This window comes from Spermophilus citellus, assembly GCF_964194105.1.
Source record: "Spermophilus citellus genome assembly, chromosome: 17".
In the NCBI taxonomy this organism is placed as follows: domain Eukaryota; kingdom Metazoa; phylum Chordata; class Mammalia; order Rodentia; family Sciuridae; genus Spermophilus; species Spermophilus citellus.
This window is the reverse complement of record NC_138199.1, coordinates 38,582,781-38,706,234: the sequence shown is the minus strand read 5'-3', so window position 1 is coordinate 38,706,234 and position 123,454 is coordinate 38,582,781. Positions and strand designations below refer to the sequence as shown.

Here is a 123,454-nt window from a genome sequence, read left to right as displayed (position 1 = left end):
ATAGAAATGAAATCCCTGGCTAAAAAAAATGAGTGGTCCCAGCCTGTGATTAGGCATGAGAGCCAGAGCATTCTCTCTCCTCTTCTCTCTGTACATGCAAAACTGGGCTTGGAAATGTCAGATACTTGTAAATATAGTTAGAGGTGTTCCTTTTTAGTTTCAATTCATTTCCCATAGTAATCCTACTTTCTAATTTGGGGGTTTGAAAGATAATGTAAAATGAATGCACAGTATAGCTAGAAATGAAATACTTTAATCCCTTTCACAGAACTGATATGAAATTGTTATTTTATAGTATCTGTTATGTTTGAAGTTCCCCAGAAGGAAAACTATTTTGTCTGGCACAAGATACATAGTAAGTTTCTCTGAAAGATGAAGAAAAATAACTAATAGAAAAATCAAATTTCAACTGGGAATTGCCAGTGGATTCTGAAAAGTAGTTCAATTCCCTCCAAACCTTCATTAGAAATGGAAAGAATTTGAATATTTTATCTACTATGAAATACTTGTGCTTGGGTCTATGTATGTGTTTTAATATCAGAGGCTATTAGAGTTCCAGAATTTCTTTTCCATATCACCTAGATTTCAGTCTGGCTTATTTATTTGCTTATTTTTTTAAAATCAAAGTTTTTATATTAAATAGTGTGTAATTTCCAGCACTGTTTTCGTATTTTGTTAAGACACAGCCAACTTTATCTTTCCTGCAGAGAAAGGCTTTAAAATGAGCAATATTTCACTGCATCCCTATGATGGCTTATCAAATGCGAGAGGGGGCACTATCAGGGAGGAATCTAGCAGTGTTCTTTCAGAAATAAAAAATTATGAAATACAAGGGAGACTTTGAAACTCCTATCCTCGGCATACACCACATTTTCTTCATTTGCTTTATATGCAATCACTGAATCGGCTTGTTTTTTGCCCTTTTCGCATTTATATACATTAAATCATAGCTAACTTATTCATTACAGCCACCACCTCTATCCCCTCCCCCTTAAAGACATTCATTTAACTGAACGTATGCTCATCGGGAGGCTGCATTTTCCTATCAAGGCTGCTGAATTATTTAGCAGCTTTATTGTGGTATCGGGGTATTTGATAAGAAGCGTTTCAGAGTTGGGTACGCGGTGTGGATTCAATTCTAACTCCGTGGCAGTCGCACCGTCTTTCCTTTCAGCTCGGTACTGTGAATCCTGGCGAGTACCAGAACAGGTGGCAATGCTCAGCAGTCTAATTTGATGCCAAAAGCCCTGGAAGAAAAGTTCTAGAAATGGCAGGGTCTGATCCCCTTCTCTTCAACGCCGGCGCCGCCACACTTCTTGCCCTGAAGTGAGGGAAGCGCTACACCGTCCTCCGCGGAGCTCCCGGGAGAGGCGCGCCAGCGGAAGAGAAGCAGCACTGCGGTCCCCTCTTGCCCGGGAGGTCAGCCTCCTCTCAGACCCAGTTTGGCAGCCTGGTTTCTCCCTGCGGCCATCTTAAGGTCACCACTTCTATGCCTCCTGCCACCTGCCCTCAGGATTCCAGCGTCGGGAAGCTGCCTTGGGCTCCTGGCGAAGGAGCTTCAAAAGCTCACCCATCCAACTTCTCCCGGCTGGCCAGCCAACACTAGGCAATTTTGCTTTGGTACGGGACAAGTTGGGGAAAGAGCATGAGGAGAACCTGGACAAGCATCGCCACTGGTCTGGGACCTGGGGTTTGATGGAGTCTGATAAGAGACAGGTTGGGATCTGGTTTTCCCCTAAACTCTTGAAACTTCTGGTCAAGCAAACAGTTGGTGGGAATGTCTAACCTCACCTCTGTCCATTCTCTGATGCTCCTTACATCTGCCTGCTACTTTGCAGCTAACTTAGTAGGCAGGGGGATTGTGAACCAGGAGAAACAGGAGAACCTCCTGCCTTCTCTCCAGAGGACAGACTGTTCTTTTGGAAGACTGCTCCTTTTATTCTCATCTCTCTGCTCACCTCATCTGCTCTCATTTATAGAGCACTCAGAGGTGGAAATTTCTTCCAGGGAGGTATAGTCTGAAACATTTCCTCCCTTAGTCTACTTTCTATTTCCACCCCCACCCCACCCATCTTGATATGGCAGCCCTTCCTCCACATCTCAAGAAACTAAAATGCAATTAGGGAGGGACCCTCAGATGGAGCATTTGAGAGGTTTCTCTTCTAAGCCTATGGCTTAACTTCTCTCAGTTGTATCTGAAATCCTAGAATCCTTTCTTCTAATTTCTTACTCTCAGTATGGGGTAAGAAAGCAGGGGAAAACATTTTGGGAATGTGTACCACAGGAGTGCTCTTGATTCTTTCCTAAAAAAGAATTCCCAAGTCAATAAAGAGTAGGACAGAGAAGGGAAAGTAGTTAAGCAGGTCTTTGGCACTTTCTGCTGAGTGTTTGCCCAGCCCAGCCCCATATGAGCTACCAGTGTCCTGTTTGATTGATATTTAGAGGAGGTCTCTACCCTGCCTCACCTCCCTCTCCCTTTTTTCCTTTTTCTCTATCTGGAAGACTAGATTTCTAAGCACTATTAGTGCCCCAAATAGAAAGGGAATGGGATTGGGGGAGTTCATTTTCCAAATGTAGAATGGAGGAAACATTTTTGAAGCCAGAGTAATAGCACCTTGTGGAAAACTGAAGAGCATATTTTTGCTCTAGAGGCCCAGATGCAGGTACAAGACTGAAATTATACAGGATACATTTAAAAACCAAAACTTGCACTCATAGCCTGAGTCTTCTCACAGATGGCAAAGAGGTTTTCTTCATCTGCGTTCCCTTGCGTAGCCTGGCCTTCTTTCCCTTCCCTATCTGAAGGGGTTACCCTAAGACAGGGTTTCCTTCCTCTCTGCAACTATGGTTGACTTCATTGAAGAGCCACATAGAACAGGGATGTGGGGAGGGACTAAAGTCCCTCCTTTCATTGCTTGATCTGGGGGTATATTAAGACTAAAAGTCAGGAACCCTTTCTTCCTTTGGGTTCTGACATAGGAGACATTGGGGACCTAATGCAGCTGCTCAGGTTGTTCAGCTGTGGGGTCTAACTGGCCCAGACAGTACTCAAGAAGAGGCACTGCCCTTCCTTAGTGCATCCTTAAGTCTTTTTCTGGACCTTTTGAGGCAGTTTTTCTATTTAGCTGGTTCTAGGTCTTTACAAGTGACCTCCAACAGATACTGGAAGGATAGACCACTTTGTAGTCTAGTCAGTCTTATCATTCTTTATTGCAGTTTATGTTTACATGTTTGTCTGTCCCCCTAGGCTGATCACTGTGGTAGAGAAGCTAACTTACTCATCTTGTATCTCATCTAGCAGTGCCTGCCACATAGTGGGCAGTCAGGGAAAGCTCAATGAAGAGAAGACATTGTAAAGGGGCTGCTTTTTTTCATATGTCTGGTGCAATTATATCTGTTCTATTGTCTTTATATTTTGAGACTACCCCTCTAAAAGTGAACCTGAGTTTTTTAGATTTTTTAAAAAAATTTTCACTTTTATGCCTCAGTTCCAGGTGTCTAAGTACTCCTTCATCTCTAAGTAGTAAAGATATCAAATACCGAGGGTGCACTAGAATAATCCCCACTTCACCCCTTTTCCTTGCTCAGGCAAGACTGCTTGGAGAAGCTACAGAAACCATTTCTATTTGTGCACATAGTGATTCCTAATTATTCCTATTTATAAAGAGCCCAGTAGTTTGCTTCCACTTACACATATACATCCCTGACATAGGATTTCCATATCCCAGCCACCCAGGAGTGGGTAGCGTATTCCCGGACTCAGATTCCTCTAAATTATGAAAGCCAAATCTGTTTTGGGTCCCAGTATATGCCTCTGTGAATACGCACCCAAGGTTTCCTTCTTCCCAAAGCAGCCACCGTGGGCCACGGTTACACTACGCTTTATTCTTAAATGAACCTCACACAAAGCTTGAGGCATATTTTGTGCAAGGGCACAAGGGCTGCGCGCAACGCAATCAACGCTCCGAGCCAGAGGCAGTCACGTGCCACCGCGCGCTCCCGCGCCTCTCCACACGCTACCTCGACGCACGCGCACGCGCACACGCTTTCGAAGGGCCACAATCCCTTAAACCTTCCGCGCGCTTCCGCCTTCAACCTAGCAACGCCGTAGTGACACGGCAGGCCCCGCCCCCTCCCGCGCGCGCCTCCCGGAAGTTGCCGGTCTGGAGCTCAGCGCCTGGCTCCGCGCGGTCTCTGGCTGTGTTGTGGAGGAGTGTCTGAGCTAGAGCTTCTGGCCTGGGATAGAGCGTTCGAGCAGGGGCTTGGGTCGCACATTCACGTGCACAGCGCGAACCCGGACCTGGTGACGATGGCGGGAACGCAGCCCCTGGCCCTGCAACTGGAACAGTTGTTGAATCCGCGACCGCGAGAGGCAGATCCTGAGGCCGACCCGGAGGAGGGTGAGGCCTGACAGGCGGGCCACGTGTCGAGCTGTGGGCTCAGCCTGGCGGGGATCGGGGTGGCGTGTGAGGGGTTTGCAGCCGTGCCTCGCCGCCTCTCCTACTCTTGTAGAGGAAAATTGCCTCCTGCGAGGGTTGCCCCCGGACTCGGGAGGAGAACTTCGGCTTCTTTCGACCTGCCCTCTAGATTTGGTGTCCCAGTGGGTGGGCGGTTCCGGACTCATCCCCAGCACTCCAGCCAAGAGCTGGTTAAAGTTGATCGAGGGCTGTTGGAGGAAACCAGAGTGTGGCAGCAGGCCCGATAGCAGGTTGGAAATTATCTTTCAGGAAGTCCTGACTGGCACTGACCTTTGGTGGAAGAAGTGCTCATCAGTTTTTGTTTTTTGTTGTCTGAAGTCAGGCCGCCTCTAAAAACTTGCTTGGAGAACGAAGGAAAAAGTAGTATTCCCTGATTCTGTTTAAGCCTCTTTAGGTCTCAAGATGCTTGCTCGGGGGCTGACAACATACCACTGTTCTGTAAGCTGGATGTTCAAGGTCTAGCTGGGAATAATCCTGCTTTAGTCTTAGGTCAGAGAAGTGTGAGGAAGGGAGAATAATGAGGGATAAATGTGAGTCTGAACCGTGCCTTAGGAATATCAGTTGAAGGAACCTGGGGCTGTTGAGCCAGGATAGGGAGAAGAAAACTCTCCGAAAGTGGGGGTGGAGTGAAGATAGAACTTGATGGCTGATTTAAGATATTAGAGTCGGTGTCTACATGCAAGGGGAATTAGACTAATTTTACAGGATCCAAGATAGTAAATATAAATATAGATATGTATTTCACTATTAGATAGAAGGAGTCAGCTTTCTGTTTAGAAACATCAATAAGATAAGTGATCTACCTGGAGAAGTAATGCGTTCCCTATTTCTGGAACTTGATGGGGATTTTTGTAGAGGGCATTGGAGTATGAATTGAAAGAGTTTAAAGAGGTCTTATTAACGTTCTTCCTAACCTGAGACTCTGATTACTTTTCCCTCTCCCGCTCAGCCACTGCTGCCAGAGTGATTGACAGGTTTGATGAAGGGGAAGATGGAGAAGGTGATTTCCAGGCAGTGGGTAGTATTAGAAAACTGGCATCAACCTCCCTATTGGACACAGACAAAAGATATTCTGGCAAGACTACTTCTAGAAAAGCTTGGAAGGAAGACCATTGGGAGCTGACTTTGCCAGGTTCATCTGGTGAGTGAATTTATTTGCATGGAGCTCTTTCTTCCCTATTTCTTCAGGATAAATCTTTTTTTCTTTTAATTTTTGATGCTCTACAAATCTATTATCTTAGAAGAGAGCAATGATTTGGTATTTGGAAAGGATCTAGAGGTTTCTTCATTTCACTTCACCAGGAATCTAAAACCCAGAGTGATCAAGTTGCTATATTTAGGTTCATATTAATGGTTCACCCTAAAATGGTGTGAAAGAAAAGGTAATGCATACTGGAAAGGATTATTTGTCAAAGAAGTATGGTATCTAATGAGCTTGTTTGGCTCAGTTGTGGCACTTTCCCTTTTGTTTTTCAGGTCTTATATTGACAACTGTATAGTATTAATTATTTGTGAAACTCATATTTTGTCCTTGTAAGAATAACATAATACTTCCCTCTTCCCTGCAAAAAAGTTGGGAGGATATGAGCTTACAGTTTTAAATAATTGTAAGTTGCTCTTGGTGGGAAAAGGGGCTGGATATGGTGATTATTTAGGATGCCGTTTGTTTTCCTTTAGGGAGGTCAGGAATGCCATATTGAGAATCCACAGATAACATAAAAAGAACTGTCATTTGGGTTATGATAGCTATGATTTAGTCCTTGATGTAATTCTGGGAGCTTCTGATAAGCTCATTTCATATTCTTTGTCTAGAGACTGATGAAGGGACCAGTCATGAGACAAATATGATAATTTTGTAGAACTCTCATCACATGTCATCCACTGTAGTTCTGAGAGCCTAGAATATAATATATCCTCAAAAAATATTGTCACCATTATTACTACCTGTATTTTTTTATTTAATACTCTCAGTAGCTCCATTGTTATTATTTATCCCCATTTTACAGATGAAGAAAGTGAGGGGCCAATTAGTTAAATAACTTGTTCAGAATCATACAGTTTTTAAGTGGAAGAACCATGATTCAGAAGAGACAGTCTGATTCTAAGTTCTGTAGTATTTTTATTTTTTATTTTTTATTTTTTTTTTTAGAGAGAGTGAGAGACAGAGAGAGAGAGAGAGAGAGAGAATTTTTTTAATCTTTATTTTTTAGTTTTCGGCGGGCACAACGTCTTTGTTTGTATGTGGTGCTGAGGATCGAGCCCGGGCCGCACGCATGCCAGGCGAGCGCGCTACCACTTGAGCCACATCCCCAGCCCCTTCTGTAGTATTTTTAAATTTTTTGTGGTACAAGAGATTAAACCCAAGGGTGCTCTATCACTGAGCTACATCCCCAGCCCTTTTTTAGAGGCAAGTTCTTGCTTAGTTGCCCAGGATGGCTTTGAACTTGTGATCTTCTTACCTCACCACCTGAGTAGCTGAGATTATAGGCATGTACCCAGCTCAAGTTCTACACACTTAACCACTGTGTTGTTTGAGTGTTTCTTAGTCTCAGAAATGGTGTACATTTAAAGAATTTAAAAGATTATTTGATGGTTTTGCACTTAGTTTTTGTATTTATAAAAGTATGTATATTCCTTGCAGTGCTGGGGATTGAACTCAGGACCTTGTATATGCATCTATATATTTTTGGGTATCAGAGATTGAACCTTAGGGGTACTTAACTCTTTCTTAAATTTTGAGACAGGATCTTGCTAAGTTTCTGAGGCTTCTGTCTAACTTGGCGATCTTTCTCCCTCAGCCTCCTGAGTTGCTGGGATTGTGAATGTATGCCCCCATGCCCGTTCTGTATTTATGTTTGACAGTATTGTCTGTGTCTTTAAGTATATGTATATCTGTTTTATTTTATTTTTTGATACTGGGGATTGAAACCAGGGCTACTTAACCACTGAGCCACATTTCCAGCTCTTTTTAATATTTTATTTAGAGAAAGGGTTTCCGCTGAGTTGCTTAGGGCCTTGCTAAATTGCTGAGCCTGACCTTGAACTCATGATTCTCCTGCCTCAGCCTACTGAGTAGCTGGGATTACAGGCATATGTAATCACATCCAGCTTCCTTATAGTCTTCCTAAATTCACTTGTACCAGAGTTAATATTTGTCTCTCCTTATGGTTATTGAAATTTTGTCAAAGCACTTGTAATTCTTCCTTGTAGAATATTGTCTTAGAGTTAGACCCATGTTCTATTTATAGCATTTTAGTAGTAATAAATATTTGTTGAATTGTGTACCATAATAAAATTTTCCCCCTATGAGGTGCCAAGTTCTTCAGTTGAAATGAAAAAGATATGGCTTGGTGTTTTTCTTCAGGTAACGCCCATTTTTTTCTTTTTTCCCTCCCATCTGGTTCAGATGATGAAATACCTGAGGAAGGGTCTGGAGATGGAGATTCAGAGGGACTGGGCCTTGAGGAATCAGATGAGGATGACTCCAGTACTGCTGAGGAACAAGATTCTGCGGACGATGGGGAGAGCAGCCTGGCAGGGAGGAAGAAGAGTAGAAGCCTCTCTGCAGAAACACCAGGCTTCAGTTTCCAGAGCATTAGTGACTTTGAGAAATTTGCCAAGGGAATGGATGACCTTGGGAGCAGTGAGGGGGAAGAAGATGAAGAGGAAGAGAGTGGCATGGAAGAAGGTGACGGCGAGGAAGATGGGGAGGGTGAGAGTGAGGAAGACAGGGCTGGAGACAAGAGCAGTGAAGATGATGGTGTGGTGATGACCTTCTCCAGCGTCAAGGTTTCTGAGGAAGTGGAGAAAGGAAGAGCAGTGAAAAATCAGATAGGTCTGTATGTGGTTTTATTGGTTACTTGTTTTTCAGAAATATATGCATTTTTTTAAAAAATGTTGATGGATCTTTATTTATTCATTTATTTATATGAGGTGTTGAGAATCGAACCCAGTGCCTTGCACATGCTAGGCAAGCACTCTACCACTGAGCCACAACCCTAGCCCCAAAGTATATGTATTTTGGCAACTTTTTTTTTTGTTTGATTTTGGCTGGTCTGTCTCTTTGGTGTTCTTCCAATTAGTTTGTGACATGCCTCACTTACCCAAAGGCCTAAAGCCCTGTTCCTCCATGCTTAGCCAGCCGTTTCTGCACTGAGCTGCTTAGCTGGTTCTGCTCTAGTACTTGTGGCAACTGTGGAAGATTGAAGAGGAGAGTGTTTTCTTCTTTCCCTGGGCTTTAGATTTCCCTTTCTTATAGCAAATATTTGCTTCCAAGATATGGAATTTATTTCCTAAAATAAAGAGTATTTCCATGGCATGAAACTGATAAAGCTGTGTTGCTTAGAGACTGGTATGATTTCCTGTCCCCTATCCCTATTCCAGAATATTTTATAACTCAGAGGTGGGGTCCTCTTTTCTTCTTTCTTAGCACTGTGGGACCAGCTCTTGGAAGGAAGGATCAAACTACAAAAAGCTCTGTTGACAACCAATCAGCTGCCTCAACCAGATGTTTTTCCTGTTTTCAAGGACAAAGGTGGCCCAGAGTTTGCCAGCGCCTTAAAAAATAGTAAGCTTACTTATCCCATATTGGGATACTTAGAAGCAACTACTGAGGCACATTGGGATATATTGGGATTAATGTAAAGGAAAAAGAGAATATTTTATTTTAATGATATTATGATATAGAACAGTGGTTTCTACTCTTCTAAAAATAACATTATGATCCATTTATCAAATGACACTTTTGATTAAAATGGATTGGTTGCTTGAGCCTTATCTAATCCACTTTCTTCTTGCCTGCTCTTGTCCCCATTCTCCCCTTGCTTTCTCAGTTGCTTCCTTTTTTGGAGTGGGGGTTCTGGAGATTGAATTCAAGGGCACTCTACCTCTTAGCTACATCCCTAGCCCTTTTTATTATTTTTTATTTTGAGATAGGGTCTCACTAGGCTGGCAATGAATTGTGATCCTCCTGCCTCAGTCTCCATGCTGGCTTTTAAGTTACTTCTTTAATGCTTAGGGAATATTATTTGAAAACCCACTGGTGTAGAACAAAAGGCAGAGTATGAGTGATTAAACTCAATTCATTCAAGTTGTTTGTATCATGTATTTAAAAGATGCCTTCCTTTGGGAGGTTTTTTAGAATAACATGCTAAAGTGATCTTAGATCTTCCTTTGGGTGGCAAAAAAGTGAGGATAAATGATGTCTGCAGAGGGAGGAATAAGTTTTGGGAAAAAATACTGAGCTATAAAGTCAGAAGAATTCTAGGGAGAAAAAGAATTTAGAGATTATTTGATTCCAAATTCCCTCATTTTACAGATGAGAGAACTGAGGCCTAGAGAAAATGACTTGCCCAAAGTTACAGAGCTTGTTCATTCATGAATGTCAGAGACAAAACTCCAGCTTTTCTGCCTCATGATATAGGAGACTTCCTTCTACACCACACTGCCTCCTGTGTGCTCAGTGGCACTGAAGGACTGGGCATAGGGAGATTTGGGGTGAGTGTTCTGTGGTTGGAATCACTCTTTTGTATTTGCATGCTTGGACTTAGTATTTTCATTTGCTCTTTAAAACTGAGATCCAGGGCTGGGGATCTCAGTTGGTAGAGTGCTTGCCTTGCTTGCACAAGGCCCTGGGGATCTCAGTTAGTAGAGTGCTTGCCTTGTATGCACGAGGTCCTGGGTTCAATCCCCAGCACCACAACAAAACAACAAAAACTGAGATCCAAGTCTGCTGACACACACCTGTAGTTCCAGCTGCCTGGGAGAATGAGGAAGAGGTTACCTTAAGCCCAGGGGTTTGAGGCCAGGGTAGGTCACATGGCAAGACCTCATCTCAAAAATTTTTAAAAAAACTTACGGAGTTAAGAATTACAAGGGACCTTGGGAGGATATCTAATTTGACATCTGTCTCTATGTGGGACCACTTGAAATTGTTTAAAGTATGTGTATAGGATTTCTAGGAAAGGGAATTTTGTGAATGTTTAGTGTATAGGAGAATATCAGGTTTAATTTGGAATGACTTCCTAGGGTCCAGTTGTTAGTTTTTGTGTCCTGTCATGCTTGAAATCTGTTTTCTATGTGAAAAGTCTGGGCAATCCTTCCAAAACCCTCCTGTATCTATTGTGAGGGTGGGTCTTTTATACCCCTGCCCCAGCTTTTCCTTCTTCCTCAAAAGAGATGATACATTGATGGTTTCACATTTTCGGAGATTTTTGGAGCACTTCTCTGCTATTTTTAATGCCCTAGTACCCTAATTTCTGGAATGCCTTTGAATGAGGTCTAAACTGCTCTGGATTACATATCTTAAATGTTTTATGGTAAAGGTCTTTTCCATTTTGTTGATCATTATTAGTCTTACTTGAGTTTTTTCTTTTTTTAAAAAAAATTATCTTAAAATATAGGTAGCCTAAGGGTTAGCATAGCATTAATGGACACATTCTTACTCTTGGATACCACTTAGTTCCTTTAGCCATTGATCAATTAACTTTTATTTTATAATATTTCCAATCATTTTAATCTGTCTTTTTTAGTATGTAACTAGTTGCCTCTTTGCCTCATTGGTGAACTCAGTTAATCTGACATTGCCTATTAATTTGACAGGGTGGCTTGTGGTGGAAGAAGAAGAAAGAAAAGCTTGGTGTCACGTTTTGAGAGGATAGGGAGCTAATACCTAGAATTTAGGGGTACTCAACTACTGAGCCACATCTTCAGCTTTATTTACTTATTTATTTTTTAATCTTGTTTTTAATTCTCAGCTTTATTTTGTATATTTTGCATTTTATTTAGAGACAGGGTCTCACTGAGTTGCTTATTAGCCCTCGATTTTACTGAAACTGGCTTTCAAATCATGATCCTCCTGTCTCAGCCTCCTGAGCTGAGGGATTACAGGTGTGCGCCACCATGCCTGGCTTGGCTACATTATTCTGGATTGCCAGTTTATACCATGTTAGATAACTAGCTGATATGGAATATAACTAATTTTTTTTTTTTTTTTAAAGAGAGAGTGAGAGAGGAGAGAGAGAGAGAGAGAGAGAGAGAGAATTTTTAATATTTATTTTTTAGTTCTCGGCGGACACGACATCTTTGTTGGTATGTGGTGCTGAGGATCGAACCCGGGCCGCACGCATGCCAGGCGAGTGCGCTACCGCTTGAGCCACATGCCCAGCCCGAATATAACTAAATTTATACCAACTTCAGAAGAAACACTGGAACTTACTGTTTTTAATTAAATCTCTTCATTTGTTTGGTCTTACAGGATAGACTACCTGGGTTTTGATTCCTTCTCAGCAATGGATTAGCTCTGTGACCTTGGACAAGTTACTTCATAATAAAATGGGGATAATATGGTTATGAGGATTAAATGACAATCAATATAAAGCATTAACACAATGTCTGACACACATGATGCCATTAATATTAGGTATTAGTATTATCTTTTTCTCCTAAATGGCATTTGGCAATGTTCATATAAATAGTCATCAGTGTAACTAACCATCATCCCCATTGTCTTCAGTGGTTTTTAAATTTTTTATTAGTATTCAGCTTCTCTGTATAATTTAAATTAGCTATTTGTTCTGGAAGGTAGGTAGTGTTATAGTCTGTATTTATAATTTGGTTTTGACCTCTCATAATACTATGGAAAGGTGGCTTTTTCTTATTGTCAAGCTGCATTCTTGCCTTCCTGAAGCTTTTACTTTACCTTGAAATATTTCCCTTTGGCTTTGATGATACTACAGATGCCATTTGGGTTCTCCTATCTTTCTGATCTCTTCTCATGTTTTTCTTTTATCCTCTCACTGTAACTTCATTGCATTTAGAATCCTGTCCTTGGGTTGTATTTTCTTAATATATATTCTCCTTGTACTACTATTTACTCTCATGTCCCTAACTATAGCTTCTAAAACAGTAGACTTCTAGCTATATTCTAGCACAGTAAACTCCTGAATGCCAAGTCATTGTACCTTTAGCTCCTTGAACTTCACTTTTTAGAAATCAAACCAATTTTTTTTTCTCTTTCTGCTTCTCCAATACACGCACTAAGTGCCTAGTTACCTTGGAGTTATATGTTGATAATTAGAGCTCTTGGACCATGAAGTGATTTCAAAGATGTTTTTAAAAAGATGCCTATGATCTCAGCTTCTTGGGAGGCTGAGGCAGGAAAATCCCAAGTTCGAGGCCAGCCTTGGCAACTTACTGAGATCCTGTCTCAAAAATAAAAAAGGGGGCCCAGTGAGGTGGCTCACGCCTGTAATCTAGCAGCTCAGGAGGCTGAGGCAGGAAGATTGCAAGTTCAAAGCCAGCCTCAGCAGTTTAGCAAGGCCCTAAGCAACTCAGTTAAGACCCTGTCTCTAAATAAAATACAAAATAGGGCTGGAGATCAGTGGTTAAGTGCCCCTGAGTTCAATTCTTGGTACCCAAAAAATAAAAAAAGTAAAAAAGGGGGCTGTGGGTATAGCTCAATGGTAAAACACCCCTGGGTTCAATTTCCAGTAGTGTACCCACACACAAAAAATACATTGATTTTTTTTTTTTTTGGGGGGGAGTAGGGTACCAGGGACTGAACTCAGGGGCACTTGACCACTGGGCCATATTCCCTGTCCTATTTTGTATTTTTATTTAGAGATAGGGTCTCACTGAGTTGCTTAGCACCTTGCTGTTGCTGAGGCTGGCTTTGAACTTGCGATCCTCCTATCTCAGCCTCCCAAGCTGCTGGGATAACATGTGCCACTGCATCCAACCATTCTTTGATATTTTAATGGCTATAAAAGTAGTAAGTCATGTAAATCTTAACAAAATTAAGGGATATTCCATGCCAAAGTACTTTTCCAATGACGTTAGCTTTTCTGCTCTTTTTAACAAATTCTTTATTATTAGGAGGTGGGCCTTTTATGTTGACGGCAATAATATGTAATGAAGAAGGCAAATTACTATGGAAATCTCTGTATGAATTATTTAAAAATTTTCACTATGGACTGTATCAAATCTATTTAAAAACAGAAACAATAGTAGAGTGAACCCCTGTATATCATCACCACTTAAACAGTTAACTCATAGCCAATTTTATTTTATCAGTACTTATACTAGCTTCTCCTGTTTCTGGATTGTTTGGAGAAAATGACAGATAACCTCTGGTTTTACCAGTAAATCTTTCAGCCTATATGTCTAAAACTTAAGAATTAAAAAAAAAAAAATCTTGATACCATCATCCCACATAGGAACATTAATTATAGTCTGGGGATATAGTTCAGTGGTACAGCACACTTGCTTAGCATGCATGAGGCCCTGAGTTCACAACCCCAGTATTGAAAACAAAACAAAACAAAAAATAGCAGTAAGTTTTGTTTTGTTTTTGTAATGGGGATTGAACCCAGGGCCTCATGCACACTCTTCACCACTGAGCCATATCCCTAGCCCTTTTTTAATATTTTATTTAGACACAGGGTCTCACTGAGTTGCTTAAGGCCTTGCTAAGTTGCTGAGGCTGGCTTTGAACTTGCTATCATCCTGCCTCAGCCTCCTGAGCTGCTGGGATTACAGGCATGTGCCACCACGCCTGGCTCAGTAATTTTGTAATAAGCATGACTGATTTGGGTGAGTGGGAGAATTGAGAGCATTTCTGTAACAGGCACTCTTCTAGTGTCTTTTTCAGAGTTTTCTCTATAACTTTAAATAAAGTGATTAAAGAAAAGCTAAACTTTCACCATAATAAGTTGACCTTTTAGTGAATTGCATGTTATTAATGTATTTAATGAGATGCATTACAAACTGCAGTGAGCACCATGTTTCATTACAGGTCTAAAATGCAATATCATTAAAGACCTTTAGTGGAAACAATGGTTGACATTTTGATATTTCCCGTAAGCAAAACATCCAGGAACACAGTATAATGTAACATAAATGCAGAGGAAGTATTAAAATTTTTTACTTGCCTAAGAGTTTAAAACAGATCCTACCATTAATAAAGTATATTTTCTTTGCTCCCCCTCATCTTTCTACTTCTAATTCATATTCACCCCCTCATCTCTCTGGCCCGTCCCTGAGAACCTAAATTACTTTGACTTGAATAGACTAACATTTTTAATGCTAATTTGACCTCAGCATGGAATAGACACTTTAAAGAATGATGTTTTAAATTTTGAGTAAGTCAGGGGCAATTGTTGAGTTTTTTTCTTTATTTAAATTTATTTTATTTTGAGAAAGGGTCTCGCTAAGTTGCTGAGGCTGGCCTTGAACTTGCCTGCCTCAGCCTCCTCTGTTGCTGAAATTACAGGTATATGCTACCATGCCCAGCAGTCATGGAGCTTTAATAGATAATGTTTCTACTTTAGATTTTAAATGTTATTCAGTTTATTAATTTATTTGGTACTGAGGATTCAACTCAAACGTGCTTTACCACTGAGCTACATCTCCAGCTGTTTTTGTTTTTTGAGACAGGGTCTTGCTAAGTTACGGAAGCTCTCGCTAAGTTGTGATGGCTGACTTCAAACTTGTAGTTCTGCCTTAGCCTCCTGATTTGCTGGGATTATAGGCATGTACCACTACATCTGGCTCAATTTTATTTATTTTAAAATGGCAGTATGTTCATGGGTTCAAAATTCAAAAGATACTAAATATTATATGGCAAAAATCTCTCCCTTGTATACCACCCTCTCAGTTCCCTATCCTGTAGGCAACCAATATTGTCAATGAAATATGTTCCCCCCTTTTTAATTATAGTTTCCTTAGGTGGCAAATCTTTGAAGCCCTATTTCAGAATTCTCTCAATTAAACTTTATGGCTTCATAGCACAGTTCTCATGATCTATGGAATCCTGCAATTCTGTTACTTGGGATGGGTATAAGTATTGCTTGGGGTAAAGATAGGTGCTTTGCAACCTTTTCCAAGTGTAGCATTGTGTAGGCATAAGGACCCTTATTTACTGCAGGCTTCATCTGTGGGGTAAGACTGAGCTTTTTGTTTCAGCTGATAGTTATCATTTATTTAAAATTTGTGTTCATTTTTTTGAGATGCTGGTGATCCAACACAGGGCCTTTTATGTGCTGAGTACACTCTGTACCACTGAGTTACACCCCAATGCCTTATTTTTAAAAATAGCTTTACTGGCCAGGTGTGGTGGTGCATGCCTGTAATCCCAGTGGTTTGGGAGTCTGAGACAGGAGGATTGTAAGTTCAAAGCCAGCCTCAGCAACTTATTGAGGCCCTAAGCAACTCAGTGAGACCCTGTCTCTAAATAAAATGTAAAAAAGGGCTGGAGATGTGGTTCAGTGGTTAAGTGCTCCTGGGTTCAATCCCCAGTACCTCCCTCGCCCAAAAAATTTTTTTTGCTTAGGGCCTCCTTAAGTTGCTGAGGCTAGCTTTGAACTTGTGATCCTTTTGCCTCATATTCCTGAGTCATTGGTATTATAGGTATGCGCTGCCACACCCAGCTTGGTCTTGAAGTTTGGATCTTCCTGCCTTAGCCTTTGGAGTTGCTGGGATTATAGTCATGCACCACCTGCACTTAAAAAAAAAAAATGGAACCATAAATATGAACTATTTTGTGAGTTTATTTTTTCTACTTACTATATAATTTCATGTCAGTATACTTATATACATGAGTATTTTCAGTGACTACATAGTGTTCCATTTTATAGATTTACTGCAGTATATTTAAGGAGTCTGTATTGATGAATGTTTAGGTTTCTAGTTTCTTTCTTTTTTTTTTTTTTGGTGCTAGGGATTGAACCCAGAGTCTTGTGCATGCAAGGCAAGCACTCTACCAACTGAGCTATATTCCCAGCTCCTGTTTTTTCTTTCTTCCTTTTTTTAATTTGAAAAAGTACGTTTTGAAAAATATCCTTGTACATACATATTTATATAATTTGTTTGAAAGTAGCAGTTCCTATATAAATATAATGCAGAATATATGTGTAAGTTAAAATTTTATGGTGAAGTTAAGAAATGTAGAAAGCAGGTTTATTGAAATTATTAATTTTAGTAATGTTTTTTAACCCAATATATGACAATTATAATTTTAATAAGCAATCAGTATACAAGTGTTAATGAGATAATTCAGCATTCTCTTTTTTATCTTAAGTCTTTGAAATAAAGAGTGTATACTCTCTCTCTCTCTCTATATATATATATACACACACACACACACACACACACGTATACATATATATGTATACGTGTGTGTGTGCATGCATTGATGGACCTTTATTTTATTCATTTATTTATATGTGATGCTGAGAATCAATCACAAGGTCTCACAAATGCCAGGCAAGTGCTCTACCACTGAGCCACAACCCCAGGCCTGAGTATATACTCTTTTTACACTGTATCTCAGTTTGGACTAACTGATTTTTTTTTTTTTTTTTGTACTGGGGATTGAACTCAGGGACACTCAACCACTGAACCATATTCCAGCCCTATTTTGTATTTTATTTAGAGACAGGATCTCACTGAGTTGCTTTGCTGAGGCTGGCTTTGAACTCACAATCCTTCTGCCTGAGCCTCCCAAACTGCTGGGATTACAGGCGTGCACCATTGTGCCTGGCTGTAGTAGCTAAATTTTGAGTGCAGAATAATCTCATGTAGGTGCTGGTAGTGTAGTTCAGAGATAGGGTATGTGCTTAGCAGGCTCTAGGAGGCCCTAGGTTCAAAGAAAAACAAACAAACAAAAAGCCCTGTGTAGCTAGTGGATACTGCATTGGTCTGCCCAGATCTGTATTCCCTGCAAATGTAATTGCTGGAATAAGAATTGTATTCCCCCCCACTCCTTCTTTTTTTTTTTTTTTTTTTTTTTAAAGAGAGAGTGAGAGAGCAGAGAGAGAGAGAGAGAGAGAGAGAATTTTTAATATTTATTTTTTAGTTCTCGGCGGACACAACATCTTTGTTTGTATGTGGTGCTGAGGATCGAACCCAGGTCGCATGCATGCCAGGCGAGTGCGCTACCGCTTGAGCCACATCCCCAGCCCCCCCCCCCCCCACTCCTTCTTTTGGAATAAATTGGCCCTTAGAAGAATTGTAACAATTTAAATTCTCATCTGTAACATTTGTTTTCTTACACTGCTGCCACCACAGGGTGTTATTGATCTCTTATTTTTCCTAAACTATATGTGGGAAATGAAGACAATCATTTCTTGATAACTTTCTGTGTGATATTTACATAATACCTGTTGACTTAGCATTGAAATATAAACACTGTTTGGTCTGTTTATAGAGAAAGAGTTCTGTGTAGGAAGACTTTTGTTTCCTTTTGAGCTACTACTTTGTCCATTCTGGTTCACTGAGCATTTATATTATGTGGAGAGTAAGTTGATCACAGAACAAATATTTTTCCAAAGTAACAAATTGATGGAACCAGGAGAAGAATGTTTGATTTTTTTTTTTTTTTCCTTTTGTCATGATCCTAGGGATCAATCCAGGGCTTCCAGCATGGTAACCATGAAGTCTACCACTGAACTATACCCCTAGACCAAAGAATGTTAGAGTCCTGTTTAGTGATTCCACCTACCTTGAAAAGATGAGCCTTAGTTTGATCACAGAGCCATGAACGCTAAGGGCAGCTGAAAACTCCTGAAACGAGTCTGGTTGGAAAATTCATTTTACTGTTTAGGAACTGGGTTTCTTTCTTTTTTCTTTTTCTTTCTTCTTCTTCTTTTTTTTTTTTTTTTTTTTTTTTTTTTTTTGTGTGTGTGGTACTGGGAATTGAACTTGGGGCCTTGTGCATGGGAGGCAAGTACTCTACCAACCAAGCTATGTCTCTAGGAGTTGGGTTTCTTAGGAATGAGAATTCTCTTTGGCACCAGAAACATTTTTTAGCAAAAATACATTACTGATCTGGGGGCATAGCTCCATGGTAAAGCACTAGCCTGGGATGCACAAGGCCATGGATTCAATTTCTAACACCATAAAAACAAAAGACAGTGATGTGGTGGATAATAAAGCAGTCATAACTTATGGTATTGCCATAGTAGGATCACTCTTTACACTGTATTCTAAGTGAAATTGTATATGTCATTCATTGTATATGATAGCTCTTGATGTGTACATTTAATTATCTCAGATTTGTCTATATGTGCCTGGCCAAATGGAAAAGAGAAGGAGAAGCAGTTTTTATGGTGCTAAGTAATTTTGCCTGCCATTTTATTCAGTGAGTGAATGCCTGGAGTAAGCATGACATGGTAAGCAGAATCTTTTGTTGCCTCAGTTATTTTTTGTTCCTGGGTACCTTTCCAGTGAACATTTCATTAAACAGAGTGTGAATGAATCTAGTGTTTAAAGTTACAGTATGCAGTCTTTGTATGACATGCTCCTTAAATATAATCATGTGCTTAATTGATGAAATAGCTTTATGTTTTATGTTTAAGGGGGAAAATAGGCAGTTTTGAACTTACTGAGAAATAGCACATCCACAAACTTAATGGATAATCAAGGAATTTTCCAAGTCATTTTGTCAGAATTTGATTTTTGTTTATGCTCAGACTTTAAAACCAAACTACTGCAGCTAGGCACACACCTGTAATCCCAGCAGGTTGGGAGGCTGAGGCAGGAGGATCGCAAGTTTAAAGTCAGCCTCAGAAAAAGCAAGCCGTTAAGCAACTCAGTGAGACCCTGTCACTAAATAAAATACAAAATAAGGCTGGTGATGTGGCTCAGTGGTCAAGTGCCCCTGAGTTCAATCCCCAGTGCCAAAAAATTAAAAAAAAAAACAAACCCTAATTACTGCATAATATGCTCTTTATTTTTTGTGTGTCTGTGTGTATGACTTATTGCCTATTTATAACTAGTTTTATTAAAACTGCACATGAATATTATAAATAATATAAAAGCATTCAGGAAGATAATACTCCTTATATTTAGTCTCATTCTGTTTCTCTTTTGCTTCTGTACTTTTAGATAATTTGTTCATGTCTCTATTTCCTTTCCTTTTTTGTTTTTCTTCCTTCCTTCCTTCCTTCCTTCCTTCCTTCCTTCCTTCCTTCCTTCCTTCCTTCCTTTTTTTAAAGAGAGAGTGAGAGAGGAGAGAGAGAGAGAATTTTTAATATTTATTTTTTAGTTCTCGGCGGACACAACATCTTTGTTGGTATGTGGTGCTGAGGATCGAACCCAGGCCGCACGCATGCCAGGCGAGCGCGCTACCGCTTGAGCCACATCCCCAGCCCCCTTCCTTTTTTTGATGTTGAGGATCAAGTTCATTCATGGCCTTGCACATGTTAGACAAGCATTCTGCTGAACTACATCCCCAGCCCTTTTTTATGATTTACTTTTTCTCTGATGTGAAAGATGGTATGTTGCTGACAGGTTAACTAAGAGGGGGATTAAGAATTGACCGTTTAACAACGTGGTGGTCATCTTGTGACCTTGAGAGCAGTTTCAATGGCATGGTGGGGATATAGGTTTGACTGGAATGGATTCAAGAGAAAATGGGAAAAAAATCTAAGACAGCATAGACAACTATTTCAAGAGATGTTGCTTTAAAGAGGACTAGAGAAATAAGACATCAGATGGTGGAGGATGTGGAGTTAAAAAAAAAAAAAGAGGGGCTGGGGATGTGGCTCAAGCGGTAGCGCGCTTGCCTGGAATGCGTGCAGCCTGGGTTCGATCTTCAGCACCACATACAAACAAAGATGTTGTGTCCGCCGAGAACTAAAAAATAAATAAAATATTAAAAAAAGAAAAAGATTACAGATCAGGGCTGAGAGTATAAAAAGAGGTGTTTTGTTTATTTTTTGGATGGGAGAGATAACAGTATGTTTGTATATTGATATGAATGACCCAGCAGAGGGGAACTTGGTGATGCAGAAGAGGACATCTGCTATAGCAGTGTCCAAGAGCAGGTAAGCAATGATAGGTCAAGTGCACCAAAAGGGTACAGTGTGGATAGTTTAACTGTAGTGACAGGTGGGAAGATCATAAATAAATAAACACAGATGGGAAGAAGTCTGTGAAAATTCTCCTTTGGTTGTTTCATTTTCTTTTTTGAAGAAACCAAGGTCATTATGAATGTGGAATGGGGAGGAAGTAGGGAAAACTTTGAAAGATATGAAATAGTTATTCTACTACATTTTTGCTCACTGCCCTGCAACTATAACTAGGACTTCAGTGCTTTATACAAATGTTGACCGACTGAGTTAGAAACCAATAAACTACATTACGCTACTACTACTATGTAAATAAGGTATAATAACAGGACAGGGAAGAATTGGAAAACTATAAATTTTTTTCTTGTGTGTTCAGAGTCATGGCTTATAGAGCACTCAAAAAACATTCCTAGTTTAGTTTACATTCCTGGTTCCTAGTTCAGGTAGATCTTTTATTACTCTCTATATGTTGTTTAAAAGCATGCTGTATTTTAGTTTTCTAGTTTTGAACTATTTATGTATTATCACTTTTTCTTAAGTTTTCTAATTTTCTTTTTTTTTTCTTCTTCTTGTAGCTCAATTTGTCATCTCAGTCTTTCTTTCCCAATGTGAAATTATGCATCTCTTCTGTCAGATTTTTCCAGTTTGAGCTGGTTGTTCTCTTGGAAGTGATACATGGTTATACTCTTGGGATTTCCTTTCATGCTTTTCTAGGATGGTGCTACTGCTTTTAGGTCTCTTATCTTCCTTTATCGAAGGTAGCCAAACATATATGGAGAGTAAATTATCTGAGTTCTATGGGGGTTTTTGTTTGTTTTGTTTTGATTCTGGGGTTTGAACCCAGGGGCATTCTACCACTGAACTATATCCCCATCCCTTTTTATATATCTATTTTTTATTTTGAGAGAGGGTTTTGCTAGGTTGCTAAGGCTGGCCTCAAACTTACGATCTTCCTTCCTTAGCCTCCTAAGTTTCTGGCTTTACAGGTGTGTGCCACTGTGCCTGGCTTTTCCTGAGTTCTTGCAGGTTAAAAGTTGATTGGCCCTATTCTTCATCAATATATTTGGTTGATTTTGTATGCATTTCTAGGTTGATCATTACTTTCTTTTTTTTTAAATTTTTATTGTTGGTTGTTCAAAACATTACATAGTTCTTGATATATCATATTTCACACTTTGATTCAAGTGGGTTATGAGCTCCCATTTTTACCCCGTATACAGATTGCAGAATCACATCGGTTGCACATCCACTGATTTACATATTGCCATACTAGTGTCTGCTGTATTCTGCTGCCTTTCCTATCCTCTGCTATCCTCCCTCCCCTCCCCTACCCTCTTCTCTGTCTACCCCATCTACTGTAATTCATTTCTCCCCCTTTTTTTTTTTCCCCTTACCCCTCACTTCCTCTTGTATGTAATTTTGTATAACCCTGAGGGTCTCCTTCCATTTCCATGCAATTTCCCTTCTCTCTCCCTTTCCCTCCTACCTCTCATCCCTGTTTAATATTAATCTTCTTCTCATGCTCTTCCTCCCTACTCTATTCTTAGTTACTCTCCTTATATCAAAGAAGTCATTTGGCATTTGTTTTTTAGGGATTGGCTAGCTTCACTTAGCATAATCTGCTCTAATGCCATCCATTTCCCTGCAAATTCTATGATTTTGTCATTTTTTAATGCAGAGTAATACTCCATTGTGTATAAATGCCACATTTTTTTTTTTTTATCCATTCATCTATTGAAGGGCATCTAGGTTGGTTCCACAGTCTTGCTATTGTGAATTGTGCTGCTATGAACATCAATGTAGCAGTGTCCCTGTAGTATGCTCTTTTTAGGTCTTTAGGGAATAGACCGAGAAGGGGAATAGCTGGGTCAAATGGTGGTTCCATTCCCAGCTTTCCAAGAAATCTCCATACTGCTTTCCAAATTGGCTGCACCAATTTGCAGTCCCACCAGCAATGTGCAAGTGTACCCTTTTCCCCACATCCTCGCCAGCACTTGTTGTTGTTTGACTTCATAATGGCTGCCAATCTTACTGGAGTGAGATGGTATCTTAGGGTGGTTTTGATTTGCATTTCTCTGACTGCTAGAGATGGTGAGCATTTTTTCATGTACTTGTTGATTGATTGTATGTCCTCCTCTGAGAAGTGTCTGTTCAGGTCCTTGGCCCATTTGTTGATTGGGTTATTTGTTTTCTTATTGTTTAATTTTTTGAGTTCTTTATATACTCTGGATATTAGGGCTTTATCTGAAGTGTGAGGAGTAAAGATTTGTTTCCAGGATGTAGGCTCCCTATTTACCTCTCATTGTTTCTTTTGCTGAGAAAAAACTTTTTAGTTTGAGTAAGTCCCATTTGTTGATTCTAGTTATTAACTCTTGTGCTATGGGTGTCCTGTTGAGGAATTTGGAGCCCGACCCCACAGTATGTAGATCATAGCCAACTTTTTCTTCTATCAGACGCCGTGTCTCTGATTTGATATCAAGCTCCTTGATCCATTTTGAGTTAACTTTTGTGCATGGCGAGAGAAAGGGATTCAGTTTCATTTTGTTGCATATGGCTTTCCAGTTTTCCCAGCACCATTTGTTGAAGATGCTATCCTTCCTCCATTGCATGCTTTTAGCCCCTTTATCAAATATAAGATAGTTGTAATTTTGTGGATTGGTTTCTGTGTCCTCTATTCTGTACCATTGGTCCACCCGCCTGTTTTGGTACCAGTACCATGCTGTTTTTGTTACTATTGCTCTGTAGTATAGTTTGAAGTTTGGTATCACTATACCGCCTGATTCACACTTCCTGCTTAGAGTTGTTTTTGCTATTCTGGTTCTTTTATTTTTCCATATGAATTTCATGATTGCTTTATCTATTTCTACAAGAAATGCCGTTGGGATTTTGATTGGCATTGCATTAAACTTATAGAGAACTTTTGGTAATATCGCCATTTTGATGATGTTAGTTCTGCCTATCCATGAGCAGGGTATATTTTTCCATCTTCTAAGATCTTCTTCTATTTCTCTCTTTAGGGTTCTGTAGTTTTCATTGTATAAGTCTTTCATCTCTTTTGTTAGGTTGATTCCCAAGTATTTTATTTATTTTTTTTGAGGATATTGTGAATGGAGTGGTTGTCCTCATTTCCATTTCAGAAGATTTGTCACTGATATACAGGAATGCCTTTGATTTATGCATGTTGATTTTATATCCTGCCACTTTGTTGAATTCATTTATTAGCTCTAATAGTTTCTTTGTAGACCCTTTTGGGTCTGCTAGGTATAGAATCATGTCATCTGCAAATAGTGATAATTTAAGTTCTTCTTTTCCTATCTTAATGCCTTTAATTTCTTTTGTCTCTCTAATTGCTCTGGCCAGTGTTTTGAGAACTATGTTGAACAGAAGTGGTGAGAGAGGGCATCCCTGTCTTGTTCCAGATTTTAGAGGGAATGCCTTCAATTTTTCTCCGTTCAGAATGATGCTGGCCTGAGGCTTAGCATAGATAGCTTTTACAATATTGAGGTATGTTCCTGTTATCCCTAGTTTTTCTAGAGTTTTGAACATAAAGGGATGCTGTACTTTGTCGAATGCTTTTTCTGCATCTATCGAGATGATCATATGGTTCTTATCTTTAAGTCTATTGATGTGGTGAATAACATTTATTGATTTCCGTATATTGAACCAGCCTTGCATCCCAGGGATGAATCCTACTTGATCATGGTGCACGATCTTTTTGATATGTTTTTGTATCCGATTCGCTAGAATTTTATTGAGGATTTTTGCATCTAGATTCATTAGAGATATTGGTCTGTAGTTTTCTTTCTTTGAATTGTCTTTGTCTGGTTTAGGAATCAGGGTGTTGTTGGCCTCGTAGAATGAATTTGGAAGTTCTCCCTCTTTTTCTATTTCCTGGAATAGCTTGAAAAGTATTGGTATTACTTCTTCTTTAAAAGGTTTTGTAAAACTTTGCTGTATACCCATCCGGTCCTGGGCTTTTCTTAGTTGGTAGTCTTTTGATGGCTTCTTCTATTTCCTCAATTGATATTGGTCTGTTTAGGTTGTCTATATCCTCCTGACTCAATCTGGGTAGATCATATGACTCAAGAAATTTATCGATGCCTTTACTATCTTCTATTTTATTGGAGTATAAGGATTCAAAATAATTTCTAATTATCTTCTGTATTTCTGAAGTGTCTGTTGTGATATTGCCTTTTTCATCCCATATGCTAGTAATTTGAGTTCTCTCTCCTCTTCGTTAGCATGGCTAAGGGTCTGTCGATCTTATTTATTTTTTCAAAGAACCAACTTTTAATTTTGTCAATTTTTTCAATTGTTTCTTTTGTTTCGATTTCATTAATTTCAGCTCTGATTTTAATTATTTCTTGCCTTCTACTTCTTTTGCTGTTGTTTTGCTCTTCTTTTTCTAGGATTTTGAGATGAAGTGTGAGATCATTTATTTGTTGGTTTTTCCTTTTTTTAAGGAATGAACTCCAGGCAATGAATTTTCCTCTTAGAACTGCTTTCATTGTGTCCCATAGATTCCGATATGTTGTGTCTGTGTTTTCATTTATCTCTAAGAATTTTTTAATTTCCTCCTTGATGTCTTCTATAACCCACTGATCATTCAGTAACCTATTGTTCATTCTCCAAGTGATGCATGATTTTTCCTTCCTTCTTTTATCGTTGATTTCCAGTTTCATTCCATTATAATCAGATAACATGCATGGTATTATCTCTACTCCTTTATAATGTCTAAGAGTTGCCCTGTGACATAATATATGATCTATTTTTTAGAAGGATCCATGTGCTGCTGAAAAAAAGTGTAACTGCTTGATGTTGGGTGGTATATTCTATATATGTCAATTAAGTCTAGGTTATTAATTGTATTATTGAGTTCTATAGTTTCTTTATTCAACTTTTGTTTGGAAGATCTGTCCAGTGGTGAGAGAGGTGTGTTGATCATTACTTTCTTAGAGTTTGAAATTATTGCCCTGTGTTACTTTCTTATTGTTGCTGTAACAACAAAAGCTTGGTGACTAACATCACAAATTTATTTTCTTACAGTTGTGGAGGGCTGTGTTCTTGGAGGCTCTAAAGGAAAGTCTATTTCCTTGCCTTTTATAACTTTCAGAGGTGACCTGCGTTCTTTGGCTTATGGTCCTTTCCTCTTGTAAAAACTAGCAATTCCGGGGCTGGGGATGTGGCTCAAGCAGTAAGGTGATCGCCTGGCATGGGTTTATGGGGTGCTGGGTTCGATCCTCAGCACCACATAAAAATAAAATAAAGAAGTTGTGTCCACCAAAAACTGAAAAATAAATATTAAAAAATTCTCTCTTCTCTCTCTCTCTTTAAAAAAAACAAAACAAACAAACAAACAAAAAAACTAGCAATTCCATCCCTCCAGTCTTTCCTTTTCTGACTTGTACATTTGCACTACATCATTAATTACATTGGGCCTACCTAGCTAATCCAGGATAATCTTTCCATCTCAAGATCCTTAACATATTTACAAAGTTCTTTTTACCCTATTTGCAGGTTCTGGGGATTAGCATATAAGTAGTCTTGCAGGACCTTTATTCACCCTAGCACATGCCCTGGTATTATCTACCATCCAGGTGTTTGCATTGAAGAGGTAGTTGTGGGCCGGAATCTCATTCCTTTGTGGTAGACTTGTTTTTGCTCTCCTACAAATGTTTGGAATCTTCTCTTTATTCTTGGTTTTCTAAATGTAAGTAATTTTTAATTAATTATGTTGAATACTTCCTGAATCCTTTTAGTGTAAAGACTGGAGTGCTTCAATTTTGGGGGAAATCTCTAATATTTCTTTGATAACTTTCTCTTCTTTTTAATTTACTTTTGCTCTCAGATTTTAAATCTAGATTGGTCTTGTATCTCCTATATGTTCTTTAACATTTTTCATCTTTTTGTGATTTTCTATGTCTGTGTTCACAGGATTTTGAGTTGGATTTCCATGTGGGGGTGGGGGTTGTTGTTTGTTTGTTTAAGTTCTGGGAGTTAAGCCCAGGGCCTGTCATACACTATGCAAATGTTCTACCTGTAAGCTTACGGCAGCCTTTCCAGTTTTTCTTTATTTTTTTCAATCGTAGTTTGAAACTCAGAGAGGTTTTTAATTTTCTGAATTTTTCTTTTCTGTATAATTAATTATACTTAGAGTAAATTATGATTTTGTGTGTGGATTTTTTTGTTTGTTTGTTTTATGGTGCTGGGGACACTCTACCACTGAGCTACATCCTCAGCTTTATTTTATTTTATTTTATTATTTTTTTAATTTTTAATTTTGAGATGCAGACTCACTAAATTGCTGAGGCTGTCCTCAAACTGGTATCCTCCTGCCTTACTGTCCAGAGTAGCTGGGATTACAAGTGTGTGCCACTGCACTTAGTTAATTATTTAAAGCCTTTTTATTTTATAGTCATTTTAGTTCCTAGAGTTGTTCCTGTTACCATGAGCTTTTTGTTTATCTTGAACTTTTTCCTTTTCTTTAAATTTCTATTCAGGTTATACATACATATAAAGAGTCAAATGATTCTCCAAAACTGTTAGAAAAAGAAGTTTGCTGCTTGTGTGTGCCATCCCTTGCCTTAGACTACTTTCTGAAGCCACAACTATGTTTTCAATAATTTTATTGTATTTTTTGAGTGCATGAATTTCTCTTTATATTTCTAGTTAAAATTGTTTGTTTCCGCCTGGTTTTTTAGTTTTAGGCATTATCTGTTGACTCCCCAATATGAAAATGAAAATTTAGCTCTTGTCTGTTATCTGTCTTATATACTTTCTGAATATGTTGCTAATTTGCTCCTTCATGGTTATATGTTCCAGTTTGGTTAAATCAGGATTCAATGTCTACATTATCATGTCTACATAAGTACTGTTCACAATTGAGCCATATATTCTATGTATTGTGATTATTTTTCCTTTCCCATGCACTTTTTTTGTTTTTGTTTTTATTTATTTATTTTTTTTAAAAAATATTCATTTTAAAAAATATTTATTTTTTTAGTTGTAGTTGGACACAATACCTTTGTTCCATTCATTTATTTTTATGTGGTGCTGAGGATCAAACACAGGGCCCTGTGCATGCTAGGCGAGTGCTCTACTACTGAGCCACAATCCCAGCCCCTGTTTTTATCTTTTAATGGGTCTGAGAATTGAAGCTAGGGCTTGGCACCTGCTAGGCAAGTATTCTACCACTCAGCTACCTCCCCAGCCCATTTTATTTTGTATTTTGAAACAGGGTCTTTTCTCTGTTGTCCAGGCTGGCCTTGAATTTGCAATCCTTCTGTCTCAACTTCTAGTACTGGGATTACAGGTGTGCACTACTGTGCCTGGCTCATCATTTTGTTTTCTAAAGTTAGTAATTATTACATTTTTATTTAGTTTTACTGTAATAATTCAAGCCCAAACTTTCTCCAGTTATCTAAATCTCCCCTCAAGATTTCAGGTGTGATGGCCTCTAGTCCTAGCTACTCAGGAAGCTGAGACAGAAGATGCACTTGAGGCCAACCTGGGCACATAGTAAGATCTTGTCTCAAAAAAACCCAAAACAAAACAAAAATCAATTGCATCAAATATTTTGCCAGAGTATCTTCCTGAAGTGTTTCCCAGATCCTTAACCCGCCCTGATATGGTCTCCTCACCTTCTGAGGAACCAATTGTCATGCTGGAATCTCCCTTACTGTCATCTTGAGACTTGCTTTAGCTTTTTGCTTCTGTGGTTTTTTTGTTCCAGGATCTTTCTTGGCCACTCTCATATTTTAGTGATACACATCCTCTTACTGCTTACTGAGAAAGGGTGGAAGGGAGGTGATTTTTTTTAAAGGTTTTAATTACCTGAAAATAATATGTCATCATGATGGATTGGTTGCATATAGGATTCTGTAGGATGTTCCATTGCCTTTCAGATTGTAAAATTGCTATTGACAAATCAGAAGCCATTCTGATTCCTGATGTACTGTTTTTTTTTTTTTTTTTTTTTTTTAATTATTTTATTTATTTATGTGGTGCTGAGGATCAAACCCAGGGCCTTGCACTTGCTAGGCAAGTGCTCTACTGCTGAGTCACAACCCCAGCCCGATTTCTGGGGTTTTGTTTGTTTGTTTGTTTTTTCCCTTTTTGGAAAGTTCCTTTTTATAAAACAGAATTCTGAAATTTCATGATGATACACCTTGATATAGATCTGTTTTCATATCTGTCATACAGGATACTTGGAAGATCATTTAATCTAGAAACTCATCTTTGGTCCTGGAATTTTTTTTTTTTTAATTGTTTTGTTTTCTTTCTTCCTACTGTTTTCTGTTTTTACTTTTTTGGAAAGCCTTTTTTTTGGTAGTAGGCTGGTGGTAGGCTGTTAGAGTAGGCCTTTCTCTTTTTCTTTCTTCAGTTTTTCACCACCTCTCCCCGTACTTTCCAAGAAATTTCCTCACCTTTCAAACCCTACCCTGGAGTTTTTTTAATTTCTTCTATCATATTTTGATCTTATTTCTTTAAGGATATACACAATATATATTTTCTGCGGTATCTTACTGCATACTTTGTTTCCCTTCAAGCTGCTTTTTTCTTTTTCTTTAATCCCTATGTAACAACTTAGATTATTTTTCTTAGAAATGTGATGATCCTTTGGTCTGTTGATTATTTTTTCTTTTTCTTTTTCTTTTTTTTTTTTTTAGAGAGAGAGAGAGAGAGAATTTTTTTTAATATTTATTTTTTATTTTTTGGCGGACACAACATCTTTGTATGTGGTGCTGAGGATCGAACCGGGGCCTTCCCGCACGCATGCCAGGTGAGCGTGCTACCGCTTGAGCCACATCCCCAGCCCCATATTTTTTCTTTTTTTTTTTAAACAAACATTTTTTTAGTGGTTGATGGATCTTTATTTATTTATTTATATGTGGTGCTGAGGATCGAACCCAGTGCCTCACACATGCTAGGCAAGCACTCTACCACTGAACCACAGCCCCAGCCCCCATATTTTTTCTTTTTAATTCCTTTTGAAGTCCTTAGGATTAAACCCAAAGGCCCTCTACCACTGAGCTATATCCCCAGCCCTTTTATTATTTTAATTTTTTTTTTTATTGGTTGTTCAAAACATTACAATGTTCTTGACATATCATATTTCATACATTCCCAGCCCTTTTTAGTTATTTATTTTTTTGGGGGGGGGGTTACAGGGGGTTGCACTCAGGGGCACTTAACCACTGAGCCATATCCCCAGCTCTATTTTGTATTTTATTTAGAGACAGGGTCTCACTGAGTTGCGTAGTGCCTCATCATTATTGAGGCTGGCTTTGAATTTGTGATCCTCCCAAGCCACTGGGATTATAGGTGTGCATCAGCTCTCCCCTGTTTTTAATATAATGTGTTTGCCCCCAACAGTATTTGGTATCCCCTTTTCCAGAGGTCTTCTGTTTAAATCTGTTATGGCTTTGGTAAAAAGTGTCCCCCAAAGACTCGTGTTAGGCTTGGTCTCAACAGCAATGTTCATAGGTGGGAGTTGTGGGAAGTGATTTGTTCATGAAGGCTCTGATCTCATTAGAGGATTAATTCATTGATTAATAATTTGATGACAGAGGAACATGGTGGAATTCATAGGATGGGGGGGCCTAGTTGGAGGAAGTAGATCACTGGGTGTGTGCTCTAAAAGGGTATTTCTTGTCCTTGGTCTTTGTCCCCTCTTCCTCCTAGGAGCCAAAATAAGTCTTTCTTCCTTTTAAGTGTTATGTCAGTTTGGTCACAGCAACAAAAAACTAATACAGATTCTCTTCAAAGGACAAACTTCTAAACTTCTGTTTAAGTCAGGGAGGGCATCTGGTATGCTAGCTATTATTTTCAGCCCTGCCTTCATTTCTTCTAAAGGTGGCTGGCACTGCCAATTCCTGAGTTGGCTGGGGTTGTGTTTCCAGGATGTAAGTGGGATTGCTTTTCATTTTTCTTCACTACCAACACCAGAGTCATCTTGCTTAGGTTTGCTAAGTTAGTTATTATGTGTCCATTGCCTTTAAAAACAAAACCAAAAAACCCCCTACCTTATTGAGGGTAAGTGACACATTGTAAATTGCACATATGTTCAGTATATAATAGACATCTGTGTATACCAGTGGAACCATGACCACACTTTAGATAATGAACATATTCCTCATCCCCAGATGTTTCCTCAGCATCTTTGGAAACCTCCCCTCCTGCTCCTCAGCAACTGTAGGCAACCACTAATCTGCTTTCTATCACTATAGGTTATTTTTTTTCCCCTCCTTTTTTTTTTTTTTTTTTTTTTTTTTTTTTTTTTTGCAGTATGGGATTGAACCCAGAACGAGGTAAGCAATCTACCCCTGAGCTACGTCCCCAGCCCTTTTTTTTTTGAGACAGGGTCTTACAAATTTGCTGGCCTCAAGCTTGCAATCCTACTGCCTCAGACTCTGAGTTGCTGCGATTATAGGCGTGTGCCACTGCACTGGGCCAGGGATCAAATCCCCAGGGTTTTCCACATACTAGGCAGTTGCTCTACCATGGAGCCACACCCTCGACTTCATAATTTTATATAAATGAAATCATACAGTTTGCATTCTCTTTTATCTTTCACAGAGCACTATTACTTTGAGTTTCTTTTCTTTTTTTTTTTTGTACTGGGGATTGAACCCAGAGGTGCTTAACCACTGAGCCACATCCGCAGCGCCCCCCCCCTCCTTTTTTTTAATTGTCAGTAGATCTTTATTAATTTATTTACATGTGGTGCTGAGAATCGATCCCAGTGCCTCACACATGCTAGGTAAAGGCTCTACCACAGAGCTACAATCCAAGTCCCTCCCAGCCCTTTTTTATATTTTATTTTGAGACAGGCCTTGCTAAGTTGCTGAGGCTGGCCTTGAACTCGCAATTCTCCTGCCTCAGCCTCTGGACCCCTCAGGATTACAGGCATGCACCACTATCCCTGGCTACTTTGGGTTTACTGTATGCTTTCTTGTGTGATGAATTCATTGCCATTTATTTATTTATTTATTATAGATGGACACAATATCTTTATTTTATTTTTATGTGGTGCTGAGGATCTAACCCAGTGTCTCATGCATGGTAGGCAAGTGCTCCACCTCTGAGCTACAACCCCAGCCCCTAGAATTCATTGCCTTTTGTTGCTAAATAGTATTCCATTGTATGGCTATACATAGATTGTTTTCTTTCCAGTTTTTTATAAATAAAGCTACCACAAAATTTGTATGCATATTTTTCTATGGCTGTAAACTTTTTATTTCTCTTGGTTAACTAAGAATGGAATGGTTCGATCCCATGTTAAGTATGTTTAACTTTTTTTTTTTTTTTTTTTTTTTTTTTGGTACTAGGGATTGAACTCAGGATCACTCGACCACTGAACCACATCCCCAGCCCTATTTTGTATTTTATTTAGAGGCAGGGTCTCACTGAGTTGGTTAGTGCCTGGCTTTTGCTGAGGCTGGCTCTGAACTTGCGATTATCCTGTCTCAGCCTCCCCAGCTGCTGGGATTACAGGCTGCGCCACCCCAGCCCAGCTGTTTAACTTTTAAATTAACTAAGATGACTATTTCCAAAGTGGTTCTACCATTTTACAGTCCCACTAGCAGTGTGTAAGAGTTCTGGTTGTTCTACATCCTCATAAACACTTGGTCTGGTCAATGGCTTTTCTTTTTAGGGGTCGGGGGTTGGTACTGGGGATTGAACCAGGTGTGCTCTACCACTGAGCTACATCCCCAACTCTTTTTATATTTATTTTATTTTATTTTATTGGTACCAGGGATTGAATCCATGGGCGTGTGCCACTATTCTGGTCTTTATATTTTATTTTTAAGACATTGTGTTGCTATGTTGCCCAGCTTGTCCTCAAATATGTGATTCTCCTGCCTCAGCATCCCAAGTTGCAAGCACAAAGTCACTGCACCCAGCTCTGGTCAATCTCTCTCTCTCTCTCTCTCTTTTTTTTTTCTTAGAGAGAAGAGAGAATTTTTTTTAATATTTATTTTTCAGTTTTCGGTGGATACACATCTTTATTTTTTTAATTTTTATATGGTGCTGAGGATCGAACCCAGCGCCTTGCGCATGCCAGGTGAGCGGTGAGCGCATTACCGCTTGAGCCACATCCCCAGCCCTTCTGGTCAATCTCTTTAATATTAGACATTTGAATTGGCTTTGTACATTATATACCTGCGTTGCAATCATCTTTCATTTTTTGTCCTTTCTTTGTGGGTTTATTCCTTTAAAAAATATTAATCAGGGGCTGGGGATGTGGCTCAAGCGGTAGCGCGCTCGCCTGGCATGTGTGCGGCCCGGGTTCGATCCTCAGCACCACATACCAACAAAGATGTTGTGTCCGCCGAGAACTAAAAAATAAATATTAAATAAATAAATAAATTAAAAAAAAATATTAATCAGTAGAATATAATATAAAGTTCAGAAATAGAGCCCCACAAATATAGGCAATATAAAAGTATAAAGTGTTTTGAAAAAAATGTATGAGAGCATATATGTGACTTTGGGTTGGGTAGAGTTCTTAGATACCATATCAAAAGCACAATGTGTAAAAGAAGAAAGTAGTGTTTGTGCTAAGTCAATTATAATCTTTTGTTCTATAAAGATGTGTTAACAGGGGCTGGGGTTGTGGCTTAGCAGTAGAGCGCTTGCCTAGCTAGCACGTGTGAGGCCCTGGGCTCGATCCTCAGCATCACATAAAAATAAATAAATAAAGATATTGTGTTTAACTACAACTAAAAAATAAATATTTAAAAAAAAAGATATGTGTTAACAGAATTAACAGACACACAACAGATTGGGAGGAAATTTTTCAAGTCACATATCTGACAAGGTCTTGTGTCCAGAATATATAAAGAATTCTCGAAAATGGGCAAAAAACTTGAATAGACACCTTATCAAAAAAAGAGGATACAGGATGGCAAATGGGCACACAAAAAGATGTTTAGCATAATCATAATCATTAATCATCAGTGTTGAGGGAGAAATAGATTAACACATCTACTTTACTGTTAACATATGGCAAAAAAACCACACCTGACAACGCCAAGTGCTAAAAGAATGCAGAGCACCTGGAATAGTCATATCTGATGGAAATGTAAAATAGTACAGCCATTTTGAAAAAAAAAAAAAGTTTAGAAGTCTTCTTCTGAAGTTTACTCCATATATTTACTAGATGATCCTGATTCAACAGTCCTACTCTTAGATCTTCCTCAAGAAGTGAAAATGTGTTCACACAAAGATTTGTACATGCATGTTCACAGCAGGATTATGCATAATCAGCAAAACTGGAAATTGTCCAGATGTCCTTCAAACAAATTGGGTAAATGGATAAACAAATTGTAGTATATTACTCTGCAATAAAGAGGAATAAATCTCAACGGTATTATGCTAAGTGAAAGATGTCAGTCTCAAATGGTTATACACTTTAAAATTTCACTTATGTAACATTCTGGAAAAGGTGGGTGGAGCATAATCAGTTGCTAATACAGGTTGGAGTGGGGGAAGGGTTTGACTACTAACATGCAGTCCAGCTTTCTTTGTCTCCTGTGAATTTCCATTTTCTTCTCCATAAGTCTTGTTTCCTTGGAGTGTTTGCCACCTGTTTTCCACTGGTTCACTGTTGAACTTGGCTTGATTGTGAACATTTTGCTTGGGGGGGGGGAGGGGTAATAAGCAGTTGTTTGCTTATTCTCAGGTAACTCTGGGGATATTTATTATGGTAATGGATACATGATACAGTGCTTCTAGGGATAGAGGAATGGGCTACATCAACCTATATTGTCATTTTTGCTTGAAATATATATTTCTTTGGTACCTTACCTAGAAGAGAATAATAGATTACACAGAGCTTCTGGATTTTGATGTGAGTTAGAACTGAAAAATGAGATGTCTTTAAACTCTTTTTCCTTCTCTCTTTGATAAGTGATATAATGTGGTTTGGACACTCAGAGATTCCTGAGATTCTAGGTTCTGGTTGATGATTTACTGCAAAATTGCTTATAAATTGAAGTAGAAAATGTTTTGCAGACCTGGCAGCTTTCTGGCTTCACACCCATTTGTCACCCAGCATTTCCCTTTGTGTATAGAACAAGAATTAATTAGGCTGCACTGCAGGAAAAGTTTATGGCTATAATTTATATAGGATGAATTTTTTTTTAAAGAGACAGCATTGTTTTGTTACACCTATATACATATAAGTGTGTGTGTGTGTGTGTGTGTGTGTGTGTGTATGTGTGTGTGTGTAAAGTGGGCTTTTTTCCCCCCCTCAAAGCAGTATCTGTAAGCTTCTGGAGTAAACATTTTTCTGCTTAATGCAAGGTGGTGGTGGAATAGTTGCTTTTATGGTGATTGCTTTCTGTTTAAACTGTTGGATTTTTTGTTCAGTGTTTTTTAATTCATTGTGTACTAGGGAGAGCACTCAGGTGTAGGCTTGCATTTTAGACATTGGTCAGACTTGTCTGATTTCCAGAGCTTTGTATTCTTTTGGTCTCTTGCAAGACTTGGGATTCTGTCTTTCTTAGGGTCTTGCTCATTCAATTAATGTTTTCATAATCAATGCAAGTCAGAACTTGCAATTTGTTCCTGATTTGCACATTAAAGAGCTCCATTAATTAAGAATCCTGGTGTTTGGCATGTTCCCGCAGGATCTGTGCATTATTTACATGGTGAAAGTGCAAGATGCAAGTTCTCAGTTGTAGTGGCAATTGCAGTTAATCCTGCTTTTTCTTTCTTTCTTTTTGCTTGTGAATAACAATTATTTCACAACTCATTGAAACTCCTTAGGGACACATTGTACTAAAATAGGAACAAATGATCCAAATGAGAGGATGATGGTAAAAGAGTAGAAAGTAAATTCTTTGTTTAAAGGGGAAAAACAAAGTCCCAGAAAAATGTAGAATTTATGTTTTTTTTTTTTTTTTTTTTTTGTTGTTGTTGTTATTGATTCTTTCTCTTGGCTGAATATAAAAAGGGTGATAGTGTTCAGTTTTAGTTGTTTACTCTGAATTTGCAGGTCTCCTCCCACCCCCCCCATAATATTGTACTTCATTTTGAAGTTGCCTTTTATAACCCAAATGATCCCAGGAATGGACACAAACATAGCCATATGCTTCTGTCAAGTGAGCTTTTTCATTAAATCACTTTTCAGGGGTGTTTGGGTTCTGTTACCATTTCTTTTGGAAGCCTTGGTCTAAACCAGTGGTGGTGTCCATCTTGATGTGTGAGAGGGTATAAAATGCAAGAAATGTGAAATCAAATCACTAGTTCAGCAGGTTCTTCCTTTCTAGGTTTTATCATGTCTAATGTTTATCTTCTCATAGTTTCCTAGTACTGGTTGGTCTGTCTTCAAAAATACCATGAGAAACTGCAAGGCATTTTCTGAAAGAATGGAGACATTTTCCCCCCTGATATTTATGAAACTTGTGAGGAATTTTATGGGTCTTGGCTTAATCTGACTTTGTGCTCTTCCATTATGTTAAAAAAACATAAATATTTGGTAATATATCTTTTCTTAAAAATTGTAAACTGGGGCTGGGGCTGTAGCTCAGTGGCATAGCACTTGCCTAGCATGTGTGAGGCACTGGGTTCGATCCTTAGCACCACATAAAAATCAACAAACAAAATAAAGGGGGGCTGGGGATGTGGCTCAAGCGGTAGCACGCTCGTCTGGCATGCGTGCGGCCCAGGTTCGATCCTCAGCACCACATACCAACAAAGATGTTGTGTCTGCCGAGAACTAAAAAAAATAAATAAATATTAAAAATTCTCTCTCTCTCTCTCCCCTCTCTCACTCTCTCTTTAAAAAAATAAAATAAAATAAAATAAAAAAAAATAAAGGCATGCTGTTAATCTACAATTCCAAAAACATTTTTTAAAATGTAAACAATGTAAGTGTACATAAAGGGAAAAATAAATTTTCCTATTTCTTCAAGTTTCCACCTCTACTTCTCAGAAAACAACTAATAATTTGGGATGTGTTATTCTAGGTATGTTAGTATGTATATTATTTTCTTTCATTAAGTCTTTTTTTGTGTGTTTTGTTATTTGGAGCTAGGGATCAAACTCGGGGGATGTGCTCTACCACTGAATTACACTTCAGCATTCCATTAATTTTTTTTATATTTTTTAGTTATACATGGACACAATATCTATATTTTGTTTATTTATTTTTATGTGGTGCTGAGGATCGAACCCAGTGCCTCATGTGCGAGGCACAAACTCTGCCACTGAGCCACAACCCCAGCCCATAAGTTTGGTTTTTTAATACTGGGATTGAATGTAAGGGCACTTCACCACTAAGCTACATCCCCAATGCTTTTTATTTTTTTATTTCTTTTATTGGGTACTGGGTATTGAACTCAGGGACACTTGACTACTGAGACACATCCCCAGCCCTGTTTTGTATTTTAGAGACAGTCTCACTGAGTTGCTAAGCACCTCACCATTGCTGAGGCTGGCTTTGAACTCACAATCCTCCTGCCTTCTCCTGAGCCACTGGGATTATAGGCATGCGTCATCATGCCTGCCTCCCAGTGCTTTTTATTGTGAGACAGGGTCTCTCTAAATTGCCCATGCTGGTTTTGAACTGCAGTCCCTCTGCTTCAGCCTCCCATATAGCTGGAATTATAGGTGTACACCACTGTGACTGTCTTCCTTTAACTTTTTTTTGCACCGGGGATTGAGCTCAGAGACATTTAGCCACTGAGCCACATCCCTGGCCCTATTTTGTATTTTGTTTAGAGGCAAGGTCTCACTGAGTTGCTTAGTGCCTTGCCATTGCTGAGACTGGCTTTGAACTCATGATTCTCCTGCCTTAGCCTTCGGAGCTGCTGGGAATTACAGAGTGCCCTACCTTCCTTTAACTTTTAATGGCAGTTTGACAAGGAAGGGGGATTTGTTGGGGAAGAGAAAAAAAACAAAACATAAGCTATAGTGTTACTTACAGATTTTTTGTATGTCAGGATACCTTTAAGACATAATTATCTGTTGATTATTATTATATTAAAATTATATTCAAAACCTGCCCTCATTTAAATAAGTTGGCACATTTGAAAGTCAGCTATATGTGAATATACTGGATTTTAGCTTGAGTTCTTTGTTAAATTTTTAATGCCTTTTTTATAATATTGATTGTTTTGCTTGGTGTTTAGTCTCAAATCTACCATTTCCAATTTTTCTTGAAATAGTTGAGTAAATCTGCCTCTGGAAAAATCCAGAATGCTACCATTTTGAGAAGAGTTCTTAATTGGCTAGTCAGACCGTTTCATACAAGCAAAAGTTTGTTTTGTTTTGTTTTTTTTAATTTTAATATTTATTTTTTTAGTTTTTTGGCAGACACAACATCTCTGTGGTGCTGAGGATCGAACCCGGGCCGCACGCATGCCAGGCGAGCGCGCTTCTGCTTGAGCCACATCCCCAGCCCCAAGCAAAAGTTTTATAGGTAGAGAAGCTCTTCAGACAGTCTTAAAGATTCTTACATCTTAGAGATGGTGTATAACATATGCTATACGTTTTGACTTTGGTGAAGGTTCAGTGGGTAGTCATATAAACATTCTAAAGTAATTGGAAAGCATTTCTGGTGTTCTCAGTAAGGTTTATGAGATATAAATACACGATTGAGAAGATATCAAATAGGATTTTGAGAATAGGGATTATCAGTTTTTGTCTTGGTATTTTTATTGTGCAAGTACAATGTTGGGTGCCCATGTACTTTAAAAGTCATAAAAATAGCCCTCATTTGTTTATGGTACACTGGGTTAGGTCTTACTGCAGTCTGTAAAATAGGTGTTTATAACTGTGTGGTAGATGAGGGAATCGAATCTTAGGTAATTTAAGGTTACCCAGATGATTCGAGGCAAAGCTTACATAGAAACTGAGGTCTGCTGTGCTTCACAGCTTTGCTCTTGGCCACACTGCCCAGTTCACCATGCATAGTTAACTTTCTTTTTTTTTTTTTTTTTTTTTTTTTTTTTAAGACAGAGAGAGAGAGGGAGAGAGAGAGAGAGAGAATTTTTTTAATATCTATTTTTTAGTTTTTGGCGGACACAACATCTTTGTTTGTATGTGGTGCTGAGGATCGAACCCGGGCCGCACGCATGCCAGGCGAGCGCGCTACCACTTGAGCCACATCCCCAGCCCCATAGTTAACTTTCTTATCTGAAGTTTTCTCACTACTTTCCAAGAAAGTATGAGAGAATACAGGTGTGAAATAAATGCCAAACCTTAAACAAATGAAGACAGGAGAAATATGGAGTGGAATTTGTTGTAGGACAGAAAGCTTCAAGCTCTAATAATAGATACATCCTTCAATTTTTCTAAAGATGATGTTTTTCTCTATACTCTTTTCTCATAGAAGAGCTAGATAACCTCTCAGCTGATGTCTCTCCCCTATAGGCAGGTAAAACTTCTTAGATGATAAAGAAATAGGTAGATAGGGGATTTTTTTCTTGTAAATATAATATATATTCATTGTTATAACATGGAGGGTGAGGCAAAATTAGGAAATAGTTTCCCTTGATTCTTAGCAGTTAAGAGTTAAGTGGTTTTAATATGTTGGTATGTGGTATATATCTTTTCTAGTTTCTTTTTCTCTTGGGTGGTGTAGTTAGAACAAAAATGGAACCATATTCCATGTTGTTTTGTAGTCTGATTTTTTTCTACTTAACAGATATCGTGAATATTTTTCCATGTCATTAATTATTGTTCTATAGCATTATTTTTAATGATGGCATAGACTTTCCATCAGATGGGTACTTTAACCAATTCTTTATTATTGGACATTTGGATTGTTTCCAGGTTTTCATTTGTATAAATAATGCAATAAACATTGTTGTTACTAAGTCTTTATTTGTATCTATGATTGCTGTTATATAAAATAAATTTCTAGGTGTAGAATTAGTACATCTTCCAAGGATATGCACAATTCTAAGACTTTTGATCTTTATCACCAAGTTGCCCTCCAGAAAAGTTGTACCAGTTTACATTCTCACCTTCTTTGTATGAATATCAGTTTCCCTTATTCTTGTCAACACTGGGTATTATAATTTTGTTTCATCTTTGTCACTTTGATAAATGGAAGATAGTGTCTATTTATTTTAATTTACATTTCTTTTAATTGACATTTCCCAGTGTTTAATGAGGGTAAGCATTTCTCCGTTACTTTTATTGGTTCTTGTTATTTCCTCTGTGAATCAAAAGGCAAAATTTTAAGCTAGTTCTAGGGATGGATGATCTTGTCACTCTACCTTTGACCACCTCTGATTCTCCTAGTTGTATTTTAATCGATTTCTTCTTGTTTGATTATCTGTTGACAGGGAGAATTACATCTACTTTAGAAAATCTCTTTATATTCTTGAAGATCTTTATTTAATCTTAATGGCTTTTTAAAAAAATAATAAAAGTAAAACTTGTTTGTTATAAAAGTATTTTTTTTTTTTTTTGCAAACACAGCCAAGTATGTTCTTCCCTACTACAAACAATACTGAAATATGTAACGCAGTGGAATGCGAAAGTCCTCTTTTTTATATTTTCAGTATTTTTAACAATTTTGTTGAATATCCTTCCAGATACTTTATGTGAGCATAAACTTTCAAAAAGGATAGGTGAAGTTCATGCTTTACATCTTCCCATATCATTCTACCTTTTCTTTCTTAAAAATATTTTGCTGTATTTGTTTTCTTTTTCTGAATATTTTTTTCTAAATAATTTATGTAAATAACAATCACCATATCATTTTCCCTGTAAATATTTTGTATGGCTTTATCAAAATGAAGATATTTCTTATGTAATACTATCATCTCATTTAACCTAGTTCAGATTATCTCAAATATCCCCAAAACATTCTTTTTTTAAAAATTTTTTTAATATTTATTTTTTAGTTTTTGTTGGGCACAACATCTTTATTTTATTTTTATGAGGATCGAACCCAGCGCCCCGCGTATGCCAGGCGAGCGCACTACCGCTTGAGCCACATCCCCAGCCCCCAAAACATTCTTGTGGTTTGTTTTAATTCAAACCATGTTCCACTTATACTTACCTATTCTCTAGCTGCACAAAATGTTTCCTTACTAAACTAAATTTTAAGTACTCCCTTATAAATGAGCACTTAAGATATTTACAGTTTTAACCTATTATTATAAATAATCCTGAAAATATTATTTTTGTACCTAACTCTTTATTTTGATTTTTGTGATATTGGGAATTGAATCCAGGAATGAGGGACACTTTACCACTGAGATAAATCCCTAGCTTGTTTGTTTTTGGAGACAGGTTCTTGCTATGTTGCTTAAGGTCATGCTAAGTTGCTGAGGCTGGCCTTGAACTTGAGATCCTTCTGTTTCAGCCTCCTGAGTCTCTGAGATTACAGGTATGTGCCATGCAGTAGGAGATAGATGTGTAAAACTTGGATATGTTTTGCCTGACTGCTTTTTGGATATGTTGTGCTAATTAAACTCTTACTAGTTGTAAATGCCCCCTAGAATTAAACACTGTCAGAAAAATATCACATTGTTTTATTAAATTTAATTAATGAATGAAAAAAAATTTGTGGTATTGAGGAGCAAACCCAAGACCTTGCACTGCTCGGCAAATGTCCTACCACTGAGCTGTGTCCCAAGCCCAGCAAATTGTTTAGAGGGAGGTTAATATGAGATGTCATTTGTCACATTGTTTTAAATTTTTATGTCTTTTTAAAATTTTTTAGCAGTGAAGCTAAGCATCTTTTCTGATGTATTTGGCCTTTGTATTTTAGAGACTATTAATTCAGTTCTTAATATTCTCTTTTTCAGGTTAAAGAAGTGTTCCTTTGTCTTGTCCTATGGTACCTGGTCTCCTTCTATGTGATTTGGGCTTCCTTTAGTTTCCCCATTTTGTCTTTTCAAGTGTGTGAACCAAATTTAGACAGACATGACATTTTAACAGAGCCTCACTAGTATTTTTTTCTTGTGTGACAGTATTGATGAGGGAAGTTTTGTCATTTCCTAGTAATTGACAATTTTATTACACTTTGTTCCCCAGATAGTTTTGATACATAACCCACAAGGGTACATTGATCTAGAAAATGAAAACTGTCCAGTTTTTTTTTTTTTTAAAGCTTGTGGTAATGTTTCATTTTCTTCATTTGTGAAATGGTGAAATAATTATACTACCTCAAACGATTGTTGTGAGAATTGAAATAGTTGTATACAAAGTTCTTTGGGTAGTGTGTGTAAGGACTTAGTAGTGTAAGGACTTAGTAGGTACTTATTGAGTGTTAACTGTTTAATCTTAAAGTGGTAGTATAGTTGTACGCTGTAGCCTTGGTCCCAGTGCTCCCCTCTTCTTGAAAGAGTTATGTGAATGAATATTAGACTACCCATATGGTTCTTTGAAGACTTGAAATGCACACATAGAAAGTACAGGCCAAAGAAAAAGATTAAAATGTAGAATATATTTAATTGTATGTATATATTCAACCATATAGAGTCTGCCATTCGCCAGTAACAAGCATAAAAAGGTGACTAGTTCATAGTCTCTGCTTTCAAGGAGCTCATGAGAAGGCATGGATATAGGTAAGCTGCTCTTAGTGCAAAAAGAACCATTTAAGTAGTTTTATTTGAACACATCCTCTCATGGTGTTTTATTTTGAATTGGCAAATAAACAACCCTTATTTTACTAATATGCAAAGAAACAAAACAATCATTTATTTTCTGAGCCTCAGTTTATCCACGTAAGTGGTGGCAGTTCTTAAGTCTTCTTTAGCATGCATTGTAACTCACCTAATTATTTTTATGATGGAAATTCCCAAGTCTAGTAAATGTTGTGAGTAGCCCATGCATCTTATAACTGGTATGCTATAATAGTAAAATGTCAAGTTTGGCAACTTTGCATCTGTTAACAAAAGGTTCGTTTGTTGAGAATACATAGTTGACATTAAAGTTCAGAAATAAGTTGTCACCTTTGGTTTGCTCATCAGCATTTGGATTTGGAAATGACAGTATGACCAGATGTTCTGCCATGCGGCATAAGGCATCATCTCTCTGAAATGAAAGCATTTGTAGAATAGCTTTTATGGCCCAGGTGATGTGTTAGATGCTAGAGTGACAGCATGAGGTAGGTCTCTGCCCTGCAGCAGCTTAACGCAGTGAAATCAGACTCCCAGCACAATGAAAGTGTGATGATGGTGATATGAATGATCCTGGGAAAAGAGTGATTAATTCTGTGTGACATCCCTGTTTTTCAGAAAAGTGTTTTCTGAATTCCCATTTTCTTTGGAGCTATTTCTATACCCATATGACTTTGAGAATGTAGGCGCTTGGTTAGGGACAGTTTCACCTAGGGACAGTTTTGTAATATGGAAAAATCAGACTTTATTTTAAATGAAATGAGAGGGCCACTTGGATTTTTAATAAGTTTCCTTACGTTACAGTTTACTTTAAATTTTAATAAAATTTTAAATCATAGAAGTAATATGCTTATAAAATATTTAAGCAGTTCAAAAGCATATAAAATACAAATGAAAGTATCCACACTCTCCCTGTGTAACTGCTGTTAAGACAGTTTAAACAATTACTTGTAAATAAACTTGAACTTAAGAGCCTTGTATTCTGAGCATTAACTCTTTCTGTTTAAAGGGAGAAAATAAATTTCTCTTTTTAGGAAAAGTACTCAGGAGCAATGGAGGCTATCTAGGAACTGTGAAGTAGAAGGTAACTGCAGTGCATTTCTGGAAGTACATTGATCAGTTAGATTGCTGTGTCCTATAGGGCTTTTTAAGGATTTATTGACATACTTCATCAAGGTGTTTGAGAGAGTATTCAGGGAAACCTAAGAAATTCAGCAGTTCCTTTGCCTTCCTTATAAATTCATGCCTGGTCAGAAATTACAGCTTGAGTGGGATGTCCCTCCACAGAACTCAAATGCACACTATTTATCATGTTACTTAGTGTGGCAGTAATGTAAAATGTAACAGATTCTTTTTTTGTTGTTTCTTTCTGTGGGGGGCTCACCCACCATGTATTTTATCACGTCTTCATCTCTCTCTTATTTCAACTTCCACTTATTCCCTGAATTCCCCACATCAGTCTCCTAAAAGAAAAAAAAATAATAAGTTTTGTCCGCTGAGTCCTCTTTCTTATTTTATTTAATATGTCTTGGATTGAACGTTTCTCACAAAAACACTTTGCATTCAGAATTAGCCTCTCAAGTTGTTTTCTCCGCAGACCCCTCCATAGATTGCGTGCCTTTCTACTGTGGTGCCCTTTGAGGTATGAAAACCCAAGTCTGCTTGTGGCTTAGCCTTTGTGATTTTAGAATATAAGTACCTATACTCTGCTCCCACAAGGTTCTTTTAGTGTGACATTATTTAGCCATTAAAAAAAAGAAGCCTGCTTTTGGTCCACAGAACTGTCCAACACACTGGGTAAAATTCCTTATACTATTCCAGTTGAAATCAGTCCTCATGATAGTGTACCCATTTATTAAATCTGTGCTTGTCTCTACACACACACCTGTGCATGTGTATACTTACATTGATACATAAAAATTCTAGTTGGACCTACGGAAAAATGATAGCCATTCATCCAAATGGTTGTTGTTGAGGAATTTGTAACCAGCAGTCCTCTTTCTTACTGGTAACGCCATTCTGCTTGGGGAATATAGAACAAGCCCAAACAGTAATACTGACAGAATTCGGAATTATGATACAGTGGAGCCTTCACGTAATTCTTTGTTGAAGAAGTTAGGGCCTAAATGTTAAGGCTTATTGTTATTCTGAGTTGATAATCTCTGCCTTGCTTTAATAATTTTTCCTCATGCCTGGGTAGCCCGCGAGTTGCACAATAATCACTCACACAGCTTTGTAATCAATGCCCAAAGTAATAGGATTCCTCTGGCCACCGGCAATTAATAAATTTGTGTCTTTTTTAAAACACTAGCAAGTCGGGCCTGAAATACGACTGACTGGCTCTCCTCATTTGCATATTTATTGCAGTGGAAAAATTCTTACCAGATGATTGATGCTGAGCCTGCCTCTTGAATTCCAAGCAGCACATTATTATGAAATGAAAAATGCCGGCCATACAGTTGATTAAAGTTGAAGACAGTGGAATCGGTGTTTTTTAAGATTGTGGGAGAATTAAAGGCATATTTTAATAGATGTTGACAAGAAGTGAACTAACAAAAGCAAAGCAAAGGATTTGCTTGAAAAGATTTAATCAAACGTCTTTCTTGGGGGATTAATTGCTGGGGATGACTAGTGCAAGTGGCAGGCTTGTGTGGATTTGAATGAAAAGTATTGTTCTCAGGCCAATATATCGTGTGTCATTTTGACCTATAGTTTAGCTCTAGTTCTGGAGTTACTTTTGAGGGAGGGAAAAAATGTTCTTGTACTCTGTAAATTCCAGTTCAATGTATTTTATCTGGGGTAATAGGAATGTGGGAGTTGATGTGTATTTGTATGTAAATTTGTTTGCCTATTTATTTTAAAATAGCTGTATAGACATTTAAAAATTGGTAAGATTAGCTTTATTTTACTTTATACATTCACTTTTTCTAATTTCCCCTCTATCCCATTGCCAGAAATGTTTACTTATTGGTTTATAATCTAATTAATGAACTGTGTGCCATGTCCAAACTGATTCTCTGCCTACAATTTTGTTGTGTTGGACAGCCTAGATGAATCAGGGGAAAAAATAAAGCTGTTAGGGCAAAATGGTTTTTAGATTGGTGACATTTTATATATAGAATGCTTGCATACGGGCAGCATGTAAATGAATACTGGAATATGAATACTAGTCCAATCCTAGTGCTGTAGATCTGTATAAGCAGAGCTTAAAAGAATTTTACCTTGTAGAAGGTGACGATTTTTGATAGTAATATGCCTTCTATTTCAATGATTTTTGGCTTTTTGAAATACCTCCCCCCCGACCCCCAGATTCTAGGGAATGAACCCAGAGGCACTTGAGCACTGAGCTGTATCCCCATCCCTTTTTATTTTGCTTTGAGACAGGGTCTCCCTAAATTGCTGAGGGTCTTGCTAGTTGCTGAGCCTGGTATTGAACTTGTGATCCTCCTGCCTTAGCCTCTCCAATTGGTGGGATTACAGGTGTGCATCATCGTGCCCTGCTAAAATAGACAATGACACATTTATTGTTTTTCACCTTATTTCTGTGAGATCAGTAAGCCAAGAATTATCTACATTTTGTAAATGAGAACACTGAGATTCACAGATTAAATTGGTCCTTTCGGCATATCATGACTAGTCAGTAATAGTGTGAGTTAAAGTGCAGGGCTCCTAACCCTCAATAAAGTAGTCTTTCTATTTATTCTCTACTTAGAGTTATTCCTAAAGCTGGTGATCAGATGCTTAGGTTGAAGCTTGGTAAAATGGTGAGGCAGATGTCCTCCTTAATCTCCTCTTCAAGGAAAGACTTCTTGAAGTGGACCATGTAGGGCAAAATAAACTGGATATCTTTGACAGTTTCTATTTGTTTTGTGGCCATGTGACACAAAGGAGAGTGAAGAAAGCATATTTGGCTGTTTTTCTTAACATTTAACTCTAGTAATAATTGGGAGAAAAATTAGAGGTAAATTAGAAACGGTTGATTTCAACTTATTATTCACAGGGTTAAACAAATAGAATTCCGTACTATATGAATAATAAAGAGGGCTTGCTTTATTTGTTTTGGCTGGGAGAAATTCACTCTTGGATTCCAGACTCTAGGAAAGTCTTCCCTCACTGTTGTCAGCTTTGGCTTTGAGGAGTCTGCCTACCTCCAGCAAAGGATTGTTCCATTTTGTCTTCAGGTTTTACACACCATCTAGACAAAAATGTGACCCTCAGGTTGCAAAGAAATGATTATTGGCTTCTGTTTGCTAAATACCTTCACAAGAAGTTGTCAAGGTGTTGGGCCATTGGTGACATTTACTTTAATAAACTTTTTTTTTTTTGGTAGTGGTTAGAAGCACAGAATTGCAGATTTCATCTCTGGTAGGTCTCTTGACATTTTGATGCATGGTGGTGCTATCCCTGAATGGAGCTTAAATACTTGAGGGCTACTTTCTGAGTGGGTGAGGGGGTGTATAAAATGAGAACATATGAGAAAGTATTAACACAAAGGCACACTTTGATTTACTGATATTGGCTCTCTATTTTCTTGCTGGATTGATATGCTGTCTCATATATCTGCGATGGATTTTTTAAAAACTGACTTGAACAAAATGAAAGGCTTGTGTAGCTGCTTGAAAGTGGCCCTTAAAAGTTGTAGTCTTTTGTTTGATGTTTTGACAATTCTTGGTTATACTACATGTTGGAGTGGAGTTATGACTTGCTTGTTGGCTTGTGTTGTTCTTGATTTCAAGTTTCAAATTATGGACACATGGTGCCTACAGGAAGTAAGGGACAGGCACTTGGCTCTTCCTAAACTTTTAATTTTTTTATCGTGTTAAAAAACATATAACAGAAAATTTACTAATTTTTACCACTTTTAGATATACAGTCCAGTAGTGAAGTATATCCACATTGCTATGCAAATGGTAGTGTTTGCCTAGCTTTTGTGAGGACCTGGATTCAATTCCAAGCACCACAAAACAACAACATAGAGATAAAGTAGTAATAATAGTTACCAGAGCTTTGTATATTGATTGTTAGTTGTATACATGTCAAAACTGATCAAATTGCATACTTCAAATATGTGCATTTTATAGTACTTCAATTTTATCTCAGTAAAGCTATGGGGAAAAAAAGTAGTTATCAGAGATTGGGAAAGAGGGGAACTGGGGAAATATTGTTTAATGAATACACTGTTTGGTATGGTGAAAAAATTTTGGTGATAGATAGTAGTAATGGTTATGCAACATTCTAAATGTATTTAATAGCACTGAACTGTATACTTAAAATAGTTGAAATGGTAATATAATGTATATTTTACCACAATTTTTAAAAAGATCCCCCAAGACTAGAATATAATAAATAATCCTACCATCCCATTTATCTCTGTAGAGAAAAAAAGTCATCTGTATTACTTCAAATTGAACCTCTTCAAAAAGAACAGGAAAAAAACAATGGAATATTGTTCAGATTTTTAAAAAGAAGGAAATTCTGACACATGCTACAACATGGATGAACCTTGAGGATGTTAAGCCAAGGAAATAAACCAATTATAAAAAGACAAATAGTTTATGGTTTTACTTATATAAGCTAGCTGCAGTCATCAGAATCATGGAGACAGAAAGTAGAATGGTGTTTGTGGGAGGCTACAGGGATGAGGAAAGGGGAGTTATGTGTAGGACTTTCAGTTTTGAAAGATAAAAAAGTACTAGAGATTGACTGCATGACAATGTGAATATACTTACCCTACCGAACTTAATGTATATTTTAAAATGGCAAAAATTGGTAAATTTTATGTTATTTTGTTAACACGATAAAAAAATAAAAAGGTTAGGAAGAGCAAAGTACCTGTGCCTTACTTCCTGTAGGCACTATTTATTTTCCATGATCTAAAACTTGAAATCAGAAACCACACAGGGAAGAAGCTGCAAAGTAGTCTACAATGTTTATAGCTGCTCACCAACAAGCAAGTCACAATTCTCACATGTAGCATAACCAAGAATCGTCAAAATATCCAACAAAAGACTACAACTTTTTTTTTTTTTTTTTTTTTTTTGGTACTGGTGATTGAACTCAGGGACACTCAGCCACTGAGCCACATCCCCAACCCTATTTTGTATTTTATTTAGAGACGGGGTCTCACTGAGTTGCTTAGTGCCTTGCTGTTGCTGAGACTGGCTTTGAACTCAGGATCCTCCTGTCTTAGCCTTCAGAGCCATTGGGATTACAGGTATGCACCACTGCATCCAGCTAAGACTACCACTTTTTTTTTTATACCTTTATTTTTATGTGGTTCTGAAGATTGAACCCAGCACCTCACACGTGCTAGTTGAGTGCTCTACCGCTGAGCCACAACCCCAGCCCATATCTTTATTTTTTTATTTTTTTTAAATCTTTTCCTTTGTGTTTCTGTCCTAACACACACTTCTCACAAAGGCTTTAGTCATATTGGGTCAGGGCCACCTGAATGACCTTATTTTATTTATTTATTTTTTTTAAGAGAGAATTTTTCAATATTTATTTTTTAGTTTTTGGCGGACACAACATGTTTGTTTGTATGTGGTGCTGAGGATCGAACCCCGGGCCGTACGCATGCCAGGCGAGTGTGCTACTGCTTAAGCCACATCCCCAACCATATCTTTATTTTTATTTATTTATTTTTACATGGTGCTGAGGATTGAACCCAGAGCCTCACACATGCAAGGCAAGTGCTCTACCACTGAGCTACAATCCCAGGCCCTAAGACTACCACTTTTAAGGGCCACTTTCAGGTAGCTATACAAGCCTTTAATTTTGTTCAAGTCAGTTTTAAAAAATTTATTGCAGATGTGTCAGACAGCATATACCTATATATGTCTCTGAATTCAACTATTTTAAGTACTTCATTTAAGTGTAATTATATAACATTTTCCCTTTTGTGCAACTGGCTTATTTTACTTAGCCTAATGTTTTCAAGGGTTGGCCTGGAGAATCTTTAAAACTACTTTGCAAGCCAAGCAGGGTGGCATAATCCCATAATTTCAGCAGTTTAGGAGGCTGAGGCAGGAGGATTGCAACTGGGTGAGACCCTGTGTCAAAATAGAAAGGGCTGAGGATGTGGCTCAGTATTTAAGTGCCTCTGGGTTCAGTCTCTGGTACCAAAAAAAACAAAACAAAACAAAACAAAAAAAACCAACCAAACAAACAAAAAAATAAAACAAAACCAAACATACACTTTGCAAATACAAAATGGGTTTGGGGTTTCTCTGTGAAAAACATAAGATCTATTTCTTATTTATTTATTTTTATGTGGTGCTGAGGATCGAACCCAGGGCCTCGCACATGCTAGGCTAGCACTCTTCCACTGAGCTACAACCTCTGTCCAAGATCTATTTCTTAAGATATAGCCATTTGGACTGGAATAGCTCAGTGGTAGAACATTTGCCTGCATGTGCAAGGCCCTAAATTCAATCCCTAGCACTGCAAACAAACAATCCGTATGACCATTTCTAGAAAAGAAGGTAAGAGCAATGGTTAATATTTATGTATTTCACTCATTTGGATGAAATAAATATATTTTCATGGGCACTCTTCCAAGTATTAGTTTTTTTTTTTTTTAATTATTAAGACTTGCTACAACATATACTTTCAGAACTCTAGCTACTATGGAATATCTGTTTAAAATAATCGGCTCCTTTCACAGATGGTCATTTGAGGTAACATATTTGTACTTACCATTTGAAGTCTTTACTTTCCTCCCTCCTTTGAAAATTTTCCATCTATTTACATAAATTTGTATTGTTCTACTTACCTAGCACATTTAGACTGAGTAAATTTTGCCTTTAAAATTGTTACCTCTTTATTCTTTTCTTTTGAATACTTTTCATCTTGTTTATATTTGATCCATTTCCCAAAGTTAACAGAAAGAAAAATTCGTTTGTATTACTTTTTTCTTCTTCTTCATGAAAAACGTTATTTCCATATTTGGTGAAACAGAGTTATGTTTCATTTTGTTTCCCTCTCTTTTTCCCCTACTCCCCCTCTCTCTCAAGATTGAGAGAAACTAGGCCTGGTGGCTTATATCTATAATCCTAGCTACTGAGGAGGCTGAGGCAGGAGGATCACAAGTTGGAGACCAGCTCAGGTAACTTAGTGAGACCCTGTATCAAAATAAAATTAAAAAGGGCTGGGGGTATAGCTCAGTGGCAGAGTGCTTACCTAGCATGCATGAATCCCTGAGTTTGATCCCCAGTACCACAAAAGAAAAAAGAACGGGGGTGGGGGGGGTGGGGTGGGGGGGAGATTGAGAGCAACAGGTTTAGACTCTTGATTTGCAACACAAGGCATTCTGGACTTTTTTTTTTTTGAGGAACGGTTTATATATTCTAAAATCCTCCTAAATGGCACAGATATGCATTGATTATAGAAGGATTAGAGTATGGGATTTAGAAAAGATATGATCAAGGGTTTTATATTATTTTAAACAAGAAAGTTGTATTTACATAGTTTTATATGCAGATTATTTGAAGCCATGCAAAGTAGTTACTGGGTCAGATGATCCTTCTGGTCACTCTGTGAAGGCTTTCCTAGGTAGGTTAGCTCTAAGCCGTATGTTGAATAGAAGGCTGCAGTAGGACACACGTGGAGAGCTGTCTAACCTGTGTTGGTGCCCTGTTGAAATGGGATTGTAAATGCAAAAGGGATTTGTGCCTGGGATCCGCCTGGGGTGTAAAATGGTGAGAAGCCTGGTCAAGCTGGGTAAGGTAGAAGCAGAAGCAGAAAAGAAAGAATAAGATATTACTGATGTTTGGGCTGAAGTTAGTGTGGAACATAAAAAAAGAAGTAGGAATTGTTGAATGTAGGGATGCTTGTGAGATTACAGTTACTTAAGTAAACAAAGAGTGGGGCATGGTGGTGGGTCCCTGAAATCCCAACAGCTAGGGAGGCTGAGGCAGAAGGATCATAAATTTGAGGCCAGCCTGGGCAGCTAAGCGAGACCCTGTCTCAAAACAGAAAAAGGGCTAGGGCTGTAGCTCAGTAGTAGTGTACTTCTGCGTTCAATCTCTGGTACTACCAAAAAAAGAAAAAAAAATTTAAAAAGAAAAGGAAGAAGTGATGATATGAATATGGCCAGAGATAAATGGACAAGTTACCAGTGATAATATGAATGGAAAATACAGGATTTAACAACCATTTAAAACCCCCAAATATCATTGATCTCCTATAAAAATACACACTAAGCAGAAAAGAGAAATTTGGACAAGAAAGAAGTATTAGGGAAAGAAGATCTGTTTCTGACATGACATGTTTGAAGGTGGGATAGAGCATTCATATGAAGATTTTTTTGCCAGTTACTAAGAATGTACAAGTTTGATTATAGGAGAGGAATGAGTGCTCTCTAAATGGCAATTACCAGTGTCTGGTTAACCTCCTTAGTAGGATTATTCTGGTAGAGAAGTTACAGTGTTCTCAGTTTTTATTCTGAAAGTTCTTAGTCATAGCCTACATACCTGGTCCTAATTGGCTATATACAAATGCATCCTGTTGGCCACGAGAATCAGGTGAGAACATCATCTCCATACATGTGTTTAATATACAGTTTAGTATTGCAAATAGAAAGTCTTAAACCTGAATGTTAATATATGAACAGGAATTTTCCATAAGGAAATATGTAAGAGACTGAGAGAATGATATGCAACTCAAGCCAGAGACAGAGTATGGTGGTAGGAATCCTAGGACTGAGTTGTACTTTTTAGAAGAGGAGGAATTGCATTGATTGGTAAGATGGATAATCCAAGAGCTCAGAGAGTAACCTGTAGAAATATACCCAAGAAATTTGATGCCAAGGGCACACTTAAGTAGGTTATGATGACAGGAAGTTTGTCCAACTAAATAAATTTTAAAACTAAGCACTTATTGAAGTCTCATTATTTGCAGATAGTTTTTAAGCACCTTACACATATTATTGCTTGTTCCTCATAACAGCCCTATGAGGTAGGCATTGTTGTTATTTCCACTGGAAATTCTGTATTTCAGAGAGTTCTATATGTATCTGGCATGTTCTTCTGACCTAACCCCCTCCACTAGAACTGCTCAGGAGACATAAGTTGCAGGTTTGCCCTCTTAGAAGAATTATAGATAATTAATTGTACCTACAATTAATTGTGCTTCATTTCCTTCCCAGGTCACAAAGCCCTTAAAGCATTGTTGAGGTCATTGGTAGATCTTCAGGAAGAGTTACTTTTCCAGTATCCAGACACTAGACATCTAGTAGATGGGACGAAACCCAAAGAGGAAAGGTAAGGAGGAAACACAGCTATTGAATTGCTTATCTGGTTAGTTTCTCATGACTCATGACTGGGAAAACCAAGTCCTTTCCAGGTTGAGATCAGATTAGATTTAGTAAAATAGGAAAAGCCCCTTACATTTAGCTGGTGGACAGGATGGCTTATTACTTGGGAGTTAGATTTGGATTTTTATTATTAGCTCTGCCTGATTCCTTTTGTGGGCTTAGACAGAAGACTCCCCTCCTCTTTAGATTCAAGGAAATTAGCAGATGAAAGTATATTTTGATTATTAATGTTTGATTAATGTTTATTGCCGCAGTCTTGGCTGGGCACAGAATCACCAGCCACCACACAGCTTTGTAGATTCAAACAGCAATTCTTTATTCCCGAACTCACACCGGCCTCCACACACGTTCTGGGGCAATCCCAGTTCTCCTGCCCAATTCACCTACTACACGAGGCTTTCTTCCCAAAATCCTCTCTGAATCTCACGAGAGCTCAACGGGAGCTCAGGCAGCAGGAACTTCCTAATCCCGGCAGCAATAATCTTCAACCTCCAACTTCCCTAAAATCCCTATTGTCTTAAACTGGGAACGCCCTAAACCCAAGGACCGGGATACTATACTTCCTCAAACTGCAGGATACACCCTAATCCTGGATCCATCCTCGTCCTTGAGTAGGGTCACCTTTCTCAAACACACATGCAATGTCAACAGCGAAATTCCAAGACAAGTCCATTTAACATGGGGTACGCTGGCAAGGAAATTTCGATGCGTCATTCCTACTTGGTAATGGCCCTCAGCAGTTTATGAGGCACTTTGTGCCCCTACAATCCTAGTCACAATCCCTAGTCACAACTATCTCCTTTGATGAGGGGAAAAAAACAGTTATTTTGAAGGATGAAAAGATTTCAGAAAACAACAGTAAAGTAATCCTTTTTCTTTGTGGAACTATCCTGGTTGATGAAGGTTTTGCTACCTGCCTGCTTTTTCCCAGAAAGGAAGCTCATATTTTGTTGAGTACCTGCTGTCTGTTGAGGACAGTAATACTGTAAGTGCAATTGCTGTATAGTGGGAGTGGTGGTATTACGTTTTCATGGCAGTTGTAGATATAGTTGTCCATGGGGGATTGATTTTTAGGACCCCACCTCGATACCAAAATCTGCAAATGCTCAAGTCCCTTATATAAAATGTCAGAGTATTTACCTATAAACTGTATTCATCCTCCTGTGTACTTAAGTCATCTCTAGATTACTTATAATACTCCATATGCTGTAAACGCTACATGAAGCTGGGCATGGTGGTGCACACCTGTGATTCCAGCAGCTTAGGAGGCTGACGCAGGAGGATCACGAATTCAAAGCCAGTCTCTAAGAATTGCTGGGTTCAATCCTTGGTGCCCAAAAAAAAAGAAAAAGAAAAAGAAAAAAAGCTTCTTGAATAGTTGTTTATTGTTTAGGGAATAATGACAAGAAAAAAGTCTGCACATGTTCAATACATATGCAATTTTTTTTCTCTGAATATTTTCAACCTGCACTTGATTGAATCTTGTGGTTTCAGATCCTGTTGATACAGAAGGCTGTAGCTACACTACAGTTTAATGTTGATTTGGGTGCTTAAACCCTTGAGTTTTTTTTTACATTGAGCTTCTCTTCATTTGGTTCAACTAATATTATTCACCTTTCCAGAACAGTTGTTATAGAGACATGTTTCTCTTATTGATTTGGGGATTAAAGTCATAGAAATATGATTATATGTTTAATTTTTAAAGACCCTCCTATATGTAAGGCCTGGTTCATAGGCATTTCTAATACAGTTTTTATAACCTCATTTATTTTTATGGTTTGCTTACCTTTTAAAAATATTTTGAAACCCAAGTTCTTTTTATATTTATTAAAAGTTCCATGAGGCTGGGTGTGGTGGCACACACCTATGATCCCAGTGGCTGGGAAGGCTGAGGCAGGAGGATAGCCAGCCTCAGCAACTTAATGAGACCTGTCTCAAAATAAAAAAAATAAGATGGGCTGAGGATATGGTGTGGTGGTTAAGATCCTTTAAGTTCAATCCCTGGTATCAAGAAAAAAAGTTCCACAAGTTGTTTTTTGTTTTGTTTTAAATGCTTCATTGTTTTGTTTTAAATGCTTCAGGAGATTAAAGCCAGGGCATTGTACATGCTGGGCACGTACAATATCATATACTATGTACAATATCATATACTATTGAGCTACGTCATCAGCCCTTTTGAGACAAGGTCTTGCTAAGTTGCTGAGGCTGGCCTTGATCTGCTGATCCTCCTGCCTCTGCCTGCCAAGTAGCTGAGATTATAGGTGTGTGCCACCATGCTTGGCTAAAAGTTACATGAGTTTTTGATTGATCTCATAAATACTCTTTTCAAACTAAAAAAGTAATCCCCTTATCTGTAGTATTATTAGTAGACAGCATAGGTAAAGGCCTAAATATCATGTGAACCTAGTTTTTTATTTAAACTCAGTGTTCTTACTGGTTTTCTAGTGAGGAGATTTCTAGTGAAGATGATGAGCTAGTGGAAGAGAAGAAGCAGAGAAAGGCCCCACCGAAGAGGAAGCTGGAGATGGATGACTATCCCAGCTTCATGGCAAAGCGTTTTGCTGACTTCACAGTCTATAGGAACCGGACACTGCAGAAGTGGCACGATAAAATGAAGCTGGCTTCCGGAAAATTGGGGAAGGCAAGTGTGTGTTGTGGTTACCTGAAGCAGTTGTAAAGAAACTGGAACTATAGCTAGGATATTATTATGTTTTGTTGTTATCAGTCATTTCTGTTGCAAAATTTACTGAATTTCTACCACTGGGGTTTATACCATTCAGGATTGGATTTTTAACATTATTCTTGAAGTTGAGGCCTTGTAAATGTTCAAGTGCTGAAAATATGAAATACTTTAAAGAAATGAATTTTAAAACAATTGTTATTAAAGGAGCAGAAGTTAATCTCCTGGCATAGGAAAGTGATATGACCTGCTTAAGACCTATTTTTTTTTTTTTTTTAGATCAATTACAGTTACTTACAAACTCAGTCCTTAACAGAAAGTCTCTTGAAAGGATGATTGTTTATTTCTCTGCTGACACAGAAAGAAAGAGAAGCCGTTGTAACTGCTTTCAGCACTGACTTTTTGCATTATCTGATATTGAATGTTGTTGCAGGGTTTTGGTGCCTTTGAACGCTCAATCCTGACTCAGATCGATCATATTCTGATGGACAAAGAAAGATTACTTCGAAGAACACAGACCAAGCGGTCTGTCTACCGAGTTCTTGGCAAACCTGAACCAGTAGCTCAACCTGTCCCAGAGAATTTGCCAGGAGAACCGGTAAGAACTCTTTGATTCAGGGTGATGATGAGGAAGACTTTTCTTTGAGGCTAACGAAATGAAAAACTTGTAGGTATTATATTACCTCTTGGTATGAGAGATTAATGAAAAAAAGAACGTGGCACTACTGTATTGAATTGTTGAGAAACAGAGTGTGGGGGGCTAAAATGAGGCTTTTATTAACTTTTGTGTGTCATCTTATTTTGAGTTTAATACAGAAGTCTAGTAGTGGAAGCATTCATAATTCAGTGTTTAAGGTTTAGTGTTTTTGATTTGGCCTCAAAAACAAACTCAGGGCCTGACACATGTTATACAAGCACTCTACCACTGATCAACCCCTTCATCCCTTAAGCTTCAAAGTTTTTTTTGTTTTTGTTTTTGGGATTTTTTTTTTTTTTTTTTTTTGTGCCAGGAATTGAACCCAGGGGTACTTAACCACTGAGTCACATCCCCAGCCCTTTTTTATATTTTATTAGAAGACAGGATCTTGCTGATTGCTTAGGGACTTGCTAAGTTGCTGAGGCTGGCTTTGAACTTTGAACTCATGATTCTCTTGCCTGAGCCTCCCAAGCCACTGGGATTACAGGAAACATTTTTGTTTTTTAATTATAGAAGTAGTATGTACTTAATACTTTTTAAGCTCATAAGAACTTGAAATGAATAGTAAAATTCCCTCTACTCTGAACATTGTACTTCTCAGATGATCGTTAATGGATGTTATGTGGTTTATGCATGTAGCATATACATATGTAAGAATATGATTATTCTTTTTTTTTAACTAAATAGTATAGACTGTGTGTGTATGTGTGTGTGTGTGTGTATAGTGAAATACTACAACTGCATTTAAAATCTTATAAGTTATTTTTAAAAGTAGTATATCCTAGACATTTTTTCCATATCATTACATAGAAACCTACCTTATGTTTCCTAATGACTGCAGAGTAATCCATTGCGTGGATGTATATAATAATTTAATCAAACAACAGATAATTACATTTTCTCTAGTTTTAGAAACAGTGTTATAGAAAACTTTTCTGAACATTTATATTTGTGTGTTTCTGTGAACATATGGATAGATTTCTTAAAGGGAAAATGTTAAAATACATGAAATCTTGATAGATGTTACAGAATTGCCTCCAAAAAGTTGTGCTAATTTTCAGTCTTTCCAGCTGTATTTTTTAGACTCCAGTATTGCCAGTCTTAGAAGTGAAAGTCGTATTTTTCTCATTTTAAATTGCATGATTTTAATTAGAATGAAGTTAAGCATATTTTCATATGATTTTGTGTTTCTTTTTCTGTTAGCTACTTGTTAATGTTTTTGACTGTTTTTCTATTGGACTATTTTGGGTGTGTTTTGTTTAATTTGAAGAGATCTTTATATCTTAAGGAGAACAGTACTTTCACTGTTAGATGTATATATAGTGGCTGTGTTACTTTAATAACCTTGTTGGAATTCACTCTTTTTTTCTCACTGACATAGGAGATCCTTCCTCAAGTCCCTGCCAATGCTCACCTGAAGGACATGGATGAAGAAATCTTTGATGATGATGACTTTTACCACCAGGTATGATATTTACTTACTCTTTTTGGGCTACAAATCAGGTTTTAGCTAATAGAATTTTTTGAACAAAGGTTGCTTATTTGGAAGGAAGAGTCAGACAAGGAGTTAGAATTCCTTATTCAGAATTGACTTACTGTGTCATTCTGGGTTATTGTTTTCCTTCTATTTTATGTTTTCCTTGTGAAATGAAAAGAGCCACAACTACTTGGTTAGTTGTTGCTTGAATGTAAATCATTTGTAAAACAGTTTCAGTATCTTTGAGTCAGTTGGTTTATTCTTTCACAGCTATCTTTGATAAGCGTCTTTTTGTGCTTACTCAAATCAGTTCATTATGTATTGAAGTGCCACTGTTCATTGTAATATTAATATAATGCTTTAAAGACAGAAAGAATTGGTAGAAGTTGGAGAATGGTCCAGTTCTCAATCTCTCTCTTTTTTTCTTTTTTGATTCTGAGGGTTAGCCCAGGGATGTGTTGTCACTGAGTTAAATCCCTAGCTTTTTTTTTTTTGAGACAGGGTCTCACCAAGTTGCTGAGGCTGGCCTCCCAAGTTGCTGGGATTACAGGCATACACCCCTGCCCCTAGCTCAATATCTCTTTATGAGTATCTCCCCTGCTTATTTCCCTAGGATTTTCTGCTGGTATAATGCTATGTTTAATAATCCTGGTAACTGTTTAGGTGGACTAAACATTTGGGCTATTCTAAAGAACCAAAATAACTTCCTGTGTTCCTGGGCCTCTTGATAAATTATGCTTCTTAGTGAAATGTGCTTTAGGCTATATCCTTTCTTGCCCAGTTGAGAATGGAGGATGCTGTTCACCAGTATTATACTGATTTTTGCTGAGCCATTGTTGCTTTTAGTGTATTAACTTTTGTCAGAGAATTTGGGACCGCTTTTTGAGTGTTTAGCTATGATGGCTGTACTGTGTATATGGGTGTAAAGGAAGAAACTTACTAGGAAAATTATGTGTAAAACCAGAACAATTGATTTTGTATTGGGAATACCTCTGATTTTACCCTAAAGAGAGAGATTCTCTAATCTTTTTTATTCATTCTATAAAGTTATTGCTATAAGTGAGTCTGAATGAGGGGGTATAGGAGAGGATTGATGTGGCCTCAGCTGTTCCTAGTCAGAGGTCCTTATTCCTTTTTCCTTTCTTTTTTTCTTGTATCCATTTGTCAGAAGAGTTGGAACTCTATTTTGTTCAGGAGTGTCTAAAGAAGTTCCTGATATGGGATATTAATGCTGTATAATTGTGTGAGATCATGGGAGACAATAAAAAATGCTCCAGTTCTCATTAATTGAAGTGTACATTGTTGGGTGGAAAGTGTGTCATAAATTAAATAGGCTTAATAAAATAAACTGAAATTACTGGGGAGAAGTTGCTTCTACTGGCAATCCAAGTTTTTTTTTTTTTTTTTTCCTGGAGGTCTGTTTAAAAAAGAAATAGCATTACTTGATTGGCCCTTCATCCCAATTAATAATTTTAACTTCGATAAATTCTGATTTCAGAGTTATGACTAGTCACATCTTAGCTTTTCCCCTTGCTGGTTAATTGGGGTGCTAGGGTTAATCTAAATTAAAACTTAAACTAATAGAGGTCAGCAAGGCAGCCGAAATACCTGAGTGAAACAAATGGGGCTGCCAGGCGCAACTTTATCTTGGCTGTTTCCCAAGAGGGAAGTGGCAGCAAATTGGAGTTGTTTCAGCCTTCTGTAAAGGTGAATGATGGGTGACACTTGTTAATGTACAGCATCTCCAGAAGCATTCCAGATTGCTTTGATTCTATACCAACTGCTGCCATCCATGCACAGTCAGTAGGAACTGGACCAGTTGCCAACATCTGGCAGCACAGCAAGGAATGGGTGCAAGTCTTGAAACCCCACAGATTCTAAATATGGTGCTTAGAACTGTGCAGGCTTTAATCACTTACCACTATTTGGCAGCAGGCTACGACAGCTTATCCTGGCCTCGTACATCACATCCCGACATCTGCTGAGCTGCAAGGCAGCTGCACATTCATTTTCCTTTCTTGCCTTTTCTCTTTGCTTCCTATTCCTCCTCTTTTTCCCACTCTCCCCTTGCTCCCTCCAGCCTCTCCTCCCTTCAGCTTTCCTCCCCCTCCCCAGTATGCTTCTTAGGAGAGATGATCTGTAAAGATTACTCCTTCATTGTGTGCAAGTAATTGTGGTGATGCCAGGCCCTTGACAGACACAACGTAGCACCTGTTCTGCTGACCTGGTTAATTTCTTCTGTTGAGTGGGATTTGCCAGAGATTGGAGCTGAAGCCAATTCAATGATAAGGCTAAAGAAAATGGCTGTATGTTTTTGTCACCTCCCAATTAAATTGGCTTCATAAAGTGCTTTCCTTTATTTGTCAGTGTAGTAAGCCTGAGCTAAGTGTTGCATTCAGAAATGGTACAATGTATTACAATGGGCCTGAGTTTTCATTTGTGTGTGTGTGTGTGTGTGTGTGTGTGTGTGTGTGTGTGTATTTAATGTGGTTGTATAAAAGAGCTGGGTGATAAATATAGTACATTTTTTCCTTTTTTTTTTTTAATTCTTTTTTTAAATCCCATACTTGAAGCCAGACTCTTTGGGCCCATGTTTTGTAAAAAAGAGATTATAGCCACATTGAATTTTAATGTTTCATTGTAAGGGTTTAAAGGCTTACTTGGTTAATTCAGGTGTCATGAGGCTGTGTAAATGGCCTAAGTACTGAGAATGACATGTAGGGTCAGAACTACCCTCCCCCAACCCTGTGCATGCCCACTCTTTTTTATTCTCTTTATTTCTTAATGGGCCGTAAGTTACTATTAGTTTTAAAATAATTCTATGTTATATAATAATGGTATTTATGTATATATGTACACATTCATGAAAATATACATATGGTGGCACTGAAGACAGTGTCCGTATATCATAAATAATCTTAGCATTTCCAGAGTTGAAAAGATTGTTACAAGAAGCAGAGTCCCTGAAAAGTTAAGTAACTTCCTTGGAGTCATATAACAAGTGGCAGCATTAGTACTTGATCTCAAGACAGCTTAGACCAACTCTTGTTTTTTCTATATACTTTATTTCTTGAATATTTCATTCTTCAGCCATAAAAAAGATTTCACTATAGTATTACAGTTTTCAGTTTGTAAATAAATAAGATTCATTTTCTTAGAACTGGAAGAAATATTATGTTAGAAACTAATTTTTTTCCTAGAAGGCAAATGATTTATTGAACTGTTACTTAACAATTCTAATGAAAAAATTAGCTTTTCAGTTTTGTTACTGGTTTGTTTGCAAACTAGAATTGCTGAAAGCTTGAAGTATAGCCAGTGGTGAAGGTTTCTATGAGAGTAACTGTTCACCTGCTACAGAAAAGCATTGTAAGGTTTTACTTTCAAATGGAATTAGTTTGCATTTGGCCTATTTCTTGTCAAAGCAATCCCTAAAGACAATTTCACAAAACATGAAAGTTGTAAATGACCATGAAGGTTGAGCCATTCAGAAATGTTTTCAGTATCTGTTTTTCGTTTTTTATGATTCTATCTGCTACTTTGTAACTTTAACTTCTTTTAAAATGTGTTTTCTTTATTATTATTTAAGGTTTTTCTTTTGTATTTATTTTTTAGTTGTAGTTGGACACAATACCTTAAAAATAAATACATAAAGGTATTGTTTTGCTTTTTTAAACCATCAGATGATTTTTGGCTTGGTAAGCTTGGGTTCTTAGATAATTGGGGAAGAACCAACATTTTCTGAGCATTAGTTATGTACCAAATCCCACACTAAGTAAAAAGGTGTGTGATATACATCTTTATTTAATCCTCACAAGATCCCTAATATTGTGTTTCAGCTATACCTAGCAATAAGCTATATGGAGTGACTGGTTTTATTTTCATATCCCAGATCTCAAATTAGTTTCTTGTTAACCTCATGAGGTGTTTTGTTCTGAAAGGACTAATTGAGCTTAGCTGTTGACAGATCGATACCTGGATTTCTAAGGGTTCATTAGGATTTTGTATGTTGCTTCTAGCTCTGTTTAGTTTTGATCTGGTTTGTCCTGTCACTTTGAATCTAGCCAGGAGTGTCTAGAGAAAGGCATAATGGGTTTTGCTCTTTCGATGACCACTTTGATGAGTTAAATTTCTTCTTTCATTTGCTATCAGGACATTTCTATAACTGACCTTGCCACATGCTGGACTTCTGTGTCTAAGACATTTGATAATGCCATAAACAAGTAATTACTAATTTGGTGAACTATTAAAAGTCAATAATGTTGAGAAATAGAGAAGAGGCATGCTTTCTAACAAGATGGTTTTCTTTAATTAAATTGGTGAGTGATTAATATGGACAGTTGATGTGGTGGCTTTAATTGTATGCATTTAGATCTTAGTGTGAATAAGGGAGGTCTCAAGACATCTCTGTAGTTAATGACAATATAATATTCTTATTGTTGGTATGTGATGATAGTTAATAACATGTTTTAAAGTTTGATTTGAACTTATTCCTGCTAATGAGTTATTGGAAAATAGATGCCTTTTGTTCAGAGCAGTCTTTTGTTTTAAATTTTACTTTAAAATGTTGCTGTTATTTGAAATCTGGATAAAATTTCTTGAAAATTTGATAAAATTTGTTGCACGTGGACTTTTATGGAGATTTAAAGATGAAATATGAAGTACATAAATTTGAATATTGAAATTATGGATGAAGATATAGTACAGCAATAATCAGATTTTGGGGGGCATAGTAATGATGTTTTAAAAATCCAAACTAAATATTAATGTCCAATTAAACTAATTTTAGTAATTACAATATTATTTTGTATACCATATATAAGAATTATTTGAGGTACTTTGTAGTTCTTGTGCTCTCTCTTTTAGATACCTTCCAGTGCTAATGCCGCCATTGTGTATCTGTCAGGGTTGAGACCCAAGTATGGTATCAGTACTGTCAATTGATGGCTGGCCTGAGCTCACTATTGTAGAGGCCACCCAGAACAGAAGGATAAAAGCCACATTTTATTTTTTTAAATTTTTATTTATTTATTTTTAAAATACATTTATTCTACTTATTTATTTTTATGTGGTGCTGAGGACCGAACGAACCCAGGGCCTCAAACATGTTAGGCAAGCGCTCTACCGCTGAGCTATAGCCCCAGCCCCAAAAGCCACATTTTAAATTCAAGATTCAGAAATTTCATTGAACAGCAGCAACAAGGAAAGGTAGATGTGACTGGCCCTCATTTCTTCAGTTCCTACCTTTAAAAATCAGAGCATGGCAAGAGGGCTGAGGCAGGAGGATTGTGAGTTCAAAGCCAGCCTCAGCAAAAGCAAGGTGCTAAGCAACTCAGTGAGACTCTGTCTCTAAATAAAATACAGAACAAGGCTGGATATGTGGCTCAGTGGTCGAGTGCCCCTGAGTTCAATCCCCGGTACCCTCCCCAAAAAAGTAGTATAGGAAATGAAAATATGCTCTGTGATTCAGCTATGAATAATATTTATATATTTATAATGTAAACACTGAATATTAATATGTCAAATGTTTAAAAAAAAACAACAGCATGGGAGTTGGGAGTATGGCTCAGTGGTAAAGCACTTTGCCTAGCATGAGTCAGGCCTTGGGACTGATTTAAACTAAGGTAAAATCTCAGAGCAAAGCCTCAAACACTTCATTTTATGGGACTAACCAGGAAAGAGAAGAATTGACTTAGAACGTTTAAAGACACTTTTTCAAACATAAGTGATACCCTGAGAATTGCTAGGAAAATATGTGGCCAAAATTAACTTTTTTAATACTAATAAGCCCAGTATCATCTTGTTGAGTGTAAATTAAACACAGGATTCCAGCAGTATTTTAGTAGCCCCCCAAAATGTGGAATACCACCTCTTCACTCAAGTTGACATGTTGTATTAAATTATATTTTATATACTGTTCAAAGTAACTCATAGGAAAATGATTTAGCAAAGGAAGGAAAAGTTAATAAGCATCTTCAAAAATTTTATGTGTATTATGGATCTAGAGTAGAATATAATTGTTTTAAAGTTGGATAACATCTCTGGAGACCATCAAATCTAAACTTTTTCACAAATGAGGAAATTGGAGCCCAAATGAAGTATACAACTGGATAAGGTCATCCTGCTTAGTGAGTTACATTGAAACTCAAGTGTACTTGCTTCCAATGTGATTTTCTTTCTATCTTGTTATGCTGCCTTTTGATTGGACAAGTTTGAAAATTTCCTTTTCAGATATATGTCTGCTTAGTTTGGAGATCTGTATCCTGATAATTCACTTGTATCACTTTTATACAGTTATGAATTTTATTCAGTTAACATTTGTTATGCTAAATGCTAGATTTATAAAGCTTAATATAAATAAAAACACTTTCTCAAGAAATTTGTGTTATTTATCAAGAGAGAGAGTCTCTAATTTAGTATAGTTGCATAGCTGCTCTTTTAAAAGTGCAACTTTATGAGGCTGGTCTGTGGCTCAGTGGCAGAGCACTTGCCTAGCACCGACCTGGGTTAGATCCTCAGCACCACATAAAAATAAATAAAACAAAGGTATTGCATCCAACTACAACTAAAAATAAGTATTTTTTTAAAGTGTAACTTTACACTTAAAATTTTAAGTGGAAAAAATAAATGATGAAAAAGAGCAATCAAGTCCTTGATATAAAAATATACAGGTAGTCTTCGTGTAAAAAAGACAGTGTTGTCTTATCACTTAAAAGATCTTAAGAGAGGCTGTTTGATATAAGCCTGAATAATATAAATTCTCTGTTTTCCAAGAGTGCAGTCATTGTTAGAAGCCATATTGAGATACCAATATCTATTAAAACTTACTTCAGGATGTAAGAGGTTGGTGATACATACAGGAGGGTTCTTTTTTTTTTTTTTTTTTTGTGGGTGTTTGAAAACTTCTATGATTAAAAAGTTAAAGAGAAGAAAAGCCTTCAGATTTCTTTTTTCCTTCCATTCATTTATTCGGCCAGTATTTGAGTATTTACTGTGTATTTATTGAGAAACTCTTCTAGACTGTACAGTCCAATGTAATAGCTACCTGCCACATGTAGTGATTGGAATTTAAATTTTGATGAATTAAAATAGAATATTGGGAAGTATAAATATAGAATATTGCTATCTTCACAGAACATTATCTTGGGGCTTTGGTAGAGGTTGAAAGAATATAAAGTTCCAGCCCTTGTCAGCTTTCACTGTAGCTTAGATAGGATCAAACAGGAAGTATGTTGTGACAAGTGCAGTGGAGAAGATAAAACTGAGTATGGTAAAAGCAAGTGCTAGGATAGGAAAGTGATGGTTACTGTTTTTATTCATGATACTCAGGGGATAAAATGGTATTGAGCAGAGACTTGAGGAAGAAACTAACAGAGCATGCAAATATTTTGGGGAAGAACAGAGGAGGGCAGATACTAGCATGTTCTAGAAGGCCAGTGTCACTGGGGTAGAGTAGGGAAGAACTAATGATAGCGGAAAAGGTCAGAGATGAGGGGACCAGGTCTTGTAGCACCTCATAGGCCACTGTAAGACTTTGAGGACACTGGGAGGTGAAACCATGAGAAGGTTTTGAACAAAGGAGTAACATGAGTAGACAACTATCCTGAAGGGGTCACTCTTATGACTGGGTTGAGAATAGGAGGAACAAGGTGGCAAACGGGACCAGTTAGGAGGCTCTAGTAATAATTCTGGCAAGAGATGGTGGTGGCTTAGACTTGTGTGGTTTTGGAGGGAGAAGTCCTTGGATTTTGGTGATATGTTGAAGGTTGAGCTGGAAGAATTTGTATGTGGAATGTGAAAAGAAGACAGTCAAGGGTGACTTTAAGTTTTTTGGCCTGAGCAGCTGGAAGGATGAAGTAAAACTTGTTTGTGCAACTCATAGTTTTATTTTATTTTATTTTTTTTTTAAAGAGAGAGTGATAGAGGGAGAGAGAGAGAGAGAGAATTTTTTTAATATTTATCTTTTAGCCATCGGCAGACACAACATCTTTGTTTGTATGTGGTGCTGAGGATTGAACCCGGGCCGCACGCATGCCAGACCAGCGCGCTACCGCCTGAGCCACATCCCCAGCCCCAACTCATAGTTTTATATGTAGAAAATACAAAAGAAGCCACCAAAAAGATTACCAAAGCTGAAAATTTAGCAAGTAACAGGTTACAAAATAAATATACAATAATCAGTTATGGTTCTATATACTTAGCAATGAGTGATTTGTAAAGGGAACTAAGAAAACAATTCCAGGGCTGGGGATGTGGCTCAAGCGGTAGTGCGCTCGCCTGGCATGTGTGCGGCCGGGGTTTGATCCTCAGCGCCACATACAAAGATGTTGTGTCCATCGAAAACTGAAAAATAAATATTAAAAAATTCTCCCTCTCTCTCTCTCTCTCTCTCTCTCTTTGAAAAAAACAAACAAACAACAACAAAAAAAGAAAACAATTCCATATATAATAGCATTCAAAAGAATGCTTAGGAATAAATTTTACCAAGGAGGTAAAAGACTGGCAAACAGAAAACTGTAAACATTGCTGAAATAAATTAAAGATCTATATAAATAAGAACTATTTCATGTTCATGGGTTAGAAGACTTAATATTGTTAAGATGGGAACACTCCCCAAACCGAGTTAAAAGAATTCCATATAACCGTATCAAAATCACAGTCGCTGCTGGACACAGGGGCATACACCCATTATCCAGTTACTCAGGAGATTGAGGCAAGAGGATTGCATGTTAAAGGCCAGCCTCAGCAACCTCTCAAGGCTCTATCTCTAAATAAAATATAAAAAAGGTTAGAGATTTGGCTCAAGTGATAAAGTGCTCCTGGGTTCATTCCCTGGTACCAATAATAATAATAATCACAGTTGATTATTATTATTATTATTATTGGCAGAAATTAAGCTGTTCCTAAATTTTATATGGAAATATAAAAGGACCCAGAAAAGTCAAACTGATCTTGATAAAGAAGAACAAAGTTGAAGGACTCGCTTACTACAAAGCTAAAATAATTAAGACAATGTGGGACTGGCATAAGGTTAGGCATATAGATCAATGGAATAATATACTATTTAGAGTCCAGAAAAAAAACCTTAATATTTATGGTCAATTGAGGGGAGGAAATAGATAATATTTCTTTTTTTTTGGAGGGGATGTGGCAGGGGATTGAACTTTAGGTCTGTGCTTTCTAACCTTGCTCTCTACTGCTAAGCTACACTCCCAGCCCATCACTTGATTTTCTCTCTTTCTTTCTTTTCTCTCTCTCTCTCTTTCTCTCTTTCTTTCTCTCTCTTTATTTCTTTTGCTGGGAATCAAACCCAGGGCCTTGTGCATGTGAGGCAAGCACTCTACTAACTGAGCTTTATCCCCAGCCCCATCACTTGATTTTCAACAGGGGTATTAACACAGTTCAGTGGAGGGCAGATTAATTTTTTCAATAAATGGATTCAGGACAGCTGGATATTCACATGCACAGAATGACATTTATACAAAAAATGACTCATGAAATATCATAGATCTAAGTATAAAAGCAAAAAGTTTAAAGCTTTTAGAAGAAAACATAGGAATAAATCTTCATGCCCTTCAGTTAGGAAATGCATTGTTAGATAGAACACCAAAGCATATGTGACAAAAGAAAAAAATAGACAAATTGATTGAAATCTAAAAGTTTGAGTTGTAAATGATACCATCAAGAAAGTTAACAAGACAAGGGCTTGGGAGTAAAAAGACAAACCACAAAATGGGTAAAAATACTTGCAGGGCATATATCTGAGAAGGGGCCCATATCTAGACAATATAAAGAGTTCCATGCAGCTCAATAATAAAAGACTTATTACTTGATTTTTAAAAATGGGCACAGGATCTGAGTAGATATTTCCCCACAGAAGAGATATGCATGACCAGTAAGTACAGGAAAGGATGCTTAATATCTTTAGACATTAGGGAATGCAGAACTAACCACAATGAAAACCACTTCACACCCACTAGAATGGCTATATCAGAAAGATGATAGCAAGTGTTGACAAAGGAGTGAAAAATTTGGAATCCTCATATGTTGCTGGTGGGTATATGAAATCAAGCCACCTCTGTGGAAAAGCTTGGCACATCTCAAAATGTTAAACATAGAATTACCACATGAGCTAGCAGTTCCACTCCTAGGAATATACTCAAGAGAAATGAAAATGCATCACACAAAATTTTTGTACATGAATATTTACAGTATTACTTATAATAGCCACAAAATAAATCTCTTAAATATCACTCTGTTGATAAATGTATAAATAATGTGAAATATGCATATACTTGAATTATTTGACCATAAAAGAAATGGAGTACTGATAGATACTACAACATGGATGAACCTGAAAGTCATCATGCTAAGTGAAAGAAGCATGTCACAAAAAGGCATGTATTATTTGATTCCATTAATATGAACTGTCCAGGACAGGCCCATCTCTGGGGAGGGGGATTGGATTAATGGTTGCCTAGAGCTGAAGTGTTAGGGAGAATGGGGAGTAAGAAGTAATGGGTTTCTTTTTGGGATGATGATTATGTTCTAAACTTAAATGTGGTGATGATTACATGGCCCTGTGAATATACAAAACAGTTGACTGGTCTAATTAAAATTGATGAATCATATGGTATGTGGATTATATCTGAATAAAACTTTAAATTATATTTTATATATATATATATATATTTTTTTCATTGTCAATAGACCTTTATTTATTTATATGTGGTGCTGAGAAATGAACCCAGGGCCTCCCACATGCTAGGCAAGTACTCTATCACTGAGCCATAACTCCAGCCCTTTCAAATTATTTTTTAAAAAGAAGGGAGTATTTCACTGTGTCAGATGCTTCAGATAGACCAAGTAAGATGAGGATTAAGAGAATTGGCTTCGGTTTTAGCAGTTTGGAAGTCATTGGTGACCTTGATGAGGCGTTTTGGTAGAGTGGCGGGTGAGTTCAAGAGAGAATAGAAAGAAATACATTGGAAACAGTAAGTGTAGGCACCTTTTAAGGAGATTTGCTACAAAGAGAATAGAGAATTAGAATATCAGGTAGAAGAAGAAGTAAGGGTTGGAGACAAAGTTTTATTTTCAAGATAGTAAATGTCTTTTGTATGCTGATGGAAAGGATCCCAGTAGAGAGGGAAAAATTGATATTGTAAGAAAGAGGTGAAAATTGCTGATAAGTTCACAAGTAGATAGGGATTGGTCTGATGGACAGGAGGGAAGGCAGAGCGTGTGAGTAGGGTAGCAAGTAGATAAGGGCTGTGAGCCTGGGAAAGCTCTTGTCTGAGTACCCTATTTTATTTTTATTTTATTTTTTATGACTTAAGCCAAGAGTGAGATGTAGGAGAATCTGGAGGCTTGAGAAGAGGAAGGGAAAGTTTCCTCTGAGAGTGGGAGAATGAAAAGACTATGAAAATATAGACCCGTCAGGTAGCACTAAAGGCCCATGTAGTGTTAGTGGTAATGACTTTAAGGCAAGTGAGACCATTTTCATAGTCTTATCTTTTTCTGTAGCCATATTCAGCTTCATGGGTACAGATATGGAGATTTAATTTGGTTTGGAGTTTTTTTTTGTTTTGTTTTGTTTTAAACAGTACAGGTACATAATCCCCTCTGCAATTCTGAAATCAAAAGAGTTCTGAAAACTCAGTTTCTCATTTGTTTGGTGAGTTTGACAGCACTTGATCTGAATGGTTGTGAAGCTATTTATAGACTTTGTCCCATTTAGTGGGACTGTGCCTGTGTTTTTTGTTTGTTTGTTTTGTTTTACCTTTATTTTTGTTTGCTTGTTTGTTTATTTGTTTGTTTGTTTGTTTATTTATTTATTTATTTATTTATTTTAATGTGCTGAGGATCGAATCCTGCGCCTCAACTGGGTAGAGATTGCACTCTACCACTGAACCTCAACCCTAGCTCCCTGTGCCTGTATTTTGCTGCACAAATGTTGGGGTGCTATCCCAGACTCCTGGGGCATTTATGATATATACCCTATATTCCCATCCTAAAATTCTAAAAATCAAGACACATCCATTCTCAAAGGTTTGTGGATCTGTTTGACAAAGCTGGACAGCCTTAAGGGATTTGAGGATGTGTATGAGAAATGATTATCCTGAGGGACTACAGAATCTCATTCACCTAGAAAGGGAGAAAGTAAGCACATGAAGAGAAGATGAGGGATGCTGGAAAGGTGGCAGGATCAATGGACTATTGATCTTGGTGGGGCTGAAGAATTATTGGCATGTAAATGCTAGTTGGAGGATGCTGGTAAGGTAGGGAGAGTTTGTTTCAGCTGGGCTTTTAATCCTTAAAGGGTATAATTACAGAATACAAGTTAGTACTACCTTTTCAGTATCTTACTTGTGAATCCTCTGGTTCAGAGTGAATGGTTTATTCTTTCAACACAACATGCTGTGTTGTGTCATTAAAAGAAGCATCTCTAGCCAGTGCTTTGGTGCTCACCTATAGTCCCAGCAACTCTGGAGGCTGAGGCAGGAGGTTCACAAGCTTGAGGCCAGCCCCAGAAATTTATCAACAACCTATCTCAAAATAAAAAGTAAAAAGGGTCAGGGATGGAGCTACACACCTAACACATTTTGTACATTATTGCTTTTAGGATAGATGAGAGTAACTTAATACAGTCACTTAGTTCTTATAAAATTATTTTTATTTGTAGGAAAAAGAAAGGAAAAACACATTCACAGGAAGTTCCATAGCATTTGAATTGCTTACTGCTTACTCTGTCTTTACACATCAAGGCTTAATACCAAAAATGATTTACTTAACTTCTAGTTAATAATTAGGTGTTGGAAGATACTATATACTGTGCCTAATGGAATATATGTGATCTGATGAGAAACTTTTCTGTTTTGACTAATAAATTTTAACCCAAATTGGCCAAGCTTAGTGAAATGTTATGGCCTTTGAAATATTTTAGGATTTGTTCTAAGAACATTGTTACTTCATTCAGTGAATGAATTTATTGTCCTACCAAATCATAGGCCTTACTTCTAGCTTGAGCAGAGGCGTGACGCAACACTGAATCAAAAACTGGAAAAACCCATGGAATCTTTGAGGACCCTGGGCAGAGCTGGCTTGACTTGTTCAGTGGTAGCCTCTGGCTATATATTCTCTTATATTAATAATCAAAGGTGAGTTATTGTAACTAAGTGTTAAGATGCTTCCACAAGTCCAGTGACTGGGCAGTCTGGACAACTGAGTGAAATTCTTCCTCAAGATTAAAAAAAAGAAAAAATGGGGGTGTAGCTAAGTGGTAGAGCTCTTGCCTACCATGTGAGGCTCTGGGTTCAATCCCCAGTACCAAAAGAAAAGGAAAAAGATCCTTCTGGAACTCTGTTCACTCATTTCCTTCTCCCGTATGTTATTATTGTAAGTTTTATACTTGCTCTTGGAAAAGTTAGATGCTTTTTATCCTTGTTTGCAAGTTTGACTACTTGACTCTTTGATTTTGGAAATATTGAATTATCACTGTATGTAAGGCAGTGGGTAGAATTCTGGCCAGGGTGTGAGAATTTAAGTGAGACCTGCTGCCCTCCCACAAGAAGCTTATAACAAAGCATTAGAGAGAACAAACATACATAGCCAGAATGCTTGGTGAGGGTGTATTAAAGAATTCAGAAGAGGGAGAAATTAGTAATAGCATAGGGGAATTGGAGAAGGCTCCAGGGAAGGATGACTTTTTTGATCTAGGCCTTCAGAGAAGAATAGATGGAGTTGTAGATAGGCTGAGATGGAAGGAAGGTCTTCTAGACAGAGAGATTGTATTGTCAGTGGATGGTAGAGGAAGCCAGGTATGGTGGCACATGCCTGCAGTCCCAGTTTACTCAGGAAGCTGAGGCAGGAGGATTGCAAGTTTGAGGTCAGTCTTGGCAACTTAGTGAGGCCCTGAGCAACTTAGTGAGACTCTGTCTCAAAATAGAAGATAAAAATGGTTGGGGATGTGGCTCCGTGGTTAAGTGCCTCTGGGTTCAATCCCCAGTACTGAAAGAAGAAGAAGAAGAAGAAGAAGAAGAAGAAGAAGAAGAAGAAGAAGAAGAAAAAAAGAGGAAGGTAGGGCAAGCTGGGGTCATGGAAAGAAAATAGCAATCAATTCAAATAGAATAAATGATAAGGGGGAGCACTTTTGCTCCATTTTATCATGAATTACTCTGGAAGAACTTAGTATCTTCCGAACTAATATTTACATCTTTTCATTATGCCTAATGGAATATATGGGATCTGATGAGAAACTTTTCTGTTTTGACTAATAAATTTTAACCCAAATGGCCAAGCTTAGTGAAATATTATGGCCTTTGAAATATTTTAGGATTTGTTCTAAGAAAGAACTTAGTATCTTCCAACCTAATGTTTACATCTTTTCATTCTGCTTTTCTCTCATTTCACTTTTATTTGTTACCTACTTTTGGACATCATGAGAAAGAAAAAACAATTATACATGTTGATTGTTAGCAACTGTGGTGACTTAGCTGTGGAAGGTTGAATTTTTTCCCCTCAAATAGAGTTTAGGAATTATCTATGAGTATTATTATTTGATGTTGACAGTACTTTTATGTATTGAATACTTACATTTTGCTAAGTGTTTTACTTTCATCATATTTTTAATTCCCAAAGCAACTTTCTGTGCTACAATTTTAAAAATAAGGAATCTGAGTTTCAGAGAGGTCAGATATCTTGTCTCAGAGTTGAAGTTAAAAACCCAGGTATTTACAGTTACATTGAACTGTATGGCACACACATTCACATCAATGAAAGCTCCTTAGAAAGATCTTAGAAAATGGGAGGATTCAAGAAAGCTATTTCCTAGATAAAAGATATTTAGATAGCAAACATTGTAACAAAATTAATTTAGACCTTCATTACAAAGGTTCCTAAACTCTACAAAGGTATCAGATATCTTTCTTGCAGTAAAAGGTCTGACCCAAAGAGACTGCAGAAAAGGTCTGGGTATTGGGGGTTTGACGAAGCATCAAAGATCTATAACCAATTTTCTTTTCCTGAGAAGAACAACTTTTTTCTTTGGAATACAAGATTCAAGAGATCATATAGATCTACAATATTTTTTAACAGTAAAGAGGTGGGAAATATTTTGAGACTTTTAAATGGTTTTTTGTTTTTAATTCAGGTACACTTGGAATGGTTAAAGAAAAGTGGAGGTCATTGTAACTCACTTAAACCATCCAGGTTTGTCAGACCATCCTATGTGTTTTATTATGTAGGCCATCCACCTCTATAGTACAAGTGAGAAGGAGTAGTGTCTAAGGAAGAGTGGCAATGACAAAAACTTATCTAAAATAATTTAACTAAAACAGGTAGGTTCCTCAGTTGTTTATGTAGATAGTGGAACTCTGGGTCAGTCATGAGATTATTCAGTGTGATTCCTTTTGTTGAAATACAATGAAGAGGGGCTGGGGATGTGGCTCAAGCGGTAGCGCGCTCGCCTGGCGTGCATGCGGCCCGGGTTCGATCCTCAGCACCACATACAGACAAAGATGTTGTGTCCGCGGATAAAATAAAAAAGTAAATAAATTAAAAAAAAAAAAGAAATACAATGAAGAGTGATGTGGGTATAAATGATAAACTAGAAGTCAGACGTTTTTTCCCAGAAGGATTTCCTGCTCTGTGCAGGTACTTACTGAGCTCCTTCAGTGGGCCACGCAGGGCCGGGATGGTGAGCACAGTCAGCTAGAGACTCTATTCTCTGTGAAGGCGCCCTCAGCTAGTAGAGAAAATAGATACTAATCAAGTCATCTGCTAATGTAAATTAAGTACAACAGAGATAGTGTGTGTGGGGAGGGGGGCATGGTTAAAAATGTTTCCCTGAGGAAAAGATGGTTAAGCTGAGAATTAACCAGTGAGTACAGAAGAAGGAGGAGGTAATGTTGCTTCTGGAAACCTGTTCTAGGTGCTGCATGCTCAAAAAGAGCCCCATGGCAGGAGTGAGCATTGGGCATTTCAAGTATAGAAGGAAGTCTAGTGGGCAAGTGGAAGGCTGCTGGGGCACAGACCTGGAAGTTTAGCTTAGAGTGGAGAGGTAGGTAAGGAACCAGGTAGTGTCCTGACACACTTGCATTTGAAGATAGTAGTCTAACTACAACAAGGAGAGCAAAATGGGGGAGGGACAAGAGGAAATGTGAGGAAATCATGACACTAGCTCAGGTGAGAGCACATGTGCTTTGATCGCCATTGCTTTCCCTTTACACTGGGTTAATAGTTATGGAATGAATGAAGATGATGTTAGAGCATAGGCAGTGGTAATAAGCAGATTCATGAACATAAGACTTGGAGCTAGATTAAACGTTGGGGATAATGGGAGGGGTATTCTAGGGATAACTCTTAAGATCATCAAAGCCTTGAGAAGGAAACTCTTGGGGAAGGTATATGAGGAGAAAAAAAAGCTTGGAACTGAATCTTTAGGAGTGTCAGTACATTAGTTAGTGGCGGCATAGAAGAGCTGGCTGAATATGGAATCAAATCAGAGAGATGCCTCATGGTGCCAAGAAAAGTGTTTCAGGAAAGTGAGAATGTCCAGTGTCACTTGCCTCTTCAAGAAGTCTAAAGGGTAAGTGATGACAGAGCTCATTAGGCATAGAGATCTTGAGACCTAGGACCACTCATTTCAGTAGAGTAATGGAAGCAGAAATATTAAGTGGTGGAGTTGAGTAGTGAATGGGCAATGTGGAAAGGAGAGGTCCCTACAGGTAGTGGTCATTTTAGGCCAACTTTATACCTTGACATGTACAGTGATTCTTTTTTTTTTTAATATTTATTTTTTAGTTTTAGGTGGATACAATATTTTATTTTTATGCCGTGCTGAGGATTGAACCCAGTGCCTCACACATGCTAGGCGAGTGCTCTACCACTTGAGCCACAACCCCAACCCCATGTACAGTGATTCTTTCCTAGCTGTTTGAAATTATAATCTAAGCAGATTTATTTATTTATTTTGTACTTCAAATGTGGTATATAAAAATTGCAAGTACTACTTTTAGGGATCATTTGAAAGACTAGTGAGCCCTGAAGGTGGAAAAAGGTGGTAAGTGGGAGGCAGAATCTGAACAGAATTCTTAGGGGGGAGAGAGGGGAAGCAGAAGGAAGAGTAATCCCAAACCTTGGGAGTCTGTCTTTGTATCCCAGTGAGGGAGGGGCTGGAATACACAGGAGAGGAGTCGGGAGTCTAAGGGCTATCTGCCGCAGGGCAACCAAGTTAGAGAAAGGATTGCCTGAAGCTTTTAAAGATGTCTCAGACATCTGTAGCTGTGGACCCTGGAAGCTGGAGAAGTCAGAATTTATAACACTGAGTCACAAATTCAGAAAGCCAGGGACTATGTAGCCATAAAAGCAAGTATTTTAAAAATTACTTAGCTTTTCAACAAGGGTGCCAAGTTCAGGTGTACCTGTAGTCCCAGCTCCTTAGGAGGATCCCTTGAGCCCAGGAGCTCAAGGCTAGCCTGGGCAACATAGTGAGACCCTATCTTAAACAAAAGAGTAGACTCCTCAACAAATGTTGTAATTGGATATGACACATATAAGAATGACATTGGCCCCTACCTTTTGCCACACACGACAATTAAAATGGATCTTGGACCTATGTAGAAAGCTCTTAGGGAAAAACACAGGAGTAAATCTTCATAACCTGGGGTTAGGCAGTTGTTTCTTAGATACAATAGTAAAGGCATAAATGGCAGAAGAAAATATTGGGTTATAAAAAAACTAAAAAAACTTCTGCTGCATGCTGGGTGGCACATTCCCATAATCTCAGCAATTCTCAATCCCAGTGACTCAGGATGCTGAGGCAGGAGGATTGAAAGTTCAAGGCCAGCCTGGGCAACTTAGCAAGACCCGTCTCAAAATAGAAACTAAAAAGGTCTGGGGATGTAGCTCAGGAAGAGCACTCCTGCGTTCAATTCTCTATAACACGAACATACACACACCTTCTGCTGCAAATGATATTAACCATCAAGAAAGTGAAAAGATACCACAGAATGGGATTTGATAAGGGACTGTTATCCAGAATATATAAAGATTTCTTACAACTTGATAACAAAAAGACAATCCAATTTTTAGATGGGCAAAGGCTCTTAATAGATATTTCTCCAAAGAAAATATACGAATGGCTGGTAAGTATAGGAAGATGCTTTACATCATTAGCTGTCAGGAAAAATGCAAATCAAAACCACAGTGAGATACCACTTCACATTTAATGGGATAGCTATAAATCAGTGTTTACACTGTTTTTACTAAGTAAATGTCCACAAGCAATGTACTGTCATTACATTTTCTTTTGTAAGTTTTTTACTGGAGCTTATAATGCTGATTTTTAAAAGGTATGCTTAGTTTTCTATATAGCTATTGTGGTTTTCCCCCTCATATATTCCACATTCCTCAAATATACAAAATAACTTGTCATTTTGTCCCTCCCTCCCACTTTGGCTGCTTGGAAACCTTACTCCAAAAGTTCTCTGGGCTCTTCCTTTCTGAAATGGTGGCTCTTGGCCTGGGCCATCTGTTCCTGTTGCCCTTGCCTCTTCCCTGAGTTAGACCTGTTGTCTAACATCTCATGTTTTTTTCTTTCTTGCTGTGCACTCCCATTTACTGAAGTGTATCCTCCTGTGAAGGAATATGTGGAAAGTAAACTGAACCTTTGTGTATGAAGATATCTTTCTGTAATTCTCTCTATAGGTGGTTAATGATTTGGCTATATATGAAAGTTGTGGTTGGAAATAATTTCCCTCAGAATTTTGAAGGCATTCCTTTGGTGTCCTTTGATGTTTGTAGTTGCCATTGAGATGTCTATCCCATTTTGATTTCCATTCCTTACTATGAAGGATAACCACACAGTTTATTATCAAAACTGGGACACTTATGGTACTAGTCTGACAAAATATTAGCACAGTGAGCATAAACCAGAACTCTCTGGGTAAATTGGGACATGTGGTCACCCTCTTTCTATGTGACCTATTTTTTTTTACTATTTCGGATCTTCTCTTTACCTGTGGTATTCTGAATTTCATGCTGATGCGTATTAGCAAAGACCCTTTTTCATGCTACAAGCCTGTCTTTGCAGGTTTGTTCCTATTCTTTAATTTTGGGAAGATTTTTTCATTATAATTTCATTAAAAAATTTCTCCCAACATTTGTTAGTCAGGTATTTGACTTTCTGGATTGTTATCTAAAATTTTCTTTCTTCTTTTATAATGAGCAAGGTGATGTTATACTTTTGCCTTCTTATTTTATATGTGAGAGATTTTTCAGACACTTCTAGTTCTATTGAAATTTTTAAAAAATTATGTTTAATTTCTTGTTTTAGTCTCTTCTTAAAGCATCCTGTTTTTGGGGAAGTATATTCTCTCACTTCTGAGGATATCTTGTATGAGTTCTTGGCCTTCCCTTCCTCAGTCTTTTTTTTTTTTTTAAAGATGATAGGAATTCTTTCTTATATATTTATTTTTTTAGTTTTAGATGGATACAATATCTTTATTCTACATTTATGAGATGCTGAGGTTCGAACTCAGGGCCTCATGCATACTAGGCAAGCACTCTACCACTGAGCCACAATCCCAACCCCCCTTCCTCAGTCTTTCTCTTTCTTTTTCTTTCCATTCATCTTCCTATTTTCCTTCTCTTCCTTCCTTCCTTTCCTTGTTTCTTTTGTTCTCTGCATTGCTTTCTTGAGTCCCTTTTTTCAATTTGTTTTGGTCTGTGTCTGAGGCTTTCCTCCAGTGGTGGTTATCGTTTACTGCCTGTTTATATTTAAGGCTAAGGTATTAAAAAGGTTTTTTTTCGAATCTCTGAAATCTGGGCATATCTTCTTGCTTCTTAAATATAATTATTCTGTGACCTACCCCATTGGTCATCATACGCTCAAATGTCAGAACTTGTGTCTTAGCCTGTTTGTGTTGCTGTAACAAAATACTACAGACTGGGAAATTTATAAAATAAATAGAACTTTATTTTCTCACAGTTCTGGAGGCTGGGAGCCAAGAGGAAGACATCAACAGGTTTGGTTGTCTGGTGAGAGGTATTATTTACTTCCAAGATGTGGCTTTTATGTTGACATCCACAGGAAGAATGCTGTATCCTCATGAGTTAGAAGGAGAAGGGCAAAATGGACAAACTTCCTTCCTCAAACCATTTTATAAGGGTACCAAATCCCATTCATGAGGGTAGAACCCTCAGGACTCCATCACCTCCCAAATGCCTTTCCTCCCAATACTATTATATTGGGGATGAAGTTTCACACACATGAATTTTGGGGAATGCCATCAGATCATAGTAGCTTGGAAATATTTGGGGCAGGGAGGACAGCCATTTACCATTTCCAGAAAACCTTTTTCTGGTTTCTATCTAGGAAATTATACAACTGAGTACTGGTATTCTATGAGTGGGAATAGGGAGGACAAAAGTTTCCAGAAGTTGGCATAGATCTTTTCACTTGTACCTCAGCCCAGCCTTCTGTATTCCCGCTCTAGAGCTTCTGTGATTTAATTTTCCACAAAATAAACTTCCTTTTCTTCCAGTAAGAGGATATGGTCCATGTAGTTAGTCACTTTTCTGTGTTAGAGAATGTGTAATGGAGAAAGTCCAAGTAGTTCTAGCAGCAGCATGATCACCACCACCACCACTACCACCACCCTATCTTCTGCTTCCTCCTCCTCCCTCCAGGATTCTGTGAACCTAAGTGACTCCACTGGTCTCTTTACTCCTCTGGTACTTGTGTAGTGATTACTTCTTATTCCTCTATCTCTTACTGCCTTGAAAATGTCTATGAAAATGGGCTCTTAATACCTCTTCCATTTTATTCTTTTCTAATAATAAAATACATTATTTTATGCAGCTACTGTATTTTAGGGGGGTTGAAAAGGAGAAAAAATAACCTAATGTGCTTAGTCTGCCATTTTTAACTGGCTCTGGAATGTATGTTTTCTAGTCAGTATCATAATGTTGATAGATGCTCATTAGTACTATCAGTGCCATGACTGTTATATCTTTACTGAAACAGGAACCTCCAGTAACTATAATAGGAACTTGAATTTTAGTTGAAAAGTTTGTTCATGAAGTTGAACTCAGGAGTGAAATTAAATTATTGAGCCAATATTCCTAAAACTTCATTTCCTTACTTCCTGTATGCCCACCCACCTGCCTGCCTGCCTTCTATCTGCCTTCCCACCTCCCTCTGTCCCTCCCTTCTTCCTCTCTTCCTTCCTTCCCATTCTTCCTTGGTGTTAGGAATTGAATCCAGCGCCTCACACATGCTAGATAAACATCTCCAGCCCTAAAGCTTAATTTTTCAACAACTTTCTTGAAAGCAGCTTTCCTAATTAAATTTAAATTCATTGGTGATGATAGCTGTGGGAAATAGTAATAGCTGTGAGAATACTTGGTTTGATTGTCGTTTCTGTTTTCTCATTCCAACCTCAGACACAAAAGAATCTTCTGAAATTTTAGACTGAATAAACTGTACTGGCCAGAACGACGCATAATATCTTTTCAATCATCAATGACTGAAAAGCACTTGGGTAGTGAACTTGCAGCCCAGGATATGTGTAGTACCCAGAGTGCTTGAAAGTAACTGCTGCACCAAGTTGGTGTTTGAATGGAGGAGACCAATAAAGTGTAATAGATGCACTGCAGTTGTGTGTCTCCAATTCCCAAACTTTGTCAAGGGCACGTGGAACTCTCTTCCAGATGAGACCACCCCTGTTGTGCTGGAGTAGTCTTCCAGGAGCAGTGTGCTCCCCGGTGGCTGAGTCTGCTCCAGTCTCAAGGGATCAGGGATAATTAGGAAAACCAGGAATGGTGTTGTGATCTATTTTGTAGCAATGAAATGCCCTCATTATTGCCCCCCTTTCTGTTGTTTCTGTTCTTTTTAATTATTATTAGCTGTGCTCCTCCCCCATTCTCTAGCCTTGCTCTTCACAGCATATTGACTGGGAATCAGAAGCCCATTTCTGCTCAGCCTTCAGGGCAGCTGTTTACACAGCAGCGATGTTACACAGGTTTACTGTGTCGTGTGTCTCTGTAACACTGGGTTTGGATCTTGTATTTAGCTGCCAGAAGTGACTGTGATGAAGTAGGAGAGATAAACTGATAGATTGGCTGCCAGAAAGATGTTGGGAATCAATCAGATAAACAGTGTAGAGAAATAGCTTGCTGTTTTCTAGTGATAATAAACCAGTGGCCTCTGGTCCCCACATTTTTAAACGTATTTGCTGTGGTAATAATGTCCAAAATAGGCAAATGAAAAACATCGCAGGAGGTTTTTTTAATTGCGATTGAGATATCCCTTTCCCTTTTGCAATAAAGATTCATCTTATGGAAGTGAATATTTTTATAAATTTATTTCTTCAGGCCTACTTACATAAACAAATAAAAACTAGAAAGTGAACTACTTTCATAGGAATTTATTTCTTCTTCACCATCCTACCCCAGCTTCAGCTGTTTAATTTGGTGAAATATCTGTTTTGCTGCCATGCCTTACCTGCAAAATAATTGCTTACTTTTGTGAAGAAACATGTTTTAAAGCCAAACTTGTATTATTGATAGATGATCAACAGGAACTAGTTTATTTTAGCATGCTCCCTTAGATTTTTCTCAAATTTTTGTTGCTATTTCACTTATATAGGAAAAGTGATATCTAGATTCATTATTATAACTTAAAATTCTTCTCCTTTAATGTTTAACCTGAAAATCAATTTCTTCCCTTCACCCAGTACTTTAAGATCCTATACAAAGTCTTAAATCTGCATGAAGGTGTAGCTTCAGACTTAAGTTGGATGCAGTGGAGTACCCGGTATTAATAGGAGAGTAGGAGAGTAATTCAGGATTCCTGTGGAGTTACTTGTGCAGGAAGAGAGACTGGCCCTCTGTGTTGTACTTGCCGTGTATCCAAATGACTTTGTTTTGGTTCCTTAAAATTTTTGTGGCTGTAAATGTGTAGGCATCATGTCTGGTTGAGTTATCTGAAAGCCAGCGTGGTAGAGGAGCCGCAAGAGGATGAAGTCCATGCTCTTAATTATTTATGGTCAGGGCTTTTGCTTGAGGAAGATCATCCTGACAGAGGTTCTAGTTCAGAAATTAACCATGCACAGCTGTGCTGTTGGTGGAAAGCTGATGTATTTTCCTTTTTGCCACACAGCCCTTCTGATCTGACCTTTTAAAGATTCTCTCCTTTGATATTAATGGGGTGGGCAAAACTAATCATAAAAACAATGAAGGGAATGTTGCACATTCATTGATCCATTTGAAATGAACTATAGTACAATAAGTCTTCCAAATGGACTTCTGTTCTCAGCTCTTGCTATCACCACCATTTAAAGATATATAAATATGAAAGGGTTAATGAGAATTCAGTCATGCTCTTGCCACTGGGTTGTCCCTTATTGATTGTAGTTTTTGAGCTGTCACTGTGCCATTCAGAATTCCTTCTATGCCCTTTTAAAGTCAGTTGGTTCTGGGAGATGATAAATATAAATCAGTTGCTTTTCCTTTTTTTCCTAGCTTCTTCGAGAACTCATAGAACGAAAGACCAGCTCCTTGGATCCCAATGATCAGGTGGCCATGGGAAGGTAATTTAGATATGGGTTTTTACTCATGCAAGCAGCCTAAATAATAGTTCTTCCGTTGAGTCCCCTTAATTCTGCCTCCGAAGCAGTTATTGGTCATGTAATGATCAAAGTTTAAGCAAGATAATAAGACCTAGAAAAACAAAGTGACAAATTGTTTATCCTTATTGCCTTAAGTACAATTTGAAAAGAGATCATGAAACACCTATGTGTTTGTTTTAGTCTTTCTTTTTCAAAGTCTTTCTTATGATCTTTGCTCTAGGGTTTGGATTGTGATTGTATCCATATCAATCTACTGACCAGTGGATAAAAAGCAGCCACTAAACATGTGCTCTCAGCTGTCAGAATGTGGCACTGTGCACAACAGGTTCCTTTCTCAGAGTCGAATCTGCTTTGTTAGTCTGCCCTAATTTAGACCTTCAGTAAAAGCTTTAGCACAATTAGAAATGGAACATGGCAGCATTACCCAGATGTCAGGGTAGAATGTAAAGTAGTGAAGGAAGGCTCTTGTGTGTACGCTTCATCCCATGGTTGGAAAATAAAAAGGGCATTTAGAGTGCTACCTAATGAATAGTGTACATTTAAATAGCCATGAGCCATAATTTGCAAAAGCATGAAAGGAAACAAAAGCTGCAAGTGCCAGAATGGGATTCTGGGCAGAGCAGCATTTTGAGAAAGCAATGAAAAATTTGTGTTGATGAAATAATTTTATTTGAGTAGAATATTATTTGAATTTTAGGGTAGGAGGTTGTTGATATTTCTTATATCTCCAGAATGTTAGAGAGGGCTGTTCACCATAAATTTCATGTGATAGAGCAAATTGCATTTAAGTGATGATTATATTGTACATTTATCTGACTTTACAATAAAATAGATTATGGTAATTAAGATTATATTAAGATTACAGTAATTGGATTTCCCTAGATTTTTTTTTCCAATGTTGAGTTTTCATTGTGTAAATCAGGTAAGATGACTAGCTGCTGCTACTGTGTCTCCCCCCACCCCACCTTCCTCCTTCTCCTCCTTCTCTTCTTCCTCTTGGAGCAGTTTGTGAAGATTTTCTTAACCTGGTATCCCTTATTTGAAAAATTAATTTCTGCTTATCTAAAATGACTGCAGAATATATGAATCTTTTTTGGATCCTATCCAGACAAACCAACTGGAAAACTGAGATAGTTTGGGAAATTTGAAGACTGACTGAATATTTGATAGTAATATTATTGTAACTCTTTTTTAAGGTATGATAATGGTATTGTGGTGGGGGAAAAGGGTCCTTATCTTTTATCAATATGTACTCAAATATTTATAGATGAAATTAAAACTAAATGACTAAAACTAGCATTAGTAGTGTATAGGAAAATTAGACTTAAAGAGTTCACGTGTTCAAACCAACCAACAGCTGCAAGGAGAGAACATGTCACACAGCTGAGGCATTAGAGGAGAACACAGGCAGCTACACTCAGTTTGATGGGTTTTCCTGCAGACTGGTAGATTTAGTGCTTGTCACAGCAGCTTCAGACACTAAGGAGCATTGTTAACCAAATTTGCTGTAGAATTTCCCAGCTGCCATTTATGTTTTACCATTGCACAAATCCTCTTCAATTGATTAGTCACTTTGGCTCCAGACTATCTTGAGGAATTTGATGATTTCTGCAGGGTTGTTAGTGAGAAAAATTTCAATTTGTCAATACGTATAACTATTTCTGTTAGTGATGATGCATAACATTGCTTGTGAATTTCCCAGGCAGTGGCTTGCAATCCAGAAGCTACGAAGCAAAATCCACAAGAAAGTAGACAGGAAAGCCAGCAAAGGAAGGAAACTTCGGTGAGTTGCTTTTTTGAGAAAATGTGAACATATGTTGTGTCTTCTTTTTAAGGATCAGAAAAATAACAAATGATATTTGAGGAATTTTTGTGACTCAGTTTTTCTTACTCTAAAATGGAAATATAGTTTGACTTTTTTGTTCTTCTGTTGTGGATGGATGTGTAAAATAATAACTGCAACTCAGTGGCAGAGCATTTGCCTAGTACAGGTGAGGCACTGGGTTGAATCCTTAGCACCACATAAAAATAAATAAAATAAAGTTATTGTCTCTGCTACAACTAAAAAAAATTTTTTAAATAATATCTGTATTTCTGAAAAGAAATAATAAGAAAACAAAGGCAACATAGTTTAAATTATTTTAGTTTTAAAAAGAAATAAATGAAGGCGTCAGAGAACATTTACATTTCTTACCTCACTTAAATGGATGTGTTTAAGTGAGGTAAGAAATGTAATTTTTAATGAGATACTGATTGATTGATTGAATGGTACCAGGGATTAAACCCAGGGGTACTTTATCACCGAGCCACATCTCTAGTCCCCACCACCACCTTTATTTTGATATAGGGTCTCGCTAAGTTGTTTAGGGCCTCACTAAATTGCTGAGGCTGGCTTAGAACTTGGAATCCTCCTGCCTCAGCCTTGTGAGCCCCTGGAATTACACGTATGTGCCAGAAAAAAATTGTTTTCAAAGGGCTGGGAGTATCTCAGAAGCAGAACTCTGCTGGGTTCAGTGCCCAGTGTCACACACACAAAACAAAGAAGGAGCAAGAATAGGACACTGCTACACTTTGACTTATATCCCTAGTAATTCTGTGTGTGTTTGTGCGCGCACGCGTGTATAATACAACGTCATCACATAGAGCCTCGGTGTCAGAGAAACCACTTGTAATTCAGGTGCACACACAAAAAAATCTTAAACTTGTTTCATTAGGATGGTTTTAAGCATATAGTTAATCCCACATCCTTATTAGAGTCCTGCCTGTTGTTAAATTTTCTTTAGACAAATGTGAATCTGTCTTGTTTTTAAAGATCTGAGTAGATTTTGCAGCCACTTTGTTTTAGCATTTAACAAAACTCATCAGTACATGCTTATTTTTCTTTGCAGAAGTGCGAAGTTGCTTTTCATTATGTATTGATTTAGAGTTACTTTTCTTAAATCTCAAGTTAAATTGGTATAATTTGTTTTAACTTTTTTTATATGTTGAAATTTCCAGTTCTTCATTCTTTTCTGGATGCACTGTGCAATGGTTAACAGCATGTTCTCAGAGGCAGACTGCCTGCGTCTGAATCCCAGCTTTGACAGTGACAAACAGTTCCTTTGGGCAATACCCTTGAAGTTTCTGCACTAGTTTCTTCATCTGTAAGAGGGGTGTGCAGAACCAGCCCTGTAGGTTTGTTATGAGTATCTTGTTGTACTAAAAATAGGCACTATGGTTTCCTACCTGATTTCTTTAGCTCTTGTGAAGTTAACATGGTGCATCAATAGCTATTCAGCTTGGTGTGTCTGTGGGAAGATGATTACTGGAAGATCTTCTTCAGCTGCCATTTTGCTCTGCCTCCTTCCAAGAAGGTGATCTTGCTGGGAGGATTAAATGATGAGTGTATGTGCAGCTCACAGAATAGTAAACTCTACATAAGTACTCAATGCCATTATTGTCATTATTCCAGAGCTGAGTCAGTGTCTTGCCCTAGTGCTCATTTACTTGCTTCAGCACATGCTGCTTCTGTTCCTTTCTCCTCTTCCTTCCCCACCTAGGATTTTAGGAAGAATGTTACCAACCGTGACAAGGCTGATTGTCACTTCGTCCTTCACTGGGATCAGGTTTTTCTCCAATCCTGTGCTTTTAAAACTACAGCCCCATGAGGTCATAAATGCTCCCTAGAGAGAGGGGCTAAGGGTTTTAAATTGGGAGAGTTGGGTTCAAACCCTGGCTCTGCCTGGCTTTTTTACTTTGGTTGCTCTTTGTTCTCTGGGCCTGTTTTCATTTACTAAGTGGAAATAATATTCTCTACTTTATAGATTTGGTGTGGGAATTAAGTGAAATAATGTGTAAATGTCTGGTATACAGTAGGCATTCAATTGCTAGTTTCTTTGGTTCTCTTGTGTTTATTTGTTGGCATTTCTTTTGCAAAAGAATTGAGAGGGAAAAAATGCCTTTTCAACAATATTGCATTGTTTTGAATTTTGTACGTATTGGGGCAAGTTGCTATATTGTGTACTCTTTGAGGAGAAGGATGTGCTACTTTGTTCTTTAATTCCAGTCTTATCTATGAATAGTGCCTTGTTAGCCAACCAGAAAGTATTTTTGGATGATTATGATAGGAAAATTAAAATGCTCATCAGGTAATGAGAAATGGCTTTAACTTAAACATTATGTAGAGTAAGAAATCTGGGGCTGACAGTGTTACTCAGTGGTAGAATACATGCTAAATATGCCCAAGTTCCCAAGTTTGACCCCCAGCACTGCAAGAGATGAATATTGAAGATGCCAGCACTTTTTTGTGTGGCAAATAACTTAGGAGAACATGAGTCTGTTGTTTCCCAAATAAATACATTTATCAAAATTGTTATTTATCAGATTGAAAGGGAAACCGGATTTTTCTTTTAATAGAAATTGCTTTATTATATTAATTTATGAAACTAACCTTGTTAAATTATTCAGTAGAGTTATGTTTCAATGCAATTACATGACTCTGTTTTTGAGCATTTTGGTCATGGTTTTTTTTTTTTTTTTTTTTTTTTAAGAGAGAGAGAGAGGAGAGAGAATTTTAATATTTATTTTTAGTTTTTGGCAGACACAACATCGTTGTTTGTATGTGGTGCTGAGGATCGAATCCGGGCCGCTCGCATGCCAGGCGAGCATGCTACCGCTTGAGCCACATCCCCAACCCTTGGTCATGGTTTAAATCCCCACATCCACATGATATCCAGAGGCATTAAAATCTTATTCTGGGGCTGGGGCTGTAGTTCAGTGGCAGAACACTTGCCTAGTGAGGCACTGGTGCGATCCTTAGCACCACGTAAAAATAAATAAAGGCATTCTGTCCATCTGCAACTACAAAAAATTTTTTTTAAAAAATCTTATTCTGGCAACTGACAGGCAAGAAGGAGACAGACATTCTATTTATCAAGGCTATACAACAGACACTAGTATGGCAGTATGTAAAAAAGTGGATGTGGAACCGATGTGAATCTGCAATATGTATACGGGGTAAAAATGGGAGTTCATAATCTGCTTGAATCAAATGTATGAAATATGATATGTCAAGAGCTTTGTAATGTTTTGAACAACTAATAATTTTTAAAAAAAGGCTAACCATTATAATATAAGGAATGGTTTTATTGTTCTTCAGGTGTAGGGACTGTAATAGTGCCTATCTTCTGAAGAAGATGGTAGATTGTTGTAGATGGTGAAACCCTAGAGACAGTCCTGCCTGACACCCAAGAGAACAGAGACTGCTCAGGAAAACTCTGTCAGATTCAACTTGCATGCTGAGACTTGAGAGGCTTGTAAGAGATAGTTCAGTAAATGGAGAAAAGAGTAATATTTACAAAAATCATTTGCAGGGCTGGGGTTGTGGCTCAGTGGTAGAGTGCTTGCCTAGCATGCACAAGGCACTGGGTTCAATTCTGAGCACCACATAAATGTAAAATAAAGATATTGTGTCCACCTAAAACTTAAGAATAAATATTTATTTTAAAAAATCATTTGCAGAGAGTGGTGGACTCATTTGGGAAACTGAAATTAATTTGTTTTGGCTGAGACTTAATATAGAATATGGGAAAATGGCCAGAGATGCGGCTATATATGTAGATGAGTGCTAGATCATGGAGAATTTTGGATTTTATATTGTATATTGTAGACTGAAAGATTTTAGGCAGAGGAATATTGTCATCACTCTTGAATTTTAGACAGTTCTGGGGTTTTCATAGAAATGGAGTAGAAATTTCTAAGGGCAAGGACTGGAAGGAATAAGAGACGATGGACTGAGATGAGTAATGCAGATGAGTAATTTGTACTTAAGAGGTCAAAGAAAGTGAGAAAGTTAGAATGGTTTCCAAAGTTTTAAAGTGTCCTAGATAGATTTTTGTATTTTTCATTGATGTATTTATTCTACAGAGAGGAATTCAATTTTTTTTTTTTTTTGAGGGTGAGAGTGGATTCAGTTTCAGAATATGTTACATTTGACACAGTCTTTTAGAACTCTAAGTTTTCAGATGGAATATTGAGTCAGGAGAAGGATGTAGGTATTTATTAGTTTATATAAGTTCAGAAACAGTTTAAATTGTGGAATATGACAAGAATCTAGAGGAACAAGAATAAAACCCTGAGGAATGTCAGCAGACATGAAACAGAGGAAGAAGATTCTATAAAATCGAGCTGAGGAAGATTGGTCATCCCTGTTCACCTTACTCTCCCTCTGACTGTGAATGTGAGGGATATAGTCAGAATCACAGAGGAATCTTTACTGAGAGCAATAGTGATTACTAACACTTAGACACCTTCTCACTACCAGGCACTGCTGAGCTGTTTATATACAGAAGCCAAAAGAATACAGGCTCTGGAGCCAAACTGACTGGGTTTGAAATCCAACTAATTCCATTTTCTATCTTTGAGACCTTGAGCAAGTGACTTTACATCTCTGTGCTTCAATCTCCTCATCTATGAAATGAGTGTAATAATTGAAGTCATATCTCACAGGGTTGTTATGCAGATTAAATGAGCTAATTCATGTAAAGTGCTTAGAGAAGATAAGTAACTTACCCAGCGTTACAGGGCTAGTAAGTAGCAAACTGGGATTTGAACTAATTGGTCTGATTCCAGAGCCTGTGCTGCTAACCTCTGGTTGTTAAGTTGTTGCACAGACAGGACCAACTGGCCTATGCAGGCACCAAAATAACCTCCTGGTTACCTTAACATCCTGTCCTAAAGGATTAAACTAAGTGGGTCAGGCTAAATGAGAATATTGTAAGTAATTCTCTTAAGTGAGACTTCAAGAACAGGTAGGGTGTGCTAGCTGTCCTCACTGATATTAGGTCCACCATTGAATAAGTTGTTCTTTGTTTATGATAGTGTTAGAAGGATAAGATCTCCAGAAAAGTTATAGCAAAGATTAATGTTATCTTGTGGAAACTGTTTAAATGGTAATATGCAATTATGTAGCCTAGTTAGACTAGACATGGTACTTGCTAGTTGAGAAATATTTGGGGATTGGAAAATGGTTGTAATTATTAATTATCAGTATTTTACTCAGCATTATATATGGGGATTTAATCATAAGTCATAAAGTAAATGTATTAAACTCTTGGGCCTTTAATAATAAGATGTCAAGGCCTGGAGGTATAGCTCAGTGGTACAGCAAGTGCCTAGTGTGTGTGATCCTAGCAACACACATACGCAAGAAGTTTTATTGTGTCGGTCTGTTCTTCCACAACAAAATTATGTTTTCTTAGCATGGTTGATAAAAGGTGTTCTAATACCAAAATGTGCACCCATCCTCAACAGCACTGAGAACAGATGAAATGCTATTACATAAGTACACATTACAAAATTGTCTTTAATCTGACACTTCTTTTTTTTTTAAATTATTTTTTAATTGTAGGTGGACACAATAGCTTTATTTTTATGTGATGCTGAGGATCCAACCCAGCGCCTCACGTGTGCTAGGCGAGACTCCACCACTTGAGCCACAACCCCAGCCCCTAATCTGATTACTTCTTAAAACCTGTCCTTCATCATGTAATTAATAGTTCTTAAATATATTGTGTTTTGAGTGTAAAGGTATTCTAGAGTAGCACAATCCAGCAAAAATATGTATACATAACTTTAAATGTTCTAATTGCCTCTTTAAAAAAGTAAAAAGAAACAGGTGAACTTAATTTTAATAGTATAGTTCATTTAACCCAGTGTTATCAAAAATATGATTTAAATAATTTATGATTTTAGATGTTATTAATAATATGCATCACACCATTTTTTTGTCTGAGATTTTCAAAATCTGGTGTTTGTCATAAAATTTTAGTGTATCTCAATTCAGATTAACTACAGCTCAAATGCTCAGTAGCCAAATATGATTAGTGGTGACATGACAGTATTTGACAGTAACCAGAGAGTAGTTCGTGACTTTATCCAGAAAGCATATTAAACCTGTCTTTGGACATAGCTGAGAGTACGTATTATTTTTTCAGATGGACATAAAATTTTGGTGAAGCCCAAGGATGTCATATTTACCAATGTCATATTTATTTTTTTGCTACGATAAGCATTGAACCCAGGGCCTCCTGCATGCTAGCCAAGTGCCCCACCTGTGAGCTACATCCTCACTTTACACATACGTGTGTGTGTGTGTGTGTGTGTGTGTGTGTGTGTGTGTGTGTGTGTGTGGAGAGAGAGAGAGTTTCTTTTTTGAGAGGTTTTTTTTTGGTATTGGGGATTGAATTGTCCACTGAGTCACATCCCCAGCCCTATTTTGTGTTTTATTTAGAGACAGGGTCTCACTGACTTGTTTAGTGCCTTGCTTTTGCTGAGGCTGACTTTGAACTTGCCATCCTCCTGTCTGAGCCTCCCAAGCTGCTAGGATTACAGGCGTGTGCTAATGCACCCAGCTATTTTTGAGTTTTTTTCAGGCAGAGTCTTGTGATGTGGCTTAGGCCACATCATAAGGTTCACTGAATTCAAATGAACCTCTCAACTCTGCCTCATGAGTAAGCTGGAACTAGAGGCACAAGCCACCACATAACTGCTGAAAAATTTAATTAACAGCGTTTATGCTTTATTTAAATTAAAAGGTTATATAAGTATTTATGGTCTCATACATTGACACAACCTTTGGAAGGTCATTTTGGCTGTCTTTTAATTTTACATATACATACATTTTAATTCAGCAGTTTTACGTCTCAAAATTTATTTCATAGAAGTACATGATCTAACATACAATAATTTATGTTTAAGACTCTTCATTTTGGCATTGTTTAATGTTTTTTAAAGAGCAGAGGCTAGGTAGTCGTGGTGGTGCATGCCTGTAATCCCAGTGACTAGGGAGACTAAGGCAGGAGAATCGCAAGTTCAAGGACAGCCTCAGCAACTTAGTGAAGACCTGTCTCAAAATAAAAAATTTAAAAAAGGCAGGGAATATGACTTAGTGGTAAAGTGCCCCTGGATTCCTCCTGGAGGGAGGAAGGGACAGCCCATCAATAGGAGGATGAATAAGTTATATTATACTCTGAAACTATGAAAAAAGAAAGGAATGTGATATATGGTTTTGTGGGATGTAATACTGAAAGTGCTACAACCAAAGTAACATTTTTAATTATTTTAAATTATTAAAATAATTATTTCTTCAGGATAGAATTATAGGAAACCTTTCAGGTCTCTATACATTTCCATATTTGGAGTCTTGGTATTATAAGAATTACATATTACTTTTTTAGTATATATTAATTTGTAAAACTAGAGAAGTGAAAAATTGGAAACAATATAAATGTTCAGAAACATGATGGTACTTCCACTTCTGGAACTGTATGCAGCCATTCAGAGGACAATGCTAAGTGGGGGGAAAAAAGATTACGAAAGTGTGTGTATGCGCACGCATGTGTATAAAAGGATCTGTATGTAAAACAAACACAACTAACGATATCAACAATTGTCTACAGGTGGAGGAAGTGTGCATTTTTCCCCTAAATTTTCTATAATGAATTTATACTTTTTCTATTCTCTTAGATTGAGCAAAATTTTAACACTATTTGTTTTTCTGGCAGTAATGGGGATTGAACTAGGGAGCCTTTGTTAAAAGCATTACTTGAGAAATGAAATTTGGAAAGCTTAGTTTTGAGTGGTACAGTACAGGATTGAATTTTTTGGTATGTGTTAAAATGTTTCTGAAACTGTAAAACATTGTGCATGTGAAAATATTTATCATATTTTTGTTTATGGATACTGTTTGCCCAAGTAGAGGGGTTTTGGTTAGCATTTTTTAAAATATATATGTATGCATGTATTTATATAGTCATACAAGCCTCTTGCATTCTGATGAATAGTAAGGGTAACCTTACTGAATTTTCTTTAGTGTAATTTGATGTGCACAAAGTCATACAGTCTCTTAGGCCTTTTTCTGTTGGTGGGAAATATAGGTAATAACTTAAATTTTCATAACACATCTGCTAAAGATCTTGAACTCAAACTTGTTCTGAACTCACTTGTGCTCCCTAATTTAAAGATGGGGAAATGAAAGACCCAGTGGAGCTAGTGCATGGAGATGATGGTGTTGAGTCTTAGGGGCCTTTTCTCACTCAGGGAACCAATGCCAGTAGTGATGGCGCTGGTGAGGTTTGCCTTCAGGAGTTATCCCACTGCCTGTGCTGTTGCCAGCAGGTAACTTTAATGACATGAGAAATGATTAAGATGTACTTAGAGGAGGAAAATGGGGGAGTCAAGTTGTCATTGACTTTTGTCTGGAATAATGTTTAAGAGTTTGTATATTGCTGAGAGGCACAAGTGTATCTGCTCTTTTAGAGCTGTGATATAAATGGATCTGTGCAGAACCTTTGTCATTTACAATGTACTGTTATCAGACTTTTTTTCCTAAATCATTAAAGAAAAAGGGGAAAATATAGTTGTTCATGGCAAGTGCCTATGAATTTTTCCCTATTCCTCTCTGGAGCCCACTGCCCCTATAATCATTTCTGGAGTCTGTTAACTCACAGAATGTGTTTCCTTTGCTAGGTTAATAGTTACTAATGTTGCTGCCTGTTTTCTGCTTTGTTTAGATTTCATGTCCTTAGCAAGCTCCTGAGCTTCATGGCACCTATTGACCATACTACAATGAATGATGATGCCAGGTAAGTAAGAGATTAATTATATGTCTCAAATGGCTTCATGACAGCCTGATATTGACCTGTTCTACATCCTGTCACCCTCTTGTTTCTTCTTATCAGTTAACCATTTGTCATTGGCATCATAGGAAAGGTCCTTGTCACATCTCTTCACTCCCATAATTACTGTAAAGCCAAATCAGAAATTTCCATATACCTCAATGCTACCTCTGTTGGCTGTGTGTTTTTGCTGCTCAATTTTATTTTTTAGTTTTTGGTTCTGGGAATTGAACTCAGGGCCACTTGACCGCTGAGCCACATACCCAGCCCTATTTTGTATTTTATCTAGAGACATGGTCTCAATGAATTTCTTAGTGCCTCGATTTTTGCTGAGGCTAGCTTTGAACTCTCAATCCTCCTGCCTCAGCCTCCCAAGCTGCTCCCAAGCTCCCAAGCTACAGGCGTGCACCATTGAGTCGGGCTAGGTTTTATTTTTAATTTTAGTCCACCTGCCTAGGACATCTGAGCTCTTTTCTAGGCTAGAGGGTCATGATAGCACATGTGCATGCTGTATGCATTGGGGGTTTTATGTGTATGCTCTTTAGAGTGGCTCGAGATTGCTATAGATATGTGCGTCTGTTGTGTTTATTGAGACTTTTTATTTATTTTTTATTTTTAACTTGTTCTAATTAATTATGAAATAGTGACAGTAGAATGCATTTTGACACATTGTACACAAATGGAATATAACATCTTCCTCTGGCTGTACATGGTGCAAAGTCACACCTGTAGTATAATCATCCATGTATATAGGATCATAATGCCCGTCTCATTCCACGATCTTTTCCAAAGTTTTGAGGATTATAAGGGTTTTTACAAAAGAAGTAGGTACATGCTTATTTTATAAAGTGAAACAATCAAAACACATACAGGAAAATATAGAACTTATAATTCAGAAGTAACCTCTTTTGGTAATTTTTTTTAAGATACCATCTCACTCCAGTAAGATTGGCAGCCATTATGAAGTCAAACAACAACAAGTGCTGGCGAGGATGTGGGGAAAAGGGTACACTTGTTCCTTGTTGGTGGGACTGCAAATTGGTGCAGCCAATTTGGAAAGCAGTATGGAGATTTCTTGGAAAGCTGGGAATGGAACCACCATTTGACCCAGCTATTCCCCTTCTCGGTCTATTCCCTAAAGACCTAAAAAGAGCATGCTACAGGGACACTGCTCCATCGATGTTCATAGCAGCACAATTCACAATAGCAAGACTATGGAACCAACCTAGATGCCCTTCAATAGACGAATGGATAAAAAAAATGTGGCATTTATACACAATGGAGTATTACTCTGCATTAAAAAATGACAAAATCATAGAATTTGGAGGGAAATGGATGGCATTAGAGCAGATTATGCTAAGTGAAGCTAGCCAATCCCTAGAAAACAAATGCCAAATGTCTTCTTTGATATAAGGAGAGTAACTAAGAACAGAGTAGGGAGGAAGAGCATGAGAAGAAGATTAACATTAAGCAGGGATGAGAGGTGGGAGGGAAAGGAAGAGAGAAGGGAAATTGCATGGAAATGGAAGGAGACCCTCAGGGTTATACAAAATTACATACAAGAGGAAGTGAGGGGAAAGGGAAAAATAATACAAGGGGGAGAAATGAATTACAGTAGAGGGGGTAGAGAGAGAAGAGGGGAGGGGAGGGGAGGGGAGGGGGGATAGTAGAGGATAGGAAAGGCAGCAGAATACAACAGACACTAGTATGGCAATATGTAAATCAATGGAAGTGTAACTGATGTGATTCTGCAATCTGTATACGGGGTAAAAATGGGAGTTCATAACCCACTTGAATCAAAAACTATGTAATGTTTTGAACAACCAACAATAAAAATAAAAATTAAAAAAAGAAAAATAAATAAATAATTTCTATGTATAATATGTCAAAATACACTCTACTGTCATGCATATCTAAAAAGAACAAATAAAGAATAATTTCTTCTAAATTTATTAATTGCATTCTACCATAATACAAGGCTTCCCCTTTTTCCACATTTATGTACCATTCATTGATTCATTTTTAGCGATATGGATTTATGCTTTCCAGTTTTATTCAATGAGTTATATTTATTTTGATGCTAAAATTGCCCCAGATTAATGGAAGTTCTTTAAGTTGCCTTGTGCCTTTTGATGTATCCCCAATCATTCTTTGAGTACATCCTTTCTGTCTGATACAAGATGTTCAAAGTTTATCTTATTGCTATCCCTGCACCAATCCTGGAATCTTTCTCCAAGGACCCCTTTCCCCCACTTTTTTTTCAGTTGATAATGGTTTTTAGAAGCCAAGACCTGGCTTCCAGGGATGCTGGAACTGACCATGGTTGTTTTCAGGCCCCCTTAGCATGTGGAACTGGAAATGTATGAGTCCACATGCACAAACACAGGATGACCTCTCTTAACATCTCAGGTGACTTCCTCTCAGTGTCTGAGTTCCCTTTCAGAGTGTTGTTCTTTTTCTTTTTTTTTAATATGATTGAAATTATATTTTACTATAAATATTTTATGTATGGTGAGCATTTTCCTGTCATTAAAATTATTAAAAATTTTTAAATGACTACATAGTATTTTTATATTTAGTTACTCACAGACTGTTGGGACATTTAAATTGCTTTTAATTGTTGTTGTAATTAATACCATGCATATATATATATATATATATATATATATATATATATATATATAACCTTTATTTTGTTTGATTATTTTTATGTGGCACTGAGGATCAAACCCAAGGCCTCACACATGCTAGACAAGCACTCTACCACTGAGCCACAATCCCAGCCCCCATGTTAATATTTTTAAGCATAATTATTTACCAAGTGAAATTACTGGTCATAAGTAGGTACATGTGGCTTTTGCCAGCTTTATCTAACCTTAAATTATGTATCTGCTTTTTACTTGAGAGTATTTAGATTGCCATCATATCTCATCAGATTTTTTTTTCCCCTATGCTTGAAAAGAGATCTATAGGCTTAGGCAAACACAATTGTTATTTTTTATTTTGGTTTGTTCAGTGCTTTGAGTATAAAACAGCTTATGGGTGGTTCTGAGTACCTTTATATCTGTCTTTATGACCTCATATGTTCTCCTGTACTTTGGAAGTGAGAGCTTAGGTAGGGCTAGGTTTTTTCTCTGCTAAATTTCTGGGTTCAGTCTATTTAAAAGTTATAGTGTAAAGTAAGTACATTTTAGATTACATCAATAAAAAAATTACATCAATAAGAAAAGAACTAGCTGTCTAAAGCTAAACCATATCCTTTAAGGTTACATTATTATGAGGTATAAAATAAATCTGGTTTAATTATTGCCATCTTTTTGCCCCCGCCCCCCCGCCGCCACCAAGTACTGGAGATTGAACCCAGGTCCATGCACATGCTAAGCAAACATCCTACCTTTGAGCTACATCCCCAGTCCTTTTAATTTTATTTTGAAACAGAATCTTGTTAAGTTGCCTGGGCTGACCTCAAACTTGGGATATTCCTGCCTCAGCCTCCTGAGTACCGGGAGCTATAGGCATGTGCCACCATACTCAGCTAGTGATTGCTTTTAGAATATAGTATTTGAAAATCATATAGAAATTAAGTTTTTGTCATTTTAAAAAATTTATTATTATTATTATTATTATTATTATTATTATTATTATTATTATTATTTTGTGGTGCTGGGGATTGAACCCAGGGCCTTGTGCATGCAAAGCAAGCACTCTACCAAGTGAGCTATATCCCCAGCCCAAGTTTCTGTCATTCTTAGTTGTAGTTTATTTTTATATCACCCAATACCTCAGAGGTACTTAGTTTTTCAGAATCTTATATTTGTTCATAATTTTTGAGGGTCTGTTATATGTGAAACATAAAATTATTTGAAAATGACTATCCTATTTAGTATTATTTGGGGCTTGGTCTATAAGAAACAAAACCTGACTATCGTGGCATAAGTAAATACGATTGTATTTTTCTGGTGGAATCCTTCTGTGTGGTTGTTGGCAATGGCTTTCTCTTCTCTTTGATGTTAGGGCCAATTTCTGTTATTTTTCCCCTGTGTTCCTAAGATGGCTGCTGCTACTTCAGCCATCAAATATATGTATCCAAGACAAGAAGAATACAAAATAATAGTGCCAGCCATATTTTTGGCATTTTGTTTGTTTGTTTAAAAGTGAAAACTCCTGCAAAATTCCCTCCAGCAGACTTATTCTTGGTTTTCATTGGCCAGAACTGCATTACATTGCCAGGTTGGCGCAGTGAGCAAGGGAAAGGGGGTCAGCATTTGTTTGTCAGGTAGCAGTCCTGTGGCATTCTGAATTTATGGGGAAAAAAGGATATCCTTTGTGGTATGATTGCTAATTATCAGCATTGTTTTCTAGCTGGTTTAGCTACTTAACAAGGAGTTTAATAATAGTGTTGTTGCTGGAGAACTGAGCATTTGGCTTTACCAAGGTGTACTCCATTCTCATTGTGTTTCCTAAGCATAAAGAAGCTACGTTCACATCACTGCTTATGCTTCATATCAGAATAGACCAGATCAACTATGGATACTGTAACTGGATCTTAGCTCTTTCTGCTCCTCGCATCAAAACTTCTAAAGCCAGTAAGTATTGGTAACTTTAGGCAAAAATTGATACTTTAGGCAGTGGTAACTTGCCCTGCTTTGTTAGTGGAACTAATCTAGTATGGTCAGTCCTTTGTGTCCGTGGGTTCTTCATCCACACATTCAGCCAACTTTGGGTGGAAAATATTCAGAAAATGGATTGTGTTCTGAGCACATACGGATTTTTCCTTGTCATCATTCTCTAAACAATATAGTATGTAATTGTTTATATACCATTTACATTATATTAAGTAATATAAATAATCTGGAGATGATCTAATCTACAGGATATACATAGGTTTTATGCAAATACTACCCCATTTTATGTAATAGACTTAGATAGTGGTGGATTTTGGTATCCCAAGGGTACCAAGGATGTCCTGGAGTCAATCCTCTGTTCATACTGAGGGACACCTGTACTGAGGAGGGAATCTAGTACTATTCTGTTTTGTACACCACAAATGGGAAACATTCATTATTGTTAGAATGTCAGTATCAGTGTATACTACTTTTCCTCAAGTGAGTAATTTTGGTTTTGCTAAGTTATACACATATCATTCTTGTTGGATATGTGTGTGGATAGAGTTTTTAAAAATGATTTTTGAAGTATATAATGGCTTTATAACTTTATAAGCATGATACCAGGCCAGAAACCATAAGGGAAAATATTAATATACCTGACTATGGAAAAGTCATATTGAAAAGACATCAAAAACAGTAGATAAAAATGACAAACTGGAACAAAAAAATTTAGTAGACAACACATTTCTCTACATATGTATTGAGTTTTACAAATATCTTAATATCCCAGTAAGAATAATAGGCAGAGGCTGGAAGTGTGTCGGTCAGTAGTAGAGCACGTACTTAGCATGCCCGAGGCCCTGGGGTCCAACCCCAGCACCAGAAAATAAATAAATAAATAAACAAAAGAATAATAGGGAAAGCATGTCAATAAGCAGATTTAAAAATCATAAAATAGGGGTGGTTGCTGTAGCTCAGTGGTAGAGCACTTGCCTTGCGCATGTGAGGCACTGGGTTCGATGCTCAACACCACATAAAAATAAATAAAGGTTGAAAAAGAACTGTTTAAAAAAATCATAAAATACAAATCTTAAATAGCAAAAAAAAATCAGACTTTTAATCAAAGAAATGCAAAGTAAAATGAGATTTCATTTTTCCCTTATTAAGTTGAAAAATATTAAAAGAATAGTAATCCACAGTGTCGATGGTATGAGGGAATACTTTCATATCACATTGTTGGGAATGTGATTGGCAAAATCCTTTTGGAAGGTTATTATCTGTTAACTGCCTCTCACCCCCCAAAATAAAACTCTACTTCATAGAAATTGAGCTAAGGAAACAGCTATTGTACTAAGAATCTTTATTGCAATATTGTTTATAATACTGAAAAAGAAAAAAACCAAATGACCATCAATAAGGAAATAAATCACAGTAAAATCATTTTAAGAGATTAAGCAATAATTAAAGGATAAAGTAAAACTGTACAATATAGCCAGGTATGGTGGTACATGCCTATAATTCTAGCAACTTAGGGGGCTGAAGCAGGAGGATTGCAAAGTTTGAGGCTGGTCTGGGCAACTTAGCAAGGCCCTAAGCAATCTCCAAAACCCAAAACTATTGGAGTGTCATGTTGGCACTTTAAAAATTTTAGATTTTCAGATGAGGAATGCCAAATCTATAGTGACAGGGAAAAAAATAGAAACAGTGCCTTTAAAGTAATATCTGTACTTCCATGGAAGATCTCCAGGTACTTTTGTTACCTGGGAAAAGACACACTGTTTGCAATATGATCTATCATATTTTTAAGATAAAAATGCAGCAGATGTATATATGTGCTTATGTATGTATATATCACACTGAATGCTTGGGGAAACGCCTAGGAGGCTGCATATCAGAATGATAGGGGAGTTTACTTGTGGGGAAAAGTATGGGATGAGGAATGGGGTGAAGACAGATCTTCAGTTGAACCCAGGGGTGCTTAACTACTGAGCCACATCCCCAGCCTTTTTTATATTTTATTTAGAGACAGAGTCTCACTGAGTTGCTTAGGACTTTGCTAAGTTGCTGAAGCTGGCTTTGGAATCATGTTCCTCCTGCCTCAGCCTCCCCAGCCACTGGCATTACAGACATGCACCGCTGAGCCCAGCAGTGTTTTGGCTCTCTCTAGTCTTTTTCCATGAGAATGCGCTCATATTAGTTGTCATTAAAAAGTAAGAAGCTCTGGGACTGGGATTGTGGCTCAGCGGTAGAGTGCTTGCCTAGCAGGGCGGGACCCGGGTTTGATCCTCAGCACCACATTAAAATAAAGGCATTGTGTTGTATCCATCTACACCTAAAAAATAAATATTAAAAAAAAAAAGTAAGAAGCTCTGGAGCAATAACACCAAACTCTTGGCATGTTTATTACTGGGTGAGTGGAATAAAAGACATTTTACCTTCTCTTATTTTTTAATTTTTTTATTTTTTGTGGAGCTGGCAATTGAACTCAGGGACTTGTGCACATGAGGCAAGCATTCTACCAAATGAGCTATATCTCCAGCCCCTCTTATATATATTTTTTTTTTAAAAAAGTATTTTTAGCTGTAGTTGGACATAGTAACTCTTATTTATTTTTAATGTGATGCTGAGGATCAAACCCAGTGCTTCACACGTGCTAGGCAAGCACTCTACCAATGACCCATAACCCCAGCCCTATTAAATGTATTTCTGTGGTGTTTGAATTTTTTTACAATAAGCATGTATTACTTTATTTCAACAGAAAAATGTTTTCTTTTTGAAAATTACATATGTAAAATACAGAAAGGTGGCAGGAAAGTTCTGATTATTTCTCCACTGAAGATGTAAATGAAAACCCTTTCTTCCGTGCTTTCTATGGGAAGCTGGCTTTTAATACCTGGCTGCTCCTTTGTAAGGCTCCTTCCCTTTTAATTGTGGTAACATATAGGTAAGATCTTTCTTGTCCTTTTGATTTCTTGTTCCCAGAAGCAGCTTCCCCTGTGGTTCTAGCTGACCTTGGCTTGGAGAGAGAGCCTCCTGTTTTCCTTAGTCGTTCCTTGGTTTGAGTTTTTATTTTTCCACAAATATACCTAAATTAAATCAATGCCTAGTGGGTTTGGGGGGCCTAGTGCTCATCCTTCAGTCTCCTGTATCCCTTGTCCAGTTTGAGCTCCATAAATTTGTACTTGGTTGAACTGAATTGAAACTGGAACACAGCTCTTATTAAAAGAGGGAGAGGAGAAGTGCTGTCTTTAAAAGGATCTTTAGGGCAGGGGCATCTTCATTTTGCTTCTTCTGCGGTGTGTTTTGTGTAGTGTTATCTATCTATTTAGTTAATGTTTGCTGATACAAATTCTTTTCCAATGCTAGGAATTTTTCTTTTCAAGTGATCTATTTAAAAAAAAAAAAAACCTTTTTAAATGCAAAGTAGCCCAGCTGAGTTCCTGTGTTACCAAATTTCCCTTTGGGAGCATTTTTTTTCTAGGTATACTTTGGATACTGGTTTAAATGCTTTCAAATCTTTTTGTTAGTGAAAGTCTTATGTAATTCTGACCCCTTTATAAGTCCTGGTCTGGTAGATTGGCCTTGTCTGTCTCCATTATGAGATAGGTGAGTTTTGTTGCCTGCCTAATGAACATTCCCAGCATTGAGAGAAAAACCAAAGAAATCCAGTTTCGCTCATTGTCATATGTTAGCTTGCAAGGGAGGAAGGTACCATGATCCCCAAAATGATCACTGACTTTGCTAACCCCTTGATATTCTTGGCACTGGGCAGCTCAGCTCCCAGGATCATCTTTGCTGATACAAATTGGAATGCTGTGATTCTGTAGAGAGGGTTGGAAGGAGAGAGGCTTGATATCTCCCTGGTAGGGAGGCCCTCTGAACACTGTCACCATGAGGAGCAGATTACTATTTTACTTGCATGATGTATAGGTTACTGTTCACATCTATGCTGAAGTTATTCTAAGCTTATCAAGGACATTTTAGAAACAGCTTACTTTACATGATGTAAAACCCTCCAGGGCTCTGTTAGACCAGAGGGAGCTTCCTGAAAAAATGCAGATGATCTCGGACTATGGTTCACACAAAGTGAAGATTTGGGGGATGAGGGAAATAATCAGCTGATTTCTGTCTATTTTTGAAAGACCCTCTGAGGTTCAGTTTTAAAGAAGTGAATTCTTTGTCATTCCCCCAAATGGGGCTTCTGGAAGTCTGATAGTCAGATGCTGGTGGGATATGTGGAAGAAGCAATGCTGAGATAGAGACTATTCCTCAAAACTGGTCACCGGCAACGATTTGGGAAAGGAAACCCAGTACAGCCGCTTTCTCTGTTGGTGTGGAGAAAAGCATGGGAAGGTCTTAGTGATGGCAGCCTGCTAAATTTGCGCCAGAGAAAATTGAGGTTTACCTTGAACTAACTGCTGCCTCACAGAGGGTTGTCAGATAAATTTGATTCTGATACTGTCCATAAAATATGTAGGTTATTGTATTTTTCTATGCAGTTTCTCCCCCTTATTTCAGCAGTGGTAGCAACATGAACATTTTAGAGATACTCCGTTCCTTTGCTAAGAACTTAAATTCCCAATAGGAACAGGAAGGATTTCAATTTGAGCACCCATTCTCTCCCCCAAAATAGAACTTAGCCTTCTTACTCCTTTCATAAAGCTGCTGGCTTTATGGAAAAAAAAAAAAAAAACAAGGAGAGGAGAGGATCCTTTGATAAGTACTAAACATCAAATGCATTATTGTTTTACATCTGGAGTTTTAGAAAAGAAACGTACAAATGTAATCTGGTCTTGTAAAGTGCTTTGTCAACATCACTGCCACGTTGTTCTTGAGGTACCTTGGTATAATAGAATTTGTACAGGCAATTTGTCTTCGGCTTGCCATTTTTGTGTATGGGTCTGCACCCTATATATGGGCATATTTGCCACTCTACTGTGATGGCATTCCTTTCCCCCAGTTAGTGGCCCAGAGGCTGCCAAAACTGTTCTTACTCTCCCTGCCTGCTTCACCTCTGTTTGATAGATAGACGCACTACTCATGGTGGACTGTTCTCGTGTAGCTTGCTCAGCATTTCAGAGCACACCAATATCAACCCCAGAAATACCCTCATAGAGCATTTTCCGTTGGTTAAAAATTCTCAGGCAAGAATGGTTAAAATACAGATGTTTTCTGTGAGGCTTCTTATCTCCTAAAAAGGCACAGGTTATTCTGACAGGTGAAACAAGTCTGGGCAAATATGCAACATTGATCTAATCAGCAGGAACAAGAGCGATGTTTTAACTGGTGCCACCTTTTACCAGCATCATTAAAGGCTCCCATTACTCTTTTATTAGTGGTTCCCTCTTCCTTATCAGATTACAGAACAAACATAACTCATGGCAGTGATTTGATCTCTTGTTAAAGAGGATTACAGCTTTGCATTAACTCGGATTGACACAGTTTATAATTCGCTTGTTGATACTCAGGCAGGCGGTGTCATGTGTTTGACCCCCCAGCAGTGCTGAAAGGAAAGAACCCCCATATATCATCATTAAAGATGGCACCCAGCACAGTCAGGAGGCTGGAGCCTTCTTCCAGGAGCAACAGAAAGGACAAAGGAAATGTTCTCAAGTTCAAGCCTGAGACTCGGACCAGAGTTTTAAAATTGAAAAGAAAACACTACTGTTGTTTCTTCTTTTTCCCAATTTGCCGCTGTTCAGCCTCTTATTCTAGAGAATTTGCATTGTCAAATTGAATCCTTAGTTCCAAGCAGGAGGTAGAGTGATAAAAGCACATCTTCTAGGAAGAGATTGTAGATGATGAACAGATAAATCCTTCCCCCAAATGGGGCTTCTTGACAAGAGTTCTCATTTCTGCAGTCACGTTCTCAGCATTTCTTCAAAGGGTGATAAGTCCTCTTTTTTCTCAAAGGGATATTTCACATTCTTTAAAATGAGCATATATATTTCTCTTAAGGATTTTTTGTTTTTAAGTTCTTTTATGTTACTACTCTTGGCTTTCTAAATATAGTATTTTATAGCTACCTTATTAATCACAAGTAAGTAGCTTGCAAGTGGTTAGGCAATAGCTAAGTTTTTCACCTTAATCTAGCTTAGTCATTCATACATATTATTAATATGTTTCCCATAATGATCCCTGAGCCAACACTAGATTGCTAAGATATGTAGACCATTTCTAAGTGAAACAACCTTTGCTCTGATTTATCCACCCTCATTCAGCCACCCTGTTTCTGATCCACAGTGAAATGGCATAGAAATAACATCATATTCCACTTTTTGAGCATTGGCTGTATGTCAGGCCTTGCACTAAGCCCTTGATGTACATTTTCATTTTCAATCAGTGAAGTGGTTGACGTTATCTGTATTTTATGATAAGAATACTAAGCATAGAGCAATTAAGTAACTTGCCTAAGTTAAGAGCAGGTAGTGGAACTGACATATTTATTTAGGAATGTAACTCCTAATCGCTGTTATTGTTTTTAGAAATCAGCAAGGATTTTGATATAGATGGGAATAATGTGCCAAATAGAAGCCCCTCAATATACAAAGCTCCTTAATCTAAAACTGGGCTGGAGGATTACCTTTAAAAATTTAAAAATTTCTTTAAAAAATTTTTGGGCTGGGGCTGTAGCTCAGTGGTAGAGCACTTGCCTGGCATGTGTGAGGCACTGGGTTTGATCCTCAGCACCACATAAAAAAATTAATAAATAAAGATATAAAAAAATTTCCCCCATTTCTTTTATTTTTGTAGAAATTTTTTTTTTAAGAGAGAGTGAGAGAGGAGAGAGAGAGAGAGAGAAAGAGAGAATTTTTAATATTTATTTTTTAGTTCTTGGCGGACACAACATCTTTGTTTTGTATGTGGTGCTGAGAATCGAACCCGGGCCGCACACATGCCAGGCGAGCGCACTACTGCTTGAGCCACATCCCGAGCCACATCCCCAGCCCCCCCCCCCTTTCTTTTAAAGAGGTAATCTGTGTAGACAAATTTTGCCTATCAGTCATTCACATTGTAGTATGAATCATGGAATACTCAAAAGTGTTCTTATGGTTATCTTTCTTCTGATTGTAAAAATCTTAGACTCATAAACAGCTTTGAATTCCCATCCAGTGTATTCAGTCCTTCTGTTCTGAGAGTTCTGCCTGTCTCATACATACTCAGGCACCTGTTGCCTTTTCCTTAGAGACAGTATCTTTTCCTCTATAATAAAAATAATACATACTTATGAAATAAAATTTGGAAAATACAGAAAGGACAAAGAAAATTAATCCCATCATGCTATGTATATTTTTTACAGTTTTATATGCACATATTCTATACAGATGTATACATATGTTTGATTAACTTTGTATTATAAGCATTTAAATGCCATTAAATATTTTGAAAGCAGTTTAGAAACATAATATTCTATTATGGAATATTCATATTAGACATTTAGGTTGCTTTTGTTTTTCTTTCTCTTTAGGTAATGTGCAATGAACATATTTTCATGTTCAGGTTTTGCTTACATCTTTAAAATAGGTTCTTAGTAGGGGAATTTCTGAGTCAAATGTGTAAGCTTTCTAATAATTCTTGATGGTTGGTACTAATTTATATGTCTCCTTCCCAGCCAGCTGAGGCTTATGTCACTGAACCTTTGCTAATTAGGGAGAATTATAAAATTTATCTTGTAAAAGTATTTTTTCTTGCTCTTTTTTTTGGGGGGGGGGGGTCCTGGGGATTGAACCTAGGGGCACTTTACCACTGAGACAGATCCCTAGCCGTTTTTTTGAGACAGAGTCTAGGTAATTTGCTGAGGCTGGCCTTGAACTTGCTGATCCTCCCACCTCAGCCTCTTTAGTCTCTGGGACTACAGGTGTGTACTGCTGTGCCCAGCATGGAGTTCTGTTTTAATACAGAATATTGTTCAGTGGTCTCCACTTTCTGTTTCCACAGCCTGATTTGATTCGAGGTCTTTTTTCAAGTTCTCATACATATGATCACGCCAACAGCCTCCTGACCACCGGTGTCTGATCTCATCAGCTCTGTGTATCTTCAGGCTCCCCTTCCTCAAGGACCACATAAAGCGTGCTCCTGCTCCTTGCCTGTAGACTAAGCTCACACTCTTGAGCCTGCTGCCAGGGCCTTCAGTGAGTTGTCACCAAGCTATTTCCTTGTTAATCTGTTTCAGCAGCATATGCTGGTGCCATCCAGAGTGGGTCCTGCCATTCCAGGAACCTGCTCCCTATTCCACCTCTGTCTCTTCATTCTGCTCCCTCGAGGTCTTCCAGCCCTGTTCCACTGGGTATTCTCCTGTCAAAGTATTCAGTCCTTTGAGTATACCAGCCTTTCCAAGGAGACGTTTGTGATCCCTATCCTGATCCGAGTGGGTGGCTTTTTCTGTGTCGAACCCCATTTTATTGCTCCTCTCTAACAGTATTTATTACAGTTCACAAAAACACTTACTAGGGTTTTCTTTCTTGCTTGCTTTCTTTCTTGCTTGCTAAGAATGTTAATTTATAAATTATGCTGGCATAAAACGTTGTCAAGACCAAATGTGAGATTACAGTAAACATAACTATAGTTCTTTCACTTACAACTTAACATTGTATTTTTTTTAAAATTTTTTAGTTGTAGATGGACATAATACCTTTATTTTTATTTTTATGTGGTGTTGAGGATCAAACCCAGTGCCTTCCACATGCGAGGCAAGTACTCTACCACTGAGCCACAGCCTCAGACCTAACATTGTATTTTAATTCCAGTTGTGTCTTGCCTTATATAACATTTTATAGCACAAGTATTACTTACCAAACAGTTTATTTCAGGTCTTTTTCTGGTTGGTGCCATACCTGTCTATGCTAGGGAATAGCATATACACCCTTGATGCTTACATAAATTGAAATACTTAGCTGGGAGTGGTGGTGCACACCAGCTGCTTGGGAGGCTGAGGCAGGAGAATGTGAGTTCAAAGCCAGCCTCAGCAACTTAGCAAGGCCCTAAGCAACTTAGTAAGATCCTGTCTCAAAATTTTTAATAGATAGATAGATAGATAGATAAATAGTGATTCTTGTGTCTTTTTTTTGTTGTTGTTGTTGATGTTGTTGTTAAATGAAAATAGGCTTTACTAGATTCTTGAGAATGAAATGTCCTTAATTTTTTGTTTGACAAGTACTGTTTTAAATATAATTTTCACAGATAATTATTTAAATGAAATTAGTGTTTTCACATGGCTGTAAATCTGTTACACAGATTTGCCCATTTCTTGCAAACCCCCAAACAGTTGATTATAGACTTCCTGTCTGAAATGACTTTGAAGACTTTCAGCCTATAAGTCTAGGTACAATTTGCTGGTAAGATTTTTTTTTTTTTTAAACAGTATAAAAGATGATGAAGAGGAGTTTCTTGCCTCTTTTATTGAAATCTCTTTGAATCATCTAACTCCTCTAACATACTGCCCTTGGCACTTTGTACAAGTCTGTGTTTTATATAGCCTTCAGTGGAGGTTGCTTCCTGACTGTTTGTGGTGTGTGTCTCTGTGGAGCAACATTGCACCGCTGGAGGGCCAACTCCCTGTTTTGTTCACAGCTCATGGTCAGCATTAGAAAAATCCCAGAAATGAAGGGTCAAACTTTGGGATTTGTCGTTCCCTGCCCTTTGCTTAAAGGCTTTTTGAGGTCGTTTTTACTTAGGATGGACCCGGGAAAAGATCTTCCAAGAAGACTCTTATTTTCACATCATTTCCAAGAGTGTATATTGTACACTTTGAATTCTACCATAGGCTTGCTCCTGGCCACCTCTGCCAGGTTTGGTTTCTGGTGACCCTTCTACAAATAGAGGTATACCCACAGGGCTCTGTGATGACCAGTGACAACTGAGGTCAGTTTTTTGGACTGCTTTCAGAATTTGTTTTGTTTGAGAAGAAAACAGCTCTGGGGGTGCTGGGGTTGTGGCTCAGTGGTAGATAGCTTGCCTAGCATGCGTGGGGCTCTGGGTTCGATTCTCAGCACTGCATTTAAAAAATAAATAAATAAATAAACAAAGGTATTGTATTTACCTATAACGAAGAAAGAAATTCTTTAAAAAAAGGAAAAAACAGTCCTAGAAGGGATTCTGTGTGTTAACAAGCATAGTTACCTTTTGTTGTTTTTGGTGTTGGTAGTAAGTGTCAGACCGTATAGGACCTGTGTCGAGGGCATCGCCTCACTGCTTTGAGTTCCAGTTGCGGGGAGGCACCTAGTAATGGGAAGCTACTCCCAACTATTCTGGGGAATGAGGTCTGCAGTGAGCCACAGCCACACCTGTGTTGAATCCAATGTCTCCTCTGGAGAGCAGAACACTTGATAAACTTAGCTCGTTTACCCTCCGGGTACCTCAACGTTAAAGGCAAGGAAGACTGAAAGCTCCTTCTTCTTCAAGATCTGGAAGCATCAGTGAAAAGGGAATCTCTTGCTTGGTGCAGAGCCAGGTGAGGCACTGAAGTCCCTGGGTCTGAAGTCCCTAAGTGGGACTGCCCAGTGGGGGTGGCCGCCGACACTGGAGACTGAGACAGGTCCTGTGTGGTTCTCCTTTCTGCTTCTCGGAGGATGGTGGGGGTTGGGCCTTTTGTCTCTTGAGTGGAATGTGAAATGCTGAAAGAGGAGCAGTTGTTCTTCAGTGCTTTGTGCTCCTTTATAAGAAAGAAGAAATCAATACACATTTTCTCATACACACACTTGGCAGCATTCCGCCTCCTCCACAGCTCGATCCTGCAGTGGAAGGCGCAGCCATGCCCCGAAACAGATTCACCGGCTTCCAGGGGAATAAATGCAGACTACTTATTTTGCACTTAGCAATCAAGGTTTTTAAAGGCAGCTGTGTAACTGGCTAAGGCCAGCAGACTGCTGAGTGCAGGGACTGGTTGGCAGAGCTAGGACAGTGAAGGTGGTGCTGTTATGGATGTCCAGGAGCCGAGGGTCCTGGACTACCCCCTGGGGAACATTTACTGGCAGGTTCAGCAGAGACCTTCCTTTTATAAATTTCTCTGTGGACAAAGGAAGGGAGAAAGTTCTTTGAAGTATGCTATTAGGAACCAAAAATGATGGAGGTGGCAATTTACATTTTTTTCAGTTAATATAAGAGTAAACTGTCCAGGGCTGGGGTTGTGGCTCAGCGGTAGAGCGCTCGCCTAGCACATGCGAGGCACTGGGTTCGATCCTCAGCACCACATAAAATAAATAAATAAAATAAAGATATTTTTTTAAAAAGTAAACTGTCCAAAGAAGAGCCCTATCCCAGGATGGACTTTACTTTTTAATTAGAAAATACAGTATGGATATCTGTAAGTTTGTGTTGTAGTGGCTAAAAGTTAGGTGTGGCCCATGAGTAATTTTTAACAGAATCCCTAGTTTAGGTGACATAATAACCTCACAGTACAGAGTGAGCTCAGTTTTATTCTGAGCAGATTGGGGTGGCCTGAGAGGGTTTGGAGCCCATGCTCTGGCTTGGCCCAGAGGAGGTAGATGGTCAGAGCTGAGAGCAGGCAGGGGGTCATGGGGCAGCATGTGGCGAAAGCAAAAAGAGGAGACCCAACAGTCAAATGTAGGAGGAGGGAGGTGAAAGGACAGAGCAGAGGAGAGCCTGCCCTGAACTGGCTGAACTGGCCAGCAGAGCCCAGGTAGCTGCACTGCTCCTGGCTGCTCCTGTGGCCAGCAGCTCAGCTCTGTGTCTTCTGAGCGTTGTGAGTTGCTGCTGCTGCCGCCTTGGGTTGGTTTGCCCATTGCTGCTTTCACATTTGGGCTGGCACTGGGTTTCTAAGCAAATGAGCTCTCCGACTTGGTGTCAGAAGTAATAGCAGTGTGCCTGCCAGAACTCTAATTTCTACGTGTTTTGATCCCCTGGAAGTTGAGGTTAAACTGGAGCTGAGAGATACATCCTGTGCGGCCCCCACTGGCCCTGGATCACAGGCAGCAGTCCTGAGATGGATACAAATGTAACTGGGTGTCAGTCTCCCCTTCCCCGTGGTTGGGGGAAGTGATTCACGTCTAAGCAGTGAAGCATCCCCTGGCTTCTAACAGGAGCTGTGAGAGGGGCTGCTGTCTGAACAAGGAGCTTCATCTTCCTGAAGCCAGCAGTCACAAAACCGTAAACACAACACCGGCCAACTCTATTGCCAGGATCGCGGTGGCTTGACGTTAATATTAAACATCTCCAGCAAGGCAGAGAGCTCTGTAGCCTGGCTCCAGAATAAAAATAAATAAAAATAGAGAGAAAACCCTGCTAAAAACAGTGAGGTGGTTTGTCGTCTTTCCTTTGTGAGGCCATTTGTCTTCTCTCGCATCAAATCTGTTATAAAACAGTCAAACTGTGAAAGTGGAAATCATCCCAGGAATATGGAATATTAATGCACAGGAGAGGAGCAGCGTCCCTTTTGTCTGAAGAGTGGCTCCTGCCCCCCCTTTTGTAAGCCACCGAGGTAAATTATTTTTCTTCAAACGAATATGAAAGACTTGAAGCTAGTGGTATTGGAATGGTGGAAGTTTCAAGTATTTTTTTTTTCCTTTGTTAAAGTGGAGTGAATTTCTAACTGATGAATGAGGAGAAAACCTTTATAAATTTAATCCCAGTTCCTTGCCCATCCCTGTTCCTGTCCTCTCTCCTTCCTTCTCCATCCTTTTGGTTCCTTTGTTTGGGGCCTGAACCTGCTGCTTTGAACACTTATAAATCTTGAATCTGTCTGATCTTTAGGAGACAGGCCAGAGGCCGCACGTCAACGTGTGTAATTTAAAGCTGCAGGGCTAAAAGCATTTGCAGAGGTTTGAAGGACCCAGTTCTGACCTGACCAAAAGAGCACATTGGAACAGTCTCCTTCAAGCCCTGGGAGGATGGTGATGAGAGCAGACACACCGAGTAATTTATGGGCTCCGTTTGCTCCCAGTCTCCTCAGCACCTGGTCCCCTTAGAAATGAGTCATGTACTGCCACCTTGTGGCAGATTCTGGCAGCTGCAGTCTGACTGTCTTGGGACCATCCAATCTGGTGTTTAGCTGGTGTCTGATCCAAGATGATTTGCCTTGTATCCAGATATAGGTAGGTATTGATAACAGGAGGGGATTCTCTTGAGTCACTACTGTTGCTTTGATAACTTGATCATGTTAAGAAACAGGTCTCAGGTGAGAGAAGATGGCTTTCTTTTACTTTCTTGTTCTGTGCATTTTGGGGGTATGGGGTGTTTTTTGTTTTGTTTGGATTTGGTTTGTTTTGATCTGGGATATGTGAGAGTTTAGGAAAGAAACCTGAGATCCGGTCACACGTGGTGGCACATGCATGTAATTCCAGCTGCTTGGGACGCTGAGGCAGGAGATCATAAGTTTGAGGCCAGCCTCTGCAACTTAGTGACACCCTGTCTCAAAATAAAAAGGACTGGGGATGTAGGTCCATGGCAAAGTGCTCCTGGGTGCAATCCCTAGTACCAAAAATAAAATACAAAATAAGTAAATAAAAATGTTTAAAGGACTGGGAAGGGGGGTGGAGCTCTGTGGCAGAGCATTTACCTAGCATGTGTGAGGCTCTGGATTCAATCCCCAGTACAAATAGTAATAACAACAACAACAATAAGCCTGTGTTTTGTTGTTGGGGAACATGGAAGGAGGGTAAGGTTCTGACCTTTCTTTGGCTGCATTCAGTTCCTAGGCTTTTCTGCTCTCATGTCCTGTGTGTCTCATTCTGGGCAGGTGATGCTCTTTATAAGAGCTGTGTCAGGGTCTGCACTTGGACTGCCTTCCCTACAATACCCAGTCTTGAGAACTGAGTTCTGATGCGTCACCTGCCCCTGGTCCCATTCCTGGGATGTGCACATGGCACCTGCATGCCATTTGGATTGATATGTTCCCCTCGTGAGCCAATAGAGACATTCTCACTTACCTTTCTCTCACTTAAAGCCACTGATACTCAGTAGGATTTGGATCAGAGAAGCAGAAGGAATGAAAGGTAGAGGAAGGTGCTGTTTCAGTCTCTTGTGTTGTTGGGAAGCTGGCCACAGGCCTTCAGATGGCCCTCTGCAGCACCTTGGGGCTGCTGTGCCTTGTTCCATTTTTCATCATCAAATGACGGTGCAATTTATGTAACAGGGACTTTGCTTAGTACTCTGAAAACAGTATCTTTAAGGAGGGTATGTCACCATCTTACTGAAGAGGAAGCTAAGTTTCTGGGGGCTGAGTAATTCACCTCAGCTCATGGGTGTGGTAAGGACCTGAGCCAGAATCAGAACCACTCTGGCTCCAGATTGCAGCGCCTGCACATTTGGTATATGCCGCATGCCATGCGGTGTGCCACATAAAAGTGATTTGCTTTGTTTTAGGTGATTGTTTCTAAACTTGCTTTTCCCATTTGGTTGAGTATATAACAAAAGAAAGCTATTGTCCCAGGGCTTTTAGGCATCTCTAAGAGGAAAATGGAACAGTGGATAGCCTTTGCCCTCTGGCCCACTTTGGTTTCTGACAATTAGAATGGAGGCACGTGTTTAACTGGAAGAGGATCCCTTTGTTTGATGCCATTAACATATGCCAAGTAATAATTGGAGGGACACCTTTTTCTGTAGGCATTTGGAATGCCTGGGCATATTGGTAGACAGAACAGAAGGGACTAGAGATCTGTGAAGCAGACAGAAGGGTTTGTTTAGAATACAGGAAGAAGGGCTGAGCTGGAGGTGCCGGGAAAGTGCTGGCCTGCCCCACACAAGGTCCTGGCTTGGATCCCTAGTACTGCTCAACCCTGCAAAAACTGAAAATGCCAATGTGGAGGAGGTGGGGTCCTCTCTACCCACTGCACTGTCTAGACAGTGCTGTCAGTGTGAGGACTGGCTCGGAGGTTCCCGGACTTTTCTGTGGGGCTTCAGCAAGCTGCAGGACTTGGTCAGTCTGGTGGGAAGACTACACGAGAGCGATGGAGGGAAATGCGGCTGGTGAGCCAAGAAAGGACAGGTTTAGATAGAGGAAGACACCGGCTAGCTGAGGAGCTGCCACAGCGCATAGCAGTCAGCCTTGCTCCCCTCCTGATTCCAGGGGATACGGCCATGGGACAAGTCACAGAATAGCGGAGTTGGGTCCAGTGTATCTCTCCTGGTAGAACTGGGTATCCAATTTACTGCAGATGGTCACCTTCCCAACCCAGCTTCTGCTGATCTTTTGTTCTTTGTAATCCCGAACAGCAGCTAACAAAGTTCAAGTAGATATTCAAATATTTTTTATTAATTTATCACACCTGTGTGTTGTATTTTGAGGCCAGGGATCATAAACATCTAGTATGTTGCTAGTACATGTTTATGAACTTCCGCAGCACTAAGTCAGTCGTTTTCAAAACACAAACATTTGAAAAAGGGTGACATCAGTATCATCACCAATAATTTTTGAAAGCACACATCTGTCGTCAGTGGCCATGCTCCTCTGTCAGTGCGGAGGCGCACATGTGGGAATCTCTGCACCAGGCTTGTCCATGCTGACCCTTCTCATGAAATTTGGGTTTGACATGAGCCCAGGTGGAATTGGCAGGGAGCTCTGGCAGAAAGTCAGAATTAGTCTGACTTTCCCTCCGTGTGCTTTGTCATTTTCCTTGATTCCTGGAGGTATCTGTGCAGGGATTGAGTTAAATGGAAAACAAATGCTGCGCCACTTCAGGGCAAGGCCCTGCGGTGTGCAGGAGAGGGGACTATGGAAAGGGAAGAAGGGCCAGGTGCGCTGGGTGACTGAGGTAGGCACCATCTTGCGAGCTGTGGACTGCTGTCATTCTAGTGGTGAGTGGGGCTTTAAGTGAAATGGGGGTGCACGTATATAATAATGCATATATTAAGGACTACGCCTTTTCTCATGAAGCAACAAATTAACAATTTTGAATTAAGCAAGGGCAAATTATGTATATAATTTAAATCAGGAAAGCCACATCACTGTCTTCACTGGTATGTTTGGAGGATTGGCATGAAATATTTACTGGGAGACTGTGATATACTGGGGGGGGGGCGCTCTATGGGCCACCCCCAGGAGTAGTGGAATGGCCATTTTCTTTGCGCTGTCCACCTGCCTCAGGAGTGGGGTACGGCGACTTGGAGATGGCTTAGTTGGAGGCTTGTCGGCAGGAGGAGGAGCAAGGTCTTTCTGAGAGCAGATAGCAGATGCCTACAGAGTGTCCGTGCTGCAAGCTACCGTCCTAGCAAACTGAATGCCCCGCACAGACCATTTGCAGGTTTAGTACTCTCCTTTGTACTGTTTGCCCAAATGCCATCATGAAAGACCACGCTCTGTGTTGCAGTCCTGAGAGAAGCATACGTGGGGAACTGAGGGCACACATGGGTCCTCACATCTGTCTGGGGCTGCATTGTTATACATGTGCACTCCCATTTCACTTAAAGCCCCACCCACCCCTTGAATGACAGCAGTTCACAGCTCGCAAGTCGTTGCCTACTTCAGTCTCCCTGGAAGACTCATATGATAAAAAAGCTGGATTCCAGCACACACACACACACATTCCGTCTTTATGGAAAATGGCTGCTAATCCATGATCATTTTTTTTCCAGAAACAGGTTTTATGATAATATAGTAAAAATATTAAATTAGAAAATGCCTCACTAAGGGTTATAAAACCTTACTACACTAGAGATAGGTAATTATCCCCGCTACAGCCTAAATGACAGTTTAAAAGAAATAAAAATGTTAGTGCTCATTACTTGCTTTTGTAGGTTGCAATAAAGGGTAAGTTAAATTTTAATTCAAGGAAGAGCCCCGGCTATCGACCTTCTACCTTAGGTCCAAGTCCTGTTAATTACTCTGTCGCTTATTCTCCTACATGATACTAACATTAATACATTTTCTACAGTGGACATTCCCACTGGCCATTGAGACCCATAGTGTGGAGGGGGAGGGGAGACAAATCAGGAAAGGTACTTCAGATCAGTGATTCAGATCTTGATTCTTAATGTGATGGGGAGCAGGAATTATTTTTTTAAAGAAAACCAAGTTCATTATGCATAGCCTTAAGGGAACCTCAAGTATTAAACTCGACACTTACCCTGGAGAATCAGAGGAAGACAAGGTTAACCTGAAGGATTGATAATCTGGCCCTCTGCACAGCCAAATCCTGGTTAGGGAAGAAGTGCTGCAGTAGAAGCCATCTGCCTCCTCATCTCCAGCTTTTGCTTGCCTAGTTTCTAGTTTTGTTTTCCTTGGGAAGGTGTGAGGGATTTGGATGTGCTTTCTTTCTTTTCAGATGTTTTGATCTTTCCCTCTGCACTGACGCTAGACCTAGCACCTGTCTGGGTTTGGGGGAGCCCCTGGGCTCTCTACACTTCAGTCTTACTTGGTGTGTGAAGACTTTCCAAATTGAAGATAGGTACAGACTTCGATGGAGTCAGTTTCCAAAGTAGAACACGCCTGTGCTAGAGGTACAGGCCTCCCTCTGCTCAGCAGTGCAAAGCTTGCTGTGAGCCCATCTCTAGAGTGCCCTGGTCCTCGCCCTGGACTAGGAAAGTTCCAGGGCCTCAGGCACAGGCCCATTTGGACCTATGGTCCAGGAATTGAGAAAGGCCAAGGACTAGACTGAAAATACTGTGTGGGTCAGATGGCTTCCAGGTCTTTATTTTCAACCAAACTATAGGAGAATGTGAGTTGAGTTGTCAGTTGATAGATTGTTAAAGGTAATTTTTGGAACTGGGGATGTGGCGCAGTGGTAGAGTGCTTGCCCAGCATAAGGATTTAGGCTCAATCCCAGCACCACAAAAAAAAAAAAAAAAAATTATGTAATTTTTAGTGATGGGTCACTATGTGATTATTTTTTCCCCATATAATTCAGAAAGAATGAGATTTTGGTGACAAAACTCCCATTCTTGTCTGGGCACAGTGGCATGCCTGTAATCCCAACTATATGGAGACTAAGGCAGGAGGAGCCCAAGTTCAAGGCTGACCTGGGCAATTTAGTGAGACCCTGTCTCAAAATAATATAAAAAGGGCCGGGGATATAACTCAGTGGTAGAGTACTCCTGGGTTCAATCCTCAGTACATTAAAAATTAAAAAGAAAAAAAATTCCATTCTTTTCTGCTTGTTCATATGACAGGATTTCTCAGGACATACATCTACAAAAAATAAGACTACAGTTGATGCTGAGCCCTTTTTCATTCTAATGATAGATGATATTCACCCATAGATCCATGAACACTCAACAGGGAAAGCTTCGTTCATGTGCATTAAGAAATGTGATTCCAGTAACACTTTATACATTTGTATTAAATTTTCACTAAAATTATAATACACTGTTAGTATTGTTAATATATATATAGATTGTATCCTAATAATAATTGTAAGGATAAACCAATCCAGAACAGAATTTCAATTACTTGAAGACTTGTCTCAAGAAATTAAAATATTTTCATTTTTATATTTTAAATTTTGAAAATTTCAGATGTTTTCCATTTACTTATTTTTGTGGCCAAAAATTATAATAGGGTAATCAATGAAAGAACAATTATATTACAACAAAAATCTATAGGGAAAAGTCAAGTGGAAATGTCAACCTGTTTTTGAAAAAAAGATGCTGTAAAATTTCTAAGTTAGAGGGTTTGATTATGTGTTATTTAAATAAATGATAATGGGTATCCAGTCACTGTGGCATAGAGGTTCCATTGGGAGCATTACAAAAGGGTCATGACTTTTAAAAGTTAATAATTAGAGCTTTCTCATAATCATATCCTTTGTGACTCTGTAAATTTGCTGTGAAAAATTTCATATAGCAACTTAGAATGTGTGAGGGGTGAGAAGTTTTGTAAAAACTGTTTTCAGACTCTTGGGCTCTGTCCTCCCAGCGTGCATGACCACCTAGGAATGCAAAGTCTTGAACCTTGGATGTGATGAGAAGGGCTGGGCTGAGTCAGCAGCTGGAGTCTAGGCAGGTCCTTATCTGGAGCTGCTCCTGGTCCCCAAGGAGGGCTTGCTTGGTCTGCCTCTAGAGCTGGGGCCAGGGAGGAGCCGGAAGCACCAGAGGCAGCAGGAGGCCATCGCATTGCTCTTGGTGAGGGATGGAGTGATCTGAAATAGTGGGGGCCTGGAGGGCAGCAGGGCTTGGGTGCTTTGCAGGTGCACGTGGCCGCTGGCTGGTGGGTAGTGGGCGAGGAAGACGTCAAGTTGAAATTGCTTGAGGGTGTTTAGATTGGAATGATCCCTTATTTGTATTCTCCATCTCTCTCTCAAAATATTTTAAAAACCCAGACCACTCAGCTTCCCAGGTTGCTCTGCCACGAGCAGCTGCATATGTTTGTCAGCTTTGCGCACCTGAGTGTGAAATGATGTTCCATCAAAACATGGGTTCAGCATTTCACTCTCTGCTCCTGACACGTGAACCCCGCTGCGGACAGTAACTGCTGCCTTCGGCCCTGGCGTTGCACTGCTATTGCGGCGCAGAGTGGAAGCATTTGCTGGGGGTAATGATGGGGTCTGGTGCAGGCAAGCAAGGCAAGGCTGGAAAGGGGGTGACTTGAAGGCTAAATAGCACTGCGCCTCCGCTTCTCCCTCTCATCAGCCCGTGTCCTCTTAAAGTCATACTGTCCTTTCTGTCATGGCAACTCTCCCCTTCATGCCGTTTAATTTTTTTGTTGTTGAAATGGCTAGTGAGACTTGTTTTATTGGCAAATAGGCAGGCCCCGAGCGTGATGAAGTGAGGCCGGCAGGGCCTCGCTGCTCTCCTGTGATGGAGCTGGCGGCTGGGAGGGGAGCTGCCTGCACTCATTTGCATTTGGGCTGAGGCCGCTCTTCACCTTTGTGGGGCTGTCTGGGCTGTGGAGAGCGAGGCAGACAGATGTGTGTGGCAGGGAACAAAAGAGGCTGGAGCTCAGGGTGAGCCTGCTCTTTGTCTGCAGGCCTGCAGGCCGTGGGGCTGGTTGGCGGTTCGGGGAAGGGTGGCAGCAAATACTCGCTGTAAAATGGCTGTAGTAAAACTGGGACCCGCTGTTTTCTAACCCATGCGCTCCCTGCCTCCCTGTGGCTCCCCAACATGAAAGGCTAGTTTAGATTTCTGTTTTCTTCTTTAAGGTTTTCACTTTTTCAAGGCTTTGGTATGCCATTCCCATCTCCCATGTCCTGATTATGGTGCTTCTGTTCCTCTCCGTCACTAAAAACAGGGTAACTTTAAAAAAAGACTAATGAATTTTGGGGTTGAATTCTTGTGAAAAAGAGCTGTTGAACGATGGAGGTTTTTGTTTGTAAAGTCAGGTTTGCCAGTGATGGCTCTCAGCACTTTTAAAAGCCTATTTCTTGACAAGATGGCAGACAGTATTTTTAGTCAGATCTGAAAATATCAGAGCTGCCATGGCCTCTTACCGGGCTGCTGACTCCCTGGTCAGCTGTGTGCCTGCCTCAGTTGGCTGTGTCCCTGGGACCCTCTCATCTCACATGGGTCCCACTTGCTTGGAGCCTCGAGGCCCCTCCTGACTGTAGGGAGAGCTGCATGGTACGCACAGGGGAGAGGGCCCTGCAGCGTCCATCCTGCAATGGGCAGGGTCCCTCCACACACACCCTTGAGATTTTCCAGTCCTTGGCAGATGGCTTTGGCCAGATGTGTATGTGTTGCACTTAGTAACAGAGACAGAGGTTGGGTGTGGTAATTGACTGTATTTTCAGGAACCCAAGACTGACATTTTAGGAGTTTTAAAAATGTCAAAACCCAACTTTTGAAATAAATTAGCCAATCAAATTATTTATTAGATTGAGACTAGAGAATCTGCCGGGGAATGGGGAAGGTCTTGGGTCTACGCCTGAACTACTGCACATGTGATAGTAATTGGAATCTTGTTGCTGGGTCATTTTCATTGTTTTTCAAGTACTGCCAAGTCCAAGAAAATGTATGAAAACTAAATTATATCCCCCTACATCCCATGTCTGATTGAATCCTCCTCATGGCGTGGCCGTCTCATACATCCTATTAAAATATTCAATCTTGTTTTCTTACTTGAAGAGCCTGTCTGTAAAGGGCAGACTTAGAGAAAACTCATTCCCTAGAGACAGGGTATCCAGGCACACTGGACTGTTTACATATTTTACTATTTGATTGGCTGCGTCTGGATTTCTTCCTCTCCTTGTATTTGTGAATAAGAGCTGTGAGGTGCATTTTTTAATTACATGGCTGTGTTTTCAATGGAAGGAGCAGATGAGAGTATTTCCCAGCTTCTTAGTTTCTTTTAACCTTGAGAAGTTAACTGGTGTGTTAACCAATTTGTTTTGTTTGTCTTCTAGGACAGAGTTGTATCGATCTCTTTTTGGCCAGCTCAACCCTCCTGATGCCGGCCTTGGGGATTGATGTCGTCGCTGTCTCCTTTGCCCTGGGTCTCCCTGCACCCCGCCAGTCCTGCCGGCTGCTCACCCAGGAGGCAGCTGTGATTCCATGGGGCTGAGCGGCCAGGGAATCCCTGGGAAGGTGCTCTGCCAGGAACGTGTGCCTAGTGCCTGCAAGGGCACCTCCCCGTGTCCTTTAACCATCACAAATAAAGACTGTTGTCACTACTGCTGCCACGTGTGATTTCTTAAGCAGCACACAGTAAGTGTGATTTAGCTCTGTAGCAGGAAGACTCCTTTGTTGGGAGGGGGTTTATTTTTTCCTAGTCAAACGGCCCCCTCTTACAATATAAGCCCATTCGTCCTAATGGACCCTTAGGTGGTTTCTGGTTTGGGGCTGTTGTGAGTAATGCTGTGGTGAGCATGGACGTGCAGATGTCCTTTCAACTTTTTTTTTTCTTCTTTTGCAGTACTAGGGATTGAACCCAGGACCTTGGTGCATGCTAGGCAATCGCCGAGCTATATTCTCGGTTCTCATTTTTTATTTTGAGAGAGGGCCTCACAGTTGCTGGCCTGTTCTAAACTCCCAAACCGCCTGCCTCCGCCTCCTGAACAGCTGGGATCACAGGCATTCGCCATCACAGCTGGCTCCCTTCAAAATGTCTTTTGAGTCTATACCCAGAAGTGGGCTCGCTAGTCATAGGAGGTCTGTTTTTCCTGGGCTTTGGTGAGGGGTGTGTTTGTGTGTGTGTGGTGCTGGGCTCAGATGCAGAGCCTCCACATGCCGAGCATGCACTCCCGTTACTGAGCTGTACCCCAGCCCTATTTAAGTTTCTTGAGACCTCTTCTGTCCCCATAATGGCTATGCTAATTTACATGCCCATCAAAAGAGTGGAAGGGCTCCCTTTTCTCCCCATTTTTGCCAACACTTGTTATCTTTCATCTTCTTGATAACAGCAAATTAACAGGTATGGGGTGATATTTCAGTGTGGTTTTGTGGGTTTTGGGCTTTTCCAGTTCAGGGGTAGCACCCAGTGCCTCAGGCAGAGCAGGCAGTGCCTCCTCCCCCACCCCGCTGACCTACACCTTGAGCCCTGCATCATTTTAGTCTCTACTTTTCATCTTGTTGTGTTTCTTTGATTTATTTGCATTTTCTACTTGCCTCCTATTATCCTTTCAATGTCCCCAGTCTTTCCTGTCTTGTCTGCCAATATGAAGTCTTATTTTCCCCATCAGATTATTCACTTCTGGAGGGTCAGGATGGCTATGTGTCTCATTTGTTTCATGACAACATATGTCACATGTCTGGGTCATGCCGACTGCCGACTAAATTGCCGACTGAAGCAGGGCATCCTATCACCGAACTACGTCCTCAACTTAGGGCCTCACTAAGTCACCCAGGATAGCTTCAAATTTGAGATCCTCCTGCCTCAGCTTCTGGAGCAGCTGGAATTGTACTGTGCCAGGCTGCTTCTCACTTCTCAGTGTGGTTTTAATTTGCATTTCCCTAAGGATTAGTAACGCTGAGCATTTCTTAATGAGTCTGTTAGAGTTTTGTATATCTTCTTCTGAGAAATTTCTGTTCATGTCCTTTGTCCATTTTTTTTAAAAGGGTTGTCTTTTTGCTGTTGAGTTGTTTGAATTTCCTGTGGATGGTTGGATAAATACAATGAGGCCTCTATACACAATGGAATACTATTCAGCTTTTAAAAAGAAGGAAATTCTGTCATTTGTGACAACATAGATGAACCTGGAGGATATTATACCAAGCTGAATAAGCTGGGCACAGAAAGACATACCACATGACTTCATGTGGAATCTAAAAAAGATGAACTCAGAAGTAAAAAGTAGAATGTTGGTCACCAGAGGCTGGGGGGGTGAGGGGCGGCTGGAGGACAGACTGGGGAGATTATTGGTCAAAGGGTACAAAGCATCAGGTGGAATAATTTTTGAGATCTATCACACAGCAGAGTGACTATGGTCATTAATAACATGCCATATTTCAAAATAAGTAAATTTCAAGCTTCTCCCCACAAAGAAATGATAAGCAAGGCAAGTGGTAGATTTGTCAAATAGCTTGGTTCAGTCATCCCTCATTGTATACCTGCGTTAAATATCACATTTTACTCAATGTATACAATTAGGATTTTTCAGTTAAGAACAATATTAATTTTGGTGCTGGGTAATGGTGGTGTGTGCCTATAATCCCAACCACTTGGGAGGCTGAGGCAGGAGGATCAAAAATTGGAGGTCAGCCTGCCTGGGCAATTTAGCTCATCGGCAGAGCACTTGACTAGCACGTGTGAAGCCCCGAGTTAATCACTAGAACTGCAAAATGATAATAAGATTAATTTTGGAATGGGAATGGGGCTCAGGGGTAGAGCACTTGCCTGGTGTTCATGAGGCCCAGGGTTTGATCTCAAACTGAAAAAATATATATTCATTTTTAAAGAACTTCACAAAAGAAAGAATTCTGGGGCAGAATGCTACATGGGTGTATATTTGCTGGTTTATTAGGACTCTTAGAACAGGGAATCCCCCCAAATCATAAGCTTTGCCCATGAGACTTTGGAACTTGGATATGTGCGAATTTGTTGCTCTGACTTCTCTTTTGTTTTGTCTTTTCACTTACAAAGATTTTTCCAGGGTCCTTTCCCATTCTACCCATTCCTAAATCACTTTATTGAGATTAGCTGTGGTGTAAATCTAGCAGGAGGAGATGATTCACTTGTTTTTCATCCAAAGGTCAAAAGCTGGAAATTAAATCCCCATAAAGGGGATTTATTGGCCTGCTGTGGTCAGTATGCAATGAAGATCATTTTGCGTAAGTAATGTGCGCCTGGGTGGACCCGCGCGTGGCACTGATCACCTCACAGCACAGGTCCTTTGCCCCAGTTTTTCATTTAAGGCTCTGGGTTTAGAGAGGTATTGAAGTCAGGCAACGGAGTGTAGTTGTGTAAAGTCAGGCTTTGATATTGTTTTAAAATTTCAAAATGCAGCGACAGATTTTTGGGCATGGGAATCCCACCTGTCATTGCCATGGTGGGCAGGTACTGCTGCTCGATGCTGGAAGACAACTCCAAACAGTGAATCTTGAAGGCAATCCATGTCGAAGTTAGCTAAGCTCAGGATAGGGCATATTGGAGGGAGGAGAGTTTCTCCGCCTTCTTTTTGGCCCATGGTGCAGGTGGTTTGTCCCTCTGTCTCAGCAGCCACCTCTTGGACTCGACTATCAGGGAAATGCGTCATCTTCATTTTGTCCCCATTTACCCCAAAGATCAATCAACAGAAATAGGAGAGTCCCCACATTCACCCCTTTCAAAACAATCCCTCTTTAAAATACAGAACATCCAGTCCTGTCACTTAGCCTAAGGATGTTGGGACACACACAAAACAGCCAGCAAGTAACTCTTCACGTGGAACTTTCTGGGAGCCTGATGCTCACCCACATTTCCAAAAGACAGAAGTCGCTCTCCATCTGATGGGGGAAAGGCTTAAACAGGTACTTCAAAATATGTGAAGTCCAGCAAGTTTAATTAAAATGAGTTAAAAACAGGAGAGATGAAAAAGAATAACTGACAGGCTTTCACTGAAGGGAGCTTGCATTTTAAAATGCAGAGGGCCACCCTCCTTCCAGCCAAGAATAAATTGGAAACTATTTTAATTGACACGGATACTGCAATTCAACTGTTACTAGAAAGACAGATTAGTTGATTGATTTGCATTTTAATAAAACTAATACTTTACATTTTGGTAGCTAATGCTGATTTTTAAATGAGTTGAGAACAGTTATCAAGAGTTTCAATCCTGAGCCCTTTTTCAGTGTTGACTGAAGCATTCCTCTCTTTTGTGTGGAGTTTGCTGATTTTATTTTTGCCCAGCTGACTGCTTCACACACCCTGCTCAAACCACAGGCCTCCAAGATCTACAGGGACAGGGGCTACCCTCAGCCGAGCCGGGGACCCAGCTGGAGGATGCGCCCTACACACAGGCGAGGCAGAAAGACTGGCTTCTTGTCTTACTTTATTTTTACCTTAAAAATTACAGACAGGTGGAAAAAACCAAAAATAATCCCACCACCCCGAAACAACCACTTGTTATTCTCCTTTTAGTGCTTCGCCATCCTCTGCCAGGTATAGGCACCATCAGAGCAGAGAGTCCTGGTGAGTCCCGTGGGGAAAAGACAGGGAGCAGTTAGGTAGAGGCTGGGGGGGGGGGGGGGCGGGCTCATTGATGGTTATGGGTGATTTTGCAGGCTGGGATTGAACCCAGGGCCTTGCATGCTGGCATGCACTACCCCCACCACTGTGACTCCCAGCCCCTAAACTTGGTTTTCACTTTTGGCTTATTTGAAAAATTTGAACTACCCTTTTAGAAACAATAAAAACAGAATAACACATGGTTGGGGCTCCGTGTTCAGCATGCAGAAGGCCCTGGGGTCAGTCCTAGCACTGCAAAAACTAAGAAACCATAAAAACAAAATAACCTTACAGCCATGCCTGCCCCTCCCACTCCCGTCACACTCATGGCACATGGGTGCTACCAATGGACATGGCACTCTGCAGTTTAATATCAGTAGCACAGTGAAAGACAAACCACGAGGCAGACATATCAGATACATTGTGTCCAGACACCATATTGCAATTGCTAATAATTCCATTCAGAGGACATATCACCAATGTTTAACCAAATCCCCCTGTTGCTGAACATTTGAATTATTTTCAGATTTTTGCTGTCATCGTTAATGCTACAGGGAAACATTTGAGCATTAAAGCTTATTTATTGCATTTCTTGAAACTTGGTGGGTGTGTACATACGCCACTGGGGATTGAACCCAGGGGTGCTCTACCATGAACTGTTTCCAGCTCTTTTTAATTTTTTTAAAAATTTTGAGATGGGACCTTACTAAGTTGCTAAGGCTGGCCTTAAACTTGGGATCCCTTGCCTCAACTTCCCAAGTAGCTGGGATTACAGGTGTGCACTACAGTGCCTGGCTTTTGGGAGGGAAAACTTGGTTTTCTTGGCATATTTTAGGAGTAAAGTGAACCAAGTGAAAGCATAGGTATTCTTTTTTAATATTTATTTTTTAGTTGTAGTTGGACACAATATATTTTATAGATTTATATGTGGTGCTGAGGATCAAACCCAGGGCCCTGTACGTGCTAGGCAAGCGCTCTACTGCTGAGCCCCAGCCCCATCTATATTCTTTTTTATTTATTTTTTTTTTAATATTGTTTTTTTAAAGAGAGAGTGAGAGAGAATTTTTTAATATTTATTTTTTAGTTTTCGGCAGACACAACATCTTTGTATGTGGTGCTGAGGATCGAACCCTGGCTGCACGCATGCCAGGCCACATCCCCAGCCCTGATATTCTTTTTTTAAAAAATATTTTTAGTTGTGGGCTGGGGTTGTAGCTCAGCGGTAGAGCGCTGGCCTAGCACGTGCGGGGCCCTGGGTTCAATCCTCAGCACCACATAAAAATCAATAAAATAAAGATATTGTGTCCAACTACAACTAAAAATTTTTTTAAATAAAAATAAATGTTTTTAGTTGTACATGGACGTAATATCTTTATTTCTTTATTTTCATGTGGTGCTGGGGTCGAACCCAGTGCTCCACACGTGCTAGGCAAGCGCTCCACCACTGAGCTACAGCCCCTGCCTGAGTCTCAATATTCCTAAGGCCCGTATCGTCGTGCTTGTTCTGGGTTCTCTGCATTTTCCTGGGCAGGCAGCTCCGCAACCGAGGTTGTCAGGAAGCAGAGAGGAGACGGGTCTGGGTTTTGATCCAAGGGTTTATTTCTTGCTCCCCAGGGAACCCTTCAAATCAGCATCCTCCTGTGGGAGGATTAAAGAGCTGCCTGTGCTGAGCTTTGAGATGCTCCACTGAGAGACGGTGGATAAATGGAAAGTGACACCATCATCCCCGTCCCTGGCCCCCAGACTTCCGGCTGCTAGATCGCCTATAATTTGCTTTCCTTTCCATTCTCTGGTTTTAACACCTCCGTCCTAGGGATTCCCAGGCAGGTTTCCCTCATCTCGGAGGACTTAAAGAGTTCCTCTGGGCGGTTCTGTGCTTTGCATTTGGTGTATAGACATTTCTGTCAAGGACACTATCCGGGACCCATTATTGAACATCATTTGGAAGGCCTACGTGTTAGTAGAGGTCCCTGGGAAAGCGAGTAGCCACGGGCCTAGCAGACTGGCATCCC

At 38.7% G+C, this 123,454-nt stretch overlaps 1 protein-coding gene across 1 annotated transcript; it reads left to right on the top strand.

Moving 5' to 3' along the window:
• The first annotated feature begins 4,155 nt into the window (after positions 1 to 4,155).
• AATF (apoptosis antagonizing transcription factor) lies at positions 4,156 to 117,471 on the top strand. Its single transcript, XM_081270018.1, has 12 exons — positions 4,156 to 4,400; positions 5,428 to 5,619; positions 7,885 to 8,313; positions 8,908 to 9,045; positions 52,067 to 52,181; positions 54,680 to 54,875; positions 55,348 to 55,512; positions 56,993 to 57,076; positions 80,609 to 80,676; positions 82,418 to 82,498; positions 91,266 to 91,337; positions 117,205 to 117,471. The coding sequence occupies exons 1-12, from the start codon at positions 4,310 to 4,312 to the stop codon at positions 117,266 to 117,268; spliced, it is 1,695 nt and encodes a 564-aa protein (XP_081126144.1). The 5' UTR covers positions 4,156 to 4,309; the 3' UTR covers positions 117,269 to 117,471.
• The last annotated feature ends 5,983 nt before the right edge of the window (positions 117,472 to 123,454 follow it).

Excerpts from the sequence above, each read along its gene's own strand:
- AATF (XM_081270018.1), top strand. The coding sequence starts at position 4,310 with ATGGCGGGAACGCAGCCCCTGGCCCTGCAACTGGAACAGTTGTTGAAT. Across the intron at positions 8,314-8,907 it reads AGCAGTGAAAAATCAGATAG|CACTGTGGGACCAGCTCTTG; the intron begins GTCTGTATGTGG and ends CTTCTTTCTTAG. Across the intron at positions 55,513-56,992 it reads AGAATTTGCCAGGAGAACCG|GAGATCCTTCCTCAAGTCCC; the intron begins GTAAGAACTCTT and ends TCACTGACATAG.